Raw genomic sequence first — 117316 nt, forward strand, 5'->3', positions numbered from 1 at the left:
TATTTTTTATAACTTATTCTATACAATGTTTTGAATACTTAATAATCTCCGTTCATCGATTCATATCGAATAACCTTTTTAGTTAAAAACAACTACTCCGTATGTCTCAATTCAATCAATTAAAACCTTCTTTGTTAGGAACAATGTCACATGCAACTACTGAAAGTAAGTTTCTTTTCATGTAGTTATAATTTATCAAATACTTTAGTTTACTTATTATATTAGATTTTTTAAAGTGATCAATGCTTGAAGTAGTAGTTTAATTGTAATAATTAGGGGATGTTTGTTATTGCGATTACAACATAAAATTTGCATTTTTAAAATAGATTATATGTTTTCAAAATAGATTATGTGTTTTTCATATGCTATAATCTTTTTAAAACTTATTTAGTTTATAAATGTTTAAACTTGCATTACATGGTTTATGCATCAAATAGATATATAAACTTTAATATAATTAAATGAAAAATAAATATTATGTGACAATCCGTGTACCGCGTATTAGTACTAGTAGATATAAATTTTATGAGGATTTTTAGTATAAGATTTATTATTTTCCAAACCCAAATACCCAAATTTTTATATTAAATAAAATAAAATTGTTATGACATCACATTTTACAAAAATAACTAATTTGTCACCTCCAAATTTTTTCTTAAAATTAGTTCTTTTTTATTTAATTTATTTATGATGTAAAAAACACATTCCTAATTAGAGTTTATTTTTTTATATTTATTTTCTTTTGAAAAATCTAATATTTTATACATGGAACTTTTATATTTTTATCATATAAGTAATTTTATGATAACATAATTTTAAACTTTTGACATATCATACAGGTTAATAAACTAATTAAATTTATTTGAAACATAAGATATAATATTACGAGGTTATGAATACCGCTGGACTGTCACAATTTAAATATCAAATATATGATTTTCCAAAACATTTATTACTATTCCCGGGTTAAACCCGGATACTTAGCTAGTTAGATAAATAGGACGCGGGTGGGTATATAATTATAACAAACCCTAGTTTCGCCCTTTCTTCCGTCAGTCTCCACCATCAAAACACACACACAGTAATTTCAAAAAACAAACAAGATGGCTGACGATGATTACGAGATGGACACAGGAGGGTAATTAAATATAAATCCTTTTCTTTATTTCTTTCCTTGCTCTCTCATTATATTAATTTATTTTCTTTTTGCAAGTTATACTCATAATAATTAAATCTTTTTTTGTTTTTTTTTTCTTAGTTACGAAGATGAGCCAGTTGAACCTGAACTCGATGTAAGTTGGTTTTTTTATCTATTAAATATAACAGAAAATCAATTAGTTTAACAAAAACATGATATTTGTTTATATAATTATCTAATCAACAAATGATTTGGCACCATAGTTGTTAGGTAGCTGCCTAGTGCCTCCCCAATTTTGATACAATATAATTGTTTGTTATTTTAATGATACGAGAGCAAGTACCCGCGCTTTGCGGCGGTGAGATGGTGAGGTGATACCTAGGTCATAGAGTATGATAGGTTATAGGAGTTGATATGTCATAGAGTATGATAGTCAAATGCCTTAGCCGTACGGGCTCCGCCCTCAGATTTAAAATTTTGTCGAAAGTATATCGAATGACATCTCTAATGAAAGAGCATGAAATTTTAAGAACACCCATACAATTTTTATAATTTATCGATGTATGGTTTTTGAGATAAAAGATTTTGAATGAATTGGAGGAATAAATTATTTATGGAGGAGAGAGAAAAAAGATGATTGGTTGAGATTTGAGGAGAGAGAAAGGGTATTATAGTTTTTTTAGATAAATATAGAATAGATAGGAGAGACATTTTGGGGAAGTACTTAAAATCAATATTGAAAATTTCAAGTTTAATGTTGAAAATCTAGGGAAAATCTGTTTTATAATATAGTATAGATATCTGAAATTTTGCCCTGCAAAAAGGAAAAAAAAAAGAAGTAAATCTAGCGATACGAAGCGTAAGGGCCAACATTTGAAATATGTGGCTTCTTGAGATAAATTTTGTGGCTCTGTTTTCGTGTTGTTGTGTTTATAATGGAATGGGATGATGGAATAGGAAGGGGCAGAAGAAGAGATGGGAGGAGATAAAGAAGAAGAAGATATAGGAGATCCGCTTTTAGCCGGTGATAATGATGAAGAAGCTGAAGCGTCTGCTCCTGTTGAGAAACCGAGGAAAACGATCAAATATATGACTAAATATGAACGGGCTAGGATTTTGGGTACTCGTGCTCTCCAAATCAGGTTGCTCTTTCTTTCGTAACCTTTTTCATTCGTTGACGTTATTATTATGATATAATATGACATTAAATAATTTGAGAAGTTCAGTCAGAACTGCCTGTTTAGATTGAAAACATGTTCAATAAGTAAAATTTTTGGAAATGTTTTTCGAAAGAAAATGAAAACAACTAATTTAGTGTCTCTCAATGTTGGTTGGTCAGCATGAATGCTCCAGTGATGGTTGAGTTGGAGGGCGAAACTGATCCCCTTGAGGTATTATTAATTCCTTTGAAGTTTTGGTTATCAATTTGTTAATTATCATGTTACCTTAGAAGTTGACTAATTCCACAAATTTGAGTCTCACTGTCTCACATTATTTTCATTGTGTTTGAGAAGCTCTTTATCTTCTTTAGCATTTCTTGTGATCATAAAACTTAGATGACATTATCTGGGTATTTTGAAAAAAGCAAAAAGCTATAACAGGAAATGTGAAATGGTGACACGTTAATGTCCAAATCAAGCTTTACATCTACATGGTTTTGGATAAAACAACGGGCAAGTACTTAAAACTGAGTTTAAAGGTTCTAAGATATTCAACTTTTTCTGCTACTGCAACTGGCCTAGTTTAACTTATAATGATACAGATCATATATTTCCAGTGCTTGACTGCTTGAAAGTCTCTTACTATTGACACTTTCAGGTCATTTGAGATCACTAACTGGATTATACCCAAAATTAGTTTCATTTGGTTTGTCTCATAAAATTGCATAAGGAGTTTTCCGCTTACAGAAAGTGTCAACCTTTCTTGCCTTGTTCTTTTCTCGCCCAGTAATCATGAAAGAAGTGCTAAAAAACAGCTAACATAGGAGAGTCACTTCACCATTAGATCTTATTTAGTTTTGAGTATTCACAATAACATGGTCATCTACAAATACATGTTAAACACCCGTGATTTGGCTTATATGATATATATGAGATTGACTATCTGTAGCTTTCTTGGTCGTGCTTTATCAACAACTGTTTGAGATACTTCATAATTGGGTTTTTTTTTAACTTTATTATTTTCTATTTAGTATGATTTATGCAGTCATACCGTCAATTATAGTGATCCACTTTTGTTTGCTTTCCTATATATCCAGCCAAGTGTATGATATATTGCCTGCCTCCATTTTCTAGAGACAATTCGTAATAATAGCCCTTTCTAGTTTCACTTGACTTGACCCAGTGTAAATTGCTTAAGTGTGGTGCGTGTGCCCATTTTTAAAGATAACCGAGTTTACCAGAAGAGGATTAACATGATTCACAAACAAAGGTTATCAATTTTGTTCTAGTATGCTTGCAGATGAGCTCACATTTGAGTTACTTAATGTTAGTCCAACATGACACCCATCGTTTGTGCCAGAAAATTTTATAGAGAGGAAACTAGGAGAGATGAGAAATTTGTCGTTCGAGTGGGCTTATTTAGTTTCAACAAAAAGATTTAGGGGTTTATATGCATTTGGTGAGTTCTGACCAGTGTCTCCTTTTTATTTCTGTTTTCACTTGTTCTGAACACTTCCATTTTCAGTACGAGTTAGATGTAACAAGTGTTGTACTAAGGTTGAAAGTTGCCGTGTCTACCTTGAGTTGTAGACTCGAAGTGCTTAAAATTTGTTTATTCTGTGTAGGGTAAAAGGCTTGTATCCATGAATTTCTATCTTTTGTTTTGAATATCTATGAATCAACTGAAGTGGTTTGTTTTTTTTTTTTCCTTTTAACTTTAGATAGCTATGAAGGAGCTTAGACAGCGGAAGATACCCTTTACCATCCGTCGGTACCTGCCTGATGGAAGGTACAATTTTTTATCTTCTGCTGGGATTCATGGTGTTGTGTTGAAATTAGTAGATTAGCCCATTTTTAATTTTTTGCCATATCTAATCATTCTAATGCGACTTCTTTTCTTTCAGCTATGAAGACTGGGGAGTTGATGAACTAATCGTGGAGGATTCTTGGAAAAGACAGGTCGGCGGCGACTAGGTTGAGTGCCGCCTTGTGCTGCTTGAAATACTCTCTGAATGTCATGTTTGTAGACATGAACCTGTGAAACATCAACCATTAACATGCTTGTTGTCTAGTACAATTATGTTAAACTTCGTGACGAAAGTTCGTAACTATTTTAATTGCCGTTTATGGAAGGTGATTTTGTGAAGTTGTTGATTGTCCTCATGTGAAATGTGATAGACCACACATCGCATGAATGAAACTGATCCTCTCGCATTAATAGTCTAATCGGTTTCAACTTTCAAATACTTTGTGGCGTAAGCTGCACATATTTTGTAGTTAAGTGGACCTTGGACGTATATATCTTTTTGGATTATATGCATAAAATACTCGTGATTGATATAGCTTTGGCCGTGTTTCCTTTTCTTAATAACAAAGATGTTTTTTAGTCTCTAATAAAGGATTTTTATGCATGTGTCCCTAATTTTAAGAGTAGGAACATAGCAATTTTTTTTTAAACAGTCGTTTTTCAAGGGTGTTTCGGAAAAAAAAATTTATGAAACAAAGTAAACCGGTATTACAAATACCGGTTTCGAATTTTTGCCTCGAAACCAGTATTTGTAACACCGGTCTCAGATAAAGCAGGGTGAAGCCGGTATTTCAATTACCGGTTTTAGAGTGACATGACAGCGCGTTAGGGAATCTTGCCTGAGAACAGTGTAAAGCACATGAAGCCTGAAACCGGCAATTGGAATACCGGTTTGGGAGTAACTCTAACACATGTCGCGACCTAGTGAAACCCTAATTCCACATGTAAACCTAATTCAATATTTAGCTATATATAGTATGCTTGAACCATTATCAGTATTTCAACAAATATTTTCAGATGACATTTCAAACACTTTCATAGTTATATTTTTTTTTAAAAATGGCATCTTCATCATTCAACCCAATTATAGTTCAGTTAATATGGGATGATTGTGTATCATTCGATAAATGAGATCCTTCAAAATGCAGATCCATCGAAAAGAAGAAGTTTTCCTATTTTCCACGTAATGACTTATTCACAAATTTGTGATGTCACTTACGGTTCTTTTGGTGTTTCAAAACAAGAGTTCAAACTACAATTATACTTGTGGTATGAATTTAAGGGTGTTCCTTTTAGAAGTTTAATTACGGATGATAATACTTTGTCAATGATTTATCATTTGGGTGAAGCGCAATTTGAAGTGAAGTTCGAGACTACTTTTACAAACCAGTTGTTAAGCTTGACTCAAAGCCAATGTTTTTTTCAAGGGAGTAACCACCCACAAGATCAAGAAGATGATGAAGACAATGACGATGATGAAGACAATGACAATGAAGATGATGATGAAATTGACCCAATGGGTGGTAGATCAAGTGACGAGGCATCTTATACAAACGATGATACCATCGACGGATATAGCGTTGATGGGGATGTATCTGGAGATGAAGAAGGAGAAGGGGCCCATACACAAGGTCCTTTGGACCATGAACAACATCTTAATCTTGTCGATGATAATGAAGATCGTCTAGTGCCATTCAATGAAGTTCAAGAAGATGTGGTATTTTGGTCGAAAGAAATGTGATAGAAAAAGGAATGCTTTTTCAAAGCAAGGCGGAACTTGTATACGCTGTTAGGCTTTGGAACATAAGAGAAAACAGAGAACTTATTGTTATGGATACGAGGCCAACGTTTTGGAAAGCACAATGCATGACCAGGGGGAAGAATTATCGCGGTGTTATGGACTGGGTCCCGTGTAGGTAGGTTGTAGTTGGATCTAGCAGAAATAGATTAGGATTGTTTCAGATCACAAAGTGGGTGGAAAGTCACAATTGCTATGGAGAAGTGATATCTAACAACAACCGATGTATGACAACAAGTATGACTGCTTCTGAAATTTTGTCACATGTGCGGGAGGATTTAACTTATAAAGTCAGACAGATCCAGGCGCAAGTAAAAACAACTTTCAATGTCGATGTGAGCTACGCCAAGGCGTGGAATGCAAGAAGAATAGCAATTGAAAGGTTGTATGGAACTTGGCCGAGTAACTTTGATGCATTGCCCAAGTATGTTACTGAATTACAACGTACTAACCCAGACACTGGTGTGGAATGGCTCCATTCTCCAACCAGTTCAAGCTATATACATACATTCAAGTTTGTATTTTGGGCATTTGGACCGACAATTAGGGCATTCCAACATTGTATTCCAGTGATCTTTGTCGTTGGCACTCATTTAAAAGGCAGCTACAAGGGTAAGTTGCTAACTGTAGTGACGAAGAACACCAATGGACAACTATTGCCGGTCATTTTTGCCTTGGTTGATGAAGAGTCTAATGAAAGTTGGGGATGGTTTCTAAATCTCTTTCAAAAGCATGTCGAATCACAGTGGCAGGGTGATTTGTGTATCATTTCAGACCGTCACCAAGGCATACTTAATGCAGTAAACCAAATTGAGGGGTGGCATCATCGGTATTATTTGAGGCATGTTTGTAGCAATGTGAACTCGCACTTCAAGAACAGGAGAATCAAAAATCTGGCTTGGGTTATCGGTTCCACATCCCAATCATCTAAGTATACTTGGGCGGTGAATCAAGTCAAAGGTGAAGATGATGCTGTTTGGCCGTATTTGAGAAACATTGGTTTAGATTAGTGGACTCTAAGGCACGACTCGGGGCTTCGTCGTTAGGGTAACTTAACGACAAACATTGTTGAGTGCCAAAACAATATCATTGGTCAGGCTCGAATGCTACCTATTAGAGCTTTAACTGAGACCACTTTTACTTGGACAAGAGACCATTTTGTCAGCCAATACCGGAAGGCCAGCAGTTGGAACCCACCACTAGCTCGCAAAATGTGGGAGGTTTATCAGATGCGTGAAAGAGCCTCAACAAGCCATAGGGTGGAAGTGTGTGATGATCGAACAGGAAATTACACGGTCATAACAAACCAAAGAAATGCACAAGGCGAGTACACATGCAATGTTGTCATGGCGGAGAATAGGAAAAAATGCTCTTGTGGAGCTTGGCAGCATCAAAGGTTTCCATGTTCTCATGCCATTGTTATTTGCGGATATAGACAAGAGAGAGCTACTAATCTTCCTAGTAAGAGGTACACAACTAGGACGTGGATAAATCAGTATAATGCTGCACTTGCTCCCCTCCAAGACGTGAATTACTTGGCACAGGTAGATTGGCAGATCCAGGGAGACCCGAAAAAACTGGTCACGCAAAGGGGTAGGAGACGCATTAGACGGTACCAAAACGAGATGGATGAGAGTTCTACCAGCAGATCTTCAACCTCAAGACAACAAGCTAGATGTGGCGTTTGCGGCGGATTGGGACATAACAGGAAGACATGCCCTCAACTTTGAATATGACAATAATGTTGTCGCTTATCTGTTTCCGTTATTGTGTGTTGTTTTAATATGTTTATTTCCTGAATTCCTAGGCGTTTTAATGTAAGATGATGCAGTTTTAATCTGTTTTTATGCAACTTTCAATATGAAATTTATGTTTGTTTTTTCTTATTAGGTATCCTTTTGTCACATATTTTAAAACAAAACAATATTAAAAACATTATAAAACGAAAACGATTACATAAAAAACATACAAAACAACATTAAAAACTAATTAAACAACTTATTTTATTTAAAACGAAAACGATTACATAAATCCTAACAATTAAAGGTTGCAATCGTTACGGTGAAGTGGTGAACCAAGTAATATGGCGAACCAAATCGGGAATCTAAAGAGGACACATCACTCTCCGGGCTCATAGTCAGGTGAGGCTGCAGCTTCGGGGTCTTCTCTTGCGTATTCCTCTCTCGGATCATTCACGTAACCGTCAGGCCGCCTACCCACCTAGCTAAATTCGGGTTGAAACCGATTCGCTTCCTCAAGTTGATTCCTTATTGAGATGTCGGCATGAGTAAGATTGTTAATGGTTAGTTCCATCCATTAGACCTGAGACTGCAGATACATCAAGTACCTGTAATGTGACAACTTTTTATTATCAGTTTTCTGTTTGTTCTTTATATAATCAAAAACATATAAAACAACATTATAAACTAATAAAACGAGTTACTTTATTCAAAACTTAAAACGATTACATAAAACAATTACATAAAACGATTATTTGGAAAAACATGCCAACATTATCAATATCAACAAAACGCGCATCCATGGAGTCCCATTCTTCTTCCGGACCCAGGTTTTTAGCCCGATTACCAACATTGCGAACATCACTTAAATCGGTAAATGTGTGCTGCCTCGTGCTCTTTACCATGGACTCGACAAAAGTAAGATGGTTAATGGTTAGTTGCAACCATTCGACCTTCTGTTGCAAATATGTCACGTACCTTCTGTTTATTTTCTTCGGATTGATCATTGTGTTACATTCTGCAATTTCGGCCTCGTAGGCCGACTTTCTTTGTTTTAAACCGTCAATATACCTGCCACGTCCGATTGAACCTTCTAATCAACAGCCATGTGAGACTCAATGGAGTTCCAAGCTCCAGCCCTAGTGATATTTGGGTATGCACCACTACCAGAAGGTGCTTGACTTGCCATTTGTTTTTATCTGTTTTTTTTAGTGTTTTTTGAGATATATATGCTTGACCTGCTACCAATATATATATTGGTTTGTGTAATCCTTCATTAAGCCTGCTACCTTTTGTCGTGAAGCTCGAAACCGGTAATTCAAAAACCGGTTTCACAGTCACTTGTTATCCACTATTCTCAGTCAAAGATTCCCTGACGTGCTGTCATGTCACTCTGAAACCGGTAATCGAAATACCGGCTTCAAACTGCTTTATCTGAAACCGGTGTTACAAATACCGGTTTCGAGGCAAAAATTTGAAACCGGTATTTGTAATACCGGTTTACCTTGTTTCATAATTTTTTTTTTGAAAACTTGTTTGACAATACACCCTTGAAAAACGACTGTTTCAAAAAATTTTCCTATGAACATGTGAAGAGGTATGGGATGTACACACATATAATCAACTAATTGTGAAACTAAAATTTAGCACTGAACCTTGTGGCCAAATATGAAATTGATGTAATGTTTGTAATTTTTGAAAATCTTCTTGCAAAGAAAGTCTCATTAGGTATTGGTATTGTTTTGGTTTATTTTATTTTTATTAATTAATATTTTTTTCATAAAAAACAAATTTTATATTATAGGATAATCGGTATGATTACCGTGGAAAATCTTTTAAAGATTAGTCAACAAAAACCTAGTATATACACCCATGACAGACCATGTGTACGTTCTCTTTAGGAGCAAAGGTGCAGAGCCAATCATTTACTTTTTTACTCTTTTGCTTCAATTTGGCTCTTTTTAAACCAATAAAAGCTTGCCACATGGATATGCCAATTTCTAGCCAAATTTTGCTAATTTCTAGCCAAAATATATGGTGTAGTGCCAAGTTGTTGCCAATCCTTACCATAAAAAAAGATAAAAGAAGAAAAAGCAAAAAAAGAGGGAATCTTGCATATGATTGTTGTTGCCAATTGTTGCTACAATTGGCGAAATATAGCCGATAGAAAGTGTCGATACTTGTCAATTGATAGGGTGCAAGGTTGGCAAAGAGTTAATGCTTGCCAATAGAAATTATCGATCTATTTTGTCGACTGCACATTTGCCCCTTCTATCTCTAAGATCAATATATGGCACATTACTCTAGACCAAACTATTATTCATTGCAATTACATCATATTACTCAATTAGCGAAAGACCGCTTCCTTTGGCGTCTTCCAGTTCTCCATTGTACGAAGGGAACACATAGAGTTTTTAAATTTAAAGGGGCACAATGGTACCTTGTGCAATTGATCTGCTGGCTTATCCAAAGAGGCTATTATTCCATTCTTGGTAAGCTATGGAAGTCTGGATAAGATAATCCATAATTTGATCTACATTCAAGAAATTGGGTTAGGAATCAGAAGAAGTATAATATTTGTCTATGAACTAGTGTTAATCTACAAAGCCACTATATTTACTTTTCGCATCCAAACTTGAGAAGAAAATGAACACCAAGATAAAAAGATAATTGTGGGAATACTGACACATTCACATAACACGCAGTGCATAACACGCAGTGCAGGCTGAGGTCAGTTATGACCAATGTTCTAATGCCTCAATCTATCCAGCATTTTCAGCTTTCCTTTTAGAACAAGTCAAAAGCGAAAGACGTGTGTCGTAATACATGGGAAATCGAACTACGTAAGCCCATGGTACCCACTCTGCCCGAGTCCTAGTCTTCTAAGTTTCACCAAGTCAGTATTCACAAATATTGCTATCCTTAGAATACCCCTGGGTAATGCGATTCGGGGGCTTCAATTTGGTTATCTGTGCAGGCATAGAAAATCTAACCATTGTTCAGGCTAATTCCTCATTGCATATTTTCCACGAAGTCTGCAACCTTAAAAATGCTAAATGCAGTCTTTAAGGGTGCACTTAATGTGCATATAAAATTTATGCCTTTCATATCAAAAGCCCATTTTTTGAATTTTATGATAAGTGTACAACTATTTAATATACCTTAACTGCAGCCTAAAGGCTACATTTAACAAACCGTAAAGATAAAAAGGAAAGGGAATATGGTAGAAAAACTACCGACAATGATAACATTTTAATATACTTTACAAAATAACCATATGATTTTTAATTTTGTCTTGTTAAGTGGTTTTTCATTCATTTTTTTTCGAACATTCAGTCGGGACACGACAACAGAGAAACATATCTGTATAATGGTGAAACCTTGCACGTACCATAGACTTGACTATAGGTTGTTACAAGTATTCGGAGGAAAAAATCGCAAAACTTACCAGTTACCATCCCTAAAGATCGAACTCAAAACCTTACGTAAAATCTGAGAGTGTATCTGACCAATTGAACTATCCAACTTCAAATGCTAATGATACCATATTTACGATTCTCAATTTAAAATTGGTTATTCATAAATTAGGTTGTAAATTTAAGGGTTTTAAATGTAACTTCAAAAACAAATAGATTTAGGTATAATCACATCCGAAAAGATCCGTCACATCGGTCGTTTTTTTTACGGCTGTTCACGGCTATCCATTCAATCAAAGACGAAGAGGGTTAGTTAGTTCTCCTTCTCTTTAATTATCTTTTGTTCTCAACTATTTATATATTTATATTGATATCTATCGATTTCAAAAAACATATATTTTTTTTTTAATTTGGCTTCTTTTTTTATCCGACCCTCGTCGTTTTCAACCATCGGACGACAGCAGATTGACACCATAATGTCTTCACGTGAAAGATTCAGAAAAGCTTTATTGCCACCGGGCGCTGAGGTAATTAATTATTTGTAAAATTTATGTTTCAGTTCATCGATGATAAGGTTAGAAAAGTTGAGATCATAAGAACAGCTTGTATATCTCTTTTTCAAGAACAACTTGAAAGAAAATTTGTTATTATTCAATTACGAATGATTGAATTATTTGGTTAGCGATTTCGCGACACTTGTATACCTCAGCAGACGACAATGCATAATCATTGTAAAAACCAAGTATGATCGTCATTGTATATTTTATACAATAAATATTTAAATATTGATGAAACGAACTTAAAATATACACAGTATGTAGCTCTAAAATCGAAAATTAATACCACGACTTTGAACATAAGATTGCATCTGACCTATCGGGCCTTGCATTTGATCGCCCAAGTTGTACTCCTCTCATGATAGTGTATCGACCAGTTAACATTATAATACCTCAAAAAGTGGACAAATTGCTTTATCTGGACAATTAACAACATGAAATAGTATACTTCTCCAATATGTTTCTTTGTCTGGACCAAACCTTAAAGAAATATTTCACATTAAATGAACATGAAAAATTTTCTTCATTATACCAGATACTAAATAGCTTGAATACGAGTCATAAGATGGAATTGCAAATATGTGGAAGCCGCATGGTGATAGCCCTCAAGTAGTGTACTTAATCAGTTTCTCAGGTACCTGTTAGGAATAAAACCGAATATGCACACAAGAATGAGAAAATAAGAATGAAGGACACGAGATTTTTAAAGTGGTATCTGTGTGAACTAATCCACGGGGGCAAAGAGGTTTTCTCATTATTGATCCACACAAATACATGTACAAGAGATGTGTTTATAAACTTGCTCTCAAAGTTTCCTAATAAAACCGGGCCTTGCTGCGTTATTAGTCTCTGAAATCAGTAGCCCTTTGAGTGGGTTCGATGACAACAATTGCCAACAATCTCTCACTTGGTGTCTTTGAACCTTTAACTACATCATCTTCAATCTCTTCCGTACATCTGTGTTAAGAACCCATCCTGTTCTTCAAAGCACCCTATATACCCTTGGGCCTCCTTACCAGTTTACTTGAAGGCCTGTAGAAACTCTATTGAGTTTCAGCTCATTTGTCAGGACTATCTCTGCCCCTGACTCGTCCTCTGTCTCTACCGGCTCCCACTGAGATGAACTGCCAGATCTTGAGAAATCCTGAGAACAAACACTCTCTTTATAAGTAAGAAATAATCTGGAGAGACTTTATGGTTGACACAACCCACTGCCTGGAAGCTGTAACTGAAGCTTTGATTATCTTACTGTCAGTGCTCCCACCGTCACAATGTCCCCTTAATGGTCTAACCTTTCAAACTTGTACATCTTGAATATTCAAATTGACCCTAGGTTTCTTTCTTGCCAAGCAAATCTTCTTCTGCCGACCATATTCTGTGATCCGGGCTTACTTTTTCTTCCTGTTTCATGTGTACAAGTAAGATCAAGGTGAGCAAATTCGATGTTCTTTGCGTTTGTTAAGCTCGACCAGGGCTACCAACACGGCTTCCATTCAAACGCTCCCGCCATGACTTCACTAACTTCCAAAAATCCTGCCCTTCGCATTTGAGGTTTTTGATAATTTTTTTTCGAATTTTGCTTCGTTGTTAACCTCGTATGTATTCACATTATTCTCAACTGCACTATCCTTTTGGCTTTGAATGACTTTTAAGTTATTACTCCAGATGTTCAACATATCTATTAGTTTTATGTTCTTGAACCTCTACACTAAATTTGGCATCTTTAATCGTCATGCTAATTGGCTGAAAACCAAGTTTTTACCTTTTATCTTGGTTATTTTGGTTTAGGCACTTTATCAAACACGTCGTTGGCAACACTCTCCGTGGCGGGTTTAACAACATCAACCCTAAATGGTGATGCATTGAATGTTAGTTCATGGAGTTTAGCAAAAGAATATGGCCGCATTATCAAGACTCTTAGGATAATCATGTTCAAATACAATGTAATTTGTGTTTTCAACCCAAAAAAACGAAGAGATAAACTCTATAAGCCTTTCATCTAGTAACAAATTTATCATAATACTCTTTTACTGATGCAACATTGCATCCTTTTTTTAGTTCTTCAAATTTAACCATAAATTTGTTAAAATCATCATCAATAATTAAATATATCAATTCAAGTTAGCTGCTGATAAAATTTTCATTACCTCTAACTCATAAGGGTAAAACCCAATTTATGTTCAACAATGTTAGAAAAGGTGAGATCACAAGAACAGCTTGTGATTTTCATACCTTGTATGTCTCTTTCTCAAGAACAAGTAATGTGTGATTATTGATTATGCAATGATTGAATGATTTGGTTACAGACTTCTTGACAATTCTATTTTATTTTTATTATTTGGAATTGAATTTTTATGAATTGTTAGTATGGATGGTTAAATTAAAAGTTATAAATTACAGAATATTGAAAAATTAAAGAAGATTATAGAAGAGGGGAATTATTATGGGGCTCAACAGATGTACAAAACTACAAGTGCAAGGTATATTATATGTTGACTTCAATAAATTCTTATACCACTGTGTGTGTGTGTGTGTGTGTATGTTTGAGTATATGTATATATCAAGAAAAAAGGGATGGAGATTCCCTAAAGTTACAAATAACTTTAGGGGTAAAGTTGAAAGGATCTTGACCTTTAGATTGAAATCAAAGGTCAAGATTCAAAGATCATATTTGAATTTTGACCCTTGATTTTAATTCAAGGGTTGAGATTAACAACTTTACCCCTAAAGTTATAAATAACTTTAGGGAATCTCCATCCAGAAAAAAGATAGTTTATTGTTTCAAGAAATTATATTGCACTGTTGGCATTCCTAAAAAAGGTTAATCTTTTTGACAATGGACCGTCCAGGCACATAATGTGAGAGGTGAATTAAGTTCACTTAGCAATTTGCTCAGATGGTCTAACCAACTGCAAGTGGCAAATCATGATCCTTATTGGCTTTGAACCCGGGAAACTTTTAATTTCCCATATCTTAGGAATCAACTAGGTTACACGTTGGAAGTTGCATTGTTGTTGGTATTTAGACTTAAACGTTGAAATGAACAGCATATTATAAATCTTTTCCCTTAGTTCTTATTTGCAAGCATGTTCTTAGAACAAGAGTCTTGTGGATCACTTGTACTTTTCGGATTTGATGGATCTTTATACTTAACTTTTTTGCTATATTAGATATGCGACCGTTGGAAGATTTTCAGAAGCCTTGGACCTTCTTCAGTCGGGTGCTTGTCTTCAATTAGAACACGAGCAGGTAATTTTTCATTTCTGGTTCAATCATTAGCATTAGAAAGTTGTACCTGATAAGGAGAAAGCTTTAGAAACAAATGCTTATTATAAACATTCGATTATTTAGGAGAACAGGATTTATGCAAATCAAATGAACTATCTTGTTTATGATATAAAATCTTATGTGGTGGATACACCAAACTTGTAGGTAACTTGTGGAGGAGAGCTTGCTGTGTTGTTTGTGGAGTTACTAGTCAAAGCTAAAGTTGACTTTGATAATGACTATCTTGGTTAGTTTTTTTTTATATTTTTTCCTAACGTGTGAATGCTTTACCTCGTTGTTCTTCATCATTTCAAGTTATATGAAGTCATATATACATATATGAGCATATCAATATAAATTTTTACAAAATTTAAAGCAATATTCTTTATCCTTAATTGGTTCACTAATCGTTAATACTTTGCATTTGTTGTGGCAACCACCCATTTTTAGATCGGATCAGGAAAATTTACAAAAAGTTCCCTCGGATCCCTGTGCCTCAAAACTTGGACTTGGCTGATGATGATGCAATCCATAAATTATCTGAAACCCTTGGAGCTGCAAAAATACGCGTTGAGAGTTGCTCATCTTTTTTGAAAGCGGCTATTAAGTAAGTGATCCTCTATTTTATTATATTTTTTAGTGTATGTATGCTTTAGATTTTCCAACTACCTGTTAAGAAGAAAATACATGCATAAACTGGAGTAATGTTGATGCTTATGAATGCCCATCAAATTGAATATTGTATGGAAATATAGTTGATATTTGTTGATTTATAAGAAATAAAATACAACGGTAAAAATCTGAATACTGCTTATAAAACTAGAACCATTAAATATGTCCAACCTGAAACCAAATTGAAAAGCCTTCATTGAACTTTGACAGAGGGAGTAGTATGTTTTATTGTTTTTTCATATAATGACATGTTAGGGCCTCTACTTCGCATTTTTCTGTTTTCGGGAAAGATTTGGGTTTTTTGTTCTAATGGAAGTTGAACCTCTGATTGTTTTCTTCTGTTCCAAGGTGGTCTTCAGATTCTGGTCCTCGTAAGATTGGATCTCCAGAACTACATGATATGCTGGCTGAATACATATACTCTGAATCACCAGAGGCGGTATGTCTTTATATTTTTATTTGGTTTTTACGTTTTGCTCTTTATCTATTGGGACCTGTAGGCATAATGTTTTTAATTTAATGTGTATAATATGTGGTTGCAGGATATGACTAGGGTGTGTTTCCATTTTGCAAGGGGTAGAAATCCAAAAAAGTTTGCTTCAACCCTTGTGAATTTCATGGGAAAGGTTTGGTGTTTTATGTTGTTTTTTTTTTTTTTTTTGCATTACTATTGCTATGTTATACACAAGAATTTAATTGTACCTTACTAGTTACGTTTTTGTTATCTGATGGATGCAACTGTGTTTCTTTTGTGCCGGCTATGCAGTGTTATCCGGGTGAAGATGATTTGGCAATTGCACGAGCAGTATTAATGTAAGTAATCTTAGGAACTACATAGGGACGGACTTATCCTTCTTGTAGCCTATATGATAAATGTGACGATTTGGATAGTTCATATCTTGCAATTTCAAAGCTTTGTTTTCTCTATTGAGCTATCATTCAATTGTTTTTGAATTAGTTCATCTTCTGTTGTTAAAGAGATTTCACAGATGTTCTTCTGTGTAGGTATTTATCTATTGGTAACCTGAGAGATGCTAATAATATAATGGACGAGATAGAGAAACTTGCTCGAGCCAAGGAACTCGAGTTTCCAGACTCGGAGTTAATGCGATTTATCAACTATCTCTTGCAAACGTTAGTCTACCCTCATCTTCGATCTAATTTATAATATGATCTGTTATCATTCTTTAAAAAAAAAATACCGTTCTCAAGAATTTGTTCAAAAGAAACTAATGTTTGACAGAGTTGTCATTACAGGTTGATGAGGGATGCATTACCCCTATTTAATATGTTGAAACAAAAGTTCAGCTCCAGTATAGAACGCGATCCTATGTTTCATGAGGTGCGTATGCGTTTCTATTTGAGTTAGCCGGCTAGTTCATATGCGTTATACCCCTTCGTTGATGTCTTTCTTTTGATCTTTTTATGATTTAAGCTGGAACCATCAAATGGAATGTTAAAGGACCAAAACATATAGGACTTGTGCTTTTAGTTTAATTTAGCCATATATGGCTATCTTCTTGTATGTTCAATAATTCTGAAGACGTATTTGATTGCAGTTATTAGAAGACATTGGAGAAAAGTTCTATGGGGTACGCCGTAAAAATCCCTTACAAGGGATGTTTGGAGAATTGTTCAAGGTACTTGTAGCTTTCTTATTTTCATCCTCAATAATTGTACTACATTCGAGTGTGTTCACTTTTAATACTCTTGCAATGTTGGTATATTCCAAAATCTTACCAATTTTCTGCGTTTGCAGATGTGAGCTGAAGCCAATAGCGTGTTTCATACTGAAAATCCAAATGTTTCCTGGAGAATTGCAGTCCGGCACTCTGGTTATGACCCTTTTCTGCTTGACACTGACAGACGGCAATTGTCCTTTACATCTCTCCTATATTATGGTTTGTAACTTTTTATTCCGCTTCTTCATTTTGAAATGCTTGTAATGTAACATTAACATTATTTTTTTGTGAACTTAGCCTCCAACTAGGACTAGTCACATGTTCTTGCCACACCTGCAAGGGAAGTGCAGTCCTGAAATAGGGATGATATATAGGAACTTATAGTATTTGCTAAGATTTTAGTATATGTCCATGTGTTTGTTAGATAATAAATCAATCATATTTGTTATAAACATATTGGGTTGCTCTAATAGTCTAATGTAATCAAATAACGTGTATGGATATTTTTATCATTTCAAATTATCTTGTCTTAATAAGCATATGGGAATCATCAATCGCTTCAATAAAATTTACGAAAATAAGTCATTTTCTTCCTACATCACTATTCTCCTTAGTAAGGAATATCCGTGCAATACGGCGGTGACGATGGGCCGTGGTAGTGGTGACAAGTGTTGGTGAATTGGTGATGGTGGCGGCTTTGGTGAATAGTGTAGGTTATTGATGTGAAATAGGTAGTATAGTTATTTTATAAGTTAAAAGATAAATGTTGTAAATCAATTTTTCATTAAATTTGTACATATTTAAGTAGGTAGCTTAGGTATCTAAATTTAAATAGTGAATAAAAGGGAATTGGACACTTTCGGTTATTAACTTAATCTTTTAAAGATGGACTAAATGTTGTTGAAAGTTTACAAGATTTGGGACATGCGATTTTATGTTTTTGCCCTTTCTCACCTCTTTAGTCTTTCTTTTCTCAATAAATATCTTCCAATAAATACAAATACCTTTCATCAAAAGCAGACAAATTAAACATTAATATCTGTCTTCTCTATACCCTAAAATACACACAACACATTCATATGGAGTCGGCAATTGTGACAGTACAACGTTTATTCATATGGATCCAGATCAAGTAAAAGTCATAATTAATGAGATCAAAAGATTTCAAGATCAACAGGAGGTCGCAATTAATGATATTAAAAGATTTCTAGATTATAACAATCGAAACTCTTTCAATGATATCCGCCGCAACGTGCGAGTACCATGCTTGTAACTTTATAATTTCATTCCTATATGAAATTTGATTTATGAAACCCTGGAATGCATAAAGTCCATATTGCGAATCATTTTATCATTATATTTGATTTAACTTAATTTAGATGTTACTAAATTATAACCCGCGGAAAACCATATAAAATAATACATTATACATATAAAAACTGACATAATAAAAAAAACGTCAAAAGGTTTAAAAATCGGAAGAATAAAAAATAAAAAAAACAATTACACAAACTAACAATGATTACATAAATACCTTTCTACATCTTCATTTGTTTTGAAAAAACTACAAGTCGGACATTTTATTTTTTATTTGATCACATTCAAGTATATATATAACATAGTTATAAAAATTTTGTAAATATCTTGTATTTTAATATTAGAAAGTAAATATATATTAGTCAAAATTCTCGAAGTAAATTACACCAAGTAACATATATACGAAATTTGTATATAATACGAGATCATGATTTTAGTGACAACTTCCATAACATTATCCAATCATCATACACAAAAATATATTCTTTTATATATTTTTGAAGATATTTTAGAAAATAAAGATGAAAATTTTATGGAAGGTAAAGATTATACTATGTTGCTATTTAAAGTTTCTGTTTTAATATATATTAGAGATCATTTTATTAATCCAAAGTTAATATTATATTAAATAAATTATATATCCAGTCATAAAATAATAGATATTGAAATTATAACTCAAAATGTAACATTATTTTTTTCTTAGCAGTAAAGAAATACTTCACTTTGGAAGTATATTTATTTCTATTCATATATATATATATATAATAAGCAAATGAATACATCATAATAGTTTAAAAGTTAAACCCAAATCACTGGCTGAGAATATTTGAATAAATTTTAACTTAAATAGTACAGTAAATATAAAAGGTTGACACTAAAGCCGTTCCACTCGTGCTTCTCTAACGAGAATCACTTCGTTCCACTCTCCCAACAGGCTAAAGTCATTCCTAGCGGCTTAACTCTTGTTAAAGGTTAAAGAGTGTACTGAACATTCTCGCCATCAAGCTAAGCTCCTAGTTCTCTTAGCCGGCTTACCTTTAACCTAACTCTCTAGTTTATGGCTTAAAAACATGGGAAAACACTATTTCTTGATCAAAAAACAGAAGGCCATATAAAAGCTCTTTTCTTGTGTTCTTGAGTACACATTAGGATATTACTTAAGGGGCTATCCAAGCCATTGAGGAGCCTGCTCAAGCCGCTGAGGATGATGAATGATCCTAGAGGCTCTTCTTCCGTATTAGATCTTATAACCGGGAAGCGTAGGTAGATATTGTGGATGGAAGACACTGGCAAGTAAACATGTACTTCTAGAAACATAAATCACATTCATATAATTAATTTAAGAAAAAAAAAGTATAACATTATACTTTTTGCATTCTTCTGGTATATATATATATATATATATATATATATATATGAAAAGTAGATGTGTGGTTATCATGATATATCTTGATAGGTTAAAACACTCGAACATAAGAATACTATTTATTATTTTATTATGTAAGATACATTGTTTTTTGAAAAAATTACTTGTTATTTAACAGAAAAAAAAAATACTGTTCATGATTTTATCTTGTAACATCGATTTAGAAGAACGTTACTTATCAAGTACAAGTAATGAAAAAAAGTTACCCATAAGTGATTTGACGATATAAAGAGTTTGATGAAGTTAAGCCTATATGTAACGTACTTCAATCTGTTTTGCTTGTTAAAAAGGCGGATGTTTGGGGTTGGGTGGTGGATAAGACATTCAGCCAGATCGGTGGATTGTTTGTTCAGGTAAAACCTGACGAGTTTGATGTTTTCCCTTGGATTCGATGGTTAGCTCTTAAGGTCAATGTTTTAGGTTGGAGGAAGCTTTTAGATCGTTTGCCTACTAAGCTTTCTCTATCAAGGTGTAATGTACAGGTCGGTTCTCTTTGTTGTCCTTTGGGTGAGAACATGTCTGAGTCTTTAGATCACATATATACCATGTGTCGATTTATTCATTTAATTTAGAGTGCTACACAATCTTGATGTCATTTGCCTCCTATCATTGTTTCCTCTATCAAATATCTTATCAATTCTTACATAACTCCTTAGTTGGATCAAACTTTAGGACGACCATGGTTCATGTGGTTCTCTAACATGACGATGAGCCATTTGGAAGACTCGCAATGATATTGTGTTCAATCATAAGAAGGTAGCAATGGCTTGCATATTGGATGAAGTTAAATCTATTGGTTATCTTTGGGTGAAACATCGTGCCAAGAAGGAGTTCAATTAAATTCATTGGAATGGTTTTAGTATTTTGTAATTTCTTTAGCTATGTTTTTAGTTTATATAGTTTTGATGTATTGTTTCTTAATCTTGCTAGTTTAATTAATGAAATACTGTCTTTAAAAAAAAGAGTTAATTATACTTTTGGTCCTTGTCGAGGGTTAAAAGTTATCGTTTTCATCCCTACCTTTCATATATTACCGTTTTGGTCCAAAAAATTTTGTCATGTCAACGCTTTTGGTCCAAATCGCAAACGGAAGTTAACTTGCTCATCACGTGACATGCACATGATGGGTATTTTAGTCTTTTTCAACACAAGGACCAAAACCGTAAATAACTCAAATCTGATATAATTATTAATACATATATATTTATGTAGGGGGATGGGAATATAAGGCTGTCGGGTATCTAAGCTTAGGTGTAGAACACTCACATATTATTTTTTTAATCCATAAAAATCATGGGGGCCCACGCATTTATTCATTAAACAAGAAATAATAAAATATTAGTATGTGAGGGGTTCCACACCTCACATATATATACATATCTCTCATGCTCTCACAGGAACAAAACCCAAATTTCAAAATCTCATGTATCAACATTTTTATAACCAAAGATCTATATACTAATATAGAAGTCACAAAAACCAAATCCAAAATCAATGAAAACAACAAGAAAAGTAAAAAAAATTGGAGGCTAACCACCAAGATCCCGTTAACTACTATCGCCACTTTTCATCGCCGGAAAAAGCCGTCGCCATCACCGCAAATTTTTGTTGCATTTTTCCGGCAGAGTAAAGATACGACGTTGTTGTTGTGTTGAAAGGACTAGACTCGATATAAGAAAATGAGAATTTCTTTTTTTTTTTTACAGAAAATACCCACTGCGCCGCAGTGGGAGCATAATGCTTCCCGGACCAGAAGATTTCCACTGCACCGCAGTGGGCTACAGTTCAGCAACCCAAAACTTTTGACACTTGATCAAACCTACAATCGTCCGATTTCCAAGCCAAACTTCATATTTAACATTTCAGGGATTTAAACATGTACATTGACACATTTGTAATCATAGTTATAACATCTAAACGATGTAACATTCATGTACGCTATCAAGTGGGTCATTTACCCAATTCGCCACTTTTCAAATCATCAGCTAGTTTTGCCAAACCACAAGATTTACACATGACCAAATTTTTATGAAATGTACAATGACAATTTACCAGAAATCCCAAAAAAGTCAAGAGCCATAGTGAGGAGGGATAACTAGGTCTCTACCAAAACAATACCATTCATCCGCGAATGGTCATAGTACCTTCAATTCTACAAGCACTTTCAAAAGACTTCTAACTTCAAGCTTCTAATTAATCACTTCAGTTCCTTCTTCCGGAACCGCCTATAAGAAAATTGAAACATCTAAAATACAAGCAAAGACTTAGTGAATATACTTACATACATTTATGAACATGAAGGAGGACAACGCACAAAGGACTATTACATGTAACCTATGCAACCGTCGTGTCATACCTACATGCTCACCTTTGCACTCTAACGCTATACATGGGATCCATATAAGCTAAAGAAACATAATCAATATCAACTATCGGGATTCTTAGGTCCCGGAGGTTCTTAGGCCTCATTCATAAGGGGTTCTTAGGCCCCACTAAATCAACTATCGGGATTCTTAGGTCCCAGAGGTTCTTAGGCCTCATACATACTATGCCCCACATGGGCTTAACACCAAATCAGTTACCACATATGGACACAACTCAACATCATATGGTAATTGACCCAACGTATACACAAAGGTATGCAAATATACTCACCTCCTCCGCGACTTGAACAAATGCTCGATAACAAGATAATGCACCAATATAAGCTTCAACCTATAATCATATCATAATATGCATAAGCTTTTAATCACAATTCTTGACTAGCTTAACCTAGTCATACTTATCAATCACTAGCATTTTCTAAATCTAAACTCAACCCATTTGTCATTGAGTTACTTTTACTTTCAACAATTTCATTAGGTAGCTCAATCTACCACTTTCATCAATTTTTCAACAACTAGTAAAATCAACTTGTCTCATAAATCATCATTATCAAGTAAACATATCAATTTCTTATTCAAACTCATCATACAACTCAATGACAATAAGGTTATCTAAGAATTTGGGGAAATATATACACAATTCACTTTCTAACAAAAATCCCCAAATTTGAGTATCTCAAGAACCTTAATTTCCAATAGAAAGGATAAAAACTAAGTTAAGGAAATTAATACCTCAAATTTAAAGAACTTAATTAAAGACTTTAGGTTAAAATCTCTTTTTCCCTTCTTTTCCCCTCTTGGATTTCGACCACCACCACAATCACCACAAACCCTAACTTTTAAATTCTTAGATGATAGGAAGGGTAATGTTATTATTAATCTATGAAGAATTTCTTGAACTTTTGAGGAAATTAGAATTTGGTTGGAGTTTGAGTGAATGAAGCTTCAAGAAGAGATAGTAGGTAGGAGTGGAATGGTGACTATGGAGGGAGGAACTTGGCTGGCACTCCATGGGGATGCCACGACCCATTTCAATTTTTGTTAATAAAATATCCGCTATCCGCTAAAGTTCCAACTAAATTAACCCCATATCCAAAAATAAAATACTAGGAAATTAATTAAATGTCAAAACTATAAAAAGGGGTTAATTTCTTTACCTTTAAAACTTTGGGGTGTTACATGTGTTCCGACGGAGAGTATCCTTTGAATCTTGTCGGAATCTAGCCAGAACTTTTGAATCTTTTTCCTTCAGATTATCCTCGATATATGGGACATGTTGGTGTCATAGATTTGAAAGGAAGCAAAACCCTTGCAACCCCTATAGATTTACGAATGATCTAGTGGCCGGATTGGCCGGAATTCGGTCAGATCCAGTGGCTATTTTTATTAGATATTGAAGTTGTTTGCATATATATATGTTCATGTTTTTTTTGTTGTATGTATATGTATGGAAGATTTTGATCTGAGAGTTTTTGATTATATATATTGTAAATATGGAAGCTTTTGTATGTTTATGAGTTCTGGAAGCTTTTTGATTGTTTGTGAGTTCTGTAAATCCTTTGAAGATCAGATGATGATAATGGTGATTGTGATAAACTTTTATTAGTATAATAGAGAAGTCTATTGTTGCCTAGATAATTACGCTTTTGGTCCTTGTTTTAAGGGAAGGACTAAAATACCCATCATGCATGTCACGTGATGAGCAAGTTAACTTCCGTTTGCGATTTGGACCAAAAGTGTTGACGCAACAAAGTTTTGTGGACCAAAACGGTAATATATGAAAGGTAAGGATGAAAACGGTAATTTTTAACCCTCAAAAGGGACCAAAAGTGTAATTAACTCTAAAAAAAATATTAAAAAAAAATACTATTCATGACTTTATATGCACCAACAATTAAAAAAATAGTTACCTAAAAATGTAAATAGCCCATCTCACATAAAGCACGTTATTATCACAAAGACACACTTTAGAAAAAATATCTAACCCAATCCGGCCCATCCTATTCCATTTGGCCCATCTTACACCAAACCCTAAAAAAACACTCATATACTCTTTTCTCTTCCTATAAACACAAAAACCCTTTTATTCACTGCCGTTTTTCCTCAGCAAGTATTTTCCTCTACATATCATCACATCATGGTTAGTATCCATTTCTCTGAATCTATATATCCCAATATATCATTTTAATCTGTATCTATTCATGTATATATAATATATATATCTAATATACCTGTTTTTTATAGGCCCCAAAGAAAGGTGGAAAGCCAGTTGTTGCTAAGAAGAAAACCACTGTATCATCTCTACCTCTTACTTTTAGAAATATATGTATATGTTTCTTTGTATATTTATCTGACTTATGTGTTTGTGTGTGTATATATATATATTGTATATATGGTTTAGAAAAAGTTTTCAACTTGATATGTTTTTGTGTATTTTTGATTAAGAAGAAAACCATTGTATCATCCCTATCCCTTACTTTTAGAAATATATGTATATTTTGCTGTTTATATGTATATGACTTGTGTGTTTGTATATATATATATATATTGTATATATGGTTTAGAAAAAGTTTCCAACTTGATATGTTTTTGTGTATTTTTGATTATGATAATATTGAATTTTGTATGTAAATAGGTTAAGGTGGTGAACCCATTGTTTGAAAAAAGGCCAAAACAGTTTGGGATAGGAGGGGCATTGCCACCAAAGAAGGATTTGCATAGGTTTGTTAGATGGCCACAAGTTGTTCGTATTCAGCGAAAGCGCAGGATCCTCAAGCAGCGTTTGAAGGTCCCCCCTGCCTTGAACCAGTTTACCAAAACCCTTGACAAGAATCTCGGTATGAGTTTTCTCGCTGTGATGCTTGTTTTTATGTATGTTACTAGTATTTAGTTGGTAGGTGAAGAATGTGTAGGTTATTGTCGTGATGCTTGTTTTTAAGACTTGCTAGAATATGTGAATAGAAAGACGTTTTACTGATAATGTACATTGCACAAGCTTTAAATACTGCTAATTTAATTTAATATATTGATGTTAAAATAAAAAGCTTTAAAAACTGCCGTTTTTCGTATAATGTTATGGTCATTACTGAGAAGTGAATTAGTATAGCTATGAAACTAGTTGCTAGGAGCGGTAGCGAACAGAAAGGGGTTCCATTATTATACGAATAAAATTTTTTATTCAACGTTGTAACTGTATTGTTGAGGTGTCAGTTTTCTTCAAGTTTTACATTTCTACTTTTTAGCTGTTTATAAGCTTTAAGATGTGTTTTTTGGCCAAATGTCTTTTTATATAAATTTTTGACTCGGACAAGTTGCCAACAATTTTTTTGCCAATGCTTTTATATGTATAATTAGTGAAGATCATATGTATTTGATTTGTTTATTAAACCTCTCTAGCTGATCCAGATTGTGCTTTGTAATGCCTTGATCTTTTACAAAACAAGATTTAGTTACTTGAACAAGTTTAACTTAGGAATGTTCTCCACTTAGTTCACTGCTTTATATTAATAATAACTATTTGTAGAATTGGTAGATTTTTAGGGTGCGTTTGGTTGTAGAAAACACCCCTTGTTTTCCATTTTTGTTTTCTAAGAAAACATGAAAAAACAGAAAACGCATTCTAATAATAGTTTTCTAAGAATGTTTTCCAAGAAAACAGAAAACAATGTTTTCCACTTTTCCATAGGAAACTTGAAAACATCTTTTTCTTGTTTTCCATTTTCATTTTCCATATCCTCCCTCCCTATCCCTCACATCTCTAACATGTTTTCTAGTTTTCTAATTAGAACGTGTTTTCAAATCTTTTATTTTTTTTAAAAAAAATAAAAATTCCTTTCATTTTCTAGAAAACTAAAAATGGAAAACTATAAAATATTTTCTATAACCAAACGGAACCTTAGCTTCTGAGCTGACATATAAAAGTTGTATTTGTGATGTGCAGCTACTAACTTGTTCAAGATGATGCTTAAGTACCGGCCCGAGGATAAGGCTGCAAAGAAGGAACGTCTTAAGAAAAAGGCCGAGGCTGAGGTCGAGGGAAAGCAAGTTGAATCCAAGAAGCCCATTGTTGTGAAGTATGGTCTAAATCATATAACTTATCTGATTGAGCAGGTTAAATTGTTTTTTTGCTTGTTAGTATTTTAGTATTTATGTTTTGACTTTGCTTATTATAATTATTAAACCTTTCTTATATTTGATCTCAGAATAAGGCACAGTTGGTTGTCATTGCTCATGATGTGGATCCCATTGAGTTGGTTGTCTGGCTACCAGCCTTGTGCAGAAAAATGGAAATTCCTTACTGTATTGTGAAAGGAAAATCCCGACTTGGAGCTGTAAGTCTTCTGATATTAATGTATTGTTAGAGGTTGCAAGATAGATTGAATATCTATGACTGAAAAAAGGTCATCATTGTTTGGGTTAAAATATGCCGGGTTTAAATGATGTTACATTGTTTACGTTGGTGACTTTTTTACTTGGTATATTGTCTTTTTGTTCTATCCAAAGTAAATTGGTCAAATTTGCTACCTCAAATTTGTCTTTCCAGTCCTGAAACTTGACCATATATTTCTTAAAAAGTTACTTGGTTGCAACAGATTGTTCACCAAAAAACTGCATCAGCTCTATGCTTGACCACTGTCAAGAATGAAGATAAAATGGAGTTCAGCAGAATATTGGAGGCCATCAAGGTTTGCTTGCTTGTTTGTGACCTGTTAGCTTAGATTTTGTACTTAACATGACCCGTTTTTTTGATACTAACGTATATTATTTTTGTGTTATTTTAGGCCAACTTCAATGACAAGTATGAGGAGTACAGGAAGAAGTGGGGTGGTGGTATTATGGGTTCCAAATCCCAGGCAAAAACAAAGGCAAAGGAGAAAGTTATGGCCAAGGAGGCTGCTCAGAGAATGAATTAGATCCTTTTGATAATATTTATTGTCTGCATTTAATGTTATCGGAGATGATGTTTTATTTAGGAAGTTTTCTTCATTCCAAAACTATATTCAGTTGTTTTGAACGTATTGAAGTTAAAATACTTGGTGTTGGGAGTTGCCTATTTCAATGTCAGCTTATTCCATTTGGTGTCATCTTTGTTAGATCTCATTTAAAATGAGTTGGAATTTAGGTTGCAATAGCTTTTACAGTTATGGTAACACAGTTTAGAATATGTGCGTAGACACTGTTATAGAGATATAGAGAATGATAGCCTAAAGGAGAATGTTTAGCTACTATCATATTGGTTTTTAATAACGTTATTATGCACATATATGTTTGGTGGGATGGTTATTGAACCGTCAAAGTCCGAATCTGCATATAAGGTCATTCAAAACAGGCAGACCTGAAATCGTTTTGAATAGAGTGAGATGGTAAATGTAGATAAATGATGTAACTGGAGACTTCAAAATGGTAGTTCTGCTGTATCTTTTTGGAAGAACACCTTGGAGGGGAATGAAGGTGGCAGGTGGTTTTGTTTTGATGTTCCCCCATCTTAATACTGTGTTTAAAAATAAAGCTATTGCAATCTAGGACTTAAAAACAAAATAAAACTGTAAACATTAATTTTTTTATGGTATTTTCCCACCTTATTTTAGTGTGATTGCTTATCACCAGTTGCTTATCACCAGTCCTTAGAAGTCTCTAACTTGAGCAAGTCCATCGTGATCACTCATTTAATCTTTTCAAATAACACTTTTCAATGTGGTGGTTTATAGACTCATGATCAATGGATGCTCTACACTAGAACGCTTTAGGAACAGTTAAAAACGTATGCTTCAAGTCACCATCAAGATCCTGTGGGGGCTCACATTGCAAAAGTTGTACTAGTTGATGGATTTTGGACTCGACACGGAAGCCTTTTTTACTATTCTACGCGTGTACAATGCAGCATCAAATCACAGGAGTGCTTCAACTATGAGGTTACGAGGCACATTGTGTGTGTTATTGACGCACCCTTGTGAGAGATCTGGTGACAAGTTATTTTTCATGGCAGATACACGTTGGTATTGAGGATGAGACAAGGGCTCCTTGCATAGCCTGATAAATGTCATATATATATACAGAGAATGTAAAGGGAAAAATTAATATAAGCCATTGTTTTTTTAAAAATGTGAGAACTTTTTTACTATTCTAGTCAATTATTTGTATATGTATACTTGCATTTTGCTCACAAAAACTTGGCAAAAAAGCAAGAAACAATTATCATGAATCTGCAAAATCTTTGCATCTTCAACTACTGTGTCTAAGGTTTCCGATCATTTGGATAACCAAGGCTATACATCATATACAGGTAACCTCTCTTCAATAATAACGCGGCATATAGGGCACTTTTTACACTTTACAGAACACGTGCTGCGAGATATAGATCATAAGTGTCATGATAACATATAGAGAAAGATAAAAAAAATCGCAAGTATTAATATAAGTACCTGCAAAGAATCCGATGCCGACAGGGAAGGAGTACTATGTTTAATTGTCTTTCAAAGCAAACCCGGCAAAGAATTTTTTCCTGGCATAATGTGTTCAAATTGCAACAAGATTCAAAACCCATAATCACAGAGCAAATTAGGGATGTAGGAATAGGACCTATTATATATTTTTCTGTTTTCACACATTACTGGCCAAACCAACAGAACACCTGCTAGGATTGTTCATCAGCTTCAGTACCAGTCTAGTTCTGGTTTATAACCAGTTCACTTCCAAACGGACAATATTTATAAAACCGACATCATTTCAAGTTTAACATATTTATGAAGTAAAAAAGAAAAACATCAGTCTCGTTTTTGTTCTGGCTTTGGTTCATAACAGGTCTCAAAATTGGTTTCTTAAGCCTTTACAACTGAGAACCAGACCAAGTATAGCCAGTACCATTCTAGTCCAGGTTCACTTGTGTAAGTAACCCTACGACCTAACCAATTTTCCATTTTTGAATAGCATAGAAGTTCAGCAACTAAAACTGAAGTAAAGCCAAGAATCAAGATTTAGAATTGTTACATTTTGGAGTCTTTCAAACTCTTGTAGGCTGAATTTTGTGGTTTCCATTTGCTCACCAAGAGCAGCCTGAAGTCTCCACACCTGAGAAGATGAATATAGCCTAAACTTGTAACCACAAATCCTAACCTTGATATGGTGTAAGAAGTAAAAATCGTGTATGAACAAATTCAGGACAAAACTTGGATACAAACAAAATAAAATGTGGTTTCTTCTTACCTCTTGAGCAAGATCCTTTCTCGGCATTTTCTTTACTACTTCAGGTGAAGATCCACAGAAAGTGTTATAACTGCTCATACACAACCATATAAAAATGTCGAAACCCAGTTCCAGTATCACCACCATGATTGTCAACAATTTCCATTTTACAGAATTTTTAAATAATTCCAGGTTGGATCTTCCCGACCCCAAAATCAGTGTCAAGTCACAAGTTTGACAACACTACTGTATTGGTCTTTCAAGTCTCTTATGTTAATATTGCTGCTGCGGTGCTGCCCAGAGCTGCTAATTTTGACCAATTTATTGATCAATTTGGGTTGTGTTTTCAAACAGTTTAAGTGAGTCCAACGGAGAAGCAGTTAAATGGGCCAAACAGGTTGAAAGTCCCCCAAAGTCTACTTCTAATGCACGCAACACCATAAATCATTTTATCGACTTATTCAAGTTATAGTTGAAATGATATTGTTTCCGTAATTACGATCAACACATTGACTATATATGCGGGAAGTGAAGGTGGAGCTTTTACACATCTAAGTTGGATGAAAACTAGGACGTGAGAAGATATTTCACCCAACTTAGGTGTGTGATAGCACTACCCTCACTTTTCCGAATGTTCAATAATACATAATATATCCTCAACATATTTGAGTTATTACCTGACCTTTCTGTACTAAAAATGAAACCTGTTGGTTCGTTTAAACCCAAACCTGTTTTTACCAGTTTGCTTAACCTGCCTGACTCCCTACATTTCCACCTTGACTGTTGACTAATTTTAGTTTGTTAGCTTTTATTAGAGCCAATTGAAGGTTCCCATAAAATCAGTTGAAGTACTTATATAGTTGTATGAACACTTGGTAGACACCAAAACCCAGGTAAAGAAGTTACAATGCTGGAGAAAATCATTTATATACTAAATACGAACACACTGGATAATCCAACCATATAACTTCTATTGAAATTTTTTTCTTGAAGATACTTAATGAGTAATGACTTATTACTGTTAACAGTACTTACCCCACAGCTCCATCATGGTAAAGTCGTGCCTGTTCTTCTCGACTTTCTTCATCAATGGATGACCAATCAAGCAACCTATGCATAAAATGAGAGTAATAAGTAGTATAAGTAAACCTTTGATTAAGGCTTGGTCAACAAAACATGGATTTTTATAATGCCACATGATTTACCTAGAGCCATGGGACAAAAACCCAAAGAAGTCACGAGCTCTAGCAGAAAACACAAGATATCTTCCTGTGTAGGCCCCATTATGTAAACATAAGATATTTTCCACCAATTTAGATCCAGTAAAAAGTACTACTGCTCCTTGCAGTAGAAGTAAAGGAGAGAAGACAATGGAAAGCGGGATATTACTAGCAGCAGCAGGATTTTCCTGCAACTCGGGAAGACCATAATGTAAAGCAAAAAGATTATTTAAACTATTTAAGAAATATATTTCAATGATTCATTGCATATAAAGTAACCAACTTTCTTACCATAAAATTACTCAAACTTTCAAAATATGACTCAATGAACTTTGCAGTCTTGACAGCAGGTAATCAGTATTTAAGTGCCAATCTAGAGCCACATTTAAAAAAGCCAGCCTAGTTTTTTCCTGATATCTGGATTCGAGAGTTTTTAATAAAAAACCTAGAAAACTTGAGGCTTTTCATATAAGGCGATAGTTTAATGATTTTTCTGGGCAAAAAACAAAGATGGTTACCGTATCATGCAATTAAGCCATACCAAAATAGTTGACCATCGAATGATTTAACATACCTCTAAGTGGATACAAAGCAGGATTTGAAATGCAATAACAAGAGCTTTTGTTATGTGACCACCAATGTCTTGCAATCCACACATCCTATCCACAGAGGTATCATCTGAGGCAGCTACTAGGCCGTTATTCCAATCAAGATATCGAATAACTGTTGATGAACTGCCTTCACGTGCTTGGAAGTTTTCGTGAATCGCTGGATTAGACCACTTTGTGCAAACAAGAAATGCAAAGCACTCTGCAATTCTGTAGCCAATGAATGACAACAAGTTACTGAGTTAGAACATATTATAAGGAAACAAATTGCAATAAAAGGTGATGCACGCTTGGATTTTCATTTAGCCAAGTAGCCAACACCTTATTCCCATTTACATAAAGGCTTAACCTTTCAAAAACTTCGATCATGTTGACTTCTTTTTTTTTATACCTTTCGATGATGCCAACAAGGCTCTTGGAAACCTGTTAGCTTATAAGATTACAGTACAGTAAAAAAATTAGAATTTTTTGTTGATGCAAACAAAATATTTAGCCCAGTACAAAAATTTTAAAAAGTGCTATTTTTAACTTTTGTTAAAAAATGGTGTTTGTTAGGCGTTTAAAACATACGTATTCCGCAATTGTTAAATGCGGATTTACTAAACAATATTATTTCCCACCGCATTTAAGAATTGCAGATTGTAGCTTTTAAAAAAATACCTTGTATTACGCATTTTACAAATGCATATTGCAGTTTGGTTGGTCTTCAATGTACCACAAAAGTAAAGAATCTTTTCGAAAACACGGTTTTACAAACAATATTCCTTTCCACCGCATTTGAAAAATGCAGATTGTAGTTTTTTTTATAAAAAAAACTTGTATTCCACATTTTACAAATGCATAGTTCACTTTTGTTGGGCTTGGACGCATCATAAAAGTAAAGAATCTTTACGATAACCACAATTTACATATCTCAAATGCGGAATGGGGAAATACTTTTTAGTTGATCCGCAGTTCACATATGCATAATACCCATTTTAAAACCACCCAATGTCAAAAACCATTTCTCTAACACAAAATAGAAAAAGCACTATTTTGACAAAAAACTCAAAATTAGACCACAGTTCATCATCTGTTTATGAAATTTGCTACAAGACTAAAACTTCTCTGATAGAATGAAGACAATACCCAAAGTTTATGAACAGGTCCCACCATCCTAAAGCACCAATATCACCAACACCACCTGCTAATAAAATAAGACATGGTATAAGAACTTCCATTCACAGATATGAAAAATGATGATGCGTAGGTAGACCACAATCACCAAAACTGTTCCAATCATATCCTAATGGATGCTAGGAAAATCTTATATGTATGTATATTAAAAAAAAGAGATTCACAAAAAATATTACCACATAGCTTCAAAAGGGTGAACAAGGTAGCAGCAATGAAAAAGATCATGGATATACAAACCCAGAAGTGCTGAAAAAGTAATCGAAATGCTAACAATTACAAAACTCCCATCAGAATAAAATAACACAAAGATATTCAGCTAAACTTACTGGAAGTGTCTCCCATATTGCATCATCACTCAAATTTTCTTCATCTCCTGGTAGTAAAGCCTTGCACATTCTGTAAACAAATAAATGATAAGATGTCAAACATGTTACATGCATAAATCAACATCAAAAAGCCTATAATGCGATTTTGGAAAATCAGAAGTGGTTGTGAAGTTCATATGACCAACATAAAAGTTCAAACTCTATGTACTCATTTTCATTGTCTTTACATCCGTTGTCAAAAATTGAAGGAGAACTACTATACGATTGCTAGTGTCACATAGCGCACTTATAATAATCCAAAGGAATCACATTCACTATAAATGGCTGTGTCGTTTTCTACAGGGTTTGTTAAATTCATTTGCGACAATATATTTCATTCGGCCATTCCATATTTGCCTTCAATTCCTACATAAGAAACGCTACTTTTAGTCTCTGTATGACCTATATAATGAGAACTTCAGATATTTATTCTTTGTAGGAGACATGTCAGCCTAGCGACCATTAGTCTTTTAAACCTAGATATCGTTCAAATTTCACAAACAACCGGCTAAAGTGGTGCCTTATTAGGCCTCAAGTAACACTCGTTGATAAGGATGACTGAAAAGAACTGATATACAATGAAAATTTTATTGCACAATATAGGAGCATTGTAACAAGGGAAAATATCACCAACATCAAATCTCTTCCTCGAATAAGAAAGTAAACCAGTAGTCCTTTGAACAATCTAATTTTATTTTAGTAAAATGATAGAACATAAGATGAGCACCATTAAAATGTCTAACCTGACATTATCAACAAGAATTGTTATTTCAAATACCAATAAAGGCAGAAAGACGATCTTCAAGTCTACAGCAGGAACTCTCATAACTACACATAAGATATCAATAAGCTCTCAACAACCAATATAAACAAACACAAACTTTGGGTTCACTAGATTATCTCACAACAAGAATAACACGACTTTGATTAGAGGTGGAGGATGGAGATAATGTATAGGTTCACAAAGTCAATAATATAAAGAAGTGAGTTCCATATTTGGAGTACCATAGATGCTCTCCAGAAAGACACAAAGAAGCAGCTCAAAGGCAACAAGCAAAGGCATGCCAGCAATTGCATGACATGGTACCCACTGCACAACGAAAGAGATATGATTGATTGCATGATGCATATCGTCAAACAGGTCTAAACACTAATCACAACGCTTTAATGCTTTGTTCTTGAGTCCATTTTTTTAAGAAAAGAAAAGAAGTGAAATGATGAGGAGATAAATTTGATCCTTCCAAATCATCCCAATAATGGGAGGAAGATTTTTTAAACAAAAACAACTAAAACTTTTTTTCAAATCATTTCAATTCATTTCCTTTCTCACTTTAAAAATACTCAAGAACCAAACTTGTTTTATAATCACTTGGATTCTTTTCTTTCCTCCCTTTAAAAAACTCAAGAACATAGTGTAAGTCTAATAATCACCATCACCGGAAAAGAAAATACAACGAAAAGTCAATATATAACGATACATGATGTTCACGGGTAGCTGATGGTGCAGGTAATGTGAATCTTCCACGGGCTACAACTAAATGAAATAGAAAAAGCGGGAAGAAAATACTCCTGCACAACATAAAATATAATTTACGTATTTAACAAAACTAATTCTAAAATAAATGTGTAATTCTGGTCAGTAAAATCCACATTATGTCATGAATGAAAACTTTGGAGAAAACTTTAGTCCTTCAACTGCATAATATTTAGAAGATTTTAGTCCTTACATATCCTAAGATAATAACACGTTTTACTTCAATACGATATAAAGATCCTTACTTTCTTCATATGTCGAATCTTGAACTTAATAAATGCAAATTCAGTCTGGATTCTTTTTCAAAATACCTAACCATTATTTTTTGGTAATCATGGAGCCTGACCTTTAACCGACTAATCCATGAGGTCCGAGTTTACAGCAACACAAAGTCACAAACTTTAAACAGGAAACCTCTCCTAAGGGAAATTCGCACGGCATAACAAAGAGTAGTCAGCGTTTAGTCGGCTACCACCTATCTATACAAATCCCTAATCTGTTCAAGCTACCGTGAAATCGGTCTAAAATCGGGTCGACTTTAGAATGCCTTACCACTAGGCCACCTTGTAAATTTTTACAAAAACCTAACTAAAAAGTCTAAAAATAAAACAAAATTACCAATACTAATATTAAATACTAAAATTATAAGCATCATTATTATCTATAAATATCAATAACACTTATATCTAATCATTAGTCATCATTATGCAATAAATGGATATCAGTAAACAAAATTGAAGTAATGACAAATATGTATATATAGAATATATATATATATATATGTATGTATAACGATAACACATACCACCAAGAAGAGAAGAGATGATGATCCAATTTAAGAAAGAGCAAAATTGTGAAGCAGAATAGTAGAGTATGAGCAGTGAAAGATTGTAAGGATTTTGATATTCTGCCCCACCTCATTTTTCTTTTTTTAGTTTTTATGTTTTCTTACAAAGACTGCAAATCTTTAAAAAGATGCATGAGTCACGGAGAATATGTTTTATTACTAATTTAATTATAAAGAGGACGACATTTAAGATATTGGGCCTTGTTTTTATCTTCTTTTTCTTGTATTTATAGTACTCGTAATTCCGGCGTTGTCCCAACAAATATTATGTCTATTATCTTACAAGAGAAGATACATGTGTATTGCGGTGGTGTTAGAGGTAGCGGTTGTGGTAGTGATATAATGGCGACAGTGGTGGCGGTGACAGGTGATGGTGGCGACTGACGAGCGATGGTAGAGGCGGTGATGGCGGTAGCGGTAGTGGCAGTGATGGATGGTGGTGGCACGCGTCGGTATTGACGGTGGTTGGTGGTGGCGGCGCGAGCAGTGAAGGTTATTGATGTAATGTGGCTATGATGTATGATACATCATGCATTAGAATATGTATTTGTTGAAACTTAAAATCAATATAGAAACTTTAAGTTTAATATTGAAAATCAAAAATAGATTTGCTTTATAATATAAGGAAGAATCCATAAAAAGATAACCTTTTATATAGAATTCCTAATATAGATAACCTATTTAATTTTCGTCTATTAAAGGGATTTCGATTCTAAAACTTTTTCAGTAAAGATAATATCGTTAGTTTTTAACGTCAGACTCTTATAAATTACACGTCATTTTGCCATGTCATTAAAAAACTAACATGGATTATATTTATGTATATATTTATATATTACATATGTAGAGAGTGGTTATTATAAAACAAGTATTATCATAAAATAAGTATAAAAAAACTTGGATCATTAGATCAGATCTCAAAAATTAATTAAGATAATTAATAATAAATCTAATTTTAGGGATAGAATTGACATTTAACATGAGGCTGTCTTCCTTTTTATTCTCACTTTCGAGTCATTTCTTCTCCATTCTATTTTCTCCCCCTTTTTTTCCCTTATATGAACGGCATCCGCTTCTTTCACCCTGTACAAATTCGAGACACATAATGATGCACAACTGTACAAGACTGTTACATGCTTAGCGGTGATGCACAAACAATCCAGCGGTGATGCACAAACAATCGACAATGAAAATTATGATGCACATAACATTTTATCACTTATACGAAACCATCGATAATGAAAAGTTATAATGCACATAGAAACTTAACATTGATATAATTTGATGCACAAAACAATTCAACATTGACCATCTGTCATGTAAAAAATTTGATGCACTATAATTAACATCTAAATACACAACTAACACAACATAAAATTTGATGCACATTGGACCTCTCTCTTGATTTCAACTTTGATTTCGTCTGTGGTTATGGAAGAAAATGGTGGCTCTGGACCTCTAATGATGAATAATTAGACAAGGGAGTTCAAGAAAGTGGAACACCACTAGTGAATAGCGACAGATGGATCTATTGTTTTTCTGTGACGGATAGTGGGACAGTTTGTCATGAAAGAGTGATCCACCGGTCACTTGAACTCTTGAAGTGAGGGTGGATGAATCTGCAAAATATGTACAGATCGAAGAACTATAGATAAAAACATATTAAAAGGTGAAAATCTACAATTTGATGTTGACTTATTACTTTAATCTTCAGAAATATGAAAATGCTACCAACACCCACTCCATTCATTAATGAAAAAAATACTTCCAACATTCACCAAACTCATCGCATCATTTCCGATGTCTGCGATCATCTTTTTCACAATTATATAAAAATATTAATACTAATAAGACTTTATTTCATGGGATTTAAGGGAAAAAAATGAAGGGTATTTGGAAATGTCAAGGGATGGATGGATGGATCTGAAAATACGTTTGTGAGAATGATTTTAGGGATGGATTATGGATATATTGTTGTTGATAAGAAAGAGGGATGGATTTGTGACAAGAAAATAAAGAAGAAAGTTTTAAAATTAAAATGAAAAAGACCATGTTATCCTTATTATCATAGTTTTTATTATTTATTAGTCAAAATAATTAAAGGACACATGTCACTCTCACAATATGTCTTACATGTTTTAGCTTAATAGTTGTTTTACTTTACCCCTTACCTATGTATGTATCTATATATCACAAAAACATTCCCCAATTGATGCTTTTCTCTTTCAGTCTCCCCTACTCTTCCCCAAAGAAACTTATGAACCCTAATGTTTAAATCTGTTCAAGTTGATTGCTTGCTTTTTGAATGACGTGAGGGCTAGAGAGCTTTGTCGGTGGTGTCCAAATAGGGGGGTTGGTGTCGATTTTCCGGGGGGGGGGGGGGGGGTGTAGTAAATGACCAGTGGTGAGGGGCTGAATTGAGGATGGTGGTGACCTGAGGTGATTTCCGGTGGGAGGTTGGTAGTCTGCAACAAAAGGACGATTCCGTCAGTTTTTAGAAATACCACCATTGTTTTTTTCCGGTGGTTTCTAAATCACACCTTCACTGTTTTTTCCGGAGATTTCTTGATCTAATTTGCTATAGCATTGAAATCCTATATATGAAGTAGAGAGAAAACAAACTGTTGTGATGATGATGATTATGATTATGTATAAATTAGAAGGTAAGAAAGCAAGTATAAAAAAAGGGGAAAATTTGGTGGTATGCGTGAAAATAAATAGGCATGTCAAAATTGATTTGTTTTTTCCCCAATTTGAACGATTGTTTTGATGTAGAAAAATCTCGTCACTCCACGAAACACAAATCCAACTAGATATAGATTTCTATGTATATATATATATATATGGGGGATGAGAATATAAGGCTGTCGGGTATCTAAGCTTAGGTGTGGAACACTCACATATTGTTTTTTAATCCATAAAAATCATGGGGGCCTATGCATTTATTCATTAAACAAGAAATAATAAATATTAGTATGTGAGAGGTTCCACACCTAAGCTTAGGTGATGGACAACCTTATATTCCCATTTTCCTATATATATATATATATATGAGGATGAGAATATAAGACTGTCGAGTATCTAAGTTTAGGTGTGGAACCTTCACATATTATTTTATTTTAATCCATAAAAATCATGGGGGCCCATGCATTTATTCATTAAACAAGAAATAATAAAATATTAGTATGTGAGGGGTTCCACACCTAAGCTTAGGTGCCGAACAACTTTATATTCTCTCCCCCCCCCCCCCCCCACACACACATTTATATATAGTGTAAAGTTATTTTGAAAACCCTTTTTTTTGCGAGAATTTTTGAGAACTTTTCAAATCAAGCCCAACCGATGATTATTCTTTACATGAAAATTGTTTTTTGATTGTTTTCTGAATAACTTATGTGTAATTTTGAGTTTATAATTGTGTGGATGCATGAATTATCATCCGTTATACAATTATGTGAAGATTTGGATTTTTGATCACATGTGCACGAATATTGCTATGATTTCATGTAAAAAAGGGTTCTCAAAATAACTTTACCCTATATATATATATTGATGTTTGGATTTCCAAACTGTGATTTTCGAAATTTTTAAAGATTGGTTGGATTCCTCCTAATGCGAATAGCGGAAGAGAATTGATATTAGTACCAAATTATTTGATTATTTTACCACATCGGTGCAGTTAATACTTGTACAGTCTACAATGAAAAAGAGTGGTACAAATATCATCCCGTATAGTGAAATGTATAAACTTTGGAAAGAACAATGGAATAAATAATGGTGTGAAAATGATGATGACTAGAAAAAATGTTTGGACAAAAAATGTTGTTGCCGGAAAAGTTGATAGAGAAAAATTTGTGAAGTTGATAATGAGGTGTTCACGTCAACTCATTAGTCCATGTAGGCATTTTTAGGACATGGCATGCCACGTTGGTAGTTAACGGATGTCTAATATTAAAAACTCTCGATATTACCTTTATTGAAAAGTTTTGGAAACGAACTTCTTTTAATAGATGAAAACTAAATAGGTTCCCTATATTAAGAATATATTTTGAGTAAAAAAGTTCACTTTTTATGGAATTTTCCCAATAATATAATATAGATGTAACATTTAAATTTTTACATTAACTTTTAGACGTTCTTTATATTAAGATTTGTATTCATATTTATACTTTGACATTCCGTTTTAAGATATGTCATCTGAATAATTATGTACTAGATTGGTATCCGCGCAATGCAGCGATGGTAACGGCGACGATGATAGTGTGGCTATTAACGTAAAAGTAATTTCATTGTGGTCGGAGATATGATGAATTGTTGCGTGAGATATGAAAGGGAGGAGGAGTGGGACGAATTTTGAGTTAGGGTTTTTGTTATGTGTTTCTGCGTGAGGAAGAGATATAGGTTGAGTTTTTTAAAGGGCATTTTAGTCACAATCTATAAAATAAAAATAAGAATGTATTAAAATGGAGGGTATATGTGTCATTTTAGGTTCTTAAAATTAAGAAGGGGGAGGGGGAGTTTTTTTTATAAATAAGTATAGAAATCAGTAAAGACAATAAACAATTCTTTATTAAGGTTGAAATAGATAGACCTACTTTGTAATTTATCATAAAATGTGCTAAACGTAATGTCTTGCAATAATAATAAAAGAGCCCCTTAAAATAATTTTCTAAAAAGTTATAATCATTGGATGAAAAGCTACTTTTAAATGTAGCATTTGGATGGTTTTGATGACATCAACTTTCATATTTAGATTTACTAAATTACTATTATTACTAAATCCATACTAAATAGTGAATGCCAAGAATGATCACTAATATTGACCGTGTAGATTTTATAGATTTTAAATCTGTATATCGAGTTGTACGAATAACAAATATAATGTGACAATTTCGCTAACTAAAAGAAAAATTTAACACGAGTATTCTTTTAACATAATGAAAAAATAACTCTTATGCATCGTTTTATATGTCGTAACCCAAGTTCATCATTTCCTCTTATCTATCTCTAGATTTTAACCTAAAAGTTATCAAACGATAATTTTCATGTTATATATCAAATTTTGCCATTGTTTTAGCACAAATTTTGTTATAGTTCAATGCTAGATGGAATTTAGTTGTGAGAATCCTAGATGCTAAAATATTATTACATATTTTTTTCCTTTTAGTCAGATGTCCGATCTATAGAAACACACACATATATACACATAATAAAAGGGATAATTTGAGGACTCTTTTTTCAAAAACATGAAAACAACTCTGAGCAACATATTTAAGCACTATTGATCTACCATCTCTGCTGCCGCCACCACCACTACCGGCCTTCCTCCCCGCCACCCTCACCACCGCCATGGTTGAGTTCGTACCGTATCCAACCACCACCATTTTTAGACCGTCGTCCATCTAATCGAAAACATTTCCAAACACATTTTGCTTCCGACCCCTTTGTGTATTTCCTTGATGGCTCTGTCCGATGAAGAGGAAACCCTTCCGACGGCAAACGCCTGTTCAGCTAACAGCTACGCCTCGTATCGTATCTACCTGTTTTCAACATATAACCCAAATATTTTTGGAATGCTTTTTTAACAAAAAATAATTATAAAAAAATAATTAAAAACATAGACTGAGAAAGGAAAAGAGGGAGAATAAATGTGTGGCTAACATTTGTTCTCATGTCCCCTTGAAAATAAATGTCCCTTGAATAACTCATCCCACTATACATAGTGTAGTTTAAAGTTAGTCATTTGATCATCGATTTTGTATAATAATGAAGATAACATGTTTTTTTGAGAATTTTACTACTACACTACATAAACATTTTTTTTTATCTATATTTTAAATTTGTATCGTCATTATGTCAAGATTTGACAAACAAATTCTACAAATCGTATACAATAAAACCAAATTCAGTTAATAGTATCATCATTTTCAACTGTTGGTATCTATATTTAACTTTACACTATCATTATAGAAAAATATACATGCATATCTTACTATCATTTTCGATATATAACATTTTTTCAGTTAATAATATCATCATATTTTAACATGTTTTATCTATAAATTCTAATTATCATATTACAAAAATTTAATAAATTTATTTCTCGTATTACGCGGGGAAATAATATTGTACATTAATATAATTGAGTAATTTTTTTACCCATAAAGAAATGTATTAGCAAAGAAGCAATGAACATAAAACAATTACAATTTTTTATATAAATATAGTAAAATTGAGATAACATCTATATTTTTGTGAAAATTTTATTTGACATTATTAGACTTTTTCTTATTATTTATTTATTTATTTTTATCAAATTAATTTATGACATCATCTTTTGAATTTTAATTTTTAGTCCCTTCATTAAAATTTTTAAAACTATCAAGCCTAATGTAAATTAAGCCTAATGTATAATAGCATTATTTTTATGATGTAGTTAAGGTTAAATCTTCTCTTTTCATTATAGCAACATTGATAACTTACCACTAAAGATATAAGCATTAACTAGGAGGTTCGCAAAGCCTCACATTGCGGGGCCAAACTTATAATTTTGCGATTTTTTATCTATAAAGCCAATACAATAATGTGTTTACTCCTATATTGATAATGTTGTATAAAGATTGTCCGTCATCCTTTTTCAAAACAATAATACAACACACTTTCATATTTACATTTACTACCAAAAATAGGGAAAAAATCTTACCAAAAATATCCATCATCAAACCAAAAAATTAAACACGACAAAAAGTATGAAAAGGAAATTTTTATATGAAACACGGTCTGACATGACAAAATTCAGACCGGTGCGATGCTTTACTTTAATATAAATAATTTGTTGTAGCTAGCCCAAAAGTAAAAACTTTATAAGTCTAGTGGTGAAATTTTAAAATTCTAAAATCAAAGTTAACACAACACACCATCATATTTATTTTTACTACCAAAAGTCGCAAAGGAAATTTTTTTTACCGAAAATATATATCATCAAACCAAAAAATAAAACACAACAAAAAGTATAGAAAGGAAAATTTTAAATGAAACAGGGTCTAACATGACAAAATCTAGACTGGTGCGATACTTTGCTTTAATATAAATAATTTGTTGTAAGACTAAGGTAAAAAGTTTCTAAGTATTATGGAGAAATTTGGAAAATTTAAAAATTTACTATCTAAAATGTTTAGCTTTGTAAAAACTTAAAGTTTTGTGGGAAAACTTAAAAAACCTAAAAAGCTACTATTCACTTCCTTTTGATTTAATATAGAAGATAATATGCATGGTTCTAACAGTCCATGTATACTATTTTAACTAGTTAATCAACCCGGGTTTAACCTGTAGATGTTAATCAAAATTTTAAAATTGTAAAATATATTAAAAAAAATATATGTAATGTTTGTCATTAAAACATTATAACTTGATATAAATCTAATTATTCAACTATCACAATAAATATATAGTTAACACAATAATATTTTTAAAATAAAAATGACTATTGCATTAAGTCAATAAGAAAAAACATTTTATTTGTAATATTATATGAGAGAGAAATTTTTTTTTTATTTGTAAACTTTATATATAATAAAACAAGATTGTATTCTATAAGTATTTTTAAGTTTTGTGTGAAAACTTAAAAAGACTAAAAAGCTACTATTCACTTCCTTTTGATTTAATATAGAAGATAATATGGTTCTAACAGTCCATGTATACTATTGATCGTGTATAGATATCCACGAGACTAAACATGTGTACTTGAAACATTAAACCACCGGATAATAACGACTAACAAATGATGAGTGGGACTCGAGATATAGATGCTCGAGTTACAAAGGGCAAGCATGAAATACATCATCCTAATGCTCGAGATCAATATCGAGTACCCAATATATATATATATATATATTATATGTATATTTAATTTCAAATTAAAGGATTTTACTTACTCGAGATATGAAGACTTGAAGGATGCTCGAGATATATGTTATGCCCGAGATATACTCTGAATATGAGGGGCTCGAGATGTTTGATCTATTTAACCTAGGCCAGATTCACGGGCTAAACCTATTTCTTTTATATAGACATGTCATAAGATGGCTTGCTCTAGTTAGGCGGGCACCCGAGATATGGCATGGGTTACTAGACTTACAAGGGCCCGAGACATGAGATATATATATATATATATATATAGCCTTACGACTCGAGTTACAAAAATTAGATATGCTTGAGATATGATGCTCGAGATATGACAAAAGGAAGGAGGCTCGAGATAGGACAAGAAAGCAGGGACAATGTTCCCCTAACTCAAACGTGTGCTGCTAACTCTCTTGCTAAAGTATATACAAACCTAATCGTATCTAATGGGCCGGACCTTTGATGACTTCCTTTAAATCCCATATTACTCGACTAGATAAATATTGTATGTTGCTCGAGCTGCTCGAGCTATAGATGCCTTGCTGGAGTATTTGAAGATGCCACTTTAAAACAAAATGGAACTAGGCGTGTAACTTAAAGCCCTTTGCAATATTACATGGGTTGGATTTAGTTCCCTAATGGGCTGAGTTATATTTTGCTCGAGGTGTATGGCTGGAGTTATGATTACTTATAATTATCTGCTCGAGTATACCATTCATATTTATATGTGCTATTTGTATAGCTCAGTAAGTTTATATATACTGTAACATATAAATATAACATCAAGGTGAAGCTACAGTCTTTACAAGGAAAAGGAAACTGATAATATAAGAATCCCAGAAAGTACTTATCTGCCTTCCAAATATACTTCTATAAAAGATCAATTCAATGCTGTCAATCAACACACATTCAGTTCACATTTAATTCAGCCAATCAATCATATTCAATCAATTCACAATCACTCCACAATCACTACCGCCTTAGGTTCGTCAAGAACTTGTTAGGTTCGCACTGAATTCTCAGGAGTTGCGGTGGTTGTGGTCCTTAATCTTGTTTGTCACTGAGCCAATTAATTTAGGTTCAAACATTGACGCCATCCGTGGGACCCGTTTATTGAACGGATTCCATTACTGTTAAAATCAAAATCACCATTTCATTTCTCTTTTTCTTGGTCTTGCATGGCCAGGGAAGAAACTCCACTTTCAAAAATAACCTCACCTGGGTCTATGAAGGTTGAGGCAAGTGGTGGTGAAAAGTCTAAAAATGATACCACCGTTACTCTCCACCTCTTGTAAATGTGCAAACCACTAATAGTGAGCATACCTGGGGTGAAAAAAGAATCTCTGATAAAAATTTATTGGATGTAAGAGTTAGACTCCAATACTCGTTTGAGGACATAGTTACTACATGACCCACCCAAGACTCGGGTACTATAGGGTCAATGTTCTCGGTAAGAGGGACGTCATCCTCACCCAATACCTCATTTGTAGGCATACCTGACTCAGGCGCCAACACCCAAGGGTTGTTAAAAAACAAGGGTCATGAGGCTCAAAATGTCATTCCACCCTTACCTATCACATCCTCTTCACTTGGAAGTGACCAAGTAATCCCAGTTGAGCAACTTGTCCCTAGCTCATCCGGGACCATTACTGTCCAAGAAAGCCACTTGGTTGAATTGCTAAAGCTTATAGGGGAGCCATCCCAACTACCTCCCCAAGCACACACCTCTCCAATTACAACACAACCCAATCAAGATTGGTTATCACAGCTCACCAATATACTCAAACCAACTCCACCTCCACCTCCACCTCCACCTCCTCCTCCAACAATCTCTCAGGGGGCTGTGGAGTCTTTAATGTCTTTAATGATGGAACAACTTAAGAAGCAACAAACCTAGTCCAGAACCAACACCACCACCAAACCCAGCAAGGGAATTGTTGGAAATGTTAAAAGTATTATCTGGTGAGGAGGCAGGAGGGCAAGCGCGAACCGTAAGCATTCCACGATCAGCCGTCAAATCAAGATTCTGTGATTGGATTGCAGAATACCCATTCTCAGATGGTCAAAAAGTTCCTCTAGTTGTGGAGACTTATGATGGCACCAGGGATCCAGAAGACCACTTGGCATTATATGATCAAGCAATACTCACAGAAAAATAGGTAGACCCGGTGGCTTGCCACTTGTTTCCTGGAACTTTGCAAGGTCATGCTAGAGATTGGTTCACTGGTTTACCCGAAAGAAGTATAAAAGATTTTCAAGATTTGAAAGAAAAATTCGTTGCCCATTTCTTCCAACAAAAGAAGCACCAGCGTAATCACCTGGAGGCTCACCTAATAAGGCAAAGGGAGAATGAGCCACTAAGAGAGTTCATTTTAAGATTCACTCAAGAATGCCAAAGGATATCCGGTCTACCAGAGAGTCAACAAATCTTTGGCTTTACTCTTGCTTTGCACCCAGGAGGCCTCCAAGAAAAGTTGACTACAAAAGTCCACAAGACTTTCAAAGAAGCCATTGATCGAGCCTATGATTATCTCCGTTCTAGAGAAACCTCCACGTTAGTAAGGGGGATAATAAGAAAAGATAAGTCATGGGTAGGACCCTCTGGAGGGAAAAGGCCTCGTTTTGATATTAAACGAGATGGCCGCAGGGAAGATTACAGAAGAGATACAAGAAGAGATGACCGTCCAGATGACATAAGAGATAAGAGGCCCATTCAATATGGCAAAAGTGTCCATCTTGTGGACTTAACAAAGTCTCCAAAAGAGATTTTGAAAACTGAGAGGGTGGGCTCAACTTTCAAGCCCCCTCTCCCTCTCAGATCTGCAAAGAAAAACATGAATAAGTATTGTGACTTTCATGAGGACCACGGTCATGATACTAATGATTGCAGAGAACTCCAAGCAGAAATCAAAAGGGCCTTAGAAGAAGGAAAGTTAGAGCACCTTGTTCCTGGAGCCAAACAGGGAAGAAAAGCTCCCATAAAGAAAACCTTCGCATGGCAGAAGGCATCAGTTAAAAAAGAAAACAATGATGATCCGGGTCCAGCAGAAGGACATGTTTGTATGGTACACCAAAGAAAATATCCAGGAAAGCGTAAAGCAAATGTATTGGAAGGTTGGGCAGTGGTGCCAATTTCCTTTCCACCTGTTGAAACGGTATCCTCAAACTCTGTAGTCATACAAGCTCGCTTGGCAAACTTCGAGGTTGGGAAAATATATTTAGATAATGGAAGCTCTACTGACATTATTTACGAGCATTGCTTCAATAAACTCCCTCAAAGAGTTAAAGACCTCAAGCGCCCGCCTTTGGCACCTCTAGTTGGTTTCAATTGTGAATCTAGTTGGCCCATTGGAGAAGTAAGTATGGAGGTAATGATGGGTGAATACCCACTCCATAGAATTGAAGTTGTGGACTTCACAATTGTTAGAGCACCTTTACCATACAATGTGTTGCTCGGCAGGCCATCCATGCAGAAATTCGGAGCCATACCATCAACAATCCATGGGATGGTTAAGTTCCCCACCCCAGCTGGGGTAGCCACCATAAAGGGACGCATGGTATGGCCAAGGGAGTGCAAGCAGGTCAATAAGGAAAGTCTAAAAGAAGTGAAGCATGACTTGTCAATTGAAGTAGCAAGTGAGGGCCCGGAGCAGAAGATAATCATAAATAGAAAATTCCCAGAGCAACCAGTTATCATTGGGTCACAACTCCCCAAAGAAACAAAATGCAAGTTGATCAACCTCTTGAAAGAAAGTTTAGATGTTTTTGCATGGGAAACGTCAGATATGACAAGTGTTCCAAGAAAGTTTACAGAACATGCCTTGAACGCTAATCCAAACATAGTCCCTATAAGGCAGAAGAAAAGAGGCATGGATCATGACAGAAGCAAATCTGCTTGCGAGCAAGTAGACAACATGGTCGAAGCAGGCATATGCAGAGAGGTTAGATACCAGACATGGGTAGCAAACCCAGTTATGGTTAAGAAAGGGGACGACTCATGGAGGCTTTGTGTCGATTTTAAAGATATCAACAAAGCTTGTCCTAAAGACAATTACCCCCTCCCAGAAATAGGTTGGAAGGTGGAATCTCTAGATGGATTCAGGTTAAAGTGTTTCCTTGATGCTTACAAGGGATATCACCAGATCTCAATGAAGAAAAGTGATGAAGACAAGACTGCCTTCCATACAGACCAGGGCATCTATTGTTTCCAAAAAATGCCTTTTGGCTTGAAAAAAGCTAGGGCCACTTACCAGAGGCTGATAGACAAAACCTTCCAACACCAGATCGGGAGAAATGTTGAAGCTTATGTGGATGACATAGTCATCAAAAGCCATGAGGAGAATGCCATGATAGTTGATATCCAAGAAACTTTCAATACATTGAGGGGGATAAATATGAAGCTTAATCCTTCCAAATGTAGCTTTGGAATGGAAGAAGGGAAGTTCTTAGGTCACATAGTGACTGCAAGAGGAATAAAAGCTAACCCAAAGAAGATTTAAGTAGTTGTAGATATGCCTTCTCTGAAAACAAAGAAGCAAGTGCAAAGCTTAAATGGAAAGCTGGCCTCTTTAACACGATTCTTTTCTAAAGCAGCTGATAGGTCCCTTCCATTCTTTAAAACTTTGAAGGGATGCTTAAGGAAACAAGATTTTTCTTGGATAGAGGAGGCTGAAAAGGCATTTCAAGACATGAAGAAATTTTTGGCTCACCTACCAACACTTACTGCTCCAATACCCAGGGAAGCACTCACTCTTTACTTGGGCGCCTCCAAAGAGTGTGTAAGTGTCGTGTTGTTGGCAGACAGAGGAAGTTCTCAGATGCCCATTTACTTCGTTAGCCGGGCATTGAAAGGGCCCGAGATAAACTACCCAGGCTTGGAAAAGTTAGCTCTTGCTTTAGTCCATTCAGCTAGACGTCTCAGAAGATACTTCCAAGGTCATCCCATCCAAGTTCTCAAAGACCAGCCCATCAGGCAAGTCCTATCAAAACCTGAAGTGTCAGGCAGGCTAGCTAAGTGGGCAATTGAGCTTGGAGAGCATGAAATAACATTTCAGCCAAGAAATGCAAAGAAAGGCCAAATTTTGGCGGATTTTTTAGCAGAAGTTGAGGGGGAGGAGGAAGATGTAAGCAAGGTAGAAGAAAGTCCACCATGGACTTTTTTACGGATGGAGCCTCTAGTGCTGGAGGGTCAGGAGCAGGTCTCATCCTCATTGACCCAGACAAGAAAGAATCACCTGTGCCTTCGTTTTGACTTCCTAGCCTCAAATAATGAAGCTGAATATGAAGCCCTTCTAGCTGGGTTGAGAATAGCAAGGAAAATGGGGGTGGAAAAAATCCATGCCTTCGTGGACTCCCAACTTGTAGCAAACCAAATAAAAGGAGCATTTGAGGCAAGTCAAAAGACTATGCAGCTTTATTTGGAAGAGGCAAGGAAGATTATCTCTGAATTCAAGAAATTCAATATAGAACAGGTTCCCAGGAGCCAAAATAAAAAGGCGGACGCCTTAAGTAAGCTGGCATCTTTAACCTTTGCTCATCTTACAAAGGAGGTATTAGTGGAGGTGTTGAAAGAAAAATCCATAGTGCCAAAAAAGGAAATTTCTCAAGTTGAAGAAGGTGAATGTTGGATGACCCCATTGTATAACTTCATCAAAGATGGAGTCCTCCCTGAAGATAAGGAAAGTGCAAAGAAAGTAAGGATGAAAGCACCCATGTATTTGATCATGGAAGGGTCTTTGTTCAGAAAATCCTTCCTTGGTCCCCATCTTCGTTGTGTAGGTCCCTTGCAAGCAAAAGAACTCATCCAAGAAGTGCATGGTGGAACATGTGGTATCCACGCCAGACCAATATTAGTTACAACCAAGATCATGAGACTTGGGTACTTCTGGCCCTCCTTATATCAAGATGCCAAGGAGGTAATTGAAAAGTGCCAATCATGTCAGATGCATGCACCAGTGTCCAACAGACCCAGACGAGACCTCATCCCCGTTACAACAGCATGGCCATTTTACAAGTGGGGAATTGATATAGTAGGTCCATTTCCCCAAGGCATCAGTAAGATGAAATTTTTGATAGTAGCCGTGGACTACTTCACTAAGTGGGTAGAGGCAAAACCATTGGCAACCATCACAGGCCAGCGAGTGATCAATTTTGTGTGAGAACACATAGTCTGTAGATTCGGAGTTCCCCATGTGATGGTTAGTGATAATGGGAAGCAATTTGCCGAGAATCCCTTCAAAACATGGTGCCAAGACATGGACATACAACAAAGGTTCACCTCAGTAGCTCATCCCCAAGGCAACGGCCAGGTGGAGGTCATGAACAAGGCCATATTGGGGGGAATTAAGGCCCGGTTGGGCAAGTGCAGAAAAGGATGGGTGGATGAAGTTGCAGGTGTTTTATGGGCTCATAGAACTACCCCAAGAGGAAGCACCCAGGAAACTCCATTTAGCCTGGTATATGGAACGGAAGCCGTAATCCTACCAGAACTGACTATTTTAACACAAAGAGTCATTAATTTTGATCCTGCTCAAAATGAGGAAGCCCTTAGAGAAAACTTGAATTTGATCGAGGAAATAAGAGAAATGGCCCACATTCGCCAAGCAGAAAACAAAAGGCAAATGGCAAAGTACTATAACAAGAAAGTACGCCCTATGACCTTCAAGGTAGGAGACCATGTCTGGAGAAAAAATGAAGCAAGTAGAAGGGAAGACCTTGGCAAGCTAGGCCCAAAGTGGGAGGGCCCATACAAAGTCAAGGAGGCAAATGGGGATGGATCATACATCCTAACAGAGCTTGATGGGTATCCAGTACCCAGAACTTGGAATGCTATTAACCTTAAAAGGTGCTATTTGTAAGAACTTTGGGTCTCCAATACCCAGAAATGCTACTAACTTAAGAAAGTCTTATGCAAGTTACCATGTAATTGGTCTTCTCAATCATATGTCATCATGTTATGAATAAAGTAGCATTTTTCTTAAAACATTAAGGTTATATTATTGTAACAAAAACAACCTTCATCTTTCTCATTCACAAAATGAAAAGATAAGACTTCTCATGGGGAAGTAATGGAGAAAAACAAAGGTTCTAATACCTTCATTCCCATCAAATTTAAATTCACAAAAAAATTTCCACTCATAGGGTGGCATACATAATGGAAGGGTTATATTGAATACATGCCCTATCAAAACTTACAAAATATCCATCATTTCATTCATCGGGTGAAATAGATAAGCATTTCTCATCGGGAAATGAAACTCGCAAGTAATAAATCACATACACAAGGTTAACCAAGCAAACCGTTAACTCAAATTACATAAGCAATAAGTTCACATACCATAGGCTACAAGCCAAACATAAATGACAAGCTAGCTCAAAGTCATAAAAGTTCATACATGAGCACAAGTTATAAAACCAAAAATAAGGAAAAGTAAAATGAAACAAAATCTCTGGTGGAATGATAGCCCCTGATGCAATCACCTCTGATCGGGCTATAATGAGAGACTCTATATCCTTCAATGAGGCATCTGGATCCTTAGCAATGGCATTCAATATGGGAAAAGACTTTTCCACAAAAGCAGCTTCAGCTTTTCTAGCCTTGTCAGGGATAGACTCGTCATAGAAAGGAAGAGAAGTGGGGTCAATAAATGGATGAACTCCAACAAGATCTAAGGCAGCAGAGTGCCTCCCAACAGCAACTGCAGCCCGATAAAATCCACCAAGTACACCCATCACATCAGGATGATCCATAATAAGCCTAAACAAACGAGGAAAGGCTAAAAGGGTATCCCTCCTTAGCTGGGTACTCCTCTCAGCATTAGTCTCCAACTTTTTTCCCCTAGCTCTCTCTCCCTCGAGCCCGCCAATCCTAGCCTCACTAACTCCAAACTTGGATTTAAGTCGTTGAACGTCTTTCTCTAAGCACCTTTTTTCATCTTTTTCTTTCTCCACTTCGAGCAAAGAATCAGAAAGGTTACCATATACCATACTCATCTCGAACTCCAATCCATCAATCTTCTTCTTCAGCATGGCAAGCTCCCTCAAAAAACTGTCCCTCATGACAGCCCCAGCATTAAAGGAAAGTGCGGGATGAGTATCATACAACTGCATAAAATGAAAAGATATTAAAATAATAATAATAAATTAAAAATAAAGTAAAGTGATGAACGTACCCTAGCCGAATGAGTGAGGGGAAGAAAGCTAGTCTCTGCCGCAAAAAGAGGGGGAACCACTGAGTCTGCATAATGCCTCGCTACCTCGGGATCTCTCAAATCATCTTTTAGTTTGAGGGATGGAGGATACACATAGTAATCATTACCTAAACCCCTACGAAACTCCTGGGTAGGGTGAGGAACAAAAGTGGAACCCGCTCTACTTGAAGGAAAGCTAAAGGTATGGGTGGAATCATCATAGCCCAGATTAAAAGCACTGGCACGCCTTAAATCGTTCCATTCATCAGCAGTAATACTTTGAAGAGCATGATATTCAGCACAATGAAATCCTACACGTCTCATGGGCTCAAGGTCATCGATAGTCTCCTCCAAGCCACCACCCATAAATGACAATCGGAGAGGACCCATGGAATTAGAAGTAAAAGAAGAAGAAGTAAAGCTCTTAAAGGCTTCAAAGGGAGGCATTGAACGTTTCGGTGGAGGACTAATAAGATCATCCCCACCCCTTTTTCCAGAAGGACCACCTCCTAAAGAAAGTCCACCTATAATAGAAAGGTTATTTACATATAATAAAATAAAGAAGAGCATCACCAACAAAATAACATAAAGTTTTATACCAGTGGGGGAAGAAGTAGAAGGACATTCCTTTTCAAAGAAGTCACCCATAGCCTTGTCACTCTCCTCTTCAGTGGGTAGGGAGGAGAAGGCACGAAGAGATGTACCATCAATGCCAAGATTTTGGCGCTCAGGGGAGAAAGAAATCCTCCTAGATGGAGGAGAACTATGAGAAGTGCCTTCAACATGCTCTTCCAAGATTTCATCATTAGGGCAGGGTTTACGGCGTTGCTCAAGCTTCTCAAGATCCATCCCCATACTTTCCCAAAGACCCTGCAACAACAAAGCATATTAGCAAACAATAAATTTTCATCAAACAATAATATAAAAAAGAAAGACAAAATAAGTGCATACATTTTCCAGTGGACTCATCAACTAAGGTAGGGGCATCTCCTTCCCAATCCTGGCTAATCTTGGCAACAACCAAAATAGTCTCACATTTTGCATAACTCTTATATGGGATAGACACTTGCCTTAACCTCTCAAGGTGCTTTTGGTTGATCATATGTTCAGCCGACAATACATTAATTTTCCTAATAAATCGGGAGCATTCTTTCTTATTACTGGTATCACGAGTCCAACCAAGCAAAACAGTCTTAATAGTGCCGGGAGCAGTTATCAGTTTAGCATACTCTGGCCTAGCTTTAACAGTAAACCAATCTCCAGTAGTAAACAATCTAAAACACTTCCTAAATAGGTAAAGTGAACGAGGAAGTTCAAGAGCAGCCAAGATCATCTCAAAGGTCAATATTTTTCCAGCACCAACTGGTTGCATCTGAGCAACACCTATCTGATAATAAGATAGAACCTTGAGATAAAAATCTGCCAATGGAAGTCTAACATTCGAAGAGGTGAAATAAGCCCGATAAAGGGCAACCTTTCCAGGAGGAGGGCAATGGGCTCTTTGATCCTTAGTGGGTAAAACAGGATTGTACTTGGATAGACATGGGTGAGATGAAATCAGTTTTTTCAAAAATAAAGCACTAAGGCGAGAGGGTGTCTCATCTACCCTAGGGTGAGAAACTTTCTCATCATCTAAGTCACCTCCTTCAACTACCTCGTAATCATTGGTTCCTTGGCTATCCATTTCATGATTACTACTACCCTCTGACATAATGAAAGTTTCTATATCTTTAGAAAAACAAATCCAACTTTGAAGTAAGTAAGGGGCTACCTGGCAAAAAGGACAATCCTAAATAAGGTCCATAACATATTATAATAGTCACACAAATATACATGTAACATAATGAGGAAACTACATCTAAATGTAGATACTGCCTATCAATACAAGCTTGGGGTAAATGACAAAAATGCCATAAAAAGCCCACAATTAACACAACAAATACATATGCTACCAAATTTGCATATGAGGTCATATATCGTATGTACATATATAATATGGCCCGACAAAATAAGGCCCAAGTGAGGTCAACGACATATATAAATTCATTAAATTTATATATATTGAACATGATATTGTTACAGATCGACTAATGAATTTATATATATTGAACATGAAATTATTACAGATCGACTAGTTTTAAATTCCAAGACAATATTGGCCGACATCACAGTTTAAATCTCCAATACGGAAGAAGGTTATCACAGGGTGTCCTACCTAGTAAAGGCATCACAATTGTGAAGGCACCTCATTGCCTACCACCACATTAATACACGAAGGAGTACAAGTATTTCCTACTAACATCTACATTTGCTAAATATTTACAACTTAGCATACAACAATGTTTGTACTTCTGATATGTTCACGATCATATGTATCAGCTCATCAGAAAAAGCTGAAAAACAGAGATGTATATAAGAGACAAGGAGTAGGATACATACCTTCTTAAATCAGAAGTTTAAAGGATAAAATGAAGTTGGAATTCAGTAGAGTTGTCCCACAAAGCAGCCGCCCTTCACTCACAGGAAAATATCGAATCCTTTAGACGAAATCTACAGAGGACAAGAAGGGGAAAATTATAAGTTTACATACAAAAATTTTGGTCAAATCTTTTTATATCCAAACTTGGGGGGATTTGATCGTGTATAGATATCCACGAGACTAAACATGTGTACTTGAAACATTAAACCACCGGATAATATCGACTAACAAATGATGAGTGGGACTCGAGATAGAGATGCTCGAGTTACAAAGGGCAAGCATGAAATACATCATCCTAATGCTCGAGATCAATATCGAGTATCTGAAATATATATATATATATATATTATATGTATATTTAATTTCAAATTAAAGGATTTTACTTACTCGAGATATAAAGACTTGAAGGATGCTCGAGATATATGCTATGCCCGAGATATACTCTGAATATGAGGGGCTCGAGATGTTTGATCTATTTAACCTAGGCCAGATTCACTGGCCAAACCTATTTCTTTTATATAGACATGTCATAAGATGGCTTGCTCTAGTTAGGCGGGCACCGAGATATGGCATGGTTTACTAGACTTACGAGGGCCCGAGGCTCGAGATAGGACAAGAAAGCAGGGACAATGTTCCCCTAACTCAAACGTGTGCTGCTAACTCTCTTGCTAAAGTATATACAAACCTAATCGTATCTAATGGGCCGGACCTTTGATGACTTCCTTTAAATCCCATATTACTCGACTAGATAAATATATTATGTTGCTCGAGCTGCTCGAGCTATAGATGCCTTGCTGGAGTATTTGAAGATGCCACCTTAAAACAAAATGGAACTAGGCGTGTAACTTAAAGCCCTTTGCAATATTACATGGGCTGGATTTAGTTCCCTAATGGGCTGAGTTATATTTTGCTCGAGGTGTATGGCTGGAGTTATGATTACTTATAATTATCTGCTCGAGTATACCATTCATATTTATATGTGCTATTTGTATAGCTCAGTAAGTTTATATATACTATAACATAGAAATATAAAATCAAGGTGAAGCTACAGTCTTTACAAGGAAAAGGAAACTGATAATATAAGAATCCCAGAAAGTACTTATCTGTCTTCCAAATATACTTCTATAAAAGATCAATTCAATGCTGTCAATCAACACACATTCAGTTCACATTTAATTCAGTCAATCAATAATATTCAATCAATTCACAATCACTACTGCCTTAGGTTCGTCAAAAACTTGTTAGGTTCGCACTGAATTCTCAGGAGTTGCGGTGGTTGTGGTCCTTAATCTTGTTTGTCACTGAGCCAATTAATTTAGGTTCAAACAACTATCTTAACTAGTTAATCAACCCGAATTTAACCTATACATGTTAATCAAAATTTTAAAATTGTAAAATAAATTAAAAAAATATATGTAATGTTTGTCATTAAAACATTATAACTTTATATAAATCTAATTATTCAACTATCACAATAAATATATAGTTAATAAATCAACTAACACAATAATATTTTTAAAATAAAAATGACTACTGCATTAAGTCAAAATAAGAAAAGACATTTTATTTGTAATCTTATATAAGAGAGAATTTTTTTTATTTATATATGACATCATAATTAATAAAAAAACTTTAAAGTGAAATATAAATTTGCCACATCAAAAACTTTCTAAAAATACTTATAGAGAACAATCTTGTTTTATTATATATAAAGATTTGTAACGTGTACCAAAATCCATGTATACCATCTTAATTTCAAGATAAATTTTCTTAAATATACTTGGAGAGTAATAATAATAGTTTTAAGGTTGTCATTAGTAATTTATTATATGCATAAAAATTAATACTTTATAAATAAAATATTACTCTCTAAATTTTCATTTGACAAAGTATAAATTTTAATGCAATCAAATAATTTATAATGACAACCTTAAAGACTGTCATTAACAAAACCTAATATACTTAAGCAAAATTGTTAGGCGTTGTTATACCATGTGAAAAGATTGATTAATTTTTTTTATAAACTCTGTTCTCTTGTATTGTTTGATACCCGGAACGTACTGGGTATATATATATATATATGACAAAAAACTAGGTGTAGTAGTTGATGAGTTGGAACAACTTCCAATCAATAAAAACCAAAAGTTACAAGCCCTAAAAGTTTGACATAAGTGTTGCAAAAGAAGACATCATTGAAGCTGGCTATTGGTGTCATCACAAGGGCATTTATAAATTATGGCTAAAGATAGAAATATATGTACCAATAATTTAACTATACCTAATTGTAAATGTATTTTGTGGGCAGGAGCCTTGAGTGGGAATTGGAAAATGAACAAAAGTAGAGAGTGGGAATAATTAGTGAGTTAGGTATGCAGATGATGTTGAGTGAATCATATGCGAACACTAACATAGTGATCGTAGAAATGTAAGTCCAAGTAAATCTGAAGAATTTCATATTAGGGTTTATAATTACATATGAAGTATATTAAAAAAAAAAAAAAACCACGATTTTGGCCTAAGATTTCACAAACCATCTTCTGGAGTTACACACCAAACCATCGCGGTGGTTTGGCATTTTGGGACTCCAGTGATGCAGCGTCGGTAAATTTTTTTACAACCACCACCTAGCACAATTTGACAAAATGATGTTGTTTAGAAAATTAAAGAGATAAAGAGGTAAAATGGTATCAAATTCCTTTGGCACTACAGTACAAATAACCAAAGGTGCATGCTAAAGTAAAAATTGAAATGAAAGCACTTAATAATTATGGTTGTGTATGAGCTAGCTAGCTACATTGTGATTGTCCTCCACCCTTAAAATGAATCGCATAGTACAACACATTCGTAAGCATTCTTATCTCAATATATATGTTTGAAAGCAACCCCTGTAGCCAGCCAATCCCGGCCATGTGGTCCTTGTAAGTGCGTGGTCATGATATGATGCCAGTCTAAAAGGAAATGACAGCGCAAGTTAGGGCTTTCTTTTAAAAAAATGGGAAAGAGAAAGCAAGGTTTTTGTATAGATGTATAGATATAGGCGGCATGTAAATATGGAAAAATAGTACATTTGCTAGCTAGTGCTTCACTTGGACTTTGAATGTCTAGCTTTGGTTGATTCCATTTCTCAAGAAATTGTACTATGTGCGATAGTAAACTATCACACGGCAAATTCTTTCCAACTATATAACAATATGAGAATTGATAAATACGAAATTCTTCACTACTTGTGTAAATTGACAAGACCAAACTGTTGGATTAAAATATTCTTACAGTAGTTTCTGAGGTTGATTATCATGTAACATTGTTTCAATCCAATATATCTTTCTACATCATTATTTTCCACAAACTTCTTACAGATAATTTCGATTTAGTATAAGCAAAACTTGGATCAATTAGTTAAGATTTTTTTTTTTTGGAAGCAGAAGTCGATCGTAGATGACTCGATCCTTACTCTTTGCACATTAGGCGAGGGGTCATTTTTTATTTTAAGCAAAACCTAAAATCAGTCTTTATACCTTAGATAGAATAAACATGTTTACATTATCAATCTCCACCATACAACAAAAAAAACGATATTAAGAGTTGTAAGCTGTAAAAATCGATATTAGGAGTTGCTTTTAGGCATAACTTGAGTTGCCAATCATACAAAAACTAAATGTGAAATATTTTTTACGTAAAATATTTGTATTTTAATCATATTTTAGTAATTTAACTATTGCAAATGAGATACTTAACTACAAACTTGAAAACATAATTTATACTAAACACAAATTTATTTTAATTTGAAATTATTTAACCACAAAATATTCTACATATTTACATTTTATCTACAATAAAAATTGAACCTACAACTTCATAGTTGATGAGCCACTTCAAACTTATCAATAATGGAACTTGAATTTGCAACCTTAATCCAAGCATTAACTATCAGGTAATTCGGATTACCTGGTAATTAATGCTTGGATTATGCCCGGTTATTTGGTGTAAACACAAGTAGTATACAATTCAATTTACCGTATAATAAAAGTTACCATAATCACTATAAGCTAGATGTATAATAAACAAATTAACATATTAATGCATGCATATATATCAACACTAACATTTTTAAAACACCAAAAACATGATAATTTTTTTTAATATATTTTTGTATCAAAATATCATTTGTCGACGTTAAATCTTAAGAGTATTTGTGTGTATATACGGTGAAATACTCAGAAAATAATAAACATAATTAAGAAAGTAGTAAAGTACATTTCTAGCAAAGGATAATGGCATACGAATGTAACCACTTATAACCAAATGGTTATATAATGTAGTGACCTATTCAGGTGGCTATATAATGTATGCACTTATGTTTCCTTGGCTATACTATGTAAGGTTATTTTTATTTGGGTCAATCAATACAAGAACCTATATATATTTTTTGGCTATACTATATAAAGTCCGTACATATTTTACATAGTATAGCCAAGAAAACATAAATACATACATTACATAGCCACATAAATAGATCACTACATTACATAACCATTTGGTCATAGGCAGTTACATTTGTATGCCATAAACCCTTTCTAGCAATGGAGAAAATTAAGATAATATTTTCATGGTGAAAAGTAACTTGTTTGGTTCTCAATAGAGAGACGTAGCACAAGTTTATATATTTAGGTCATTCAAGATTCTTTTTCATTTATTTGGATCAAATGAATGATAATGCTTACTCATGTAACGGCAACCAAATTATTTATGTAGTGTAGGGTAAGTGTGTTGTGTGAGAGATGGATATTGAATCTTTTTGGTGAAAGTGACATGAGAGTAGGCAAGTCAAAAAAAAGGCTTTCTTGCACAGGAGCTACAGATGAATAGAACTTGGCCTCTAACTGAATTTTTCTTTATCTTATTATATGAGTAAAATTACACTATATACATGCATATACATAAGGAACAAGAGTGTAGTGTCAAATCTTTGACAAATTGGTAAGTTTTTAACCAATCACATGATGTCACGTGATTTTGCCAAATTCTTGTCAATCCTTGCCAAATGCTTGTCAAAGTAGGTGTAGTGCAATAAAATAGCCAAACTTATTAATTCTTGCCACAAAAAAGACAAACAAGAAAAAAAAAAAATCTTTGTACCTTGCCAATGCTCCCCAACGTTCACCAGCATAGGTCAAAACTAGCCGATGTCACTTGCCAATTAAAGTTGCCAATTCATGTGATATAGCATTGCCAATTTGCCAAAATTTGCCAAACCAACTTGCTGATCCTTTTTGTCGATTACACCCTTGCCCCTAATAAAACTAATATACAATGTCATGAACTTTGAACTTCCTAGAACCTATTTAAAATAGAGAGTTGATGATAGAGTGCTAAAAAAAGGTTTCACTCATGAGTCTTCGTTTATGCTATCAAACAATTTGTAAAATACCAAAGGGCCAATAATCTATATATAAAATCTACAACTTCGAACACTTGTCTAGAGAAGCATTTTGAGGCATTATTGAATAAAGATCTTTAGATGATTAGAGCCAATATGAGGCCTAGCTAGTATTGCCATCTCCTGATTGAGATGCACGACTGATCAGGATCAATTGAGACTACAACTAGGTTATTGCATCAATCGCTTTAAATCATTCAATTGAGCGATGACACACACACACATATAAATATATATAGGGGAAAGATAATTTGAGACCAACTAAAAAAAGTTCAAAAAAGACCATTGATTTTCGTAACTTACACACCACCATCATCATCTACTACGATATACTTACACATGATTTTTCAGTGGGCCCGTCGCTGGAAAGTCTTAGTGTTTTTATAAAAAAGTCTTGTATATTATGGTGTACAAAAATCAATGATTCTAGTTGGTCCTAAAATAAGAGGTGGTCTCAAATATCTCACCCCAATATATATATATATATATATATATATATATATATATATATATATATATATATATATATATATATTAGTATATATCATAATGGAAAACTTGATTCACCCCCAAATAATCTAAAACCAATGATCCTTTTTATTATCTATCATTTTATTACTACTAATGTAGAACAAACAAACAAAATCTAAAATTAGCATCAAAGTTATACTTTTAAATGTCTGATTTATCTATTGTGCAATGATCAATAAGACAAACAACACATCAATCTTAAGATATTATACTGTATTAATTATAATGTATAGACATTCTTACATTTTCTTTTGTCTTTGTCCTGTTAATGAAGCTCACAACCCTAAGTTCTTCATACCCCACCCCACTTCACTCCACTCCAACCACCAATGAACCACCACCGCACTATATCTCTTCTTCATCCATCCAGACCCCCCTCCCTCTTTCATCTGCCTAATTAATTAGTGATTAGTAAAATACATAATCATGGTGCAACAGATTCTTGATCAAAAGCATGCATGTGTTTGGTCAAGGCACTAAAGGGTTGCTTTCAGATTAAAGTTGTCTTGGATTCATTATATATATGTATGTATATATCCATTTAACACATACAAGCCATTGCTATCAAGCACGTGAAGTGGCACAATAAGAAGTGCATCATATCCACTCAATCGATCAAGGGAGAAAGAAACTACATACTTACTATTTTCTCTTCTTCTTCATCATCAAAATAAATGCTTAACTTTTACTAAAAATAAAGGTGAAAGAGAAAGATGAAAATGTCACTTATTTGTCTCCATTATTAACAAGCTAAGTGCTCCCCCTCTGTATTCTTGACTATTTAGATAGGCTAACTAATGGGCCTCCCATTTCTTTCTCCATCAATATATATGATTGTCTATATCTCTATAATAACATCTATAGCATGCTATCAAGTCTTTCTCAAAGTCCCAATTCATACATTTTCCATGAATCTTCATCCTTGTTATCTCTTGCTTAGGTCTTTACCAATCTCAAGTTAAGTCATAGTTAATCAATAATCATGTTTCTTGTAGTATTATAATTAAGCCTTTCATTTTCAAGCCTCCTTTAGATCTTTTTTTTTTTTTTTTGCATTAACCATATGTAGCTTTCTGGACTCTAAATATATATAAATTAAAGATGTATCCCTCTTCAGTCAACAATGGATTTGACCCACCAAGGACTACTATTTCTGGTAGCTACTACAATGAATCAAACCATTCAAATGAGTACCCACAAGAACATTATCATACTCCATCTTCTTCTTCCTCTTATCTCCATCCATCCCCACACATTCCTTTAGAAGATGAAGCCGTGTTTTGCGAGTTTTTTCAAAGACAGCAATTCTTTTGGAACGGTCATAACTACGATAATAATCATAACGTCATTCTACCTCAAGAGATGGTCACTACTACAAATGGAGATTCTCCTATGGGAGAATGTAGTTACAATAACGGACAAGTCGTTACGATGAACGATGGAGACGAATTTAATACTCGTGTCATGGAGCATCAGATTAGTAGTAGCGGTCCAATGAAAACGGCTTCTAAAAGAGACCGTCATAGCAAAATTAACACGGCTCGAGGCCCTAGAGATCGAAGAATGAGGTTGTCCCTTGATGTTGCTAAAAAGTTGTTTGGGTTACAAGACTTGTTAGGGTTTGATAAGGCTAGCATGACGGTTGATTGGTTGCTAAACAAATCGAAAACCGCTATTCTTGACCTCCTTCCTGATCACAGCTGTAGCTTTATGGATGTCTCCAATAACAGTGCATCCTCTACTTCAGAATGTGAGGTTGTTTCTGGAACCGGTGATCAGTCCGTCGTAAAGAGTGCTGGAGTAGATGATCAAGACATTAGTAAAAATAAGGTAAAGGACTCTTCTGAAAGTATCAAAAAACCAAAAGAGAGAATTAGTAGAGTGGTTAAGAGATGCGCAGATTTTCATCATCCTGTTGCTAAAGCATCTAGAGAAAAGGCGAGAGAGAGGGCGAGAGAGAGGACGATTTTAAAGAAATATAACAAGCCCGTAGATCAGTTCGGATCTTGGAGCGTTGGTGAATTCGATCAAATAAGCTCCAGCTTTCGGTTTCAGCAAGGTTTTGTTGCTGATAATGCTTCACTGTTGATGACTGGAAATTGGAGCCCATCCTATTCTTTCAATATCCAACAAAGTCCTGGACAAACACATGAGGTATATATATTTCCTTTAACACTTGCTAGAAATATAAATAAAAAATTGAAGCAAACTAAACCAAGAGCTGACTCAGTTTGCGAGCAAGCCCAGAGTTAAGCAGGTGAGCCTTTGTGGCCACTAGGGTATCTTTTTATAGAGAAACATGGATTGGAACTAAAACTGATGAAAATTTGCCTATAATAGGAATGGTCTTCATATATAAAAAACTAATTTGTTTTATTAATACCTAATGTAATTAAAGTAATATATTTAGTTTGATTGAAGCATCAATTTTTATGATATTTTCAGATGATTGGTAAAGCATGGGAAGGCAACAGCAATTAGGTCAGTGTTACTTGTTCATATAATTACCAGTAAATTTATCTATCTGATGGCCGGAGGCAAATTGTGTTATATGTATTAGATTAGACTACTGGTACTGCTTGATCTTTGCGACGTTTACTGATTGTAAAATACTTGCTTAGATTGATTTTGTTGAAGGATAAATAAAACTAGCTATTAGTTCAATTGTAAACTAATTCAGCTTCTGATATTATTGTCTTTTGTCATCATCTGGTGTCTTAATGCATGCTTTATATTTTGTTACCGAAAAAGATTCATTAATCGTTGACAAGGCTGATGCTAATTTTTAATTAATATAAGGCAAATCTACTAGCTAGCTCTACCTCTATATATAGTACTACTCCAGTAAACATCAAGAAACACCGGTGCCACGGATTTAATAATGACAAATCTAGCTACTTCCGTGTAATATTTTGCATTAAATATATATGAATGGACAATTAGATTTATTTTGTTGATCTAAGGAATTTAGGATTCTTAATCAGTAGTTAAAGTATCTTACACCATGAAAGTAATATGATCAATGATAAACCTATATATCTAATCAACAAATTGTCCGACTGTGACTGATTGTACATATTGGATCTAATTCGGTATATTATCATCGTTTTATGGGATGTCATTACAAACATACATATCAAGCACCAACTTTTAAAGGAAGAACATATGATTAAAAGGAGATGTGAATATATATATATGTATGTATGTATGCTTTTAAAAAGATATACATACATGCAGTTTTTTACAATAACTATATATGTAGTATATGGTTCAAGTAGAGGTATAATAATTAACTTGGATCAATGGTATGAATGAATAACTGGGTAGTTTGATGGCAAGGTTTTGTCATGGTATGTCAGCATATAGATGTTGATCAAGTAATTTTGTATACTTTATGTAGCTCAAAGGAATAATGTATTCAATGTTCTAGGATATGTAGCAGGTAAGTCAAGGCTTGAGTAAGTTGGATTCTCATCTTTATTTAATTAAAATGACAAACTATTCTGCTCCTACTCCTGTTCCTAAATTAGGCGAGAATGTATGAGGTGGAACCCAATACTCACTGTAATTCATCAAGAAGCTAGCAGGCTAGCTCTTGCCTTCCTATGAATTTTGAGTTTTGTATAAATTTGACTATTTTGACAAGAGAAAAATAAGTCTAGATAGAACTAGAAACAAATATAGAGTCCATCATGAGAGATCTTAAAAAAAAAAAAAAAAGTTGATCGACAGTTTAGATTTTGTGTAGTACATTCGTTCGATATAAAGCCACCAATTTACCAACATAGAGGATGAATGCAGGATGAGGAATATGAGAGCAAATGTCAAAAGGTAATTTGAGAATAATTCTTGGTATTTGGGAGCTACGCAAATTTAGTAGACAATTGGGTTTGCGAGTAGCTTATAACTCAACCTAGCTATATATAGAAGCTTGAGAAACTAGGACCAAATTAAACTAAACACATATGGTCCAGTAAACCCGCTTCAGTAGCTGTTTTTCCTTATTGCAACTATATATTAGGTTGCCTATTTGTTGATTAATTAATAACATATACTACTCAGATAGAAAATAACTAGAGGCAATTAGTGGCTAGATGCATGTGCGTACTGTGTAGTGTGTTGTGTGTATGTGTTTTCATTGGTTGTAATTACATTCATCAAAAAACCAATAAGATGAAATATCTTAGTATTTTGAAAGGATATTTACATATACTTAATTAGAATATTCAATATAAAATTATATGCATGGGCTAAAACATTTCATTATTCAGAAAGGGTTTAAGTGACAAAAAGAAAATGGTACAAGATTGTGTGCATATATATATATATATATATTAGGACAATCAAATAAGAATATATTTAAAATAAGAACAGTGAGAACACCTTAAAATTATTTTTTTTTGCATTAAAAGTCCATAAATAATGCATAACTAATTATCATTATTTAAGTGTTTAACAACACATTGATTCATCAAAATTGAAAAAATCAGGTTTTTTGTTGGATACATTATTTTGATGAATATGCATCCAAGATGGATGCACTAAACAAAAAACATGATTGTTTCGATTTTGATGAATGAATGTGTTGTTAAACACTTAAATAATGATAATTAGTTATGCACTATGTTAGTTTTTTGGACTTTTAATTCATCAAAATGATGTTTTTAAGGTATTCTCACCGGAGTGTTACCCTCTATATATATATATATATATATATATATATATGAAATTTATAACAAGTCAATGAATAGCAGAAAACAGATTAACACTCGGAGTATATCACGTGATTGTGCTATAGGGAATGACGACGTAGTAGACTAGGGGTACAAAATAAGTTATATTTTAAGAAGTTATATATCAAAAGCTTACATTTACAGTAAAACGTTTTACATCCTATGAGAAGAATTAAATATATAATCATGTATATTTTACACGGTGAGGTGTCGACCGACTAGTCGTTAAAAAAACAAAAAATAATCATGTACATTTTATTATTTTAGCTAGGACTATTTTGTTGTCGATATCGATATATACATTTTCTTTAAATTGTTTTTGTTATGTATTACATTCAAGAGTATCAATATGCGAAATGGTAGATCATGTTGGTTCGTAAATACCACCAAGGTAACATAAACATAATGGTTAGACGACGTTTTTAGATTGGGTCTCACATTCGAAACTAGCTAATTAATTGGTAAATTTCTTGAAAATAGGCCGAAAAAATGTCAATAATGGTCAAATACGGATACCTTGGTTATGCCGCATAAATGTGAGTCATTGACTCGCCTCTCCAATTAACCTGAATAAAAGACATTTCATTCAATTAACAGTATTGAGTTGATTCGTTTCTTTAATTTGATGGCTGACGTTTGACGTTTCATTTTATTATTGACTATATGTTAGTATTGGTCGTTGTAGCATATAGTTGTCGTTGATTATATATGGTCCTATATCTTTATTGGTGCATTCATCAATAATGTACTAGATAAATTTTGGTATTAAAGAAGAAAAACAAAAAACAAAAAACAAAAACAAAAGACGACAGGCTAATTAGGTTAAGGATAAAAGAGAAAAAGATTCACATAGGGTTGCATTTATTCATCTCATCTCATCTCATCTCACATCATATCATATATATTTTATAGCATTCAATGATATTTATGTAATTATTGGTGCATAATCTTTTCATACACATAGGGATTTGTTGGGAAGGGGAGGGCCGAGTGGGGATGGATGTATACTAAGAAAAATGTGTCAGGTAAAGAAATAGACTAATTTGCATAAATCCAAAAGCATCTATAAATTAACTTGGAGGTCAAATTGGTATCACTAATTTTTATATATTTACCACAAACATGTATTATTGACTTATACCGTGAGTTGTAGAACATGTATATTGTGGTAGATTAATAAATATCAGTGATACGTTTATCATTTTCCATAAACTTGTATTAGGGCTCACATATATTCTTCTATATATAAATGCTTCCTTATAATTAATCCATTCCAAAAATGATTAGTATAGTAATTAATGAACTAATGATAAGATTTGGGGAAAACCTTTTGACTCAGTAAATACAGGGGACGGCTAACATGATGGAAGTGTCTTATTAAAGTGAATTAAATAGTAACATACGGTGTAACTATACATCTTGGTTATATAAGCTTCGTCTTTAAAGATATATACTTATAAAAAGATGGTGAAGATAATGGATTTTTTTTTAAGTAGCTTTTATTAACAAATCGTCAACTCTCTCAATGATATGGGCTCCATCGTTCCTAATATGACATCTTAATTACTATTGACAACATCTTATCTTAGTTATATATATAATCTTAAAAGAGAACACTTGAATAGAAAAATGAAAAATCTAGATCATACATTTAAGTTCATTTTTATTTTTCACCATTGGATCAAAATACCTACATCATTTTTGATTAGACTTTTAGTCAAAAAAGTTCTTAATCCTCTAACTTTCACTATTTTTTTTAAAACACTCTTATATTTTGACCTTTTGCAACTTTCCATATTTTTTTATAATATAGATTGCAGGCATTTTAAGTGCGATCAAATGACTTTTTACAAAAATCATATCCAATATTTTAATAACAAAGCAATTTGAGAAACGCTCTTCTAAACGGGTTTTTTTAACTCCGATCCATATCCTAATGAGGGTTTTTATTTACAAGTTTACAAAATCTTGAATTTTTAATGTGATGATGATGATCGATCTTTTATATTCTAATTAGGATTTTTCTATAAAAGAATATTAAAATACAAGATAAATTTAATATACAAAATAAATGAGGTAATCAAAGAAAATATCTTTCCTCATTACGGTACATTTTTTTCTTCTCTTAGTTTTTTATATCTTTTAGTTTTTATTTTTTTTGCCAACTTTTTATATGTACAAATTTAACTATTTTTATATGTTTTTCAAGAATTTCACGCGGGTTATAAGTTAGTATGTATATAAAGGAAATTAAAAATGAGCTCATTATATTTAATATTTCATATTTAAAACTTAAATGATTTCTTATTTATTAAAATGATAGGTTGTTTTGAGGAATCTCAAAATGGACTAAACAAAAAATTTGGGAGGAGCGGAGAAATACTTATGGTGCGTTTGGTTCATATAATGTTTTTTGAAAGAGTGAAATCTTTTTAAGGAATTGGAATCTGAAGGAATGAAATCAAATGTTGGAATGTTTACATTCCTACGGAATGAGATTCCTCATTCTTTGAACAACCAAACGCACTAAAGAATCCAATTTCATTATATTCCATCAAATTCTGTGAAACAAACTCGACGTTAGTGAGTATATGAGTGTACGATGTACACACAATTGCACAATATATATAATGAGCATTCAATATCTTTACTCAGGTACGTAGGTAGAAATAAACCACGCTAGCAAACTCAGTGTTGACCATCACTACAAATATGTTGCATTTATCCACACTTTTAATGAGTGTTTGGCTCTATGATTGTCCCATGTCCCGTGATTCCTATTGTGTTTAAGATAATGATGTTGTATATCGTTATCTGTTATTATGTTTGGGATATATATATCTAGAGTTCACATTGTATTTATATCAAATATTAAAGTAGATATTAATATTTATAATTATAAAAATCTAATCTAATATTTGTTAATAACTCATTAGGCTTTGAAATAATTTTTTGTAGAAAATATTTGATATGTTAAAAAAAAATTATTTAATTAAATGATTGTAAATTTAAAAAAATTCTCTCAAGTTGATGGCTAAAAATAAATATAAATTAAGTATTCAGGGCTAAAAAGTGTAAATTATTGATGAAAAACAAAAAAAGTGTAAATTAATGAGATTTTTTCTACAAATTAATATAAATACTAATATAATAATATTTTTGGATAGTGATTATTAAGATTTTTAATTTGTATTTTATCTAAATGTGATGGGTTAATGAGTCATTATTTCAACTGCCTTATAGTATATATTAAGGTTAAGATTAAGAAGATAGTATATATGTAAGTAATACAAAAGAATAAAAATCGATACGCACGGGCCTAATTCTTCACATAAAAACTACAAACAGAAAAAACTAAAATCTAGAAACATGCATGCTGAAATGCTCTATTAAATCCAACACAACTATGTACATACTATAGACATACATACAACACCATCTAAATAATATAATAAAGGTTGTAATATTTTATTATTGTTTGATGCCCTAATTCGAATGATATAGCAAATCCAAAGAGGCTTTGTTTTGTAAACAATATTCAAGAATTGATCGATGGGGTGGGTTGATGTGTGTTGGATTTGATTTACCGGAACATGTAGGCAAATTCACATGTTCAATCTTTTGTAGCTAGTATTTTTAATTTTTTACTTTTAAAAATCTTTTAACTTGATGTACCTTGGTTCTCAAATGTCATTGATGATTTCAATATATTTAAATGGATTTAATTTGGTGGGAAAAGGAGATTGAAACAATATATATATATATATATATATATATATATATATATATATATATATATATATATATATATATATATATAACTGATCTTGATCTGATATTCTGAGCAGAGATCGAGAACCTCAGTGAATCAGTGATCACAAACTGACAATGAGGTTTAAGTATGATGACTAATGTGAACTTATCAAATTCTTTGCGAGCTTAGTGGGAGTGATGGTCAACCTAAAGTGAAATTGTATTTGTCATACCCTATATGGATATAATTTGTGGGCAAGATGGTTCTTGGAGCGTCCATGAGCATTGCTCAATGGTTGAAAGGTGATTCCTATTTCTAGAAGTTTTGTGTTCAAACCTTAAGAAGGACATAAGAAATCTCTCTATGAGGTCGGGCTTGACTTTACCTAGTTAATTCAAGTCTGCGGGGCAGGGTTTACCCTATTAATCGTTGTGCCTTCGGACCGATTAGTAATGGGTTTTCCTCTATCGGTTATTTGAAATAAGCATTTCTACTTTGAGGACATATGTAGAATATGCATACTATAGACTAGTCGTTGTTTTCTTGAACAAAAAGATTTTATCCAATAGACATCTATTTACCCGTCTCATTTGGTGAACATAGATGTGAATAGGTGAAACTTTTCAAGCAGATATGAATATATGGGACATAGGTAGATCCGTAGATATATGAACATAGATATAGATATGACTAACATTTTTAATCCATTGTCATCGTAAAAGTGACTATATGTATAAGGCTTTTAACTTAATTTTTCTTTTCTTTAATCTTTTAATTCCTTTATTTTTACGAATTCATAATATTTTTGTTAAAATGTTAAATGCAGTTTTTAAATTTGTATTTAACGTACCTTCCAAACCATTTAATGCATACCCTTAAGCTATATTTAGCAAAACTCGTGCGTATTTCTATTAGCAAATTGTTAAATGAGCGATTGGTTGGGGAACCTATAAAAGTTCACTTTGGCCTTTGCGGGGTTTTGACATATTTATGGGCCTAAACTAGTATGGCCCAATAAATACAATTTTAACAGGCTAAAAACAGCATCCAATGTTTTGGGTCCTTAGTAGGGTATGCTAAATTTCGAACACGAAAACTTTGGATAGACATATATGTAATTGTCGCATAATAATTAAATTTTTTTTTTTTTTAAGTTTTTTTTAACAATGGCAAAGTATCTTTATTCTACGGTTAAATTACACAAATGTCTGGATATCTCAAAACTATAGGAAAAAACCCTATATAGTCTACTCCGTGCACAATTGTATGAAATGAAACTTATATTCGAATGAAATACTCGGTTTAAAAACCTTACCAATAACTCATCAACTTATTGGTTGTCTTTTAATAACTTTAGTATAAAAAATAATTAATGTGTTTAAAATATAGGCTTAAAAATATGCCTAATAAGAAGAAATTGAGACATGACAAATTAAATAGTAAAAATTATGAAAAAGAAAATGAAATCCATGTGTCAAAACTTAAATATATTACGTATACTTTAGACATATTTATCATTATCTTTTTATTATAAGACCTACATTTCACGTTTCTCTAGTTCAGCCATAATCAAAGAAACTTATATAGAACCACAAAAATGCTCACAAAAATCCAAGAGCTGAAAGAATATAGAAAACAAAGAGCAGGTAGTGTAATTTGTAGGCTTGTAGGCGTTACCTTTTTTATGACAAAATCGGTAGCCGCATGCAAAATGGTAGGCCACGAGAACCATACACGAAATGTCCATTTCTTGAATTTCATTTCATTTCATCGTACGAAATCTGTCTTTTCAAGTCACTGTCGATCTGTCCACATATTTCAATAACATACATCACTTGGTCAAATATATCAAGCGCCCCAATGACCATATAACTGTTTGTATACAACTCGTCTGCTAGATGATAATAATAATAATAATAATAAAATAATAATAATAATAATAATAATAATAATAATAATAATAATAATAATAATAATAATAACAATAAAAAAAAAAGATAATAATAATAATAAAAGATAATAATAATAATAATAATAATAATAATAATAATAATAATAATAATACTTAATTAACCAAGATGAGAAATTAAGTAAAAGAAAAGTATTTTAACCAAATGAAGATTAAAAACACTCTTTTTGTCTCAATAATTAGAGATGACCAAAATATCGCATGGTAACCAATATTTCCATATAAATGATATAATTTATAGATTAAAAACACTCTTTTTGTCTCAATAATTAAAATTTTTTTTTTTGGCATTGAAGTTGACATTTTATACAAAAGGATGCTCGGTACATATATATTTCATTAAGAAAAAAAAGTTGCTACCTTTCAACCAAATGAAGAATATACACAAAAATGTCAAAAAACTTAAGTAAGAGTAGAAGAAAAATAAAGCCCTGCATATATCAAGAGAAAGAAGTCATACAAAATATATATACTCATACATACACATACCTAAATACATGCACACATAGACAAATTGATGTATTGATGTGTATATACACACTCACATATATGTTCATGTATGTCTTTCTTCCGTGTGTGTACACCTTGATCATATATATTGTTTCATTAATGAAAAAATGTATTAGTATTTACATCGACATAGAGGAGAAGTGTGAACAAAAATGTGTGTTGTTGAAGTAGAGAAAATGTATATGGATATGAGGCAATTTATGTTGTATATGTATCGATATATATACAAGACATTAGAGAATAAATATCCTACAAAATAAACCTAAAAAATCTTAACTAGTTCGATATGATATCGAGGGAGGAAACATGTAAATCTATTTTCGTGATCTTGACATATTTAAAAAGTTTATAAACCCCACAAAATAAACCCAAAAATCTTTTGAAGTAGGCATAGGAAACACAACAAGACAAAAAATTTAGTGTAGCTATAAATCATCCAATAGAAGAATAGAACACTTGTATGAGCATGGACGAATAGAACTTTTGCGTGAAGTATGGATCCGAAACTTATATGTCAAATCACTGAATTATCTGATATAAATACTCTATATATATTTGCAAGAATAGGTATTTTGAGATTGAAATAGAATAACTTGTCCTACCAAACAAATTAAAAAATCAATTTTATGATAGATATGATAATAAGATTGAACCACAATTTTAATTAGTAGTTAAATTCGTCTTGGTTAAACTCGAGTCCCAACCAGATATTCGTAGTTATACAACGAATGGATCTAAGATCCAATGATCTTATGAGTACATAATTATATATTATTATAATTTTTATAATCACATCAAATTCGAAACTTGTAAAGCATAATGGATGACGAAAAATAACTTGTGATTTCGGATCATAAACTCAAATTTTTGAAGTGTTCACGTTAATAATTTATTATAGGTAATATAAGTAATAAGAGTTGAAGAGTCGAAAAGGTAAAAAGATAATTTTATTAATGAGAAAAGATTAATCAAATAAGATTATAATGTGTTTTGTATTTATAAGGCAAGAGTTAAAGTTTAATTATAAATCTAATTAGGAAGTAATATATATACTAAAAACTTATGCAAATATACAAGTGTTTTATGCGTGAAATGTACAAGCATTTAAAGCACATACTAATTTTAACCAAATTTCGTTTTAACCCCCTAAAGTTTAACCAAACTTCGTTTTAACCCTTCAAATTTTTATTTTTTAATTTTTATCCCACATCAAAGTTTTCGCTTTCATTTTCGTGACACTAAACTTTTAGGTTCTCATGTTTCATCAAACAACTTTCTCACAGTTACGGGTTTACTTTTAAACATTTGGTTTTTGATTATTTTCATTCAAGTACTTTATGCGTGGAATGTACAAGTTTTAACGTTATGCGTAAAATGTAAAAGTTCTTATAGCACATAATAACTTTTACCATTTTTCATTTTAACCTCCTAAACTTTCTATTTTTTAACTTTTGCCCCATATTAAAGTTTTCGTTTTTATTTTCTTGACACTAAATTTTTGGGTTCTTATGTTTAATCAACTAACTTTCACCATTTGGTTTTGACTATTTTTATTCGTCTTTTTATATACATAACGTTTTTAAATTTGCCCCACATCAAAGTTTTCATTTTTATTTTATTGAAACTGATTTTTTGGGTTCTCGTGTTTTCATCAAATAACTTTCACATGGTTACGATTTTACTTTTTAAACATTTGGTTTGACTATTTTCATCTATTTTTTTATATATAACATTTTTAAATTTGCCCCACATCAAAATTTTCATTTTTATTTTCTTGACACTAAATGTTCGAATTCTCATTTATAATATACTAGAAATCTATATGAATGTACAAGTACGTTATGTGTGGAATGTACAAGTTTTTGATTTTATTTTCTTGACACTAAATTTTTGGGTTCTCATGTTTTAATCAAATAACTTTCACCTGTTATGATTTTACTTTAACATTTGGTTTAACTATTTTTATTCGTCTTTTTATATACATAGTGTTTTTACATTTTCCCACGTCAAAGTTTTCGTTTTTATTTTCTTGCCACCGAATTTTTGGTTTCTTTTGTTTTTATTAAATAACTTTCACATATTTACAATTTTACTTTTTTGTGTAAAAATTCCTGCGGCAACGCGCAAGTACTATAACTAGTTGAATCTATATACAATTAAAAAAACTAATTTAGTTAAATAATTAAATTAAGAGTCTTTGGGATTTATCCCAACTGGACATTTAGTGTCCCTTATGTCTTTCAGCCAAGTGTTGGTCACAGGTTCAAAACCTTTTAAAGACATATTGGGAAGTCCTTGCCAATGTGGTGGGACATGGGGGTTTTTTGTAGCATTTAGTTTGTTTCCTCCAGAACGGTAGTGGGACTTCCACCATCAGTCATGCCCTCGGATTGACTATGCTGGTGACGTGGTCGATCTCTATCGGACAATGAAAAGGCATGCCGCTGAGTCCAATTACCAATGTTGTTCAAAAAATAATAATAAATAAATTAAGAAGACATGTGTCGATCAAAAATTACGCCATGTGTCGTTTAAAGAACATCTTAATCCTGTTTTAGTTTACTGGTAGATCATTAAATATTTTAATTAAATATATTAAATATTATTACTTTATTAGTTGGTAAATCTTTATCTTTATATATAATAAAAGAGAATTGTCTTACAAAACTATTTTTAGAAAACAACATTATGTGGCATGTTTATATATTTTTTTTTAAAATTTATTTTATTTATGATGTCATATTTAATATTGAATATTTTTAAAGATAAATTGTTCATTAAATACTTATTTTAAATTTCTATTTTTATTTAAAAATATTTTTATGTTTTGTTGATGCAATAGGTACCCATATATCTATAATCCTTTATAAAATATATTGGACTTTCTAATTTAGAAATTCAACAATCTATTTAATATCCTCATATTGCCCCTAATTCACACGTTACTTCTAATTCTATATCTCTAAACACAATCAGACAAACATCTTACCAAGATCTAACACACAGTCACTTCTTTCTCTCCTTCATACTTACACACACGCATATCAATTCCCCCACTGTTTTGTATTGTTATCACCGTTTAACCGTCGCAACACGCGGACACCAACCCTCGTATATATAAATTATGTTAGTCAATTTAATATCTCCAAACCAACTTATAATATGTCAATAACAAAAATTACATATATTTTTTTTATAATTTTTTTGCTTTTAAAAGTTTTAATTAAAATACCCTGGTTTATTAGCTAGTTATAACATAATTAAAAATTAAGTAATTCAACTTATAGTTTGAATAGAACACATGTCGTTTAAAGAATGTATCATGTGTCGTGTAAAAGATGTTTCAATCTTGTTTTAATTTATTGGTATATATATATATAACAAAATTAGTTTTAGACTATGTTTAGTCCAATACATGTCTTTATGTGAGTAACAAACTTAAAGTGGGTCATATAATAAATTAGTAGTTCGAAGAGACAGCTTCGAGGATCTATAATATCATAATCGACAATAGTTGCGTGGTGATCTTTCTATCGTTGTTTTCTTTGGCGTGTGCGAATGTATTTGTAGATAATGTTTGATTTTTTGTACTTGAAAGCACCAACCAATTTCTCCATTAATTCATCATTGCAACGCATATCAACATCCTATTTAAACAGTCGTCGTAAAAGTTGAATATAATGCACATGGTATGTTTAACGAAGAAAAACTAGCATTAATTTATAATAGAAACTATCAAAATACAAAGATTAAATAGATAAAAGAAAACAAGAAATTACTTGGATGCTATTTGTGTCAATTTCAAATGTTCTAATTAAATATCAAAATGTAAGTTTTCATGAATATATATATACACGTTGTGTAATGGTTTTAAAATATGTTTCGGAAATGTATGATATTCAATAGTTTAAGAGGGATATATATATAAGGTAGAGATCCTGAAAGAAGATGTCTTAAGGAGAGAAGGGAGAGAAGGTCCTATGAACCAATCAGAACGCGACATGTGTCAAAATGAAAAAAATCCGCGGTGGCATTTTTGTAAATAAATCAAACTTTTCTGAAGTGATCATCCTGGGTTCCGATCAGCTTGGGTCTGGGTCAGCTTGGGTTTTGATCAGCTTGGTCAGCCTGGGTTCTGATCAGCTTGGGTCTGGGTCAGCTTGGTTGGTCAGCATAATCAGTTTGGTCAGCTTGGGTCTGGGTCAGGTTGTATCAGGTTGGGGTCTGTTCAGGTTGGGTCAGCTTGACACAATTTACACATAATCTACACAATCTACACAAATGTAGATTATGGGTTTTGAGTCAGCTTCGGTTCTGGGTTGGGTCAGCTTGGGTCAGGTTTGGGTCAGTTTGGGTTCTGATTAGCTTGGTTGGTCAGCATGATCAGTTTGGTAAGATTGAGGTCAGGGTCTAATTGGGTCAGGTTGGGTCAGGTTTGGTTAGCTTGGGGTTGGGTCAGCTTGGGGTCTGGGTCAGGTTAGGTCAGGTTGGGTCAGAGCTTAGTTAGCTTGGGTTGGGTCAGGTTGACACAATCTACACAAATGTAGATTAATCTACACAAATGTAGATTATGGGTTTTGGATCAGCTTGGGGTCAGGTTGGGTCAGCTTGAGGTTGGGTTGGGTCAGCTTGGGGTCTGGTTCAGGTTAGGTTTAGATTGGGTCAGCTTGGTTAGCTTGGGTTGGGTCAGCTTGACACAATTTACACAAATGTAGATTAATCTACACAAATGTAGATAATGGGTTTTGGATCAGCTTAGGGTTAGGTTGGGTCAGCTTGGGGTCTGGGTCAGGTTGGGTCAGCTTGGTTAGCTTGGGTTGGGTCAGCTTGACACAAAACTACACATAATCTACACAAATGTAGATCCCAAGCTGACCCAGATTCCAGGCTGACCAATCTGACCCAACCAAGCTGACCAAGCTGACTAACCAAGCTGATCAGAACCCAAGCTGACCCAAAACCCAAACTGACCAACCAAGCTGACCAAGCTTACCCAACCAAGCTGATCATAACCCAAGCTGACCCAGACCCAGGCTGATCTTGAACCAGGCTGACAAAAGTTTGATTGGTTCATAAGACCTTCTCTCCCTTCTCTCCTTAAGACGCCTTTTTATTTGATCTCTCATATATATATATATATTATCCTATATAGTGAAAAGTTATTTTGAGAACCCTTTTTTCGGCGAGAATCTTTGAGAACTTTTTAAATCAAAATCAACTGATGATTATTCTTTACATGAAAATTGTTTTTTGATTGTTTTCTGAATAACTTATGTATAATTTTGAAGTTTATAATTGTGTAGAGGCATGGATTATCATCCGCTATACAATTATGTGGAGATTTAGATTCTTGATCACATGTGCACGAATATTGTTATGGTTACATGTGATCATAGCAATATTCGTGCACAGGTGATCAAGAATCTAAATCTCCACATAATTGTATAACGGATGATAATCCATGCCTCCACACAATTATAAACTTTAAAATTACACATAAGTTATTCAGAAAACAGTCAAAAAACAATTTTCATGTAAAGAACAATCATCGGTTGAGCATGATTTGAAAGTTCTCAAAGGTTCTCGCAAAAAAAAAGGTTCTCAAAATAATTTTACCCTATATATATATATATATATATATATAAAGTTAATTCTTTAAATAATATCTTTTTGTTGTTATACTTTTTAATTATAGTAATTAAAGAGTAATATATTAACATCTAACTAAACTTAGTTTTTTTTTTTTGTTTTTTTTTTTTCTAGTTCATGTCGTTGAATATATGCCCTTCCCTTAGTTTGCTTTATGTATCTCGCTATGTTATATTTTGTTTGGTTGTAACTTTGTACCTTTGTTTTATGATCTCGATTACTTTGCTAGAAAATCACGTTTGTTGGTAAATGTTTATTTGCCGTTCAAAAAAAAAAAGTTTTACTGTGTTTAAAATTCAAATAAATATATAACGTATCAAAAACAACAATATATCCTATCAAATTAAATATAATATATGGAAAATATAATGTATGGATGTATTGAAAAATATAATATTACGAATATCTACCAATAAACTAAAACATAATTAAGATGTTCTTGAATCGACACGTGGTGTGATCCTTGATCGACACATGTCCTTTTAATTTATTTATTTTGTTAAATTAGGTTTTTTTTAGTTATATATAAATTAAAATTTTCTAATTGGACATAGAATTAAACTCTAAGTCTTGGCTTATTTATACAAAAGACTTTATAACCTTATTTGATTGATCATTTTCTCATTAATAAATTTCTTTTTTTTTTCAATTCTTCAGCTCCTATTAGTTATATTAGTTATATAACTAATATAACTATAATTTTCTCATTAATTGATTTTAATTTATTTATTTTTAGTTTGTTTTATTTTTGTTTTTAAATTTTTTTTAATGTTTTATATTTTTTTTTAACATAAATCCATTCAAAATAAATAAATAAATAATTTCTAATAAAAAAAATACAGCTAGACATGTGTAATGTATAAAAACTTACACATGTGTAGGAAATTATTTTTTTATTTTTTAAAAAATTTTTTTGAGTGAATTTCACTTAAACAAAATTAAAAATGAAAAATAATAAAAAAAACAACCTTATTTTTTTTAAACAACTTTCTCATTTGATCTCTCTTCTATAATTCTATGCATTATATTTGATTGGATATCGTTGTTCTTTCTGAAAAGAAAAAAGAAAGTGATTTATCATGATAAAAATTGTCTGCTACTCCGTATGTATAATAAAACTAGGGGTGGTAATTGTGTGGTTTCGGTGTTGAAGAGTTGCGAGTTGATGTGTTGATGGGCTGATGGGTTCGTATGTCCATTTAGACTAAACCCATTTACTAGTCATGTAGCACTTTGTAAGAAATCATCTCCTATTTTGATCTAATAGTAAGAAAATTGTAACAATCAAATCAAAAATAGTTGTACGAATTTTCCAAAAATAGATATTCAAAAACAGTTTATAACTATGCTCTACATCATCAAAGAGAGTTGGTAAATGAAATAATATTCTATTGATTTTGACATGTGTTATATTTTTACTTTTTCAGAAAAAGACTTTAAGAGGATTACTAACAGCATATTTTAACAAATATCGTTAAATCGTTTGCGTTAATAATGTATTCACGTTTTCGCTATTGTATTCCGTTTCCCTCAATAAAATGCGTGCTTTATTTGGCATAAATTTCATAGTTCCCACGATTTTTTTTATTTTTATTTTTAAAGATGAATTTCGCTGAAAATTTCGTGTCACGATTCGACAACGGAAGGTTTAGCATACGTTGTCTAAACCGGGTTCGCGCTAAAGAACTCTCTCGAAGTAGAAATGTCTATTTTAAATACCCGATGGGGGAAAACCCCCTACTAATCCGCCGGAAGGCACGACGATTTATAGGGGTAAATCCTGCTCTCCCAGACTTGAACCTGGGTATATGTCTTTTATAAAGGTACTTAATACTTATGTTTTCCCCAAGGCTTGAACACAAGACTTTATACAAGGGATGACTTTCAACCATTGAGCTAAAGCTCAAGGGCATAGTTTCCATGATAATACTTCTATAGAGATATTAATATCAAAATATTAAGTATATGACATAAGGGGAAAGATAATTATAGTACAAGCATTTAAAAAAGTACAAGGTTTTTCCTCATCATTCTTCCTTCTTCCTTTCATCTCCGACCACCACCACTACCACCACCACCATGATCATCTCCAACCACTACCATGATTCTCCGACGACGGTGACCATCTCCGGCGAGACTTACACATGTGCGTCCTTGACGGTCAACTTAGAACGGATGAGGGCCTCTGGCCCGTACCGTATCCACCCGAAAACGAATCTGATTCTCGCCGGAATGCTAACATACACATGTGTAAGTCTTGCCGGAGATGGTCGCTGTCACCCGAGAATCATGGTGGTGGTCGGAGATAATCATGGTGGTGGTGGTGGTCGGAGATGGAAGAAAGAAGAAGAAAGAAAAACCTTATACTTTTTGTATATTTTTAAATTCTTGTATTATAAATAACCCACCTTTTTTAGCCACTCCAATAAACATATTACTATATAGCATCAAAACGCAAGCAATTAATATAGATTAATCACTGATACATCAATATACTTTTTTATTTCTACACTACTTGTGCGTGCATCATAATATTTTTTTAATCGAGTTGTTGCCTAATGAACTTCAAAAATTTATACACGGTTAAACCTTAATTACATAGATTATTTTATTGCACCAGTTGCACATCAAACTTTCAAAAATGAAGTTGTTTAAATATGACGGTGAACTTTCAAAATTTGTTACATATGGTCATTATATAGTCATCAGAATCTGAATTTTCTAAGTCACATGGTAACACCACCAGGCAAAAGTCAACCCGATCAAGGCATTTGCGGCGACGTCGCCGCTAATACTCGGACACTGACAGGGGGCCCGCTATTTTCCTGCCAGATTTACCATTACGGACATGGGGGCCCGCAGTATTATCGGCGACGTCGCCGCTAATACTTCCTGGTCGGGGTTTGACTTTTTTTAGTCTGGTGGGCTTACGATCCTCGTTTTCTAATGACCACATTTATAAAAAATTTAAAAGTTTAATGATCATATCTTAGCAGTCGTAAACCTTGTGGGGTAACTAATACAATAAAAAAGTTTAATGATCATATATAGTACAAGTTTTGTACAAAATTTTGAAAGTTCATTATGCAACTAGCTAGTTCGATATAAAAAGTTTAAAGTATGATCTTGTACAAATAAAAAATACATTGATGCATAAGTAATTAATCAGCAATTATAATCAATCAATCATGTCTATAACATTATACACCCACCAAACATCCTACTATACATTAATTGTTATGCTTTTATAAAAGGTTTGAATTCGAGCTTCATTTTTGTCAAATTGTACATTAAGAAATTAAAACTAGAAAAAACTAGCATGTCTTTACCCGGGTATGTGTATGCTTACGATTGTAATTGGGATGAACAGATAAAGACATGCTATCGGCTTATCGCATTAGGAGTTCCGCATCCAGGTTGTTGCAATGAGCTAAAGGAGCATAAAGATTGCCTATGTTTTGAATTACACTAGCTGACTAGAAAATAGCTTCTATTGACATTATTAACAAAAGATACCACATGAAAAAAACAAATTAACCAAGCCAGGCAGTTCACATAGATCGAGTGCCAAATTCGTATTCAAACTAGTATATATGTATGTATCTATCTATACAATACTGTGTTTTTCAACATTTAGCGATAGATATATGGGGTTGTACCAGTGATTCATTTATTCATGATGAGTTTGATTTATTTGCTGGTTAATACTATGAGTGCAAGAATGTTCAAAAATGCTAACATGCGTAAGGAAAAGTTAAAGGATCACATATCGGAAGGCATTAAACTCAAGTTGGTAAGTCTAATATATAATCAATGCAAGGCGAATTATGAATTGAGGGAGAAATGGGATGAGCTACAATAAGAGTTAAATTGGTTATATGCTATATTGGCCGGTTTATGATAACTTGGTTAAAATCAGTGTTCAAGGAGTTGTATGTAATAAGGGCAGTGATATTAGTACGATGTCTTTTAATACATTTACCATTATTTTACGTACATTAACCAGCTGTACAGTAGGCATAAACTGTTGTATCTTACATACATTAACCAATTGTCCTGTGAGAAATTGAAGGGAAAGAAAAAGCTTAGTCATGTTTTGTCGAATTATCCTTAACTTGACAATTTTTTAGAATGGGCAACCCTTTCCTAGTTTCGTAAGGACCATTACACAAGTTTGTGAAGGGGTATGTTTACACATAAAATATGTATCTAAGAAAGTCTTTCTTACTAGACCAACAACAATCACCATTTACGAAAGTGATGATGTGAAGACATTCATTAAGCTTAGTAAGAGTGTAAAACCTTGTTAGATAGAGGATAATGGAACTAACTTGTTTCTTTATTGAAAATATATATTTAGAATGCTAATCATCATATAATACAACATCTTACAAATTATTTTAAAAGCTTGTTTCATTATGTGTTAAGTCATGTTCGTAATCTAGTAAACTTGTAAAGTGAAATGAAAAATTATTAGGGAAAGAAAAAGCTAGCCTACAATACAAGTCAATTGGATAATTTGGGCTGGACTGTGACGAGATTTAAGTGGGGCTATTTCGAGGTGAATCCAATAATGAGCAAAAGCATATAATAGCAAATTATATGCGTTTTATTTAGAAAAATTTACATACTCCATAGGCCCATGAACTAAGCCTTTTAGTCTTTTACCACTTACAGGCTCTTGTTATATTGAGTATTTGACTTCTTTGCAGTAGTATATCTAATTGTAATATTATAAGACGAGCTCCAACCCTAACATAGCTGTTGACATGCAGGGTGAACTTAATGTAAAATGGTCGAAGTGAGGGAGACATATAGCTCGGGTTTTCGTGTTTTTTTTTTTTTAGTGCAAAATGTGGGATAAATAGTTTTTTAAGGTTTTTAAAATAAGGCTATAAAACAAGAGTTTGATTAAACTAAGAAATGAAGAAATGGTTTGAAAGTGAGTTTTAGGTTGGAGAAGGTAATTATAAATAAGGGAAATAACAAATCTATAACCACTTCCAGTCATCCCTAACATACATGTCTTACATAATTGTATATCATAATTAAGTAAAACTTGACTTGAATGGTTAAAATGTACGAGTATTTTAATTTATCACTGTCCTAAATATAATGTGATTTCACACATCTCGATTAAATTTTTCCTTATATGTTACTTGAAAGACTATCTTAGATATAGTTGGAACAAAAGGCTTTTTGAAGCAAATCCTTTGACAAAATGGAATTTCTATCTAATAACTTTGACAGCATTTGTAAGTTGTTTTGGCATCGAACAATACTTTTATCATGCTATTATCATGAGTTAAGTTGGAGAAATTTTGATCTTTGAAATCAAGGGTCAAGATTCAAAATCTTTGAATCTTAACCATTAATTTTATTTAAGGATCAAGATTACTCTAGTTATGTTAGGGGTAACTACCCATAATTACGAAACACTTAACTAGAAACACGTTTGGTTATATAGCGTATATATACATTGGGCACACATTTAGTCGCTTTCTGAACGAAATAAACATCACACAAATAAAAAACCGATCAAAAAATAGGACATACTAGAACAGGAAATTACCAATAAAACTTTGACAAACAAAACTCCTTTTTCACAAAACAAATTTAAGAAAAACAACTCAACTTGACTTCCCAGGAGTACGAAAAACATATCCTGCTAAAGGAGTAGCACGGGGTGATCGCATAGGCAACTCATTTAACAAATTTCCATCTTTATCATAATAAATAACCCCCGAAAAATCCAAAGGTTGACATTTATCTCCCATAAGAATCTCCTTCCGCCACAACTCGTCGGTTTTCCCTTTTCGTCTACATAGTTTCATCGTTTTGTTGTTTATGGACGCAACAAGTTTCTTTGGTGTACGTAAGCTAATTTTTGGCCCGTTTTTCAACTTTTTTGTAGATGTGATTGTGTATTTTGCACAAAGAAGTAACATGCTTGTTATAGATTGAAGAAAAGAGGTGGTTCGACATTTTGGTTTCAATTCTTTTGTGCTCATGTTGTATGAATGATGATTGTAATTTTCGGAGGGTTGTTATATAATTATATTGTATTCTTGTATATGTATATAAAAGGAATAAGAGAATGATGGGGGTTATTTAATAGGGATTATGGCACCGAAGTGTAACCAACTGTGACCATAAGGTTATGTAATGTAATCAACTACTTGATTAGCTATATAGTGTAACCACCTTTATTTTTTGGGTTATGTCATGTAAGTTACCTGCTACTGCAAGTTTCCATCCGGTTAAGCCAAAAATAAAGTTAGGAAAAATGGCACCGGAATGTAACCAACTATAACCAAAGGGTTATGTAATGTAGCCAACTACTCAACTAGATATGTAGTGTAACCACCTTTGTAATTCCATTAACATAAATAAAATTATAAAATTATTCATTTCTTTTGCTTCTTTTATCTTTTTCATTTCATCACATGGACTATGCAACACAACCCAAAATAAGAATCTAAACCCAAATATATTAACCCACTTGATTCATCATATCATCAATCAATATATCATCTTCTATCAATCACTATATATCTATATCTATATAAATTTCTCCTTTGCCATCGTAGACAAATGGTTTCACCATGCCGATTCATTCTATAATATTAATCACCACACTATACCATGATCAGATATGTCAATGGGTTTTGCTTTATTGGATTCCACAACTATTTTTAAAGATCTGAATGGAAATGACTCAACGAATGATGCAAAAGCTCAAAAAAGTCTGATCATGTCCAAGGAATCCGCTGATGTTGTTCAGTGTGCCGGAATCTGTTGCTGGTTGGTGGGATCTGCTACTGCTGCTGTTGCCGAAATCTATTGCTATTATTCACTATTGCCGGAATTTGTTGTCGGAATCTGATGCTGTTCTTCACTATTGACAGAATTTAGTGTTGTTCTTCGCTGTTGTCATTCACCATCTACTCGATAAATATCCATCTATTAATCTAGCCATTTACACACAAATTTGATTTCTCAATAAAACTCACAAATCTTCAAACTCAAATTGATAGAAAAGAGAGGTCGCTTGTTGTTGGACTCTTCAAAATCAAAACCGTCGTATCGAATCTTCAAAATCAAAACCGGTGGTAATGGTGGCTGAAGGGTGATGGTTGTGACCGGAAGTGAAAGTGAAAAAAGAAAGAGATAGAGAGAAGAGGTGTATATTCTATAATTGTTATATATAATGAAAGTGGTAATTGACAACTTGTTTCCCATCCGGTTGCTTACATTACATAACCCAAAAAGCAAAGGTGTTTACATTATATAGCTAGACGAGTAGTTAGTTACATTACATAACCTTTTGGTCATAGTTGTTTACATTCCGTTCACATTATCCCAATAAAAAAAGAATAAAAATGAAAGTGGTAACCAACAACTTGTTTTCTATCCAGTTGCTTACATTACATAACTCAAAAGGCAAAGGTGGTTACACTACATAGCTAGTCTATAGTTGGTTACATTACATAACCTTTTGATCATATTGGTTACATTCCGATGCCATTTCCCTATTTTATAAGGCCTGACTTGCCCGTTTCTTTTACTTTCCTTTGGTAATGTATGAGCAAGATATAGTATGCTTTTTAGTTTCCTTCTTAATGTCAAAATTACCATGTTTGAGAATTTGCAAACTTGCAATTAATAATTTTTCTATATATATGCCGTAGAAAGTTGTAATTGTGGGACTCGTTACTACTATTGATTAAGCAATACGCAACACAAAAGGTATGTAATAAAATTAAAGTAATATGTCAATTAAATTATTTAATTTATTTATTTAAAGTAAGTAATAAAATAATAATGTAATATGTAAATTATTAAAAGTACTGTTAAGAAACATTTTCCACATCAGTTGTAACTTGTATGATATTTATGATTAATGCGGTACCTAAGTTTAAAAAAAAAAAAAATTGTTACTTATTCTTGATTATGATATAAATTCGTAAATAGAAGTTTATAATTAACATCTGGTTATGAAAAATTGAAAATAGTAGTGTCATTATATATAACTGTTAAACATTTCAATCTCAATCTCAATATCTATCTATATATATTAAAAGAGTAGTTAACCGAACATTTTAAAACATTCTTCAAATTCAAAGGCATGCTAGAAATTTTCCACGTAGGATTTATCCTATGTGGCATTTTCATAGTTTTTTGACAATCAAGTATAAACTATATATTACAAAATTAAATTATACCAAAAAATCGTATACTTCAAGGCAATTATTTTTAGGAAAAGGTATAACAAGATCTTTAGAAAATAGGTTTTCAATATTAGACAAATTAATTTTCTGAACCTCACGTAAATTTATTTTATGGCAAACTTAAAATAAATTAAATATTTTTTTTGTGTTCAAGTTTCATTAGTTAACCACTCTTCAAATTTAAAGCTATATTAAAAATATCATAAAATTTATTCTATGTAATTCATAAATTATAAAAAATTCAAAATAGAAAAGATATCAAAATTAGCAAATCTTATGTATATATAATCAATCACAATTACAATTTTACAATTCAATATTAAATATTAATAATATTACAACTATTTATTACAAAAAGTATTATTATTAATAATTTTATGTATGTGATTAAATATTACTCCGTATTACATAACATTGTTTTATCTTTATTGTTATATCTACAAAATAAAGAATATTAATTAAAACTTTGTTAAATAATTATTTTAAGTAACCGCACATCGTGCGGGTAAAAAACCCTAAGATATATATAATTCTTTATCTCGATGATGTGACGTATCTTTGGTATCGCCACATCATTTTTTTCTTATCTGGCGTTCTCATATCGTTTGTCTTTAAAAGATTGACACGTAAGCTGCCACAAGTACATTTATTTAAAATTAAATAGATAAATTAAAAACCCAAAATGGGACTCGAACCCACGACGTTACATATTGGGTTATTTAAATTTAAATTAGAATTAATTAAGTAACCCATGTTAATGTTGATTACTAAAAAACATTCGCTCGTCAAGTTATAACTCTCGCATATGACGACAAATACAAGATTCTCAACCAACATAACCTTCATTTTTTTTTAACGTTCGATTTTATTATATGTCATATATAGATTTAATTTTTATTAATCTTTAATTAATGCAAAGTTATGAGTCTAGATATATGCACAATCTCTTAATCAATATATATTTTCATCTTTAGATTTTATATACGACTATTGTTTCGTGTGATACGTGAAGCAACATATATAATTGTCTACATGTTAATATTTTGTAATAGAATATATTTATATTTTAATATATAAACTACATGTTGAGAAAAACAATTACAAAAAATCCTTATTTTCATCTGTTTGGCAAAGGATTTTTGGGGGCTTTTAAAAGCTTAAAAGCTTAAAAGCCTATAACTTTTAAATCTATGCTCCTTTTAAAGTTATAGTCCTGTTTGGATGTTCATTTGAAATCAAAAGCTCCAATGCCAAAAAGCTCATAAAAGCCCCGAAAAGTTTTTAAAATAAAAGTTTGTGTAAGAAAGATTGAAATAAAAGTCCCAGCCTCTAGCTCCATTCCCAAGTTCCAACTTCAAACCTCTAGCCACAACCCCAGCTCGAAACTTTTGTGTCAAACATACCCTTAATCCTATAAGTCATCTCCATTAGTTTTTCCATCTAATATATGCAACATTTCTTTTTATTACAATATGATAGCTAAATAAAAATAATAATTAGTTTTTATTCGAAACGAACTCCTTATCTGAGCATATTAATAAAGGGTAATTGGTAGGGTGATAAGTCATAGAGGATGATAGGTCACAAGGGGTGATCGATGATTGTTAACATACCTGATGGGCTCCGCCCTTAGTCATCATAGCTATGCCACGTACTAACGGGCTCCGCTCTTAGACGTCATGGATGTGTATGTATGATCAAAACGTAACTTACATGCGAAAACAAATGTTTTACACATGTAAATATACAAGTACAAACAACAAAATATGAAAATTAAAATCGTCGACAGTATAACAAATGACCTTTATAATGAAAAAGGACGGAATGTGAAAAACACTCGTATATTTCTTATAATTTATCGATGTATGGCGTTATAAATAAAACATTTTGAATAAATTAGATGTATTTTTATTATTTTAGAAGGCAGAAAAATGTGTGATTGCATGTATCCGATCAATGAAATTTCAAATCTTGTGCATTGTATGTATCCGATCAATAAAAAAGATACAAATGACAACTTATATGGTTGTCAAATAGATACCCGTATACGTACAATGTAATGATTCGAAAGCCCATTATTACAATGAATACAACTTTAGTTTTTTAACGCTATAGATATTAGTTCCCAAATACTAAACAAAGAAAAAAAGGGGGGGGGGCTCAATTTTTATGATCAAATAATTAACTTATATAATTATTTTTACTGCATATAATAAGATATAAACGTGCAACGCATAAATTTCTCTATCGTGGGCTCATGAAATAGATTTATGTCAATTATTGGACAAAGCACATTTCCAAACTCATATGGGCTGAAAACCGCAAACAGCCCACTAAAAAGTCTTAATGCGTTGCACATCGGATTTTCCAAACTTTCAAATGTTTGGCTCAATCATCCCATACCCGAACTTCGGTATACAATATTGAATCTTTATTTGTTTGTATATATTCAAACATGTCTTAAAAGTATTGTATGTTATAACATCTTACACCATATACGGTTAAAGAAAATAATAATGTACGTATGGTCATGTGAATTGAAATTTTCTAGAATTTCAAGTTCTTACTATTATATTTTAATTCATCAGAAGCGAGTTTGGTAATGACCTTTCGCGTAGTCATATTCAAGTTGGCCAACAATCAACACATTCCAATTCAAGTCTCATCAAAGAAAAATAAGCAATATTTTGTGTCTTAAACACAATTGACTTCAAATAATGGTAATTTTTCTTTTTATGCCACATTTGTGAGCACTGTGTTAACTTTCGTTCCATATCAAAATATCGGAACATATCAGAACATGAGATAAAAGTATACACGCGTATTTAACAAGCTAGAGAAAAACAACATTAGCCGGTAAGCAGGAGGAAACTTTGTGATTATGAAGAGTAATCTTGTGTTAATTAATTTCCACATTTTGGTGTGTGGTGTTGTATGAACTTGAAAAAGAACTGACCCATGTGGTACTTGAATGCAAACTAATTAAACTGAATTTTGTCCATCATTTTCACTCTAGAACACTATACCCGAACCAGACCAGTCAATGTTCATTGTTTTCTTCTTCTCCTTGATCTCCATATAATTGCAGATGGATCTGGACATACTTGATATGGGATTTTGGGTGGAGGAACTTCAGGTACACTGCAACAATCATAATATTTTAATGATGATAACAGACAATTATGACCAAAACATGAAAATAAAAAATAAAAAGATGTATTCTGTTCATTTGTATTATGTATTTATAAAAATGGACTTTGGTTCGTTGTTTCTTAATAAACGGGCAGACTAACTAATAGCTGAAAACTGTAACTACAACGGGGTTTGAACCACCGACCTTGATGTTAATAAGCAACATAGATACTGCTAGCCTACAAGCTTGTTGGTTTGTTTGACTACAAAATGATTCCAACAAATCGGGTTTAGTTCTTTACTTAAGAAGTTAGTTTGGATCAAGTGGAAAACCCATTGTCTTCAGAAAGTTGTCATTTTTACACAAAGATAACGAGTTTTTAGGGGTGGATGTGGAAACGTTTTATCTCGAGTGGGTCAAATGGGTGATAAGTCAATTCTTTTTTTTTTTAGAACAACGAGTTAGGCAGTATTTATAAAAATACTAGACTAGGGACTCGAAAGCAATAGTAAGTGAGTTGGTGAACCACACCGGGTGCATGTCAACCCATTATAAACTCACCTGAAATGTCACCACAACCCAAGTATAATTATCCATCCCCTTAATTATTAAACAAATATTGAAGAAAAATAGTTCTAAAAAGAAGCAGAGATCCTCTTTTTTGTTGCTATGTCTCCTTTTTTAGTTCCCAAAGACTACTAGTTGATGAAGGCAAGTTGATCAAGGTTCAACTAAAGCCAAGTAAAGAGAGAAATCACGAGCATTACGATGATATGCATAGCTTTCATCAAAGGTCAACGTGATAAATTATATAAGGCCAGTTATAAGTACACACAATTGTAGTCGAGATTTGTCAAAAAATTTGGAAGTCCTTCACAAATATCCAAATAGGGTGTTAAAATAAGTGATGACCGTCAAAAGTGGAGTATGAACCTAATAATATTCAACAATCCACCTGAATTTTTTTTAACTTGTATATTCATATAATAAATTTGGATGCCCTATGTGGTTGCACAACTCACTCACCCTCATCAACGACCCCGTGATCACTTAATCTTGACTATCAACTATGATCATTGAAACTTAAAAACGACGGTGATGATTGCAAATTTCCTAAACTAGCTAGTGAACCTATAACGATGGCCCATTTCTTCAAAGGGCTCACTTGACCCATTTGTGAGCCCAAAGCTATGGATAGTCATGTACACATCTCTAACACTTCTAAATTACAACTTAAAGCTATGGAAGAAGATATTGAAGTTTCAACTTAATATCTATAATTGGCTCAAACTTATATATCTATACACCAGTAATTGCGATGTGCTTTTGGTACTAAACATCGATAGAACATAACATTGGTTAACATTGACAAAGATTGATCGACAAAACTGTTGGGAAAAAGTGCATTTTTCCACCACTTTGGACATCAATAAATATATAGTCGTGTGACATATATTGCGAACCGTTTAGTGGGTTTTGTAGTCTCTGGCCAAGGCTACGTAACAAACTAAGATGCGTCCAAATTGGGTTAAAGGTGAATGAGATATCGAGTCTCAAAGTTGTGTGTTTGGTGCATAAGTTGGAGTTGGAAAAGCTTTGTCCCACATTGGTGTGGGATATAAACTTTTACTAGTTTATAAGTGGAGGTTTCTAAGCTATGTCAAGATCTTGTGTTGTGTTTTACTCTGGTTCCTACCCGCGCGTAGGGGTGGGGTGCAGAAAACGGGTTTCTAGGTCAAAATTCTCTAAACCAATGTGTGAGCTCGAAAAAGTGGGGCCCGTGCGAGGCTCCTTTTTGCTGCGACCCGGTTTTTGACCCGGTCAAGAATGATCTAGAAGAAGCTTTTGAAACTCCTGAAACTGATGTCATAAGTATCAGTTTTGTAACTCACTTTTGTATCGTTCATACCACACACACATTCTCTGCAATTTCGTCTTTTAGGCAAGTGTTCAACGTCCGGCAGTACGCTGCTTTTAACCGGTGTACCCTGGGAACAGACGGCGAATCTGTTTAAGGGAATTGTGTCAAACACAAGCCCGGTTCTACTTATTGTTATTACGTTTTCTTGTTTTGCAGGAAGCTTTCAAATTGCCTCTTTTATTTAGTTCCTCCATTCTGTTCATGTTTAATTCCTTTATCATTATTTAATCGTATTGTAATATATATATATATATATATATATATATTTAAGGAATTACATATTGTTATTATACTGTTATTTCCAACAAAAATTTATGCGTACCCACCTATTTGTTTGTCATATAATTATCAAGTCATTAAGAGCCGACATATACATGTAACACAACTGGTCCAATTAGTGTTGATAAATGATAATGATACATAAACAACTTATAAATGAAAATGTCCTTACTTCATAGGTGACGATAATATATAATAAAAGTACTAATTTGGGCTGGGTACAACTTAAAACAAACAGGTAACGAATTAAATGTTATGTTGTACATACCCAACAAAACTTAGTTACATATATACATTGAATAAAAATACTATTATATTGCATAGTACTCAAACATATATAACAGTTCGGTAAACAAACTTTAACGGAGTATTTAATCTATAATATAACTAAAAGAGGGGGTTGGGGTACACTTGGCATCCTAATCCACCTCCTTGAGTCTAATCCCTCCTTCTTATTAATCCTCTAATTTTTTAATATTAATCCAAATTAATTTACACTTTTTGGTTTTCCATAACCAATTTACACTTTAACCCCAATCTAAATCAATTAATTTACACTTTTTTGTTTCCCATCATCAAGTTACACTTTAACCCAATTTAAAATAATTAACTTACACTTTTTGATGTTTTATCACCAATTTACACTTATTTCAATTTAAAAATAATTAATTTTACTTTTATATAGTTTACACTTTTAGAAAAAAAAAAATGTAAATTTTTTATTTAACTAAAGTTGAAAAAAAAGGGTAATCTGGAATCAATATTTATATGGAGTTAATTTTCGTATGTTTCTTCTTTGGGCGGATAATTTTTGGAGTATTTTGACCGATGGGGTGGCTATTCAGCTAGCAAATTTCCAATTTGATTTTGGTATATCTATTTAATATATTTGAATTCCAATTTTTTAGCTTTGATTAATATATTTTGAGACTATCCGTCCATTGGACGGGTCTAAACACTAGTGTGTATATATATAGATATAGATTACTCCAACTGGCAAAGTTTATATGCACCTAACCTATTTTTTATGTCATATTTATTTTCAAGTTATGAAGAGCAGCAACATATATGTACACAACTGGTCCAATTAGAGTTTGTTGATACATGACATATCTATAATTGACTCAAACTAGTTTGGACTTGGTCTTAAAAGAAATAGGTAATCTGGGCCTGCAGAGAGGCAAACCCGACCCTTGTCCCACGCTTTCGAAAAACAGGACCAATTTTTTCTTCTTCTTATAATAATATTAGTCATCATTTATACAATTTTTGTTTATATATTTAAATTCGTTTGGATGTATAAGCCTATTTTTTCCCGGCTCAATCGTCTGGACACTTCTCTGAACGTACCGAAACAACAAAATTTAGTTACACGGGACAAAAAGGAAGTGTTACATTGAAGAGTGTATAACCGAATAACGTAAGGTCATTGTGCATTACTAACTATTCTGATGTATTTCGACTATATATCGTCTAACTGTATAGAATTTGTCACCATAAGAAAGTTGGAAAGTAGTAAGAAATGGTACCTCAATGTGGAAATATCAATCTGAGAAAAGTCCATGCTAGTTGAGCTATCTGACAATGTGGGTCTACTTCTCAATGTTAGTGGTGAAGTAGGTTGTTTGATGGCCAGAACTTTGCAATTAAAGTTGTGTGAAATGTTCTTGTGGGCCATTGCTAACCTATCATACCAAAATAAGTAGAAAAAGATCACTACACGTATATTGGTACCAAAAATGTGTTGTTTTCTTAGTATAACTTTCGAAAATAATTAAACTTGTACTTTGCTAATCTGTTACGAACAGTTTAGAGTCGATATCAATATGGATATCGATATATATATAGAAGCTAGGTAGTGTTTGAGTAAGTCAAAAAGATATGTTTGTTTTGAACTTAGTGTATACCGAGTGACTTAACAAAAACAAAAAATACTTTTACTGTTGATTTTTAATAGGAAAATGCTAAAGTAACCACTTAGGGCTTCATTTAACGTGCATAAAAAAGTTGTACATATTCATATTAAATGTCGCCCCCTGAATTTTATGATAAGTGTACAACTAATTAATGCACCTTAACGAAAGCCTTTAGGGCTTTGTTTGACAAAACCCTTTTTAATATTCTCCTTTATGCATTTTTTAAAATAGCGAGTTAGTATTTAATATTCTCTCTGTTCCATATTAAGTTTCATAGTTTGACTTTTTCAATCTTAATTTTTCAACTTTGACCGTAAATATCTTTGTTTATGTTATATAACATTTGGTATAAGATATATGAGTTTTAAATATATTTTTCAATTGAAATAACTTTCATCAACTAATAAATAATACAAACAAATTTATTTACAGTCAAATTCGTAAGAAAAAGACTTGAACAGTTAAAATAGAACAATTAAAATGGTAAAGAAAGAGTAGTTAGCATTCAAGATAATACAGTAACATACAATTGGCAACACTGTTTATTATTTAGGACATAAGGCAAACAATAATGCTGTCTAATTTATACAGACAAATTTATCAACACAAACACTTTTACCAGACAAGATTTGATGAATGAATAAGAAAATGAAACAATTTGTTAAGATCGAATTTAATTTCAAGCTGTCTATCACCTAACGATGATGTTATCAATTGGGACCATTTAATCTATCTAAAATATTAATTGTGCAACCATAACTTTGCTTTTCATAACATCATTAATTCATGCCAAGTTTATTTATTTAGCATCTTTTCTATAAGTACAAAAAAACAAATGCATACATACATCCTATAAGGCTATAATAAGGACATATGATATGAAAAATATACATGCAAGATAAAGGGTCAAATTGACACTTATTAGAAATAACTTATATTTGCGAAGTCTATTTTTCATAAGAATAATTTTTTCTATAAATAACCAACTCCACTTAGGTGGGTTGGCCAGGGGTATCTTTTAAATTCACTATGTGGGCCTCAGAGACGAGTTTTTCCCAAGGTATCAGGTTCAAGTCTTGGGTTTCTAATCTTAAGGTATTTTTCATAATAAGGAGGAGGTTGGATGTCCAGCGATTTGTTGGTTAAAATTGCCTACGTGCTGAACCGAAACTAACTTTACAAAAAATTTCTATAATTAAACAATTGGACAGAAAATCCTTAGCACTCTATATCTATATACATGTCACATGTGTAAACTGTCTGTACCAGTATATCACCACTATGCACCCATGACCTATTGTTTGTGTTTATTTTTTGCCACACAAACATTTACATGATCATATATGCTAACATAAAACATAAACAAATTCCTGAGTATAAAACTATAAATGAATCATAGAAGATGGTGCAATTGTATAAACAATATACTACATTAATCACGGAATCTATATTTTAATCATCCATGTGAAAAGTGTAAACATCTCTAAGACAAGATTTAGACACGAAATCAATCAATCTTAGTTTTAATTAGTTTTGACAAACTTGGTTCATGTGTTACTAAAAGACATCTTAATTTGTCTTACTTACCATCTATATATTTCCTCTACTTTATTTTTTATAATGTGATATATTAAACTAATGAAAAGGAAGAAACAAACTTTATTGTTGTGTTACTAGAAGACATATTCATTTTGTCATACTTACCATCTATTTATATACACTGATATTTTTAATGTGAGTCATTAAACTAATGAAAAAGGAAGAAAGAAAACAAAAATAATAAAACTCCATAGTCGGTGATAAAGCAGATATCAATGGTATTGACTAAATAACATCTTTAGACAATTAAAAAGATGCAATTCAAGTTAAATTTAACATTCAAATTTGAATGATCTCAATTCATAAGATAAAAACTTTATATTAGCCTGCTAACCTGTTTAAGCCGACTAAATCTTAAAACACGCATTTGCTTTAATATTAGTCTAGAGTTAAGTTGTCGCTTGTAACCTTTACGTAAAACCTTAAAGCAGCCTTTCTACCTTAGTAGGTGTAAGATCTGCCTTCATCGTAACTTTCCACATAGATCATTAAGGTATGAGGCTCTAAGTATTCTTAACCCTTAAAGGCCATCCAAACTTGGAATTTCTAACTATTTTTAACCCTTAAAAGGCCAAATTTTTACCACTAGGTAATTACTATCCAACATATACAAATTTTAAATTATATAAATCAATATATGAAAATGAAAATCTACCTGTAGAGAAAACTTTGATCATGTAAACCAACTACCAAAGTTGAAGCCCCAATCTGCCTAACCAAATCCGTCATCCTTCCACCATCTTCATCACCTTCCGTCACAACGATATCTATCTTCGTCTGTTTTCATTTAAAAAAACAAATTAATGATTTTGATCAACTAAAAACAATCTTTCATCTACCAAGTGAAATAGTACTTAACAACAACAACATTTAAACCTTCAATATGATATGATGTAGACAGTCATATACGCATTAATAAATTGTAATCAAATAACAACAAAGAATGAACCGATTGATCAAAATGAATTAACTTACATTAGGAAAACTCTGAAGACATATATCCTTAAACGAAAGTGCCAACTGAAAACCTTTCAACCTTAACAATCGAGTTTTCTTTTTATTACGTGATTTGCTACCGGTTGTGGAACTCACATGAAAAACATGAAGTAGAGTCACTAAATCCCCGTAACGAAGAACGTTATGAAGTGCCCATAAAAGAGCTGTTCTTGCAACTTCAACATCTTCTACAACCACAACTATTTTCCTAACTTCCATTTCTTCCATATATAACTTTGAGATGAAGAGTAAAGAGGTCGAAAGTCACAGGACCCAAAAATAACATTAAGAAAAATATAAATTTTGTGAAATCATTGACTCTAGTACTTTTTTAAAATGCTCTGTACAAAGGCAATTTCTCGAAATCCTAGTGGTTAAAACTAATTAATTTGATGTTTGATATATGAAAGTTTGTCGGGATTATATGGAAGGAATTTGGCCGGAGCATCGGGGAGGTCTTATGGGGTGGGTTGTCTTTATTATATGTGGTCTAAAATATAAAGAGGTCTTTGTTTTTAAAAATATGGTGGCATATGCACGGAAAAAACATCTGGATTATTCATATATATGATGATGATATCATGATTGGAGTAAAATATTATTTAGAAGATTTACTGCACGTTATCGTGAAATATTTTTTTTACACGATAAAGTTTTGGACACAAATTTATGTCAAATATTTAAACCCGAATTTTTTATAAAAAAAAAAAAAACCTAAACATGTGGTAATAACAATAAAATAAAAATTACATGATTAACCAAACTTTATTGCGATTATACCAAGTTTTTCTGGATTTTCACAAAATAGACAACAAAATCGCAATGAGATCTTCAAAATCGCAATGAGAACATCATAATCGCAATCAGATTAAGATTATGAAGAATTGCAACGAGATCTTGAGAATTGCAATGCGATTCTTCTGCAGAATCTCTTAGAGATTTTGCCGAATCTCTATAAGATTATGCATAATCCCTATGAGATTCTTCTGCACAATCTCTACGAGATTCTCAGAGTCGCATAGAGATTATCAGAATCTCGTTGCGATTTTGAAGATTTCATTGAGATTTTGTCAGTTTATTGCGATTTTGTTGGTTATTTTGTGAAAATTCAAAAAACTTGGCTAATTTGGTATAATCTCAATGAAATTTGGCTAATGACATGATTTTCTTTAAAAAATTTTTTTAAAGAAATAATAAGATGTATAAAACATAAACAATAACTATACGAATGTTTTAAATGTTACATGAACATAAGATGTAATGATAATGAAAGTTGTTATATTAAACACGTTATATATATAAAAAACGAATGAAAATAATCAAACACCAAATATATAAAAGTATTACCATAACTGTGTGAAAGTTGTTTGATGAAAACATAAGAATCTAAAAATGTAGTGTCAAGAAATTGAAAATGAAAACTTTAATATGGGCTAAAATTAAAAGACAAAATAAAAGACAATTAAACATGTAACAATAACAATTAAAAAAAAGTAAAAGAATAATAAGATGTATAAAAATCATAAATAACAACTATATTAATGTTTTAAATATTAAATGAACGTAAGACATACCGTTGATAACAGTTATTATAACTGTAACTATGTGTTGTTTGATGAAAACGTGTGAACATAAGAATTTAGTGTCAAAAAATGAAAGTAAAAACTTTGATGTGGGGTAAATATTAAAAGATAAAAACTTTGAAGGTATTGATAAAATTAGTATGTGCTATAAGAACTTGTACATTTCATGCTTAAAGAGTTATATATTTCACATTACCTTTTCGTGTGTGTGTGTATATATATATATGTATGTATGTATGTATGTATGTATGTATAGAGAGAGAGAGAAAAAAAGAGAGAGAAGTTATTGAGTCCACCTTATTTTGAGTCCATTGATTTTCATTCATTTCATCAAATTCCAATCACTTCCTACCACCACCACCATCATCTCTGACCACCACCATGATTTTCCGGCGATGGCGACCACCGCCACCACGACTTATACATGTGTAAGTTGTAAAACTTACACATACAAATGTGTAAGTTATATGGACTCAAAATGGACTAAAAGTAACCTGGACTTAAAATAACCTACCCCAATATATATATAATTAAGCTAATTTTTTATGCGTTTTTGTTTACTGTATAGATCACTTTTTAATAAAAGAGTTGATATTCGGGGATGGAATTCCCTCATATGAAAATTAATGGTTAAGATTCACAGACGATCTCTGAATCTTGACTATTGATTTTCATTTAAGGGTTAAAATTTCTCCAACTTGACTCAAGTTGAGAAAATAACGTAAGGGAATCCCCTCCCTAATATTCGTACAATTACTTTTAATTAATGTATCACAATGTACAAAATTCATATCTCATTGAATAAGTCAAGAATGTATGAAAGTGGTGGTATAAATATGGAAAGGAATTCCCTCAAGTTTTTATATTTTTTCTTAAAGTTAATCAATATTATATTATAAAGCAAATAGTCCATGTATAACATTTTAAGTTTCAAACATCTATTTTTTCAAAATGCCCTTTCTAATGATTCTATATTTACCTAAAAAAACGATAATACCCTTTCTTTCTACTCAAATTTCAACCACTTATTTTTTTTCTCTCTCATCCATAAATCAATTTATTTTCAATCAAAATCTTTTATCTCAAAAACCGTACATTGATAAATTATAAAACTTAAAATGTCATGATTTTTCATTAGATAGATCATTCGATATACTTTTGACGAATTTTTAAATCCGACGGCGGAGCCCATACGGCTAAGGATGGAGTCCGTCAGATGATTCACCCCATCGCTGCCACCGCCGCCACCGCCATTACATCACCACCCCGCCATCACCTCCATCACCGCTGCAACGCGCGGATACCTTTTTCTCGTAATTTATAATTATTTGAAAGTTTGTTACAAACGTAAAACGTGATTGAATAATTATGAGTAAGAAATTGAATTTCATATTTTTTGGAACATACAATTTTCAAATTTTGAAAAATTTGGTACATACAATTGAATTTCAAATTTTTTGGTACATACAATTGAATTTCATATTGTTTTTACCATAATAACACATCGCATACATAAAAAATCACTCACATGTCATTTTTTAAGCCATAAAAAACATGTAGGGCTAAACATTTATTCAAAATATTAAATATTGGTATATGAGAGATTTTCCATCTAAGTTGGATGCATAACAGTCTCATACTCATTTTTCTCAGAGTTTAATCATCGTCTAGATTAGCATATAAAATGCTTTGTGATTTGGATTGTTGATGAAGCATTATAAAATAAGGTTATGAACCTTCTGTTAGTTTTATCATAGATATATCATATATGTCGTTGATACGATGATAAATTAATGTAGTTGACCATGACATATATGAATGAATTAATTTTTTCATGTTTCAACGTATTGTATTACTATGTCTTATTTTTGACAATCGTGTACATGATTTGACTGAATATTTCAAAGATGTCATCTTCCATGCAACCTCCGCGACAAATGATAAGGAAATGAAAGATAGATTAAAAGCAAGAACTTAATTTGTATATAAATACTAGAGAAAATTACACTTTTGGTACCTCAAGTTGGCAGCTTTTGCACTTTTAATCTCTAACTCAAAAAATTACAGCTTTCAAACCTAAGGTTTTGCGTTTTTTTCAGTTTTGGTACCACGTTCATACGGCGTTAATTTTTGCCGTTAACGCCCTCACGTGACAAACACGTGAGGGGTATTTTAGTCTTTTGGCCCCTTCTTTTTGAGAAAATTACACTTTTGATACCTCAAGTTGTCAATTTTTTCACTTTTGGTACCTTAAGTTGTCAATTTTTTCACTTTTGACAAACATATTTTTATTACACTCTCCAATTTTCATCTCACATATTAGCATCTATCAAACAACACACACTCAAAAATCAACACATGATTTTTTTTTTTACGCTTCTTAGATATACACCCAATGGTGTGTATCAATTCTTGAAATATTATATGTTGTTGGTGTACTTACGGGTGATGGTGGAAGAACTGAATGCATTGGTGGATCGATGGCCCGAAAAACTCATGTCGCCGGAATACACACCCACCATCGATCTCTTTTCTTCATATTATTGAAAACCCTCTCACCCTTAAATTAACCTATTCTTCGATCGGAATATGCTACAAACAAAATTTGATTGGAATCTGGTACAAACGAGATCTGAATGGAATCTGTTACAGATGAATATATTTGCTACAAACGAGATTAGATCAGAATATCTAACTAAGGTGGAGGTCGTGGTGCCTGGTGGGGAAGGAGATAGTCGGTAACCCTTTCTGATGGTGTATTATTCATATAAGAGATTTGAATTTATTTACGCATGTTTATGTATTGAATTTGGTATGGTATAGAGATATAGGTATACATGGATATATGGATATGATCGCAATGTGTGTTGATTTTTGAGTGTGTGTTGTTTGATAGATGCTAATGTGTGAGATGAAAATTGGAGAGTATAATAAAAATATGTTGTGTAATGAGGTACCAAAAGTGAAAAAATTGACAATTTGAGGTATCAAAAGTGTAATTTTCTCAAAAAGAAGGGGTCAAAAGACTAAAATACCCCTCACTTTGTTCAATATCTAAACAAAGTGTTATCGTTGGAGTTTTTTAAACAAAAGGTGTATGAACAAATAATATAGATAATTATGTATTTCTATTTGTAAAGTTTTTAATTAGATGACCTGGGTTAAACCCGGGTTTAATTAGCTAGTATTTATATTAGATTAAACGCAGTGATTATTTTATGATTTTTTTTTATCTAATTAAATAAAGATATTTTCAATTTTTTTTCTACTCTTACTCTTAAATTTACACGTATATCTGAAACAAAGAATCTAAAAAAAACCCATATTAATCCACTTTTACAAATGTAAGAATAAGTGAGACTCGAATTCAGATGGATCCTTATATTATATTACTATTAGCTAATAATCCCGGGTTTAACCCGGGCTCTAACTAAAATTTTAAAATAAAAAAAGTTAAAAGAATATATGTAGTTTTTTTGTAATTGATATATCATAACTTGGTTTGGAGATATTAAGTTGACTAACATAATATATATGGATGAGTATTTATTGCATTAACAAAACATAAAAAAGAAATTTATAATCAAAAAGTAAGAATTTAAAATAAATATTTAGTAAACTAGCTATTTATCTTTGAAAATATTACAATATATTAAATATGACATATGACATCATAAATAAAATAAAAACTTTTTGAAGAAAAATATAGACTTGCCACATAATACTTTTTCTAAAAATAGTTTTAAAAGACAATTCTTCTTTATTATATATAAAAAGATACGGTGTACATTATATCGGTTCAATTTAGTTATTACTATTTTAATCAATTTATTAATAAATTTTTGCGAACCCAAAAAATAACTTAATACCTTCAGTGTTTTATGTACTCCCCCATCCCATTTCAATTGTCCTATTTTGACTGGTCAAGTCTTTTTCTTGTGACTTTGATCGTAAATATCTTTGTTTGTGTTATATATTAGTCGATGAAAGTTATATCCATGAAAAGTACGTTTAAAACTTAATCAATTCATATATGTTATATCAAGTGTTATATAGCACAAACAAAGATATTTACGGTCAAAGTTGGAAAAAAAAGACTAAAAAAGTCAAAATATGACATTTAATATGGGACGAAGGGAGTATCTTTTTATGTTCTCGGATAGATTTATATCCTCTTATCTTATCAGTATAAATATCATCTTAATTATAAAAATCAAAAGATAAGATAAAAAAAAAAAGTATCAATAAAATCCAACAAAATAAAGGATTTATCATTTTTCATTCATAAGTCATGTGATAGTTAGACTTCAACACATATTATGATAGTAATTAGTAACATGCGCTTAATTTATTTATTAAAGTTTTTATTATTTTATTATTATACCAGTCCTAGCTTTATAGTACGTAAACTAAAAATTTTAGTCCTAATATATTTTACTTGATGTCTACCTATTAATATTACCATGACATAAGTTAAAATTGAACTTACATATATATGATATATGATATGATGAGTTGGGGCCTTTCATTTTCACCACTCTTTACCTAAATACATCTTTCATATTACGATAATCACTCAGGTTTAACCTGAGTTTAACCCGGACATGCTAATTAAAATTGTAAAACTATAAAATAAGTTAAAAGAAATTATGTAATATTAATTTTTAAAACATTATAACTTGATATAAATCTAATAATTCAACTAAAACAATAGTTATATAGTTAATAAATCAATTAAATAAAAAAATAATTTATTTGTGATATTATATAAGAAAGATTTTTTATTCTTTAAACAAATGATTGAAAATGTTTATCTTTCATTTATGATGTCATATTTTAAAAAACTCACTTAATGCTTATCTAAAATTTCTAATCTTTTAATTTTTTCTATATAATATTTTGAAATGTTTTTCTATACTTTGTTAATGTAATAGGTACTCTTCATATCAAGTTATAATATATCGATAACAAAAATTAGATATATTCTTTTTTGTTTTAAAATTTTAATTACAACATTCGGGTTCAACCCGAATCGATTAGCTAGTTATATAGTAGTAGTAACTATGTAATATCTTCTTTATATGTTTCATTCATATAAGTCATTTGTTTTTATAGCTTTAGTAGTTTTAATTAATAAAACCATTCTTAAAAGAACAAGTTTTTCGAAATGAATGTATTAACCAGAATAAGTTTTGCAAATAAATAAACACATCAAAATATAGTCATATTTTCCAATATAAGTTAACACAAACACCTCTATATGTTGATATTATCGATATTGTTTTTTTTAGTTTTTTAATTCCACATAAAAATTAGATTGTCAATAAGTAAAACCATAAGAAATTTTTTGGGTAAGATATTGGTACAAAATTGGAGTTACGGATAGTCAAAGAATGAGAATATCAGAATTAAGTTTCAAAGTTTACAAATTATAGGTATGTTTAGCACAAAAGTTTTGAATTGGGATTGTGGTTAAGGATTTGGAGCTTAAATATGTAGATGGATTTAGAAACTGGGCTTTATTTTGAAATTTTTTTACACAAATTTTTATTTTATAAACCTTACATTGCTAAAAGAAGTTTTCTTAGCTAAGAATTTTGTATTTCAAAGTAGAAAAATGATAAATAAACTTAAAAGATACACATAAAAATCAACCTAAAACTTTAAAATTTTGATATGTGTATCTTGTTAATTCTCTTTCTTAATCTTACTCTTTGAATTTTCTAAATGTCATTATCTTATTGTAAAGCATATCTTTAGACATATTAATTAGGTTATGTTGAGGGACTTCATAAATCGTGAAATTTTCGGTATTTATTACTCGTAATTAACTAGGTTATACCCGGGCGTTGCCTCAATCTATTTTATTTCTCACTGATTTTTCGTAAATTGTATACAACAAAAACAATCATAGAACTCAATGACAAAGCTACACGGAGGCCAAAGGTGGTTGTAGCATATAAAATTTTATATTTTCAGTACTATTTTTTTATTAGTATAATTGAAATTTAATTAACCTCCCACTAAAGCATATATTTAGAATCTCATACGCTCATCCTAACTCAATTTAAGTTTACGTTTATACACTTTTTAGGACCTTGTTAATAATTCGGTCACCCGAGTCCTAAAATTATGGCTTCGCCACTAATAGAACTTGAATCCAGAGAAACATAATTATCTGTATATACCCAACATGATTATACATACACATGTGTTACATGAACTAATCATTTAGAAATAGATGGTGATTTATAATAGATGGCGATGGAAAATCGATATATATATATAAGGTTATCAGAAAGTGATCACATGACATTCTCTGAGCCCGTCACGTTAGCACTTTCTTACGTGGCGTCACCGTATTAATCTGAATGATACGTCAGCTTCCATGTGAGGATTACGTATATTAGCATCTATATTTGATCAATGATTACACGCCAAGTGCTCTTGCCAATTAGACTAAAGCCCAATTGATGACTTTTTTCCTTATATAATTAATGTTATTTGTAAGTTATTTAGTTTACTAATTCAAACACATGGTTCGTGATATACATACATAAATACACTAACTATAAAGATATGTGATATCAATAAAAAGCAATTAAACATTTTCTTTTCCGTCATGCATATATTTATTTTTATATGTATTTATTTATTTGTATTTATTATTTTAAAAAGTTAACAAAAAAGAATATCTAGCCTTTGAAAATATCAATAATTATTACATTAGACGACAAAATATATATTATAACAAAACTTTTAAATCTTAAATCTTTGTGTTTCGAAACGGTATATTTACATTGTTTTATTACATGTGATTCAAATGAAAAGCCTTTTAAGCATGTCATTTTATAGAGTCGAAATCATAACTTGAGGTAAAACCAGAAAAGGCCTTAACCGTTAATCTAGCCTTCATTATCGTCAAAACTCTAACCATTTATAAAAGACGAACACACAAATAAGAATGTATTACAATTTTCATGTAAACTATGTATTTAAATTGCTATAATAAATTTAATTTCATTAGATTTATAGAAAATAATAGTATTCTAATGTTTACTCTCAGTTCTTTTTTTTTTTAACGAAAAACTATCTCAGTCGTAGTTCTGAATTATTACGAATGCCTATATATGATCAAAACACAAGACTTTCAAATATACCCCGTATAGTTACTAAAAACTTCCCAATGAGTAACCAACTTTATTGGCTTTTAGAACTTTTTTTTTTTGGTTATTTACGTCAAATCATTTATATATTTTTGAGACATATATTAGAAAAGCATTCAATTTATTATTATCAAATCTATAGTACACACGATTAGAAAAATAAAGTTTACATGATAAAATAATTAATTTTTGTGATAGTCACTTAAATTTATCAAAAATATTACAAAAAAAAAAAGTTCTAAAAACCAATAAAGTTGGTTACTCATTGGGAAGATCTTAGTAACTATACGGGGTATATTTGAAAGTCTTGTGTTTTGATCATATATAGGCATTCGTAATAATTCAGAACTAAGACTGAGATAGTTTTTCGTTAAAAAAAATGAACTAAGGGTAAACATTAGAATACTATTATTTTCTATAAATCTAATGAAATTAAATTTATTATAGCAATTTAAATACATAGTTTACATGAAAATTGTAATACATTCTTATTTGTTGTGTTCGTCTTTTATAAATGGTTAGAGTTTTGACGATAATGAAGGCTAGATTAACGGTTAAGGCCTTTTCTGGTTTTACCTCAAGTCATGAGTTCGACTCTATAAAATGACATGCTTAAAAGGCTAGCTTTTCATTTGAATCACATGTAATAAAACAATGTAAATATACCGTTTCGAAACACAAAGATTTAAGATTTAAAAGTTTTGTTAGAATATTTATATTTTGTCGTCTAATGTAATAATTATTGATATTTTCAAAGGCTAGATATTCTTTTTTGTTAACTTTTTAAAATAATAAATATAAATAAATAAATACATATAAAAATAAATATATGCATGACGGAAAAAAAAATGTTTGATTGCTTTTTATTGATATCACATATCTTTATAGTTAGTGTATTTATGTATGTATATCACGAACCATGTGTTTGAATTAGTAAACTAAATAACTTACAAATAACATTAATTATATAAGGAAAAAAGCCATCAATTGGGCTTTAGTCTAATTGGCAAGAGCACTTGGCATGTAATCATGGATCAAATATAGATGCTAATGTACGTAATCCTCACGTGGAAGCTGACGTGTCATTCAGATTAATACGGTGACGCCACGTAAGAAAGTGCTAACGTGACGGGCTCAGAGAATGCCATGTGATCACTTTCTGATAGCCTTATATATATACAAGGTTTTTTACCCGCACAATGTGCGGATATTAAATTTATTTTTTAAAAGTTTTAATATTGACATTGAAGTCAATAATATATATAATGTTCAATATTTAAATACCAAAAAAAATTAAACTTAGTTGAACATATTTAGAAATCTAATGGTGTTGTGCTACTTGGATAATGAAAATTAGTTTAAATGAGATTGACAGTATCTTGTGGCTGCATATTTGCTCTAAATATCATATTTGATCAGGAATAATTGTAATTACAACCTATGTTTTTATTAAAACAATTGCTACCCGTGATAGAAATGAACCCGCATAACCCGTAACTTCATTGAATCAAATTGTGATATCATTATCTAGTTAGGAATATTTAAATCCTATAATGAAACGATTTTGATAATATACGATTTGATTAAATAAATCCAAGATCAAAAAAGTTAGATAAAGAATATTGCCTTTACAGGGAAAAAAAAAGATATATAGAAAATTTAAACTCATATTTAAGTTTATACGGTTTTATTTTTCTTTTTTGCATATGGGATTTGATTCTTAAATATAAGGGATTTGGTTTCTTAAGTTTGTATATAGATATCTTTTTTATTTAATATTTAATGGATAAATATTGTCAAAAAAAATGTGATAATGACACATAGGATAAAAACCTATGTGGCAAATTTTAAAAATAGCTTTATATTGAGGAAAGCTTTAAAATGTTAGGATTCCTATTGTTTTAATAAATATATTGATATATATATATATAGAGAGAGAGAGAGATAGAGATAACTCCTTCACATTATACGAGATGCTAATTTACGTAATCCTCACGTGGAAGCTGACGTGTCATTCAGATTAATACCGGTGACGCCACGTAAGAAAGTGCTAACGTGACGGGCTCAGAGAATGCCATGTGAGCACTTTCTGATAGCCTTATATATATATATATATATACTAGGTCATTTACCCGCACGATGTGCGACTATTTAAAAATGTTGTTTTAGTTATATGAATATTTATAATAACTTTTAACAACTATACATTATTTAGGCATGTACATATAAACCTATACTATCATTAAATGGAAATTTTTACATTTATTGAAATAGATAAATTCAAAATATAACTCTTATTATTTATGAAAATCTTTGCATTTATATAAAAACATACATTATCAAATATTCATATTAACTATCACATATTATACTTCATGCAATACTAATGAACATAAAATGAAGTTAAAATATAAATGTAATATAAAATCATAACGATCTCTTATTTTTTTGCAAAGTGATATGTGACTTATTAGAATTTCATCACACTCTTTCAAAGAAAATAGTTTCATGAAACTTACTTAATCAAATAATAAAATTCGTAAAAGTTAAAAAACTTTAATTAGATATAGTTAGAAACCAAATTCAAATTATAATTAGATTACAAAGAATAAACTTATGATTCAAATTACGTTGAATTCACCTGTAATTGATACTAGTTTTTATAAAACGTAAAATCACCACCACGGAGAGGATAAAAAACTATATTACAATGTGATATATAATATTGGTTATATTGGATAGTAAAGTTAAAAAATAAATAATTTGAAAACCAAATATTTTTCAATTTTAAAAATAGATTTTAAATTCATACGGTTTCTATTATCATATAGAATGTGATTTTTTGCTTTTATTTTTTTAAGATTTTGTTTATATATAGATTTTATTTTTATTTAATTTAATAGTTTAAGATAACATAATTTTGTAGATTTATATATTGTAAAAAAATATAGAGATGCCACATAGGATAAAGACCTATGTGGCAATTTTTAAAAATAACTTTAAATTGTAGAAGGCTTTAAAATGCTAGGATAATTATTATTTTAATATTTATATATATATATATAGAGAGAGAGAGATATAACTACTTCACATTATACGATAGTTAGACTAAAACTACAATTAAATAGCATAAACGTATTTGTAACATTATTTTATTTGTTATTTCAAATAAAAAAACAGAATGAAATATGCTTCTTCAAAAAGTTGGTTGTATGCTTTTGATACGATCATTTTCGTTGAGTCATCAAATGATTTTATATTATTTTACTTCTTTGATTATATTTGGATTAAATGTGCTATTTTATTTCAAATCTATAACATAACTTGGGTGTGCAAAGAAGTGACGAGGGGAATAATGGTCAGACTTGCAAGCGTGGTTCTTTGCGTATTTTTTGGATCTTTATGTCTTGTCTTCTTTGCTTTTCTTCTTTTATTCTTGTTTATTTGTTTTAAATTTAATCAAACTTCTTTTCTTTAAAAATAAAATTTAATAAAATTGTTTGTAATAATTTCACGAAGTTCTTGAGAAAGAAATTGAAGGAATTAGGGAGTTAGGTAATTTGTACCATGAAATTAAGGAACTATTTGATGAATCTAAGTTTATGGATTGAAATTATAAAAAGAAAACTGATTTTAAAACGAAGCGCGTAACCCGACCAGGCTTTGACGCGTAACCCGACCACCCATTATTAGCGGCGACGTCGCCGCACATAGTGGGCCCCATATTCATGTGACCCCCACTATTAGCGGCGACGTCGCCGCAAATAGTGGGCCCCCCACTGCAGATTTTCGGTATAAAAAAAGCTCTCTCCATTCGTTCCTCTTCTCCGTATTACTTCTCCTCCGTAAGAACTCTCACTTCCTCCATAAATTCCTTTCTTCTCCATTCGTATAACTCACAAATTCGGCCATCTATCCCCTCATCATCGTTATCAACATTCTTTTTTACACGAACTACCTTTTTCGGCCTCCCGGAGTCCATTTTCAGGCGTGGTTTTAGCGGCGACATTTATCCGGCGATTATTTTTTCGGCCAACCAGTTTTGCGGGGAACGTATTTTCTACCACTGATATACGGGAAAACATATTTTTTAGTTTTCCGGTTTACTCCGGCGATATCGTTTTCCGGCGACTAAATTTGTTTCCGGCCAGCCAGACAGTCTGTTATTTGTTCTACTCATTTTTTCGGTAAACCATTTTTCAGACGAGGTAACACTCATTTACCTTTTAAATAGTTGTTTTTATTTTAATATATAATAATGTTATCAAATACTTGTTTGTTATAGAAATTATTAGTTATAGAAAATACATGTTATATACGTTTGTTAGAAAATATATGTTGAAAAAAAAAGAGTGAAAATATGTGTTAGAAAATATTAGTTATATAAATGTTATAGTTTAATGTTATATAAAATATATGTTTGTTATAGAAAATATATGTTAGGAAATATATGTTAAAAAACAAGTGTTAGTAAATATATGTTAGAAAGTATTAGTTATAGAAATGTTATAGTATTATATTTAGCAAAGATTACTTATGTTATTATAGTTAGGAATGATATGATTTTTAGAAATTATTTAATTTTTAGGAAAACATTTGTAGTTATAATTATTCCGTATTATAGTTCAAAATTAGATGATTGTTAGAAAAATTATGGTTATTGTTAATCACATTGTTAGTATTATCTTAGAAAACACTTGTTAGTATAATTGTAATTGTTAATATAGTTGTTATTAGGTTAGTATTAATGTTGGAAACGAAGGTTTTGGAAAAAAGTTGCAAAAATGTGGTCATTTTAGGAATAATAATTTTGAAAAACAATTTTGTGTCCAAAATATGTTAATTTACTTTGCACCTTTTTTATGACATTTATGTTTGTTTATATTATTTTATAAATTGTGTATAACTGATGTAGGTTAAAATGACTACACTTCATGGCGGAGATGGTGGCAACGACCCTCCAAATTGGGGGTGGAACCCCGAATGGGGTTGTAGGCGTACGGGTGGTAAGTATATATTAATGTACGTTGCATATAAATATATGGTATATATGTATATATATATATTTGTTATTTTATTTTGTTTTGCAGGTATTAGCACAGGGAGAGTTGCTGCTGCTAACAATGATCTGGAGCGCGAGTTTCAAAATTCGGGACGCCGAATCTCACTTATGTTGAATAACGATCTCAGTAGGTGGCAGGCAATCGGGGACACGCCAAGTGGTACAAGAGCTATTTGGGGACCTATGTCGCTACCGTCCCACATAATTACGAGTCGTGGGATCAGGTGCCCCAGCCTATCAAGGATGGACTTACTGACTGGCTTATGGTATAAAACTTATTTTTTTTACTATTTAAATACGTCATTAAAAAAATATGGTAGATGCTAACTATTACTACAAAATCGCAGAGACGGTTCTACTTAGAACCATATCTAGATCACCCAGAAAATCACCCTTTACGAGAGGCCGTGACCAGATGATTCGTCAGGATGCCCTGAAGATCTACAGGGATAAAAAATCAAAATTCAAGAAGACTTGGTTCACCGACAGGGGTGGTTCACAGAGGCTGGCAGAACTGCAGGGTCAACCTCCGTATGGGATGCCTCCACAGGTATGGAGTTATCTACTGGGTTACTGGACCAGCGAGCCCCGGATGATTGCTGCCCAAAGAAACACGACAAACAGACAGCAACAAGATAATATTGTCAGTACTCACGGTCGGCAGTCATACTCTCAGCGTGAATGGCGTTACGCTGTAAATTATACGTAAATATTTATATCCACGTATGTAAACATATATCTATATAGAGATACACATACAAATATATAACTTTGATTAATGTATATACAGGAAGATAATGATGGGCGACGTGAGGAGCCGCCTGAGTTTTATTTGCGGACCCACACGAGACGAGATGAGACGGTGCAGAACGCAGCTAGACCCATTTATGTAAGATCTTGCACAACACTTAAAAAAGATAATTTATTGGTAATTTTATATTAAGTATATGTACTTATGAGTTTTTTGTAACTTTATTTTTTCATGTGCTACAGGAGCGACTTCTTGATACCGACCATAGACTTTCCCAAGTGCCCAATACCCCGCCTACGCAGACATATGTGGACGCTTTAGGGACCCGATCGGGACATACTCGTGTGGTTGGGTGTGTGGTTAGGGGAACACGTGGACTGAATGTCCCCCTCCCAGAGGATATAGAGCAACTCTTCCCAGCCCAGCAGTCACCGTCCTTTAACGTCAATGATATGTTCGCCGAGGGTAGCCCTTGGAGCCAGCCATCATTCCAGGCCGGGCCTAGCACGTCACGGGCCCCCACACAGCGGTTGGGTACTGATAGTGATAGTGATAGTGAAAGTGATTAGTTTTCCATTTTTTGTTTATGTTTGTATTCATCGTTTAACTGAAGTTTGATTTCCTTTTGTAATCTTGATTTGCGTGATCTAATCATTTGTATTTTTTATGTTTGTATACATTTGTTGATTAAAAAATAATGGGTATCATCTTTAAAAAAAAATATTATATAATAAATGTATGTACAATAGAAAAGTATGAAAAATTAATGATTGAAACTTGTTTTGGAACAACAAGAACTGAAAACATAAAAAATATATACAATAACAAAACTATACAAACATACAACCTATATAAAACATTGAACGGATTTAATCATTTATTACAATAGGCGGGCCTGGTGGTACTCTTGGTATGTTTGCATACAACCAATTTTGATACGCATTTTCTTGATTTGCGTACGTTAATGCTAGTCGACGTGCATGATCGGTTGCGTGAAATTCCCATTCCGGATTCTTGTAAGCCATTGGGTAGTCGCCTGCTAATTTCACTGCAACAAAATGGGTTTCGTCGTTTATGAGAACAATACTTATCGGTTGTTTGAATAACAGTTGATCTAAGCCGTGATGCATCGGAAATACTGTGCGGGGGTCACGTAGGCTAACGCAGTTGACTATTATACCCAGCTTATCGGTCAGGTACTTCATCGACCCAACAGGACACAAACTGCTCTCGGTACGGGGACAACCAATTATCGATCAGGTACTTGTAGACGTTTGGGAAACCTGCAAGTTTTTTCTTTAACTCCTTTTCGTTTGACTTAAACTCGTCAAAAGTCCGAGATTGATAGACTTTTTTCCACCAGTCGTTAAGCCTGTCAATGTTAACATCTTTCTTCATCCGCAATGCCGGTTCGCAGTGCTTGATTATGTTTTGCCATATATGGTACCTACACAGCAGTTGTTTCGCTTCCGGCATAACAACCTTCAAAGCTCTCATCAGGGCCAGCTCCCTGTCAGTAAGAACGACACGAACGGCAAAGCTATCAGCAAGGGTGGACTTGAGACATCGTAACACCCATTGATAATTCGCCTCCCGCTCGTTTACGATAAACGCATATGCTAAATTGAAGGTCTTCCCCGTTGAAGTCACGCCGACGATCTCAACTAGCGGCATGTTGTATATGTTGGTTTTGTACGTGGAGTCTATTTCAATAACCCAGAGAAATGCGCGCCATAGGGTCATTGATGTTGGATGAATGAAAAACAGGTTCTCCAAGTGTCCATTTTTGTTATTTGTGGTGAACTGGTAAAAGTACCTTTTCTCCTGCAACAGTGAGAACATAACCTGCGAAAAGTGACCAAGATATAGTAAATAAGTCAATTCCAACAACGTAGTACAATATAATATTTAATGTTTGTACCTGCATTGGAGTACGCCCTGCTTGGCCGGACCTCCGTCTCGCTTTCAGGAAGTTGGTAATGTCTCCTTTCCGAGTCAGGTTTTCCGGAAATTCAAGTTTGAGGTTTACCAGGATCTGATGTGGGTACAAACCGCGATCCGATTAGGTCCCCACATATTCCTTTTCTTCATCCGTCATCCGTCTGGCGTATGCATTCCCTTGCAGATCGGTAGTTGGATCATGATTGTGTCTCCAATCCTTGACGGTTAACCTCCAACCACCATCACGCCCAGGGCGGCCTATTAAAGTAAAGGGACAACCTATCTTACTGGACCATTTGGGTGGGCCAATTAACCTTGCATCGCGCGCTCCACCGTGGTGACATATAAGTGTCACTTTATTGACCACCTCTTTTGAGTTTTTGTTCGTCCGCCGTATGACTAGAACATAACCCAAATCCATTGCTGTTCTTTGAGCCCAATCCGTTAATTCTTCAAAGGAACCGAACACCTCATCAGTTTCGAAGTCCCCAGCTTCGCATTCATATTCACCGTCTACATCAGCTTGCTCAAACACATTATTCGGCACTTCAATACGTACGTTTTCTGGGTCTGCCCAAATATCCTCCAAACTATCCATCTGAAACAATTCAAGTAAACATCTACCTCAGTAACTATTGATGGTGTCCATACTATATATATATATATATATTTACACATACGTATAATATCTATATCTATATTCATAATACATACATATATATATATATATATATAAACAATAAGCTTGAAAAGGAAAAGATACACAATACCAGCAACTAAAAATATGTAATGAAAACGATGATTCCTATATATATATATATATATATATATATTTACACATATGTATAATATCTATATCTATATTCATAATACATATATATATATATAAACAATAAGATTGAAAAGGAAAAGATACACAATACCAGCAACTACAAATATGTAATGAAAACGATGATTCCTATGTTTGAATTTTTTTTTCGAAATACACAATGATTCAGTATGAAAACCACGACTTTATGGTATTGCGTATCTTATTACTTGCTGTTTTTTTCAAGTGTACGATATATAGTTGGACATTCCATATATATATAGTGTTGAAAGTATGACATCTTTTGAAATCGATGATTCCTATGCGCTACCATCTTTTGATCCTATCGAACTACGTCAAAGAACCATTCCCGATATGTCATAAACCATTCCCGATATGTCAGAAACCATTTGCGAGATGGCAGATGCCAGACAAGCGTGACAGACTGACGTGGCAGATGCCACGTCAGTCTGTCACGTTTGTCTGGCACGTTGGTCAGTCTGTGTCGGGGGCCCACTATTAGCGGCGACGTCGCCGCTAATACCCTGGTGGGGTTGACCGTTGACCTGGTGGTGTTACCCAATGCCTTTTAAAACTTTCAAGAATTATGATAAAGTGAGATGAACAATTGTAGATGACGATTAGAACATCCACAATAACTAAATATTATATATATTTATGGCTCCCAGAGCAGAGAGAAAAAAATAGATGCAACTTTTAATCTTGACCATCTAAATTAATAACCAAAATAAATCTTAACCGTTTAAACTAAAACAGGTTTCTACCTCAATTATAAAACTGGTAACTATTCTGTCACACGCCTTCAACGTCTAAACCGGCTATTTGCACCACCACCACCACCACAGCAGCATACTCCCTTCTTTCTCATTGAATTTTCTTTTAACCAAAAATCTGTAATAATCGTGGTTCCTGACTTTTTGACCATATGTACAATTTAACTAACTATCGAGTTGGCCAATATAGTTGAAGTGCAATTTGGAATTCATGTAAGTGCAATGTGTCCAAATAGATCAATTTATCGTTTAATTTAGGACTTATGTGCTAGTCGATATCATCGTTGGTGCAAATCGAACCTAAACCTTGAGATGACATTTATATCTATGTAACATTCGTGAATTTTGACCTATTTGACTATGTTTGACTTTTGTTGACTATGTGGTTAATTATAACGCTCGTGGTGTTGGACCCATTTACCTTCGTTAATTATGTATGTGACATCTGCCTTTTCCTTTTTGGATTCTTCATTCGTGTGTATAACTCGTGTTTTTGATTCTCGGGGTAATAGTCTAAAAGACAGAATGAGACTAATTCGTAGAGTAATAGTCTAAAAGATAGAATGAGACTAATTCGTAGAGTAATAGTCTAAATAGATAGAGTGAGACTAATTCGTAGAGTAATAGTCTAAATAGACAAAGTGAGACTAATTCGTAGAGTAATAGTCTAAATAGACAGAGTAAGACTAATTCTTGGAGTAATAGTCTAAGTGCTGGAACCCCACACCCCCTTATCTTAGACTTATTTCCCTTCCACCCATCTCATTCTATCTTCCCTTTCTCTCTCTACTTCTCTCCCAGGAACACACACAAACACATATCTCCCTCTCTCTAGATTTCTATCATATTTATGGAAATTTAAGCAAGATTAAAACTAGAATAATAATCATCAAGATCTTCTAAACAACATATTAAAGATTTGAAGGTCAAAGCCCAAGAAATTCTTCCATCTAGCTAAAATTCGGGTTTGACTCTTTGAAGATAATTTTGGTAAGTAAAACTCATCTCAAATCCACCATTTTATGTTTATAATCATGTTTCTAGTCAAATCCAAGTGTTCTTGAGTGAAATTGTAGGTCAAAAGTGAAATGGGTCAAAATTAGGGTTTCAAAGTGGGTAAACTAAGTCAAATCCGAATCTAAACTAAAAATGGATGTTCTAAATCGATTTTTTGCAGTAGATGTACCTTATTTTTCGTTCATATATACTTCCAAATGAGTTCCAAGCCTTCAAAAAGGCAATTTGGCCAATTTAGGATTTTTGCAAAAGTCAAAGTGGGTCAAAAACGAGTTTTGATGATTTTGTGAGTCATGGGTTAAAATTTTGAAGTGGGTTATGTTCATTGATGTTATTTCATGTCTAATAAAGCATAAAATTCAGTTTTGAAGCATTACAAACTGGTTTCAAGTGTCTAATTAGGGTTTGGATGTTCTTAGTCAATTTTGACTTTTTAGTCAAACCATTCTTACCCATGTTGCTGCCCGTTTTCTTCCTCTATGTCTTTAACTCGTTTAATCCATGTCATAGTCAATTCCTAACATCCCCCAAATCTCATATCCGTCCAACAAACATCATTTTGATTCTCATGATCGAACGAATCCCGAAGAATGAAATTATGAACGTGTATTGATATGCATATATGTATGACTATCGGTTGTGAACGTGTGACGAATATTGTACGCTTGTGATCATTCTTAACTTGAGTCTTGCCGATCAAGGTGAGTTCGTAGCTCCCTACTCGTTTGAGATTCGGGCTGAAAAGTGTACAACCTTTGTGTGTTAACTTGTTTGTTTGTGCAATTATGTGTTTGCCTTGATTGATGACATAGTTCAATTGTGCATACGTTTGATTTCCTTGATGATGACATGACTTGATTGTGCATATGTTTGAGTGTCTTGAGTGATGACATTGTTTGATTGATGGATTTGTTGACGTGTAAATACGTGGTTGTTATATGATTATTGTATGTGCATGTTTGGTTGATTTTTAGGTTAGTTGTGTATATATGGAAAACGGTAATACCTTCGAAAGGTTGGAGATGTGGTGGGAAGGCTGCGGGTGACCCTATATATAAGCATCAAAGGCCTTTCAAAAGTAGTATCGTACGAAGTATAAACACATGGTGTTTGTTTCTGGGTGGACATTGATGGTCATGGTGCAATTGAGTACAATGAGGTACATTACGTGCAATTGAGTACATTGAGGTACATTATGTGCAATTGAGTACAATGAAGTACATTACGTGCAATTGAGTACAATGAGGTACATTACATGCAATTGAGTACAATGAGGTACATTACGTGCAATTGAGTGCAATTGAGGGACATTGATAGACATGTTTGGCATTATAGAACTTGTTAGATACTTATTGATATCATTATTACTTGTTCTTGTTTACTATGCGTATTCTAAATACCTTGTGTAGTTCCTTATGTGAGTACATATGTGAGGTCATTGATGGACATTGATTTGATTATGGATTGTTTGAGTATGATTGATTTATTTATGATTAGGATAGTTGTACATACATGGAAGACGATGATACATTTAATGAGTTGCAGATGTGGTGGGAAGGCTGCGGGTGACCCTGTATACAAACATTTAAGATTCCTTAAATGTAAAGTCGTATGAAATGTATGTGTATTGTGTTTGGTTGTGTTTGATGGACAAGATGTACTTGAGACAATAGGGTGGACAATTGAGGTGCAATGTGTGCAAGTGCAATAAACAGGTACTGTATGTACTTAATGAGAATTGAATGACATGAGAACAATTTAGGAACATTGATGAACTTGTTTGACATTTTAGAACTTAATGGCTACTTGTTGATGTCCATATTTTGTGTTCTCGTGCATTACATGTGTTCTAGCTATGGTATAATTTGTGCAATGGATAAGTGTGGGTCTAGGTTGCGCTACGAGCCAACCTAAATTGAATAATTGTGCCTTTTAAGGACTTATTGTAAGTGTGTTCCTTGTTCTTTATCTTTGTTCATAATGCGAATGGATTTAGCTTTAGATCCTTGTCATTTGCTCCTACGAACTCACCAACCTAGTGTTGACTTTGTTTAGTACACTTTTCAGGTATTTCAAGAGAAACCAAGATTTGTCTGTTGATTGATGTTTGTGCTAGAGTTTGGGGCTTGGACTTACATGGATCCAGGATTCATTCGCCCGTATTTTGCATTATGCATTATGTACTTGTTTGATGTTGTTGGATTCACCGAATCCCCTCTATTTCATATAGTTCATGTTGTACGATAATCCCATGCATACGCTATATCTTTTCAGTAGTATTTCGAGCCTAGTTCGGGGTGTTACAAAATCTCATTATGGCACAAACATTTTTTTTTCTTTTTCTTTATGTATTGCAGATTTGCAGGGGCAAGCAAAGAAGATTAACTCTATTAGTTTGTGCTACATTCAAGTTAGTGATTATCTCAACAAATTTGAATTCTTATCTTTGTATATATTGTTGATATATTGTTATTCAAGAAAGAATCTTTTTTGTATTTTTTATAATACATTGATTTGAAGATAGAAGTATTTACATGGAAATCTTCAAATACACGATGGTGTTTGATGAAATTCTCCAGTGAGTACCTAGTTTGTTCATTCTTTTTTTTTTTTAGTGCAGTTTTTTAAAAGCTATCGGTAAGTTTGTTTGTTTCGGAAGCTGTCATCCACTCCGTGCAAATCCTTATCTGTATGCGTTCTTATTTGTGCCGCCTTATATCTTAGTAAATTGTGATTTTGGTTGTTCTATAATTATACATAATCAGTTTGGGTGACACCTTTAATATGTCTTTTCTTATCAATGATCTTATTGAAGATGTAGTTCCTTCACATGGTCATTTCATTTATAATTTATTTTAACCAATTGGATTTTCCCAGTTAACTAGTGCGTCTCCGTTTTTTGACTACATGTGTAGAAAATTTTCCATTTCATATTTGATCCAATTGTGTTTCGGCTGATTCTTAATCTTACAGTATTAAGCTGGTTACATCGTGTATTGCATTGTATTCTAACTACATAAAAGGTGTAATTTCTGTATATAAATAGTTTTGGCTCATATTAAGACGTTCCTTATACTGTCCAACCTTTGAATGACTTTATATCCAGAGTGTTTCTGACCTAATAACCTAATATTCTTATATTGTTCCTTGGCATTATTAATGGTTTTGTACAAAGAATATAGTTCTGTTTTTTTTACGAGATTAATAAAAAATTTAAATGACTCTTTGATTGATTGCCAAACCAATTCCTTCCTGTCCTTTACAAGTTCAACCAGGACATATGCTATTATAACTTCTACGAGTATGTCTTTTCTTCATATAGTCACAAGGGCACAAAGATAAATGACATGTCTTGACCCATTATCCCATTGGCCACGTACTGATCTCACTAGCCCATTACCCCAATGCCTTACTGATAGTTACCTTTCCATCTCCTTTATATTGTTCTATTGGTATCTCTTGTAATACTTTGGCACTATTAATGTATATATGTGGTACTGGAGGGTGGTGGAGTTTTGAAACAAGTATAAGTGTAAAACGAGTTAAACTAAAAGCTTCCCTCGATGAATTCGGAGTTTCGCATGTATGTGGCATTATTAGGTTTTTATACAATAACTAATTTGACTCTTTCTATGAATATGAAATATGCGAGAGAAGCATCGAAGGTTGTT

General features: G+C 32.7%; 8 protein-coding genes and 1 long non-coding RNA gene across 12 annotated transcripts; 6 read left to right on the forward strand and 3 right to left on the reverse strand.

Annotated features, from left to right (window-relative positions):
• The first annotated feature begins 1020 nt into the window (after positions 1-1020).
• Positions 1021-4444, forward strand: LOC122607033 (DNA-directed RNA polymerases II, IV and V subunit 6A-like). The gene is made up of 6 exons (XM_043779952.1): positions 1021-1138; positions 1259-1292; positions 2096-2280; positions 2478-2529; positions 4020-4087; positions 4203-4444. The coding sequence occupies exons 1-6, from the start codon at positions 1104-1106 to the stop codon at positions 4270-4272; spliced, it is 444 nt and encodes a 147-aa protein (XP_043635887.1). The 5' UTR covers positions 1021-1103; the 3' UTR covers positions 4273-4444.
• Positions 4445-6142: 1698 nt separating this feature from the next.
• Positions 6143-6913, forward strand: LOC122608954. Its single transcript, XM_043782021.1, has one exon. It carries the CDS (start codon positions 6143-6145, stop codon positions 6911-6913), a length of 771 nt encoding a protein of 256 aa, XP_043637956.1.
• Positions 6914-11255: 4342 nt separating this feature from the next.
• Positions 11256-17755, forward strand: LOC122607290 (protein GET4). Of its 2 annotated transcripts, none has more exons than XM_043780229.1 (13): positions 11256-11366; positions 11520-11585; positions 14016-14095; positions 14786-14864; positions 15048-15129; positions 15333-15489; positions 15903-15993; positions 16097-16180; positions 16321-16367; positions 16560-16688; positions 16812-16896; positions 17114-17194; positions 17314-17755. In XM_043780229.1, the coding sequence occupies exons 2-13, from the start codon at positions 11535-11537 to the stop codon at positions 17317-17319; spliced, it is 972 nt and encodes a 323-aa protein (XP_043636164.1). In that variant the 5' UTR covers positions 11256-11366; positions 11520-11534; the 3' UTR covers positions 17320-17755. The 2 variants fall into 2 exon arrangements, with proteins under 2 accessions (XP_043636164.1, XP_043636163.1); XM_043780228.1 differs by having other exon boundaries at positions 11523-11585.
• Positions 17756-24405: 6650 nt separating this feature from the next.
• LOC122608223 (60S ribosomal protein L7a-1-like) lies at positions 24406-27436 on the forward strand. The gene is made up of 7 exons (XM_043781308.1): positions 24406-24503; positions 24608-24655; positions 24999-25200; positions 26304-26473; positions 26566-26694; positions 26956-27048; positions 27145-27436. The coding sequence occupies exons 1-7, from the start codon at positions 24501-24503 to the stop codon at positions 27274-27276; spliced, it is 777 nt and encodes a 258-aa protein (XP_043637243.1). The 5' UTR covers positions 24406-24500; the 3' UTR covers positions 27277-27436.
• Positions 27437-28437: 1001 nt separating this feature from the next.
• On the reverse strand, positions 28438-35457 carry LOC122607598. 3 transcript variants are annotated; one of them, XM_043780612.1, is made up of 15 exons: positions 35254-35457; positions 34393-34483; positions 33920-34004; positions 33658-33742; positions 32876-32945; positions 32726-32795; positions 32502-32559; positions 31340-31583; positions 30935-30953; positions 30751-30814; positions 30581-30655; positions 29567-29636; positions 29351-29431; positions 28786-28865; positions 28438-28708 (listed from the first exon to the last, which is right to left on the reverse strand). In XM_043780612.1, the coding sequence occupies exons 1-15, from the start codon at positions 35367-35369 to the stop codon at positions 28630-28632; spliced, it is 1287 nt and encodes a 428-aa protein (XP_043636547.1). In that variant the 5' UTR covers positions 35370-35457; the 3' UTR covers positions 28438-28629. The 3 variants fall into 3 exon arrangements, with proteins under 3 accessions (XP_043636547.1, XP_043636546.1, XP_043636545.1); XM_043780611.1 differs by having other exon boundaries at positions 30751-30953; positions 32502-32556; XM_043780610.1 differs by having other exon boundaries at positions 30751-30953.
• Positions 35458-47708: 12251 nt separating this feature from the next.
• Positions 47709-49355, forward strand: LOC122608955. The gene has a single exon (XM_043782022.1). The coding sequence runs from the start codon at positions 47709-47711 to the stop codon at positions 49353-49355; it is 1647 nt and encodes a 548-aa protein (XP_043637957.1).
• An 11574-nt stretch (positions 49356-60929) lies between these two features.
• LOC122608173 (transcription factor CYCLOIDEA-like) lies at positions 60930-62532 on the forward strand. Its single transcript, XM_043781263.1, has 2 exons — positions 60930-61987; positions 62279-62532. The coding sequence occupies exons 1-2, from the start codon at positions 60935-60937 to the stop codon at positions 62312-62314; spliced, it is 1089 nt and encodes a 362-aa protein (XP_043637198.1). The 5' UTR covers positions 60930-60934; the 3' UTR covers positions 62315-62532.
• LOC122608174 lies at positions 61906-70914 on the reverse strand. The gene is made up of 3 exons (XR_006325181.1): positions 70779-70914; positions 69998-70125; positions 61906-61970 (listed from the first exon to the last, which is right to left on the reverse strand). It is a non-coding gene; the product is annotated as an uncharacterized LOC122608174 (long non-coding RNA).
• A 16614-nt stretch (positions 70915-87528) lies between these two features.
• On the reverse strand, positions 87529-95033 carry LOC122607789. Its single transcript, XM_043780838.1, has 4 exons — positions 94503-95033; positions 94183-94304; positions 91542-91697; positions 87529-87820 (listed from the first exon to the last, which is right to left on the reverse strand). The coding sequence occupies exons 1-4, from the start codon at positions 94749-94751 to the stop codon at positions 87727-87729; spliced, it is 621 nt and encodes a 206-aa protein (XP_043636773.1). The 5' UTR covers positions 94752-95033; the 3' UTR covers positions 87529-87726.
• Positions 95034-117316: the final 22283 nt, after the last annotated feature.

Source organism: Erigeron canadensis, chromosome 7, assembly GCF_010389155.1.
Source record: "Erigeron canadensis isolate Cc75 chromosome 7, C_canadensis_v1, whole genome shotgun sequence".
Taxonomy (NCBI): domain Eukaryota; kingdom Viridiplantae; phylum Streptophyta; class Magnoliopsida; order Asterales; family Asteraceae; genus Erigeron; species Erigeron canadensis.

Excerpts from the sequence above, each read along its gene's own strand:
- LOC122608954 (XM_043782021.1), top strand. The coding sequence starts at position 6,143 with ATGACTGCTTCTGAAATTTTGTCACATGTGCGGGAGGATTTAACTTAT.
- LOC122607033 (XM_043779952.1), top strand. The coding sequence starts at position 1,104 with ATGGCTGACGATGATTACGAGATGGACACAGGAGG. Across the intron at positions 1,139-1,258 it reads TACGAGATGGACACAGGAGG|TTACGAAGATGAGCCAGTTG; the intron begins GTAATTAAATAT and ends TTTTTTTCTTAG. Across the intron at positions 1,293-2,095 it reads CAGTTGAACCTGAACTCGAT|GAAGGGGCAGAAGAAGAGAT; the intron begins GTAAGTTGGTTT and ends ATGATGGAATAG.
- LOC122607290 (XM_043780229.1), top strand. The coding sequence starts at position 11,535 with ATGTCTTCACGTGAAAGATTCAGAAAAGCTTTATTGCCACCGGGCGCT. Across the intron at positions 15,994-16,096 it reads ACTCTGAATCACCAGAGGCG|GATATGACTAGGGTGTGTTT; the intron begins GTATGTCTTTAT and ends ATGTGGTTGCAG. Across the intron at positions 16,368-16,559 it reads ATTGCACGAGCAGTATTAAT|GTATTTATCTATTGGTAACC; the intron begins GTAAGTAATCTT and ends TCTTCTGTGTAG.
- LOC122608223 (XM_043781308.1), top strand. Across the intron at positions 26,474-26,565 it reads TAACTTATCTGATTGAGCAG|AATAAGGCACAGTTGGTTGT; the intron begins GTTAAATTGTTT and ends ATTTGATCTCAG. Across the intron at positions 27,049-27,144 it reads GAATATTGGAGGCCATCAAG|GCCAACTTCAATGACAAGTA; the intron begins GTTTGCTTGCTT and ends GTGTTATTTTAG.
- LOC122607789 (XM_043780838.1), bottom strand. The coding sequence starts at position 94,751 with ATGGAAGAAATGGAAGTTAGGAAAATAGTTGTGGTTGTAGAAGATGTT. Across the intron at positions 94,305-94,502 it reads GTCTTCAGAGTTTTCCTAAT|ACGAAGATAGATATCGTTGT; the intron begins GTAAGTTAATTC and ends AAATGAAAACAG. Across the intron at positions 87,821-91,541 it reads ATTGATATTTCCACATTGAG|TGTACCTGAAGTTCCTCCAC; the intron begins GTACCATTTCTT and ends TGATTGTTGCAG.
- LOC122608173 (XM_043781263.1), top strand. The coding sequence starts at position 60,935 with ATGTATCCCTCTTCAGTCAACAATGGATTTGACCCACCAAGGACTACT. Across the intron at positions 61,988-62,278 it reads GTCCTGGACAAACACATGAG|ATGATTGGTAAAGCATGGGA; the intron begins GTATATATATTT and ends TGATATTTTCAG.
- LOC122607598 (XM_043780610.1), bottom strand. The coding sequence starts at position 35,369 with ATGAGGTGGGGCAGAATATCAAAATCCTTACAATCTTTCACTGCTCAT. Across the intron at positions 32,796-32,875 it reads CAATATGGGAGACACTTCCA|CACTTCTGGGTTTGTATATC; the intron begins GTAAGTTTAGCT and ends TTACTTTTTCAG. Across the intron at positions 29,432-29,566 it reads GAAAGGATCTTGCTCAAGAG|GTGTGGAGACTTCAGGCTGC; the intron begins GTAAGAAGAAAC and ends TCATCTTCTCAG.
- LOC122608955 (XM_043782022.1), top strand. The coding sequence starts at position 47,709 with ATGCCTTCTCTGAAAACAAAGAAGCAAGTGCAAAGCTTAAATGGAAAG.